The 144,179-nt window shown below is 36.5% G+C and overlaps 3 protein-coding genes across 12 annotated transcripts in view; 1 reads left to right on the top strand and 2 right to left on the bottom strand.

The window, feature by feature from the left end:
• The window catches only part of TASP1 (taspase 1), a 219,268-nt gene extending 205,637 nt beyond the window's left edge, over positions 1 to 13,631 (bottom strand). For all 7 annotated transcript variants that reach the window (XR_005122133.2, XR_005122135.2, XM_037494547.1 and 4 more), the window contains exons 1-4: positions 13,593 to 13,631; positions 5,796 to 6,014; positions 1,849 to 1,916; positions 270 to 338 (exon numbers count right to left, since the gene is read on the bottom strand). Coding sequence is in view for 5 of the 7 variants with exons in the window: in XM_037494547.1 (XP_037350444.1) it covers positions 270 to 338; positions 1,849 to 1,916; positions 5,796 to 5,940 (282 nt within the window). In the remaining 2 variants the exon portion in view is untranslated. The remainder of the gene's footprint in view (positions 1 to 269; positions 339 to 1,848; positions 1,917 to 5,795; positions 6,015 to 13,592) is intronic.
• Positions 13,632 to 58,417: 44,786 nt separating this feature from the next.
• Positions 58,418 to 120,706, bottom strand: ESF1 (ESF1 nucleolar pre-rRNA processing protein homolog). Of its 2 annotated transcripts, none has more exons than XM_037494536.2 (14): positions 120,649 to 120,706; positions 118,746 to 119,422; positions 114,824 to 115,221; positions 114,127 to 114,240; positions 112,947 to 113,047; positions 111,874 to 112,026; positions 109,000 to 109,114; positions 107,229 to 107,376; positions 103,107 to 103,262; positions 77,003 to 77,124; positions 74,580 to 74,667; positions 67,943 to 68,019; positions 65,169 to 65,315; positions 58,418 to 63,871 (listed from the first exon to the last, which is right to left on the bottom strand). In XM_037494536.2, the coding sequence occupies exons 2-14, from the start codon at positions 119,377 to 119,379 to the stop codon at positions 63,578 to 63,580; spliced, it is 2,547 nt and encodes an 848-aa protein (XP_037350433.1). In that variant the 5' UTR covers positions 119,380 to 119,422; positions 120,649 to 120,706; the 3' UTR covers positions 58,418 to 63,577. The 2 variants fall into 2 exon arrangements, with proteins under 2 accessions (XP_037350433.1, XP_054552234.1); XM_054696259.1 differs by lacking the exon at positions 120,649 to 120,706 and adding an exon at positions 120,421 to 120,640.
• A 104-nt stretch (positions 120,707 to 120,810) lies between these two features.
• Positions 120,811 to 143,619, top strand: NDUFAF5 (NADH:ubiquinone oxidoreductase complex assembly factor 5). Of its 3 annotated transcripts, XM_037494518.1 has the most exons (11): positions 120,811 to 121,061; positions 123,156 to 123,196; positions 126,331 to 126,394; positions 127,524 to 127,571; positions 129,348 to 129,451; positions 131,340 to 131,379; positions 133,497 to 133,694; positions 134,106 to 134,166; positions 142,856 to 142,939; positions 143,267 to 143,349; positions 143,512 to 143,619. In XM_037494518.1, the coding sequence occupies exons 1-11, from the start codon at positions 120,840 to 120,842 to the stop codon at positions 143,602 to 143,604; spliced, it is 1,038 nt and encodes a 345-aa protein (XP_037350415.1). In that variant the 5' UTR covers positions 120,811 to 120,839; the 3' UTR covers positions 143,605 to 143,619. The 3 variants fall into 3 exon arrangements, with proteins under 3 accessions (XP_037350415.1, XP_054552228.1, XP_037350419.1); XM_054696253.1 differs by lacking the exons at positions 143,267 to 143,349; positions 143,512 to 143,619 and adding an exon at positions 137,759 to 137,895 and having other exon boundaries at positions 142,856 to 142,891; XM_037494522.2 differs by lacking the exons at positions 142,856 to 142,939; positions 143,267 to 143,349; positions 143,512 to 143,619 and adding exons at positions 137,759 to 137,895; positions 139,852 to 139,887.
• Positions 143,620 to 144,179: the final 560 nt, after the last annotated feature.

Here is a 144,179-nt window from a genome sequence, read left to right as displayed (position 1 = left end):
GAATTTTCCTACTGACAATATTAAGAAAAATTAGGTATCCAGTCAGCAATAACATTTGTATTCATGAAAAAAGGAATTTAACCAACTTCTATATTACTCAGAGAAGTCTACAGAGAAAACAACCTAATAATATCACAATATAACTTTGTTTATCATGTTGGGAAATGGTGGTCAAATAATTGACAGTTGACTAAGTCAAAAGCTTCATGTCATTTAAGAAAAACAAACATAAATATTATAAAGAAAACTTAAGCAGAGAAAAAAAATACCTCAAGTTCCACCAGAGCTGCAGTCACTGCATCTGTCGCAAGAGCACCAGCCTGCAACTTTTCAATTGCCTATGAGACCAAGGGGTGAAATTATTCATTATAAAACCACAACTTCTCAAAAGCTTAAAGAAGTGGAGATATTTAGTTAATAAAAAGTAATCACTAATTCCATTTCTACTTCAAGAGAGAAACTACTTAGATTTGAAATAAGCAAGTATTTATGATCATAATAATTTATAATATAGCTGTTAATATTATTCAAAATGAGACAATGAATAAAATCTAGCACAGAAACTAAGACGTGTATTCCTCATTAAATGTTTAAATAGTGCATTGTATAAATTAAAAAGACTGACTATAAACTCCAAAAGAAATAGGGTTCTATGACCACAGATTTATAATAGAAAAACATTCCTTTAAAGGTAATGAAAAATTTCACACTTCAAAAAATAATAATATAAAATAGTTCAGAGAATTTTTAACTTTATTATAAAACGCTTAAAGCAAAATCTCTGTAACAAAATATTCTTATTTAGTTAGAGATCTCATTCATAAGAAAAAGCTTGAGTCTCTAATAAAGTACAAGTTTTCTTCTAAATGGCAAGTAAATACAAATGCAAAGAGCTGAAAACCTAGTTATTTGATATACAATATCCAATTAACATCTATTTGCATAGAAAGTAATGGAAAGTTTGCCTAGAAGAGACTATAGGAAAGTCCAAAATGAAAACAAATAATATTTCTCCTGAGTCCTCTCATGCCCCCACATTATTCAACAATTTAGCAAAACCTCAAAAACCAAAAAAGAAAAAGCACACCTGAGAAAAAGGTAAAGCTAATCTCAGAAATGACAATGAATTTGCTGTGCTACAAACCACATGATAAAAAAAATATATAATTTTATTACATTATAATATAATAATAATACAATTTTTATTATAGTATAGTGATAATGATTTTTATTATTTTTCTTCCCATCATAGAAAAACATATTGGCTGCCTTTGAGCTGTTTTCCCATTCCTTTTATAATAAAGAGTTCAACGCCTTCACAAAGATTAAAAGGTAACTGATAATATGTCCACAATTCAAAAAACATAGACTTTAATTTGGTAAAACAAGGAAGGGAAAGATCTGAGCACCTTTTGGAGAATGAAACACAAAAAACAAAACAAGGCCCCACAAATATCAGCAAAGTAATTTTGTGGTCCAAACCAAAAGGTTATCTTATAAATCAAGCCCTAAAATTTTGAATTTCGGGCCTCCCCTGGTGGCACAGCAGTTGAGTGCTGGGCTGCGAAGCTGCCCACGGCCTCTGCGGCACCGGTTCGATCCCCGGTCACCAGCGAGAGTCCCACATGGCATGGGGGATCTCTCCTGCCGCACCCACTGCTCCTCTCAGCAGTGTGTTTCGTCAGTCTGCCTGTTCTGTTCCCCGCTCTGGTGAATTCTCTCACCCTCCCGCGCTTCTGACTATATCCAGTGCTCACATAAATAAATAAATAAATCTTAAAATTTTGAATTTCAAGGTAAAACTGCTATAGGTTGGAAATGTTCTGATTATATACATTCAGGTCATACCTTCTGACAAGCTCGTTTGCATACATGTTTATATTCCTTCGCTTTGGATTCAGAATGATAACCTGCACCTGTAATGAAAAAAAGAAAACCAACTGATATTAACATATCAGAGATCTTGCTTATATATAAATAATTTATACAAACTGATGTTTTCCTGTTGAAAATAAAATAATAGCCCTAACTGTATAGAATTTTAAAATCTAACAGTTTCTTTTCTCCACCACACCTCTTTTATAGCCATGTCTTTTTTCAAAAAGCTTTTTTTCTGCCAGAAGCAATAGAAATAGCTTATGTCCCCAAAGAGGTTTCACTAAGGTCACCTCTCCTTCCTCCAAAAAACCTTTCTCCAAAGTTAGGAGTTCTTTTGATCAGGACTTGAGAAGTCCAAGTGGTGTCTGGAACAGAGTCCCTTCAAGTTCCTCTATGTTCACTTTTCCTTTTTTCCATTACTGAGGTAAAATTGGTTTAGAACACTATACACAATTTAGGGAAATACATTCATACTTCCTCAGATATGTTACCACACCACTCCACAATCAAATTCCATTTAATTTCAGTGGGCTTCAAAGATGAATCACCACTCTCATTCAAATGAAATTTTTTTAGAGAAAAGTTTATTTCCAAAGTAAGGGCTTTCATCAAAATAAAAATCTACTCTATACCTGATTTAATGGCTTCAAATTCTATTACCTCAATGCTTGTCAAATAATTCATCACATATTTATCCTCCTCCCCAACCAGCACAGACACTTGTGGATGGGTGACAGGTTGTTACCCAAAGATTTTAGATTTTGGTGATCAATTCTGACCTCTTCTGAAAAAAGAGGAGTTTGTTGGCAGAGTTTGTTAAATTTCTGTTCCACTTTCAAAACCTCCTCACTGGTTTATTCATTAAATGTGTCTATTTCATTTTTTACTCCATCAATATATTCAACTCCTTCTTGCTGGTCCTTCTCTTCCTTCTCTACACCCAGAGAGCTCCACATCTCATCTGGCCTGGGCACATCAGGAAATCTTGATTGCTGAACTAGATGTTGCAGCAAAAACTGATGTTCAAAGGCCAGGCTGTGAGGAAATTCCCAGAATCAGACCCAAGGCAAATGTTCATCTGAAAAAAGGTTAAGGAGTCCTCTTTGTTGACCTTTAGAAAGCCCCTGCCAAATGGGAAGTTACTGTTCAGAATCCAGAATTCTTAAGAGTAACTACAAAAAGCCAGGTAGTTTCTAAATAACACTTGAGACTGGGGGTTATTACATCCCACCCAGCCACAATCACCACCAATGCCAACACTCCTATCCAAACTCTTTTCATCCTCTCACCCTGGAATGTAGCTCAGGGTATCTCTGAAACCTCAATAACAGCATATTCACTATTGCCTATTAAAAAGCCTGATGATTCTTCTCTCTTAATCATCCACATCTTCCTCAAGAAAATGAATCTGAAATTTGTTCCCTAAAAGAATTGATATTTACTTAGTTAGGGATTTGAGAATAACCTTTATAAGACAAAGCCCTAAATAATGATGAAAATTAGGTTTCTAATCAAAAAGTTCTTTAACAGAGAACATAAGAGTGGACTCTGGTTGACTGCTAGGCACGTGGGGAAATATCAAAGATTATCAACTAGATAATCCTAAAGCACAGTTGCAAGCTACCAGCCCTTTAAATCCAACTACCATGCTCCCAAGCAAAGCAGACAGCCTTGTGTGTGGAGTCTTACAACTGTCTAGAAACTATTAAAACAATGTGTGCTAGCAGACCAGATTTGTCTGACTAGCCCCCTCCAGTGCCAGAGCAGGAGCAGTTTACAGGGTCACTGACATGTAGGATATGCAGTGGTGATGCTTCAGAACATCAGAGTAGCCAAGGTCCTCCCAGTAGGGATGTCGGCACAAAAGGACATATTGGTAGCCTTGACCCAAATCCTGGAACTCTCTCAAGGTAAAACGGCAAAATGTGGATCAAAATATGCCTTATGGTTCCATATTCATACACCACATGAAAAGAAAGCAGGTTCCTACAACCAGGAACAAAGATATTAAATGCCCACCAGAGAGCCTGGTCCTGCAAAAAGCCACAGTGGTGATACACTGCCCTGGCGATCAAAGGGATGGATCTAAAATTACAGAAGGCAAAAGAGCAGTTGAATGTGGGGCTACAGCATCTGCTCATTTGGCTTTTCGGGGTCACTCATTCCTCGTGACTTACCTCAGTTTATTCCCAGATATACTAACATGGATAAGCAAGGGATCTGTGAACAAGGACTTATTAACCTCAACCCCACATAGAGAGTGACTCAAATGAAACGATACTCCTTCCAGAGGGCCTGCACCACCCAGTGTTGAAATATCTTTATGAAGGATCCAACTATGGGAGAGATGCCTTTGAACCTGAATTTAGAGGGCCCCTATTTGCAGAGTGCCTCAACAAATCACCCAAAGTTATGGGTCAAGTATAACTCCTACCATTAAATTATTTGGGTTCAAAACTGTAGCATGTGTTCTTTTGAATACTGGCAAGTGGATTTAACCAACTGTCCAAACCACTGGAAATATTAAGTGTCTTTTGGTCTTTGTGGATATCTTCTTAGGAAGGGTAAAAGCGTTCTTTACTTTGGATTGCCTAGCTCTACTCAGAGTGACAGTGGATCTGAGTTTGTTTCAGAAATCACTGAGAAAGTTGTTTTACAAATTACATGGACGCTACAAGCTAACTTGAGGCAAAGGTGGAGCTTTCCAGACTCTGCTCCTAACATCCTAGACAGGGGCCACAGGGAACGAGGGGAGGAAAAGAGCCACCACCGATGCTTTAAAAAAAAATGGAGCACAGGTGGGCCATTCTCTTTTTTTTCAACTGGCTTCTGACTACACTTGGTTGTCTGCTCAGTTGATATCTTTGGGTAGAACAGACACGAGCAGCCGCATACAGCCAGTAATTTATCTTCTCTACCTTTTCTCACTCCATATGTAAATAAATCCTTTTAAACCTTTTTTTTATGTTTTAATTTCTCTCTGTGTGTCTGCTTTGGGTCTTATCCTGTATTCATAAGTACACAGGTAAAGATTCATAAACTGGGTCACTCTTACTTACCCCTAGGCTTAACCCGTAAAACCAAGAAAACTAGACGGGGACTTAAGTGCACATTTAAGGGTTTCTCAGTCTGGCTTGCCAACCATCTGCATGTCATTTAATCTCTCTGGATTTAGGTTTCCACATTTATAATATTAAGATGGCAAACTACTGCTTGGATTGTGTAATTATACTCTAAGATGACCAAATTCTATACAGGTGTCAAAAATATTTTAGCAGCATTATTTTTTTTTAATTTTTTAAATTTTTTTTATTATTTTTTTTATTTTTATATTCCCCATACAATTGCAACCCTGATTTTGACCCCAATCCGTCCTTCCCTCCCTCCCCAAAGAGTGTCTCTGGTTCATAGTCGTTTGTTGATTTTGATTTTTTTTCTTTCTTATAGTTATTCTTTTTCCTGGTCCATATTAAGGTTTTCTAGATTCCTGTTATGAGTGAGACCATCCGGTATTTTTCCTTTTCTTTCTGGCTTATTTCACTGAGCATGATCCCTTCCAGCTCCATCCATGTTGCTTCAGCACCATTATTTTTAAAAACACAAAACCGTTAAAAAATTACTCTGTCTGGTTTTAACACCACCTTAATCTATTATCTAAAGTAAAAGTAAATAAGGGTATAAGAATAGGAAGAGTTGTCATTGTAAAATTTTCTAACTGATGAAAACGAAGATGCTCACTATCTGGAAGTAAATCTCTTTGAGTCCAACTCCTTCATCTAGCAATTTGCTTCCTATGGAATTCAATATGAAATTGAATATGGAATTCAATATGAAATTCAATCCCTGCTGTACCTAAATGCAAGAAAAAAAGAAATCACCATTATTTTCATTTTCCTACTCACCCACTTAGAGCTTACCTGCATGCACCAATACAAAGCCCCCTCGTTTCTCTTTATGAGGCTGCTTTGTTTCCAACTCTTTGGCTGTTATTTTAACAGCTGAAACCTGAGATGATCTGGATGGCAGCCCTTCTCCAGAACTCATCCCCTTCTCCATGGTCATTCTCTGAGATTACCATCTTCTACTGGGGGAAAAAGCATACTTCCATCCAAAGTAATTGCAGGACAGGAATTATCCTAAACAAAAATGGGCAAATAAAGTGTGCATTTCTTTCTAGTAACACACAGGTAACATACAAAGCTGTGCAAAGATAACTTTCTAAAACATCTAATTTTAAATTTATTTAACATGGGATATAAAAAGTTTAGAATTTAAATCTCTCTGTCCACTGACAATACTTGAAGCAAGATAAGCAAAAGAACTTTTGTAAAAAGACTACTGACTCCAAAGATCTTGTATCTTTTAACTATAAGAAAAGCTCAATTTAACCTTAAATATCACTTTCTACTCGTCCAAGACAAAAATCTCCGGAACAGTCTAGAACTACAAGTAATGCTGGCAACATCACTAAAGCCTGGATTACTGCTTACTCTTTTTCCCCAGCTTCATTCAGATATAACTGACAAAAAACACTGTGTAAACTTAGTGAAAAAATGATTTGATAAACATATATTTTATGAAATGATTATCACAATAAGGCTATTTAACATATCTATCACCTCGCATTATTACTTTTTTTTCATATATGGTTAAGAACATTTAATATCTATAGAGTGCTGCTTAATGGAATGAGGCAACCAGATTCACACCTGCTTATGAAGGACCTAATAAAAGTGTAATGCTCCATAGTTCAACTGTAATACACAAATGTTAAGAAAATTGTATCACTAAACCAAGAAATTAAAATAACTACACTTTCAAAAACATGAATTTTCATGAATAAGAATTATTTCTGACTTTCTAAATAGATAAGTAATGAGATATAAATTTAAAAATTATAAGCAATTTATGCCACGAGGCTTTTTCTAATTTTTCTGACTATTACCAGTTCACAAGCTTCCAGCTATCTTGATTTAATAACAATAATGATAGTGAAACACATTTCAGACTAGGGGAAATGTGATTATTTAAAAATCAACACACAATGATTTAAAGAAAAGTCCAAAAACCAGTTGGTTGAAACTACTTAAACATCTAAATTCACACTGTTAAAAAAAAATGTGTTCTTTATGCTAAAGAATAACTTAGCTACCTATTCCCTAAAAGCAGTATAATCAAAGTTAAAGACTAGTGTTTGTTACCACATTGTTATAGTATTATTGATATACAGGCACATTATAGACACAATAAACAATGTGTAGTCTTTGTAATTCTTTTCTGTTTCTAAACTCATCTTGTTTGTAATTATATTTTCAAAACAATTTACCTGCTAACTCTAATAAAAATTTGTGCTTTTGTCTTTATTTTTCACAGTTCACAGTTCCATATTTCAGGTTTGCTTTGAGTTTTGTTTTCTGTTGTTTTCAGGTGGTTTGGGGGGGGTTCTTTTAAAAATTATTAGTAAACAAAGTTTGAAAATTTTTAAAAATTGGTCCATTACACCAGAGATGGTCTGAGAAGAACTGCAAAGTCTAAGAGAGTCCATTAAATTTTTATTATCTAACATTTCATTTAAAGGGTATATAGCTTAAGGTCAAAGAAATATACTGCTATATTAAAATGTTTACATATAATCATATATGTAGGAGAAATCTGATCACAAAAGAGTACTGATATTAAATAAGTTATTTAAATGCCTGTTTTTGTTTTGTGGAGGTGGATATCTTTCTAAAGGCGGTTTACCTCCCAAAGACTTCACAAGGATCTGCCTCAATTATGTTTATTTTACTTTGGTTATTTCTTTGAGATAGGTTACTTATTTATTTATGTATCAGTTAAGGAAGTAGAACTTAAATCATTATTGCTTCATCTGTCAGACTATACAGACATCACATCTGGCCTAGACATGAAATGAACTTGGCCCATTAGTCATTGAGCCCAAGCAAGTGAAAATTCAGACTTTGAAAAAGTAAAAGCTTCAGTTAAAATGAAAATATGTCCAAACTACTTTGTCTCACTGTCATCAGATGCATTTTTTCCATAAGAAATTATATCTATATTTTACAATGAATAAGGTTTGCTGTAATAGTCATTTTTTATTTTAATAATTTTATTTATTTTTTATTTATTTTTTACATTTTTCTTCTTGTTTTTTTTAAATGTATTGGCTAAGGGGGGCCTCCCTGGTGGCGCAAGGAGTTAAGCACCACACTATGAAGCAATACGCAGCCTATGCAGCACAAATTCAATCCCCAGCCAGGCAAGGAGCAATCACATAGCACAGCAGGCATCTCCTGACTCACCTGCTGCTCCTCTCAGCAGTGTATTTCAGTCACTCTGCCTGTTCTGTTCCCCATTCTGTCTCTGGTGAATCTGCCCACCTCCCGCATCTCTGGCCTGTACCCAAGCTCTTGTATGCATAAATAGATCTTTAAAAAAAATGTATTGGCTAAGATCAAGTGTAGTGATGTAAGTCAATTTAATGCATGAGATTTTAAGAGTCTGCCTCTTAAGCTTGTCTTCAAAAATAAAATGTTGAAAAATGAATTAATTTTGTTATTTCTTGAGCAATATACCATCTGAAAAGTATTTAATTTAGCAAGCCATGTCACCACAACAAAACCCGCCAAAAATACTGGCTCCAAAGTTCTGCTAAGCTGGGAAAGGAATTCAAATAGACAAGCAATCCAATATAAAACTCTTGCCCCCAACTCCCAATGGTTTTGGAATATTTTTAATTCATTTAGAAATGAAGCAACTTCTACCCAACATCAGTTTTTGTTTAACCTGGCACCCATTAAAGATCTGATCTGTCTAATAAATAGAGTTCCAACAAATTACCAACAAAAGGGCAAATAGACAAACCAAGGTTACAGAAAAACTACCTAACAGCTTAAACAAATCAAAAGATGCTAAACCTCACTCAAGCGAAGGTACAAAATAAAACTCATTTTTATTTGAAATGTCATATTGTAAATTGAATTGGAAAACACCAAAAAGATAACAGCATGTTTAGAGAGCACAGAGAAACAGAAGTTTTCATGCATTGCTTGTAGTAGCACAAATTGATACAACTCAACTGGGCATTTTAGCAAAATCAATAAAAATTAAAATTTACAGGAAGAGTGTCTATGCTAGGAGAGACCAGTATCATTAAAAACATATCTCCTGATGGGTCTTCTTGGGCCGTAAAAACTACAGGTAACCCAAATTTTCTAAAGTTCACATAATTTGATCTCTACATTTAAGACTGAGTAGTAAAAAAATAAATCATTGCGAAAGATCAAATATCCCTGTGCTATTTTTGTCAAATCTGTCAATCTGTGATATCACAAATCATAATTTGAAATTGATGAAGCATACTTAATCAATACATTGATTCACAAGAAGAATGTCTAACACTTCAGCTAAGCTTTGCAGTAACACTCAACTCAAAAGATTTCTAATGAAAGAAGATAACATAAGCAATTTACACAACAGTAAATAATTTCATAGTGCCTTCAGTTTTGGATAATATGCCTACATATGAATAATGTGCAATTTCCTATGAATTACACTAAAATTCACTTTATTATTTCTAAAAATCACTGGCAACATGCCCATCATCTGTAATAGTTGCTTAAAAAGCTAAACAGAGTTAACATATGACCTAGCAACTCCACTATTAGGTATATACCTAAAAGAATGTATGACATACATCACATAAAAACTGGTACATAGACGGTTATAGCAGAATTATTCACAATAGTATGAGGTTCAGTCTCCCCAAAAGGATCAAATGCCCAGAATAGTCATCTTGTCATTTTGGTAGCTGTCAATCAAGGCACTCTGACCCTTAGCGAGGCCATTACCATCACTAGAAGAATACATTGTTTTGGTTGAGTGTAATAAGAGACCTGAATGCTAGGAGAAACTTTTCTTCTTCCCTGAATCCTTTGACTTTTTCCCAACCGAACCTAACAGGCCTAGAACAGCAGTTTGAGGTGGAGGGGTTCTCATCCAGTTATATATTTATCAGTGAATGAGTCCTCTCTGAGCTGAGTGAAGATCAGAAAACCCCTTCTTAGCTGTCATGTGAAATATCCTCTCCCTCTCTCCTTGACCCCGAAATTCAAGATAAATATCCCTGGCTTGTTCCATTATTCTTTAGAATTTACAGTCATGTAAAATCCCAAGATGCATGTTATCAAATTGATTTGTTTTTCCTCTGATGCTGTTTTGATTATTTGTTCAGGCCAAGAACCCAGAGAGGTGGAGGATTAACCTCTGAGCCCCAATAATAGCCAAAAAGTACAGACACTTCAAATATTCAAGAATTGATGGTGGCTAATCAAAATGTGATGTCATACAATGGAACCTAATTTAGTCATAAAAAGGAATGAAGTACTGATATGAATGGCATAAATGAATCAACTGAAAACAATGAAATATCAGACACAAAAGATCACATGCTGTGTATTTCCATGTATATGAAATGTCCAGAGTAGACAAAGCTAACGAACGAGACATAAAGTTGATTAGTGGTTTTGCAGGGTTGGGAGGAAAGAGGAAAATTGTAGTGACTACTACTGGGGGCAGGGTTTCCTGTACAGGCAATAAAAATGCTCTGAAAGATGTGGTACATATATACAATAGAATATTACTCAGCGATCAAAAAGATAAACACATGCAGTTTGCAGCAACATGGATGGAGCCAGAAGGAATCATGCTCAGTGAAATAAGTCAGAAAGAAAAAGAAAAATACCAGATGGTCTCACTCATAGCAGGAATTTAGAAAACCTAAATAAGGGACCAGGAAAAAGACTAATTAATACAAAGTAAAAATCAAAATCAACAAGCAACTATGGACAAGAGACACACTGTAGGGGGGTCGGGGTGGGGATGGGGAGAAGAAGGATTAGGGTCAAAATAAGGGGGGGTGCAATTGTATGGGGAATATAACCAAAATGAAAATGCATACATTGTGCAAAAAATGAAAAATGATGTAAGAATTATATAAAATAAAAAAAAGAAAGGAAAAAAATGCTCTGAAATTCATTGTGGTGATGGTTGTGAAACTCTAAATATAAATATCATTAATTGTACACTTCAGTGGATATAAATGAATGAAATCTTAATAATGTCGTTGGGGAGGGGGAAGACTCTTGCCCACAGATGTATATTTTCCTAGTTACTATATCTAATGGCCGCTAATTAATCTTCTGCTTACAACCTTTGGTTCTCTAGATCCTATGCGTGCCTTGGCAAACATGCCAACTTACTATCCTAGTTCTTCATAGCATCTCATATTCCTTCCAATTTTCTCCTTTTACATGACTCCCAGACAACCTATCAATGGGCTTATATGCAAATGTCTCCAGCAAATTCACCCACTGTCAACCTTTCAAAAGTATCTTCTCAGTAAATTGAAGAGTTCCTAAGTATCTTTGCTCTCTTGAGCTCTAGCCACATATCTCCTTAATAACTCAAATTGTATCCTCCTCATTCTTAACCTACCCAAAACAAAATTCTCTTTCCCCAGATACTCCTTAGGTTTAAACATTAGAAAAACATTTTAACTTTTCTCCCCAAAATCCCACCTATCATAAAGTAACCATTGGCAAAATGTTGCCAAAATAAACCTCATAAAGACTATATACTAACAAGTTCCATGCCAAGTGATCAGAGCAGACAACACACAAAAGAGGGAATATAAACTAGATATCCAACATTAAGGAAAGAAATACAAACAAAAATGAAAATTTCTAATTAGCATTGTATAACCACCTTAAACTGATGTAACCATTTGAAAAAGAAATTGGCCAGTAAATATCAAGAAACTTAAAATGTATAATTTTTGTATATACTATCTTTCCAGAGATACTCTATGTATGAACTATTCTATACAGATACAAGTAATGTACCACATGTTTCTCTAAAGAGAGCTGACAGAATGAGGGACAAGGATAAAAGGGAAACTTGATTTTGTTCCTAGTAACCTTCTTGGATTTCAAATTTTTTAATCAGTACTATCTATCTACTAAATTAGGAAGATTTAAGCTAGTCATATCTGAGATGCAAACTAACTTGATTATCAAAACATTATTTGATCCAGGGACTTTCATGGCACTAATTTAAGGTGTAAATCTTGACCCATCTCTCTCAAAATGGGTTTTATTTTTCTACTGCATGTGAAGACACTATTTTTTTCTTAAAACAATTTAGAAAACAACCACTTGTCTGGTTTGTCACTGAAGTTGAAGTTTTTCTGCACTAGATTTACTTAGTCTTTTAGAAACAGTTGAGAGGAAGTCATGAAATCTATTCACCTTACAGCAAAAGGCTTGTGACAGAAATTCAGTAGTCTATTGCAACAAATAGAGCTGTGTTGCTCTTAACATGACATTGAAGGTTTAACGCCTATTAAATGAGCTCCAAAAGGTATTTATGTCATGTTTTACAGGTAATTCCACTTCTGAGAACATTTTTTTAACAAAATAACTAGGGCCTCCTGGTGGCGCAAGGGGTTAGGTCTCAGCATGATGAAACTATTGTCAGCCACTGCCAGCACAGGTTTGATCCCCCACCAGAGGGCTGGCCTATGTGGCACAGCAGACATCTCCTGACTCACCAGCTGCTCCCCTCAGCAATGTATTTCAGTCAATCTGCCTGTTCTGCTCCCCACTCTGTCTCTGGTGAATCCTCTCACCCCCCACACCTCTGGCCTGTACCCCTCTCTTTGTGACTATATTAAGACCACAGAAATATACAACTTAAAAGAGTGTATTTCAAATTGTACATTTAATTACCTCAAAAAAAAAAAAAGAAACACACCTAACCACGAAATGGATCCAATGTACAAAAATTGTTTTTTAGTTATAATCACATTTTACACACATACACTATGATGACAAGTAGGTTAACAGTATGCGACAAAATTACAAAGAAATATAAAATGCTCTGTTGGTGGAACTATAAGCCAGCTATCTTGTTTTAAATATTTCTGCATCTTCCAGATATTCTTTAATAAGTATGCATTCTTTTTTACAAGCGGAAGGGGAGCAAAGGAAGTTTTATTTAAAACAGACAAAACAGGCCAGTAACTAAATTCCCTAATGTATTAAAATTCCTAAACTTAGTATTCAATCATCTCAGTCCCATGATCCCCAAAATACCTTTCATTCCCCTCACCTACATAGGTGAGTCATGTTGTACTCCCTCCTACCAACATCCAAGGTGCCAATATCCAAGGCACCTCCAACTGCTGTTTCCATCCTCTTCCAGCTGCCCCTTCTCCATGGCCTCGGTCCTTTCCTTCACATCCACAGAGTAAATGCTAAATCCCACGGGACTTTAAACAGGCCTGTCTACACTACTGGCACTTCTGGGTTCCTCTGGCCCCACCTGGGCGCACACCCCCGTGTCTGAGTCTCAGACCAGCAAAGTGGGTGAAGGATCCCCCACACATAGACAGTCCCTTCCAGCAGGGAGGGAATGCGGCCGCCAAGCAGCTGCAACCCCGACTGGGAATGGGGCTGCGGTGAGCCCCACGCGCGATCGAGGGAACGAGGGACATCCCGGGTACCATCTTCAACACGGCCCCAGGCAAGGGGCATCCTGAGTGCCGCCCCCGCCCGGCCCCAGAAAAGACGTCTAAGCGAGCAGACGAGGCCTGGGGACAGGAGCGGCAATGCAGCGGCAGCAACGCGGACAGCGTGAGAAAGAGGGACACTCACCCGCGTCAGCCCCGAGCCCTCACAGCACCGGAAGTAGTCACCCACCCGTTGCCAGGGTGAGGAAGCGGGGCTGACGTCTAGTCTTCCCATTGGTGGTACGTGTGACCCCGTGACCGGAAGTAGACGCCCACGCGCTGTCAAACTCCGCCCCCTGCTCCCGAGCTGAGCACCTAGCTGCTGAGGTGCCGCGTGGACTCCACCTGAGCCTCACGCTGAGCTGCGCAGGCGCCCTGTCCCTCCTCGCTTAGCCCTGGAACTAGCCCACCGTGGTGTGACTGGTCCGAATGGTTGGCAGACGATCGGTGTGATTACGAGGAAATTAAAGTCGCCCTCATGATTGAATTGTCATTTAAAGCTTAAGTTCATAGAATCCTTGCAGTTTTCCCCTGTATGGTAGAGAAAACCAGGCTTCTGCCTGGATGACTTGTGTGAAGTGGGGGCCAGCCTTGCCCTGAGAGGAATGAAGGAGCTAATGAAATTATTTAGGTTTTTTGTATCTTTCATTGCTGCAGCGTGCCCAAGACCGAGACACAATAACATTACGTGAACCCTTTAATGTTTTCTTGTAACTATTAACCTTTTGCATGTAACTGTAACAGGGTGGTCCCCAGGAAAGGGGGAGGTTCCAGGTTCCCTGCCCCACCCAAATGGAGGGTGGAGCTGAGCAGGGAGAGAAGAAGCTGCAGAGGAGACTGAGGAAGGAAGGAAGCAGGATGGAGAGCCAGGAGGAGACCTGGAGGAGGCACATGGAGCAGAGAGATATGTGAAGAAACTGCGCTTGCCTTTTGGTCGTAGACTGGGTGACACAGATGTGGGTGAGAGACCCATGGGGAGGTGACCATGGCAGCTTTTATCTTGATTTTGATTTTGCTCTTTTCCTTCTGGGCTTGTCTGGTTGTTTCTGACCCTTTTCTGTGGGTTCCCACTGGAAGATGCTTTAGCCTTGTGGCAGGCTTTGGGGCCTTGCTCTGGGCCAGTCCCATTTGCATGGAGTTTACCCACGAGGGGATGGGTAACTTTGGGTGCTTGATTTAGAAACTAGATTCTTTGCCTTTCCTGTTGTATTAAAGTTCTTTACCATTAAAAATCTCATATGTTTTGTGTTGATGTGGCGGATGGCAGAACCCATTTAGAATAGGCAGGTTTGCGGACTCTCATTTGCATGGAGTTTACCATTTGCATGGAGTTTACCCACGAGGGGACGGGTAACTTTGGGTGCTTGATTTAGAAACTAGATTCTTTGCCTTTCCTGTTGTATTAAAGTTCTTTACCATTAAAAATCTCATATGTTTTGTGTTGATGTGGCGGATGGCAGAACCCATTTAGAATAGGCAGGTTTGCGGAGTTTGGGCTGCCCCTCTCCCTGCCCTGTAACATAACCACCTTTGAACCTGTTTTGGGACTCCGATTGAAAAGAATAGAGCAGTGTTCAAAGGCTGGTCTTTGTATCAGCCTCTGGGCTCTCCATAGAAATGGGAATTAGAATCCTCACCCCAGACATACTAAATTAAAAACTTTGGGTTTGGGACCTAACAATCTGTTTTAACAAGCCCTCAGTGTGATTCTGATGCACCTAAGATTTGAGAACAACTTTTCTTTTTACCCTAGTTGGGTTAGGTAGGGTAAGGGAAGGAACTGCTCAAAAAAAAAGGGGGGGTGGATTAAGAGTTGGGGGGATGGGAATTGGGAGGAGGAGGGGGCAACTAGAACTTTGTTGCCCCTTACAGCAATCAAGAAAAAGAACCAGAGAGGCAGTTTGGGCCTGATGGGGGACTGAGATTCACATTCTGCGATTGCTGATTTCCACTCAGGGGTTGCTGCATAAAATTGTGCTAATTGTGCAGAAAAGATTTTACCAACCGCTAATCATCCCGAACAATTTTAGATGAGTTTTATTATCCCATGTATTTTTCTAATATTCTCGCTAAATAAAAAATAAAAGGATGACAAAGATATATTGTGAAAGTTACCTACAAAAAACAGAATTTTAGATTTGAAAGAGAACATAGGAATTTATATTAAAATAAATGGTTTAAAGAAAAAATAATATTTAATTCAAGAAAATAAAGGCAGTGGTAGCATAGTGGTTAACAGCAAGGATTCTAGAGCTGAGAAAATATGGGTTCATATGTCAGCCATGTCACCTAGCAATTGCAGCACCTTGAACGATTTAATCTCTCTGTCACTCATTTTCCAGATCTGTAAAATGGGGATAATAGTATATCTCTTAGAGTTTTAGGGAATAAATTAGTATATGTTGGTGTTACAGGGCATTAGTACTTAGAAAATTATCGGACCCTAAGTAAGGATTAATAAATGTTATAAAAAGAAAACAACCTTAAGTGCAGACTTGTTAATATAAAATACGCAATGATTCAAACTTATTTCTCAAATAAATGACACACAAGTAATTAATAAACCAAAAGTATCCAGTTTGCTCTTGGAGTAACTGTTATTAAAATATGACAATATGGCATAATTGGGAAGTGAATAATGTATAATATGAGCATTCACTAATTAACCTTACATATTAGATAATTAGATAATTAGACCTTACACATTATACCTTAGAGGTGGGGAGAAGTGAAGGTTTAAAAGAAGGCTTGAAGAATTAGAGGAGTCAGCAAATGGTCAATCTCAGAAGCCAAACATACTCAGCCTCCAAGGTAGTACCAAGAAGCAGCTGTACCAATCACAGGCATTCATATTTAAGTACAAAAGAAGAAACTTGTGCTGAAATAATGTACAGTTTAGAGGATGTACTTATAAATGTATCAGCAGTTCTCAAAGTGTGATCCAGATGTGGGATCCCTGAACCATATCAAGGGGCTACCCATGTCAAATAATTATTTTGGGATAATACTAAGATGCTTGTTTACTTTTGCTATTCTTATTCTCTCATGAGTATAAATTGTACAGAGTCTATAGGTAGGTTTTCAGACTTCATATTGCAACTAACTTAATAAAATACCACTTCTTCAAATTTGGTACAGGGCCTCCCCTGGTGGTGCAGGTGGTTGAGCGCAGCGCTGTAAAGCTGTCCGCAGCCTCTGCAGTGCAGGTTGGATCCCAACCCGCCGGCGAGAATCCCACGTGGTGCGACAGTCCTCGCCTGCCATGCCAGCTGCTTCCCTCAGCAGTGTATTTCGTCAGTCTGCCTGTTCTGTTCCCTGTTCTGTCTCTGGTGAATCTTCTCACCCTCCGCCCATCTGGCCTGTACCCCGGTTGTTGTATAAAATAAATAAATCTTAAAAAAAAATTTTGGTACAGTATCAAAATATAATATATATATTATCTAATAAGGCCTTTAAAATAAAGTAAGATGCTATCTTATTGTGATGATGATTTGCATTTCCCTGATGATAAGTGATGTTGATTACCTGGATGCTCTTCTGTACTTAAGCCAACAACATAGTACAGCAAATTGAATGCAGAAGCATAAATGAGACTCTAGTTGGCATCCTTAAATCAAACATAAAGAAATTTGCAATAATATAATATGCAAATTTCTTTTTTCTCTACAGTTTTTATTTTCATGAAATAGAATTATTTTTAGTAAAGTATGTGATATTAACATGTAATGGATTTATTGTTATTTTTATCTTATTTTTTATTATTTTTATTATTTTTAAAATTTTATATTTTTTACATCATTTTTCATTTTTGCACAGTGTATGCATTTTCATCTTGGTTATAGTCACCATACAATTCCCACTCCCCCTTGTTTTGATACTACTCCCTCCTCCACACACCACCCCCCCCTTTGGTTTATAGTTTCTTGTTGATTTTGATTTTTTACTTTATTATAATTAGTCTTTTTCCTGGTCCCTTATTTAGGTTTTCTAAATTCCTGCTATGACTGAGACCATCTGGTTTTTTTTCTTTTTCTTTCTGGCTTATTTCTCTGAGCATGATCTTTTCCAGCTCCACCCATATTGCTGCAAATTGCATGCAAGATGCAAATTGCATCTTTTTTGATAGCTGAGTAGTATTCCCTTTTGTATACGTACCACATCTTCTTGACCCAGTCATATATTTTTGGGCATTTGGGTTGTTATTTTTAAATAAGTTTTTGAAATCTTGGTTTTAATTTTTATAATATTAAATTAATTGCTGTAACTCACATAAACAAAAGATTTAGAGCATTCTTGATTATTTTTAAGAGTGTAACAGTGTCCTGACATCAAAAAGTGGGAGAGTTGATGATGTAATTATTATAAATTTTGTTTGTATAAGATAAGTAATTTGGAAGGATTTTGAAATCAGTAAGCCTGGGACCAACCCTCTGCACCTCTGGCCTATACCCCAGCTCTTGTATGCATAAATAAATAAAATAAATCTTTTTTTTTTAATGCACAATAACAGGGAAGAGAGAGTCAGGAAAAAAGAGATAAGAATTCTCAAGTTATGCATTGATAAGCATTCAAAGGATATATGCAAAAACTGCTGAAGACTTCATTCTAGAAACTACTTTATTATTAGTGAGGAAAAATGGGCAGAAAGCTGGATATTACATGAGGAATAAATCTTGAAGACCTTGTACCATTCTGTATGATATTTGGATTTTAATCTGTTTTCTTTTGCAGCTACTATATAATTTTGAACAGAGTAGTAACAATGATTAGGTTTGCATACTGGAAAAGTTGATTTGACCTTTCTCAAGCATGACATAAAATCCAAAAGACACTGAAAAATAAGTGAATGAAGTGTATTTCCCATATGAATTTAATACTTCCGTACAGGAAAAAGTAACCAGAAATGAAACTAAAATATAAATGAAAAAACTAAAACAAAATATTTGTAACATTTATAATTTTAAAAAGTAAGCAATTCTCTCTCTCTCTCTCTCTCTCTCTCTCTCCCTCCTCCCACCCCTGAGCCTTTCTCACTCACAAATACAATGCACTTTATGAAAAGATGATTGACCTCACTAAGTAACCAAATTTATTTAAATATATATTAAAGTAACACATCATCTTTCTAGTCTAAAAATTTTATACTCTATAGTATTGGTGAAGATTGGGAAAATAATCATTCTTATTGTTGGAGGAATAAGGATTTGCATAAAATTTTGAAGGGCAATTTGATAGTTATTTAAAATCTTAGCTGTGCTTACCCTTTGACCCAGAAGATCCACTGTTAGAAGACAAATATTTATCAAATGATTTCTATAAGCCAGGCACTGCTCAAGGAGCTTTATTGCAGCATTGCTTATAGTAAAACACTGAAAGCAATTAAATTTCTACCAATATTGACTAGTTAAATGAATTATAGAAAATACAAACTGTATGGTGATGCAATCATTTTTTATAAAGTCCTAAAAAAAGATATCCAAGGCATAGTTAACTAAAAAAAAATTTAATTTCCCATTTTTATATGTATGTGTGTCTTTGTGTGTATATACACACACACACATATATTGTATTTCTGTAATAGATTTAGAAAGCTATATACCAAACTATAAATGATATTTCTATAAAATGAGATTGGATTAAGCTGGGGGGTAAAATTTATTTACTTTCTATTTTATTTACATCAATAACTACAGAACACATAAAGGTTGGATAAATTACAGCAAGCAACCATTCACATAAAAGGAAATACCCAAAGGTCTGAGACAATGGAGAGTCCAAATCGGGAAGCCACTGCTGAGGGTCCTTTACTCCAGCTGGTATTTACAGATGGAAGGAGTATAAAGTCTAAGTTTTTAGAACATAAAGTGAGAAGCAGAAACAACAAGCCATCTTCAGGTAGATGAGCATCCAGACCCCAGAGAGCAATCAACAGATTGAGAGAGTGCCCCACCTTGAGATGTTTGGTCTCAGACTATATAGGTAAGTTACAGGCACAGAAAGAAAACAACAATAGGAAGAAAAATTCATCCTATAATAAAGAAAAAGAAGACATATGAGTATTAATTTCTCATATCCTTTAGAGATAAGAGGTAGGGGCATGCATTGTGTACATGTAAGGGGTCATTATCTTCGTGGTCAGATGCAACCCATATGTGAGATATGCAAGGCTAGGTGACATAATTTTTGTCTTAAAGGAAGTCTTTTTTGTGAATGTGTATCTGGCCAAACATCTCATTGTTGTTTTCTTCTGACTGTGGCAGCATTGGTTCAGTGCATCTTCACAGCCAGTATTGCTTTGCTTTATGGCTGACTTTTTAAAAATAAAAATTCCTGCAAATTCTTTCTATGCCCAGGACTGCTGCTTTTGTTCACATGGGGGATAAGCATTTCCAGGTACAACTACAGAATGAATCGACTTTCATCTATTTCTGGTACTTTTGTCTCTCTGTTCAAGATTCACATTCCAGACTGAAAAAATTTTCATGGCATAAACTGAATCATGAGTTCACACCTTGTCTAACAGGAGGTAAGCTCCTTCATAATCCCACTAAATAGCGGAAGGAAGTTGAGGCACTTTTCCAAGAGCAGAGTACATATATGGAAGTTAGGCTGCACAACAGCCTACTCAGTGTCCAGATACTCAATGTCCAGAATGCTTTGTGTGTAACAGCCTAAATTAAGAGGACCAGTCAGGGTTTTCTTATCCCTATAATATTCTTTCCTTAATATCTACCATATTATCTATTTGTGTAAATTTAATGCAGCTTCAGCAAATTTAAGACATCACTTATTTGGAATTATTACTTTTTTAAAGAAATATTTATTTATTTATTTATGCATACAAGAGCTGGGGTACAGGCCAGAGATGCAAGGAGGTGAGAGGTTTCACCAGAGACAGAGCGGGGAACACAGCAGACAGAATGACCGAAGTAAACTGCTGAGCGGAGCAGCGGGCTAGTCAGCAGAGGTCTGCTGCACCATGTGGGTTGCTCCCTGGCTGGCTGGGGATTGAACTCGTGCTGCAAAGGCTGCGGATTGCTTCATAGTGCAGTGCTTAACTGCTTGCGCCACCAGGGAGGCCTTGGAATTGTTATTATTTTATATAATTTAGAATCAACAAAATTCCTCCATCTTATATAAACTTTATAAGTAAAAGTGTACTTGATTGTACACTCAATAGGACAAGGAGGTTATTTTGCTTTTATTCCATTATTTCTCTTAAATGTGAGAACGATAATAAAAGAAGAGTAATTTATTAATGTATAGCTTTCTTTTACTGCATACTATGGAAAATTTCAAAGATGCACAAAAGTAGAGAGGGGAATATAATGGTATCCTATATTCCAGTTATCAGTTAATCTATAGTTTTTCTGGGCTTTTTTGGCAGCTCACATTTTGTGAACACATGCTTCTAGTGTCCACCACTGCCGGTGATCTCTGCTCTAGCAGGCAACACCAATTTAAACTGTCAGCTTCCCAGTCTTTCTGCTTTCTGGCATAGGCCCATTTTCAGTGCTGCAGGAGCTTACTCAATCTTACAGCCCAGGGAAAGGCTGGAAGTGCTTGGACACTAATACACCCTGGGGCCAATTCTCAATCAAATAGAGGCATAGATTCTCCATTCTATCCCTCAGAAGTTTATGGAATGCTATTCTGAAAGCATTATAGGAGTCTTTCTAAAGGCATAAGTTTCTCAAATTTCTCAGGGTATTGAGTTCTGGGTTACCAGCAACACCAATTGGAAGCATCCTTACAGTGGCTTTTTTCTTCCTCTGCCTTGCTCATCAAAGTGCTTTATTTCTGCTTCCTACAGCCACCTCCCAAGAAAATTCTGGCTCCTGAGTTCATGTCTTTGCATCTGTACTCAGAAGAACAAACTAAGATTGACACCCTAAATCCAGTTGCATTTTTTGATTACCATCAAAGTCTAATATTCATTTTCATGAAACTCATTTTGCAGAGAGGATTGGATATTTTTTAAGATGCTGGCTAATGTGACTAGCCACTATAAAGATAATTAGAAGCATAAATCTGCTTTGCAACAAGAGTAGCATTCCCCACATACAGTATTACCTCAATAAAAGACAAATAATAATTTTTTTAAAAAGAGAAATGGTAGAATTCTCTTGCAATGTTTTTGTTTAGCTAAAAAGGAAGAAGGAAGTGTTAAAAAACCAAATTCATCTGAATAAATGTAGATAGCTAATTGTCTTTGTTAAATGATTCATGAATCTGGCAGCCTCCCATCTACAAAGTAGAAAGGCTTGGCAAAAAAAAAATTGTACAAAATGAAAGACTTCATGGTCAGAAAGAGAGTGGGACAAAGTTATAAGCTAAAAAAAAAAAAGGATCCTTTCAGGCAATACCACCTTCTTTCAGGAAAATGCAGGGGCATTAGTGGGCAGACTGAGAGATACCCCAGGATCCCCCAAACTTGCACACTTCTGCTATCCACCACATAAAGACAAAGCATACTCTTTGTGCAAAAGGACTTTAACAGGATTAATGTACTTAGAGAGAAAAGAGAAAAAAGGATAACAGTTTTCTTTTTTTTTTTTTTAAAGATTTATTTATTTATTTATACAAGCACTGGGTACAGTCCGAAGCGTGGGAGGGTGAGAGAATTCACCAGAGCCAGAGCAGGGAGCAGAACAGGCAGACGGATGAAGTACACTGCTGAGGGGAGCAGCGGGCGGCTGGAGAGGTCTGCGCGCCATGTGGGACCCTCGCCCGGCAGTCGGGGATCGAACCGGTGCTGCAGAGGCTGGGGGCAGCTTCACAACCCAGCGCTCAACCGCTGCGCCACCGGGGAGGCCCAGGATAACATTTTTCTAATAAAACACTCAAAGTTACCCATCCCCTCATGGGCAAATGCTCAGCCAAACAGGGTTGCTCAAAGCGGGGCCACTGAGGCGTGAAAAATTGTGACAAGTCTAAGGCAAATTCTGGCAGGGCGCCACAGAAAAAGGACAGAAGTCTGTGATGAAAGGAGAAAAATCAAAGTACAAATCAAAGTAACAGCTGCCATTGTCAACTTCCCCACATGTCTCTCATCCATGTATCTCTTTCAAGTGTCTCTACATGTCTCAACTCCATGTGTCTCCTTCCCTGTGCCCCAAGTCCCTGGAGCAAGTCCAAAACCAAGAAGAAAGCACTCTTGTTCATATGTGTCTCTGCTCCATGTAACTACCTCCAACTCTTCTTCTCCAAGTCTTCTCAAGCTTCCCTTTCATTAGGTGGGGGCAGAGAACATGGAACCTTTCCTTTTATGGGGATCCCCCTGTTATAAGAGAAATGGTAACATTAGCTGTTTTATTGGGAAACTATTCTCCTTTCTTCTCTCTTTATGCATACTAATCCATCGAAATTACTTTACACTGAGAGTTGTTTCATCTCTGTGCACATGGATGGCCAGACCCCTGTAGAGCATGAAAGTTTGAGGGTCACCCCTCAGAAGTAGGAGAGGAAAGAAACAAAAAAGTGAAGAATTTCACTTTCAGGAATTTCAGGAGGCTATTAAAACAGAAAAGTACATTTAGGAATCAAAGAATTGCAATTTAAGGAACAGAGGCTAGGGTAGAAACCCAACATATGTCCTGAAGAAGGACAAAAGGATGTGCATAGTGGTGGGGGTGGGCGAGTCTTATAGAGAAAAAGAAGAATGAGCTGAAAGATGAGGGAATGGGTCAGGTAATGCTCAGGTAGAGTAACTAGGTGAAATGGTCAGATGGAGGGATCACAAAGTAAAAGTAGGTAAAAGTTCACCTTGTCAGTCTTTTGAAAGAGGATATTTGCATTTTTGCTGGTTTCTTGGAATGTTGATGATTTGGCCCAATCCAAGGGTTTGGCCCAATTTAAAGGAGACAGTAAATTGGCTTTTTTTATTGTGACTTGCTCTGATTCTGTAAGTTAACTTTTCATGGTTTTCATAGAAGGAGGGATGAGGGAAGGGAAGAAGGGAGGGAGGGAAGGAAGGTGATCTATTCTCTCTGACAGTTTTTGCTACAGAATTAACACATGTGCTTTAGGAGCTAAACATAAATAACTCACCCAATCAGAGTTTTGAGCTTTCCTTCTAAATCTCGGACTAGAGCTATTCTAACCTCTGAGTGCCGTTAGTTGTGTTAGCAAGTGACTTGGCTGTCAGCACCTTGTGACCTGGGAGCACACCCAGGATCCAGGGATACTGGGCCCAGGGGTCAGAGGACAGCACAGTTGTATCCTAGTGTCTCTAATGGGAAACAGATGCTCCCAGCTGTCGCCTGCCATCAGCCTGCTCACTGACTGATTTCAGCTCTGGCTTCTTCTGTTCTGATCCAGCTGTATAAACACACTTTCATCCACAAGCTGACTGTGTGGCAGCCAGTGGATCTGTCTTCTTTTCTATTAGGTGAGCCTGCCAGTGTTGAATCCAAGGTTTAGCTTATTAGAATAACAATGAAACAAAGGTAGATTTTTTTCTATCCTTTTTCTTTATTTTTAGATTCTATTTGCTATCAGGATGCCTGGGTAGTATTAATTATCTGATGGTTAATCTATTGAGAGTCAAGGGCAGAGGGGATCTGTTTGAAATAAGAATACTTAAAAAAAAAAAAAGATAGAAAGGCATTTGGGGAGTTCAGAAAGCTTGAGTTCTAGTAACCACATGTCCTTGAGAATATCACTTAACCTCCTGATGGGCTTCGTTTTCCTTTCTCTGTGAAATTAAGGCATTACACTAGTTGATCTCTAAAGAAGTTTTCCATTTTAACATTTTAAATAATTTGTCATTTTCATGGCTTTTTTACATATTAGAAAAAATGTTTCTGAGCATTCATTATGTACATAGTGATGTGATCAGTACTTACAAAAAATTAGGATTAGATGATTCCTTAAGGCCCCAAACCATAACAAACATCGCTTCCCCTTTACCCTGGTAGCAGTATCCCTTTGTTAGTGTACATCTGAGGGGTACCCAGGACCCTGAAACCCAGCACATTCTAAAACAGAGTTCTGCCATCTGCAACAGGATTCTGCCATCTGCTGCATAAAGACAAGGAAGCAGACTCTTGGTGTGAAAAAATCTTTAATAGAATCAATGTGCATAGAGAAAGAAGAGAAGAAAGGATATTCTTAATAATACTTTCCCAATAAAACTTGCAAAATTACCCATTCCCAGCTGAAGTGGGACCACTGATGCCTCAAAGTTTGCCACAAGTCTCAAGCACCCTCAGGCGAGGAACCACAGGAAAGGAGCAAAATGGGTCAGGCAGGTTTGGAACAGAAAGAGCAAAATAAAAGTACAAATCAAGATAATAGCTGGCATTGTCTTTGCTAAGGCCCGCCTGCCCAATGTGTATCTCAAAAATATGTCCCTTCCAAGTATATCTGCAAACCTCTCTTCCACACATCTCCTTCAAGTCACCTTTCAACAGTACCGGCATGCAAGTCAAAGCCAGAGAAGGAAGCAGAGCCTCAAATCCCACCTGCCTTTCATGTTATACAGCTTCAACTGGCCTCTCAGGTCCACTCCTAGTTGCCTATAGCTAGTCCAAGGTGGCTAAATGTAAGGGAGTGGGTGGGGCAGGGAAAATGGTTCCTCCCCTAACACTTAGGACTGTGGAAATTTACCCCACCCCAATTTTATGTAACTTTGTTGAGTAATCCAGCCATAGTGCTCTGGTAGCCTGGCACAGGTAGGAGCTAGTCATACAGGCCTAGCTAATGATATTCTACCACTGGAGCTCTAATTTAGGCCTCTGTCTTATTCCAGGCCACTTCAAATATTTCCCTAGAATATTATATTGTATATATTTAGAGACAGTATCCTCTTTTATATGTGAGAGTACTAAATTGGAAAGAGGTGAAATTTATGGGCACTCCCTTTTCCTATTGCATGGAGAAAGTCCATCTGAAGTTGGAAAACCTAAGACTAGTATCTGAAGAGAAGCAGAGTCAAGAGATGGGAAAAAATTTTAATTGCTGTTTTGAAGTCTCTCCCTCCCAGTACACACTTGCACAATCATGTTCGCTCGCGCTCTTGCTCGCTCGTGCTCGTGCTCGCTCTCGTGCTCTCGCTCTCTCGCTCTCTCTTCTCCCTCTCCATATCCTTCTCCCTCTCTCATTCAACCCCCCTCCCTCTTTTCGTTCCTGTCTATCTGCCTTTCTGTTACTTCTAACTAAGTGTCTTGACTAATACATATTCAAGTTAATTTTTTAATATAAGGAAATTGATTCATATTTGGGGTTTGTCCAAGATTATATGGTTAATGAATAGCAGATCTGTGACCCCCAGTGACGATCTCCAAACTTCCAAATCATTTTATTCATATGTTGTGTTTGTTCCAATATTGTATGGTAAGAATTTTCAAACACACAGAATAAGTAAAAAATTAAAATGCAGGTATCTTTACATCTATCACCTAGATTCTGCCATCTACTTTTAACTGTACTTACTTTATCACATATCTAGTAATTTCTCTTTTTGGGCACAACCTACCAATTTCAAAGTAAATTGCAACCAATTCGCTTTCTATTGTGCTAAAAGTAAGGGGCTTGGCTGTTAAAGCCCTTTATAAGTAAGAGTGGTGAGCCTAGAGGAGACCCACAGTAAATAAGTGAAAACCTAAGTTAAAAAGATAACTTTATTAGTGATGAATATGATCAAGAAAATTTAGCAGAATAATGTCATAGATCTTAGCTGTGTATAAGGGAAAACAACATTAGATCAGCTCTAGAATGGCCTCAAAGAGGAGGTGGTTTTTAGATTATACCACAATGAAGAAAATTATCTAGAGGAAAAAGGATCAGGCAGAAGAATGAACAAGTACAAAGGCCCAAGCACAGAACATAGCAATGTGTCTTCTCTCTCCTCCTCACTGGCATCAAATCCTCGTTATGATTGGAAGTACATACAATACATTAATCAGTCACTGCAGTTTCTAGGTGAGTGCATCATCATATGTAGTTTGTAATGCCGCTGGCCACATGATATCTCAGTAGTCTTGCCTTCACTCTCGAGACAAAGATAAACAGTTCCAAGAGTATTTTTGACTCACAGAAGCCCCACAAGTCTACAGAAACAAGCTGGTCCTAAACAGGAACATGTCGGTCTTTCACAATTTGCTGGTCTAAAGAGCAAGCTCGAATTACATCCCAAACAATTCATGGCTTCTTATGTTGCTCTCTTAACATTGTAATTGGCAGGCCCCTGGCCAAAAAAATTGTTAGTTTATCTTGTGTAAATGGCTTAAATATGTGTTTTAGCATTAAAAGGATCCAAAACCAACACTTTGCTTTGCTTTCAAGTTCCTTTCTGACCTGCCCACAGTGGAAACCAGATGAACTAAAAGCTTTATAAGTGAAATGTCTTAATCTTCTGAGGGACCATTCTGCCCTCAGTGGTTCCAGGATCGTGAGGAGATAGGCCTCTTCAGTTTAATTTATTTTCAGTATTTTTTTCTTCAACTGTTGATATATTTCTTCAGAAATGAGACAGAGAACACATGCTTCAAGTTTTATTTTTATGGTTTCTTAACTATGCCATGATTAATGTCCAAAACATCAATATTAAACCAAATTAATACCATAACTGATCTGGAGAACATGTAAATCTAGAATGTGATCAACTACACTTTTCTACTATACTTTTAGAATTGGAATACAAAAGTTCAAAATATCCCAACAAACAACCAAATGTAATATTTTCTAATGCAGGAATTTCACATACCATGGTCATTTAAAGCCAGATTTACCACTGGAAAAAATGTATTTCCTGGGAGAAAACCATATTTATTAAACACAAATGTAGCCCAAACATACCGGTGTCTCTGAGAATTCTCAAAATGTGAATTCTTGCACATTCAAACACAGACACACTGTCACTTTGTAGCGATGTTTCTATAAGGATAGAGTGGGAAAAAGCTACGATGAATGCTATTGGGGTTCCAATTCTATCTCCCCTTAGCCCTTTGACCCTTTTCATGTCTCTCCCTTGACTTCTTTGCTTTTGCTTTCCAGCTCCTATAAAACTTTCTATTTAGAGGCCAGCTCTTCAGTGGCTGGAGGCACTTTGCCTACTTTGCTGAGAGTTGGAATTGCCTGGGAGTTCATATCCCCCTAGGGTGACCTTTAGCCAACAAGTGACTGATGCTGGAATATAAAAATCCATCTCCCCTCACTTGAGAAAGTACAAACTCTGAGTATAATTTTGACTCTAGAATTTACCTATGGGATCCAGCAAAGACTGGGGCTCTGCCTCAAGTCAAGTATTTGCTTAGCTTTTCTTTCTTCCCCATTGTGTCTCTGTCCTTCCCTTACCTGCCTCTCATGGAAGCCCTTCCTTACTTGTACATAATCTCCACATCAGGGACAGCTTCTGAAGAACCCCACATAAGGCCTGAAACAAAATTCATCTGTTCCAAGTCACTCATTTTACAGTTGATTAACCTTTCTACCTATCCAAAAGTATTTGTTGAAATCCTACTATGTGCTGGGCACTGTTTAGGCATAGAGAAGTACATCTCTAGGACAGTGAAAAATGACAAAGTTTACTGACCCAAGGTCTAGATTATCTCTGGTTAGGGCTAATGTGAGAGGCCAGGGGAGGGCGCTACCAATGACAAGTGAATTCCCTACTGCATTTCAGTGTTCATTCATATATTAATCAACACTGATAGAAGCTGAGAAAGAAAAAAAAAAAAAACTAATGAAGATGGATTGAAAAGTTATACAAATGACCTTTGATTGAAAAGTTATACCAGTGGAAAGTAGGCTGTTAAAAAAATATTTATAGATTTATAGAACAGCATTCAATGAGAAATTGAAAAGTTATTTAATTAGTAATATCATTTTCATTTACTATCTATTTCTTATCTCTAAGGTTTGCAAATATAAAATAATGACAAATTATACGAAGTGATCTTATTTACTGAAAAGATCCTAAATAATCTTGTGGGAAGCAGAACCAGTAAATGTATTCCTAATTCCACTCCACTTTTTAATCATCCTTCAGATAAACATTGCTTAAAGCATGGATACATCCTATTTTCTAATCAGTTGTGTTATTTTTTGCACAGCCCCTACATGCTCAGCACTTTGAATAACCAGCAAGGAACAGGGATGAAGAGACATTCTCTGGGTTAATGGTTTTGTTGTTTTTTTTTTTTGTTTGTTTTTGCTTAAACCCATTTTACAATCAATGAACTGAAAAACAGTTATGATTCAGATACCATATGTGGCAGGCAGAATAATGGCCTCCCAAAGATGTGTATGTACTAATCCCTAGAACCTATGAATGTAATTAAATTTTCTAGAATTAAGGTTGCTAATTAGCTGATTATAAGAGAAAATTATCCTAGATTACCCAATGGTCTAAAAGTAATCAGAAGCATTCTTAAGTAAAGAAGAGAGAATCAGATGTACCACTGTGAAAGTAATATATGAGAAAGACTTAAAAGGCTATATCTGGCTTTGAGGATGGAAGTGGGGTTTTGAGCCAAAAAGTGAGCACAGCCTCCAGAAGCTAGAAAAAGCAAGAGAACAGATTCCCCCCCCCTCCCCGCAGAGTTTCCAGAATGAAACACAGCCCTTACTGACACGTTAGTTTTAGCCCAGTGAGACTTAGTATATATGACAGAATTGCAAGATTACCAATTTGTGTTATTTGAAGCCACTATTTGTAACAAAATAGGAAATTAATAAACCATCTGTTTACCAGGTTCAGTGCTGCTTCTGAAGAAACTGTAAAAATTTTCCATGTGTCACTGCCATAACTCATATGTTATTTACTCATTTTTTACTCTCATAACTGACAGTTGAAATGTCCTGACATTCTTTTTGGCTGCCACTAGGGTCTTCTGTATTTTTCCTGACCCTCTGTTTATTGAACTTGACTGTAATCATGTTTCAAGTGCCATCACTTTTTTCTGATCTCAATAAAACACAAACATCAATAACAGTAAATAATTTCAAGCTTGAAAGTGTTAGTTTCCCTTGCAATTCACAAAATTGTCTTCCTTTTCTGCTTCCCCTTCCATTTTTATATTTTGTTTCATTTGAGATTTTAGAGATGTGATGTTCAATGATGATAACAAGAAATGAAGTCCATATGAACATATGACAACGGGAGGAAAATTTCCAAGTCCTCTGGAAAAGATACATTAAGATCAAAGATATGATGTGATGACATCAGTATCATTGAGGCCCCAAATAACTCCACATGCATTCACTCATACACTAATTTATTCATTTATTCATTCAATCAAACATCAACAAATATTTATTGAGTGCCAACCATGTGCCAGGAACTGCTCTATAAGCGAGGACTCAACCTTGATGGAGATCTCTGCCCTTGTGAGACATGCATGCTGATGCAGGGAGCCAGGCAAGGAGATAAATAAGTAAATAATATGTTGAATAAATTAGTGATCTTTGTAATAAAAAAAGTAGCAAAATCTGTAGATATAGTAGGGTTGTTGCCATTTAAGTTGGGTGGACAAAGTTGGCTTCGCTTTAAAAAGTGACATTTGAAGGGCCTCCCTGGTGGCGCAACGGTTGAGCGCTGGGTTGCGAAGCTGTCCTTGGCCCCTGAGGCGCCGGTTCGATCCCCAGTTGCTCCCCGGCCACAGGAGGAGGGTCCCACATGGTACGCAGACCTCTCCTGCCGCCCGCTGCTCCCCTCAGCAGTGTACTTAGATCCTTCTGCCTGCTCTGCTCCCCGCTCTGGCTCTGGTGAATTCTCTCACCCTCCCGCGCTTCTGACTGTACCCAGTGCTTGTATAAATAAATAAATAAATAAATAAATCTTAAAAAAAAAAAAAAAAAAGTGACATTTGAAAACAAACATGAAGAAGTTGAGGGCCCAGGCCAATTCAGATGAAGCAACAAGTTCAATAGCTATGAAGCAAGAGCAAACCTGAAACTTTAAGGAACAGCAAGATCAGTACAGCTGGAGCAGGAACATGAGGGGAGAGAGTTAGGTAATCAGGCAGAAAGACAGTTGAGGGGAAAGATTGACTCTGGTCAGTCTGGTTACTGGTTACCCTAGTAACCAGACCTAAATCTTTAGGGCTTACCTAAAAGCACCTCATTAACATAACAAAAGATCATTGCTGCACTTACCACTTAGGAAATCCCAAGGATTTAAAGAGTTCTATGCTAGACACAGGAACAAAACCCAAATAAATATATGAATATTTATTTTAAGTCACACTATCATAGGAGCCATTATTTAGGTTTAAGAGCTAGAATGACATCATCTCACATTTTACATGGATTGTTCTAGTTTCTGAGAACCAATTATATGGGAGAGGTGGGGAGATTAGAGACACCTTTCATGAGACAAATTTAATAATTTAGGTGAGAGATCATGGCAATAAGGACCAGGAGTGGTAATGTTATAGGACAGAGAGAGGGGCAGCCCAAACCCCGCAAACCTGCCTATTCTAAATGGGTTCTGCCATCCGCCGCATCAACACAAAACATAGGAGACTTTAATGGGAAGGAACTTTAATAAAACTAGGAAACAATACAGGTAAGGCAAATAATCTAGTTTCTAAATCAAGCACCCAAAGTTACCCGTCCCCTCGTGGGTAAAAGTCCATCCATATGGGAATGGCGCAGAGCAAGGCCCCAAAGCCTGCCACAAGTCTAAAGCATCTTCCAGTGGGGACCCACAGAAAAGGGTCACAAACAACCGGACAAGCCCGGAAGGAAAAGAGCAAAATCAACATCAAAATAAAAGCTGCCATTGTCACCTCCCCACGGGTCTCACCCACATCTGTGTCACCTAGTCCACAACCAAAAGACAAGCACAGTTTCTTTACGTGTCTCTAGGCTCCGTGCGCCTCCTCCAGGTCTCCTTCTGGCTCCATCCTGCTCCTTCCTCAGTCTCTTCTTCAGATTCTCCTCTTCCTGCTCAGCTCCACCCTCCCTTGGGTGGGGGCAGGGAACCTCCCCCTTTCCTGGGGACCACCCTGTTGCAGTAACAAGGGATCTGGTAAGAAATAGATTCTGGTTATATTGTGAAGGTAGAGCCAACATAATATTGTATTAGACTGCATTTATGTTCTGTGAGAAAGAAAAGAATAAAAGATGATACTAAGCTTGTCTGCTTTAGCAACTAGAATGATAGCATTTTCGGTTATTGAAATGTGAATGACTGTGAGCACATGACAGTAAATTTCCTTTTTTTGGCCCAAGTTACCAGGCATGGGTCACCTGAGCACAAGCTTCTTGACCATAAATAAAATCCAGATGAAATAAGAGTCCTTTATATGACAAATTTTCATGTTCCCTGTGGTTTTTTTTTAAAGATTTATTTATTGATGCATACAAGAACGGGGGTACAGGCCAGAGGTGCGGGGGGTGAGAGAATTCATCAGAGACAGAGTGGGGAACAGAACAGGCAGATTGACTGAAATACACTGCTGAGGGGAACAGTGGGTGAGTTAGGAGAGGTCTCCTAGTGCCATGTGGGTTGCTCCCTGGCCAGGGATCGAACTCGTGCTGCAGAGGCTGTGGACATCTTCATAGGTTGCGTCTTAACCCCTTGCACCACCAGGTAGGCCCTTCCCTGTGTTTTTTAATATGTCTCCCTGGCTGAAGACAAGGCCTAGCAGATTTCAAAACTAGGAGCAAAAACCTATTTTTGAAGATATCCTCCCATTTTACCTAATTATCCCCTTTCAGAGGGAGTTTCCTTGAAATGCTAGTGTAGATAAAGAAGTGGTCAAAAACTGAGCTTTGTGGCATTCCCCACTAAAGGGCCAAAGAGACAAGGAAGCAATCATAAAAAGGACTGAGAAGGAGACATTTGTGGGGTGAGGAAAACTAGCAGAGTCAGAGTATGTGGGCCTGAAAATCAAGTGAGGAAATGTTCTCAGGAAGAGTGAGGGATAAAAAAAAAATGCAGCTGGGAATTCTCTGTTAGATTTAGCACCTTGGAAGTTATTGATTAACTGGGAATAGTTACTTGGGAATAGTTACTTGATGGAAATAGTTGGGAATAGATACTTGATGGGAATAGTTACTTGGAGTGCCAGTGGCAAGACCAATTTGAGTAAGTTAGGAGAGTGGAAGGAAAACAGAGATCATACTCTTGAAAAAGTGTATCAAAATTAAAGAGAAGCAAAGAAAGAAGCTACAGTAAGTGAAGTGAAGATAATGTTTGGTTTCCATTGGGAAAAGAAGACAACATGAATAAATGTGCTGATAGGGATGATCCAATGGTGAGAGAGAAATGGATGGTGTCTGAGCAGAGGGAAAAACTGTAGCAGCTATGATCTTAAATAGGCCAAAGGAGATGGTATAGGACAGAAGTCTCCAAGCTTGAGTGTGTATCCTAACCCCCTATAAAAACAGATGGCTGGTCCCCACCCCAAATTTTCTGACTTAGTTCTGGGATAGAACCTGAGAATTTGCATTTATTTTTTTTTAAAGATTTATTTATTTATGCATACAAGAACTGGGGTACAGGCTAGAGGTATGGAGGGTGAGAGGATTCACCAGAGACAGAGTTCGAAACAGAACAGGCAGATTGACTGAAATACACTGCTGAAGGGAGCAGTGGGAGAGTCAGGAGAGATCTGCTTCACCATGTGAGTAGCTCCCTGGCCAGGGATTGAACTCATGCTGCAGTGGCTGAGGATAGTTTTATAGGTTGTGGCTTAACCCCTTGCACCACCAGGAAGGCCCAAGAATTTACATTTCTAAAAAGTTCCCAGGTAATGCTGATGCTGTGGGCTTGGGGACTATACTTTGGAAATCACTGGTATGTTGGGAAGGAAATTGTTTACTCTAACTAGAAGTTAGTTCATCTCTTTATCTGTAATAACAGATTCATTCACTAAAATAGTTACACAGGAGGGTTTAAATTGGAAAAGCACAGCCAAAGGGACAAAAACAGGTAACACAGCCAATCTGTGTCTTAGGTTATGTGATTTACCAAGAGTCTGGCAGTGCTTCTGATGAGAAGTCACTCATAAGTCTAAGTTTGCAGCCACACTACCTTCACTCTACACTAGCTGGGCCATTTTTCTGATGTCCCGCCAAGTAGAAATACTTGGTTCACAAAATCACTTCGTCTACATGATTGGGTCGCCTCAGTGGCCTCTCCTGGCTGGGCTTCTGCAGCATTCTTGGGAGTCCCAGGTGCATCACACCCCCAGCCTGCTATTTCCAATGCATGTTCCATAACATCGCAAAAGAGCCTAACTAAAGTTGATTGTGTTATTTTGGCAGCCAGCATTTGGAATTGTGATTACCTGGGGGCCAAGCCAAAAACCTCAAGAAGCCTGAGTCTTGCACTTTTTTTTTGTTCTTATTGCAATGTGTATTGTATGCCAGAAACAGCCACTAGCAATCAATCTTTCCACAAAGATTTTTTTCTTTTTTGCTATCTTCATTGAAGAAATGGGTATAGCAATATATATACAGAATGTAACAAGAGCAACTTTCCTCTGTGTTTCTGTCTGGAGCTTAAAAACCATTTCATAGTCAATTTACTATGCCTATTTTATACATGAAAAATCTGAAGCTCAGCAGTAGTAATGGCTTGATTTGTATATTTTTTAGTAGATTTGAGATTTTTAGAGCAGTTTTAGGCTTATAGAAAAATCAACAGGAAAGTACAGTACATGCCCATTTTCCCTCAGTATGCAGTTTCTCCTGCATTTTGTTATAATTGATGAGCAAATATTGATATATTACTATTAACTAAAATCCACAGTTTGCATTATGGTTCACTCTCTGTAATGTAATTCTCTAGGTTTTCACAAATATAATATCATTCATTATACTATCATTCAGAGCAGTTTCATTGCCTTGCGATTCACCTATTCATCCCTCTGTCTTTACCAAAAAAGATATCTGTTAACACTCCACTAGCCAAGCAAGTCATATGACCATCATCAAAAATAATGGGATGGCTGACTGCTCTGTCTATTGTCATGGTAGAGGGTACTTGGCAATGGGCACCAATATATCAATCCTTTATACATGGTAAAGAATTGGGAACAATAACAAAATCAACTCCAAGCCCTGCAGGGTATAAAAGAAGGCTCAAAGAGATTGGTAAGTAGGACTTTGACCTAAGCAATGAGAGGGACCAGCTTGGAAATCAGCATTGCCTTCAAGGGAATGATTCAAGTGTTAATGTTTTTATACAGTTACATCAAACCCTGGATGAGAGTTGCATTTAGAATTAGAGGGTCCAGAAAGACCCAAAGGGAAGAAAACTTTTATCGCTTACTTTTGTCACTTTTTTTTTCTATTCCTAACATGTTACACTCTAGAATTATGTAAAATGAAACTACAGAATACAAAGTAAGCTGGCGGGGAGGAGGGAAGAATACAGACAATACAAGAGGGAATTTGTTGGCAGAAGGTAGGAAAAGGTAAAATCAGTGATGATTTTCCTTAATATAGAAAGGCCCGCTTTTGTGGTGGAAATTCAGGTTGAGGTCACACACACAGATCTTTACTTAACTTCTCTTCCTGAATCCCCTGGGGTAACATCCCTGCTATCCTAGTCAAGAACTCATTCTAAAACAGAAGTCTTCCAAACAAATTTACAAATTAAGGCTTCTGATTGAGTTCACTTCCCAGAATTTGGTCTTGGCCTCCTTTTCCAACAGTAGAAAATGAATCAGAATTATAGCTAATGATTCTGAAAGATAAAATTTAAGATTCTTCTTTGTGCTTGGAGAAAAAAATACACTGTACATTGGTTTTTCTGATGCACTTCAGAGTAATCTTCATGTTAACTCAGCGGGAAAGTAATTAGATTTCCTCTGAAAGAGAGAACATATCTCCCACATTGAAGAAAAAAAAAATCAATAGAGTCCAGGGCCAGGAACTACTACAAATGTTCCCACTTTTAAAAAGAATTTGTTCTGACCTCACTTCTAAAGAATTCAGCATATGTGTCTTGGGCTTATTTTCCATTTACTAATTGAAAGTTCCTTGTCAGCAGTATTTATCACTATTATTATTGGTGACTGAATCATCCTCTTTTTTCACCAAATCTATTTTCCAGGCTCACCCATTCTAAATGCTGGCTTACAACTCACTCATGGGTGCCAAAACAACCCGCTCAGATGAACCTCCTCTGCAATTCTGTCAAATCCTTTTGCTCTCCAATCTGAGACTGAAAGTCTTGTTTGAACAATTGCCTGCTTTAAAGTTTTTCTGGATTGACATCTGTCTAATTCTCAAACCAAAACATTTTTAACATTCTTCCAAGGCCAGGTCAGAGACCCTTAATAAGGCATCATAAAGAAGTAGATTTGCCTTTAGCTTGGTGTCTTCCAGAGCAAAATTGTGAATTCTGAGTCTTACAAATGCTTGGCTTTCAGGCAGAGTGTTTTGTAGAACCATGTGATCTTCATGCACACGAATTATCAGGACACTGGGAAATTCTAATCAGTGCTTAATAAAGGACCACCCAACCCTGCTCTTTATTTTTTTTAATAAAACTTTTTTTTAGCTTTTCCTTTTGAAATAATCTCTAACTTTCAATAACATTGCAAAAATAGTTTAAAGATGTTTGGATACACTTCACCCAGCTTCTCCAAGCTGACAACTTATATATAAACACAGATCAATAATCAGAATCAGAAAAGTTAACATTGATTCAATACTATTAACAAGCCTACAGACCTTATTCAAATTTCACTATTTTTTAAAAAATTTATTTATTTATGCACACAAGAATGGGGGTACAGGCCAGAGGTGTGAGGGGTGAGAGGATTCACCAGAGACAGAGCGGGGAGCAGAACAGGCAGATAGACTGAAATACACTACTGAGGGGAGCAGCGGGCCAGACAGGAGAGGTCTGCTGTGCCATGTGGGTGCTCCCTGGCCAGCCAGGGATCGAACTCGTGCTGTGTGTTGCTGTGTGTTGCTTCATAGTGCTGTGTTTAACCCTTTGCTCCACTAGGGAAGCCCAAATTTCACTATTGTCTCACTGATCTTCTTTTCTGGTGCCAGATTCCTACAGAAGATTACATGGTACATTTGTAACAGGGTGGTCCCCAGGAAAGGGGGAGGTTCCAGGTTTCCTGCCCCACCCAAAAGAAGGGTGGAGCTGAGAGGGAGAAGACGCTGCAGAGGAGACTGAGGAAGGAAGGAAGCAGGATGGAGAGCCAGAGGAGACCTGGAGGAGGCACATGGAGCTGAGAGACATGTGAAGAAACTACACTCGCTTTTTGGTCGTGGACTGGTTGACTCAGATGTGGGTGAGAGACCCATGGGAAGGTAACAATGGCGGTTTTTGTCTTGATTTTGATTTTGATCATTTCCTCCCAGACTTGTCTGGTTGTTTGTGATCCTTTTCTGTGGGTCCCCACTGGAAGATGCTTTAGACTTGCGGCAGACTCTGGGGCCTTGCTCTGGGCCAATCCTGCTTGGGTGGACTTTTACCCACGAGGGGACAGGTAACTTTGGGTGCTTGATTTAGAAACTATATTCTTTGCCTTTCCTGTATTGTTTCCTAATTGTATTAAAGTTCCTTCTCATTAAAGTCCCATATGTTATGTGTTGATGCGGTAGATGGCAGAACCTATTTAGAGCAGGCAGATTTGCGGGGTCTGGGGTGTCCCTCTCCCTGTCCTGTAACAATTTCATTAATTCAATCATAGCTCATCTCTTAAATTGAGAGTACAACCACTATCACCTACTGCACACATGGGGTACTGTTAGAAAGGGAGAAAGAGAAATGGATGCTATGTAGGTTATTTTTTTTAAGTTTATTTATTTATGCATACAAGAGCTGGGGTATAGGCCAGAGTTGTGGGGGGAGAGAGGATTCACCAGAGACAGATGGGAATAGAACAGGCAGAACGATCGAAGTACACTGCTGAGGGGAGCAGTGGGCAAGACAGGAGATATCTGCTGCACCATGTAGGTTGCTCCCTAGCTTCGTAGGTAGCATATTAACCCCTTGCACCACCAGGGAGGCCCTGTACGTTATTAATTTATGTTTATAAGGAACTGGAATCCTTAATGGTAAACGTGCAGACAATTGTGCATATGGGGGAAAGAAGATTCTGTGCAGGTGTGTTCCCATGGATGCTCAATCAATATTAAGATAGACTTAGCCAGGGCCTCCCTGTGGTGCAGGAGTTAAAGATAGTGCTGTCAAGCTATCACTAACCACTGCAGCATGAGTTCAATCCCCTGCTGGCCAGGGAGCAACCCACATGGCACAGTAGACCTCTCCTGCGTTAGCGGCTGCTCCCCTCAGCAATGTATTTCAGTAGATCTTCTTGCTCTGCTCCCCACTCTCTCTGGTGAATCCTTTCACCCTAACCCCCCACCCCGCTCCTCTGGCCTACACCCCAGTTCTTGCATGCATAAATCAATAAATCTTAAAAAAAAAAAAAGATAAACTCGCTAGAATATCAGAAAGAATACAGTCTGGAAGGAACCAGGTATGATAACTGAGAGGTGCTGGTTCTTATTGCTTTACCATAATTGCCTTTGGTAGCTATTTAATCTACGCACTCACAAGTGTGTTCTACACAACACAGGCAACAAAGTCACCACCTGAAAAATGGGTCCTCACGTAGACAAGTTTAAGAAATGCTCCCAAATTTATGTCTCATTCCACATCTTCTGTGTTCACATTTTACTGCAGACTTTGTTGTGCCAACCACATTGGTCAGGTAACTCACCTTGGCCACACCATGTTTCTCTGTCCCAAACCTTCTTTGTTATTGCAGGCTGGGATGCCTGCAGGAACCTGAAGAGAGCTTCTGATGTACCACCGTAATAGATATGTGAAAGAGGTAATATCTATGGGGAAAACTTGATAAATGTTGATGGAACCAAGTGAGTAAAATGCCTCTTTTGTCTCTCAGGTTGAAAATTCTCAAGTTCATTCTACTCTGCTTGTCAGTGGAACTCTAGCCATATAGAGTCCCCACTGTGCACAGCATCATAAACATGATAATACCTTCTTAGGTTTGCCTTTTTATTTCCCTCTTCTGTTGTCTTTTTCCTTGAGATCACTTAATTAATTAATATATTTTTTAAATATCCATTTTGTAGAAGAACTGGGTATAGGTCAGACGTACAGGGGATGGGAGAATTCACAAGAGACAGAGTGGGGAGCAGAACAGGGGGATCTACTGAAATGCACTGCTGAAGGGAAAAGCGGGTAAGATAGGAGAGGTCTGCCTCACCATGTGTGTCAGCTCCCTGACTAGGGATCGAACTTGTGCTGCAGTGGCTGGCAGTAGCTTGATAATGCTGAAACTTAACCCCTGTGCCATAGGAACGCCCAAGATCACTTAATATAAAAAATGCTTGTGCACACAAACAAGTGTCTTGGTCTCTACTTTTTGGAGTAATTTATTGTAAGATCCTAGATGAAACAATATCACATGCATTTTTCTAGTGTCGAACTTCTGAGTCCTTAATTTTTAATGGACAGCATAATTTTCTAGTTAGTGTTCTGAATACGATGTTTTGTTCACCCTACCCTTGTACCTAGAAAAATGATGAACATACATGAAGTGTTCATTAAATATTTGTTAATTTAATGAAAAACATACACAGAAGATAGTGACCAAATTATGGAGAAGAAACAGATGCTAATATTCTTAGTTTGAGCTCTTGGATCCAGCTGAAGCTGGATTTTTCGATTGTATCAGCCAATGCACTCTCATTTTTGACTGGACCAGTTTGAATTGTGTTTTCTGGAAGAGCTTGTAACTGTTACTAATATACTATTTAATTAAATAAATGGGAAATGCAGTAAATGGGAAAACTATTACTATCTGTACACCATATTTCTTAGATATGTTAGTGTTTCTGAGACTCAAATGAATATGTGGAGTACTTTGTTAAATTAACTCTGTAACTCTTGATACTCACAATTATGTAAATAATAGAATCTTAGTATTAAGATTGCTCATCCAGGGAGAGTAAACAACCCAGGTTCACTGAATAAATTTAATGAGATGAGGAAGAACTAAGATTAACATTAAAACTGCTTTACAAGTTAAAAAAGAACAGAAAAAGAAGTGGACTTGCAGATAACCATAGCCAAACCCATTCCTTTCATAGAATAAACCAAGAAAATATCAGTGTTTTGTTCAAGGTCACACAGCTACTTTCAGTGGCAGAGTCTGGACCAGAAACCCACAACTCTTGGCTTCCAATCCTGTAGTCTTTCCAACACCACAAACGAACAATTTCATTTCTGATGTTTTACTCTTTGTTTTTCCTTCCTCTAAATTTTTGGAGATAAGTAGTAGTTTGGGGTTCAACTGGAAGTCCCTTCAATTTCAATATTTGACTTATGGAACAATTTGCAGACAGGATAGGGAAAGAGCGAGAAACGAAGTCTCATTCCACTATTTCAGAATTTTCCTGCTCAGTAAAATCTCAATAGTTGAAGTTGTTGGCTGCCATCTGTGCTCTGAAGGCCTAAAACTCTTTATTCCAAAGTCTTTTGGCTCTGAGATCATTAAATTACATTAGTCTTGTATTAATTCCTAAAGGTTTTTTCACAGACACTGAACTATATAATAAAAGAAAAACAATATCAACATTAAAGCAAAATGAAAAAATATCCACAAAACTCTGTGAAGTGTGAAGAGTGTATTAATTAGTGGGTGGGACACTGTTGGGTGAAAGAGCAGAAGTTAGAGGAAAGTTTGAAGATCTGGTGTCCACTCCTTATGGAGCCATTTCTAGGATAACGATCAGGCTTTTTGGGGTGGTACAACTGTGAAAGGTGTTACACAAACCTTGGTACTTTGCCTCCTTTCTTCTGTGACTTTTTCGCAGCTACCAGCATCATCTTATTCTCTGTGTTCCCACTCTTGGCTGTCAATCTCCACACCCATGAAAGAGATGTCAAACTGGCAGTTGCATGCAGAGATCTGAAACTCAGAAGATAAATTTTGGGTCATTCATGCCACAGGGATTAACATGGTTTCTGGAACTGACCTATCCAAGTGTCCCCAACCCCTTCCAGAATGACTAATCTATGCTGGAGCACAAAGCCCCTAGTGCCTTTGCTTGATTCAGAACAACTCTGAAGACCCATTCTGGTCTTAGTCTCACTAGTCCACCTTGCAGCTTGAAGTCTCTGTCACTCTGTCTTCTTTTACCCTTTTTATCCTAGGCATTTATCCCAGAAATTCTAATATTATTCCTGTACAGCAAACTCTGTCTCAGAGTCTTCTTCCTGGAGAACTTAATTTATAGGACATTCCTTCCCTATTTTTTATTCTTGTTTCAGGTATATTTCCAGGTTCCCAATTTCTTAATGACTAGATAGCATTTCTTCCCACTTTTTCTAGAACTAACTTTAAAAGTCATTCTTCTTTTCAATATATTCTAGAACCTGCCACTCCAGCTAATCTATGTTGGATTTACCACAGGAAGCGTCAACCAGCTACCTGCTGAATATCACACTCTTTAGCTTTATTTATTTATTTTTTTGTAGACTCTGACATTAGGGTGAGGATCACACCCTCTGTCTGAACTGACTGAACAGAGAATAAATGGTTGTATCATACTGAAATAGCCTTTAGGTTTGTTGAAGTGGGGTAACCACAATCCAAGATAGAAGGTATAATACACCACTCATGCACATGGGCACCACATGAAATTCTGTGAGTGGGAATTTTTTTTAAAAGATTTATTTATTTATTTATACAAGATGTGCGGGAGGGTGAGAGGATCCACCAGAGACAGAGCAGGGGATAGAACAGGCAGACGGACTGAAATACACTGCTGAGAGGAGCAGCGGGCGAGACAGGAGAGGTCTGCTCGCCATGTGGGTATCTCCTTGGCCAGCTGGGGATCGAACTCGTGCTGCAGAGGCTGCGGACAGCTTCACAGTGCTGTGCTCAACTGCTTGCAACACCAGGGAGGCCCTATTTGGTTTAGTTTCAAGAAATAAATATTTAAGGAATAAATATACAGAGAAGAGAATGGTCAAAGAATGGTGCAAATGTCATGGTTTGAGTTTCTGGATACAGTTAAACCTGAAAGAAGAGGGCCTCCCCGGTGGCACAGAGGTTGAGCGCTGGGTTGCGAAGCTGCCCGCAGCCTCTGCAGCGCCGGTTCGATCCCTGGCTGCTCCCCGGCTGCTCCCCGGCCACCGGAGGAGGGTCCCACATGGCGCGCAGACCTCTTCTGCCGCCCGCTGCTCCCCTCAGCAGTGTACTTCGGTCCTTCTGCCTGCTCTGCTCCCTGCTCTGGCTCTGGTGAATTCTCTCACCCTCCCGCGCTTCTGACTGTGCCCAGTGCTTGTATAAATAAATAAATAAATCTTTAAAAAAAAAAAAAACCTGAAAGAAGAGCTACCCCTGGCCTTTCTAGTTACTTGAGTCAGTATGTTATCTAGTTTGCTTGTGCCAGTTTCAGTTGGGTTTTCAATAAAAGAACTTGTAACTGGTACCTTGGTATACCTTGTGATCTTGGGAAAATCACTAATTGTCTCTAATCTCACTTCCCAAATGGCAAAATGATAAATTTTTTTTTATTTAACCATTATTCTCATAAGTAGTAAATAATATCATATTCCCTTGGGCATTTCTATCACAGTATAGGCCTACCTAAATTCCAACTACCAGCATTTCAATCTCTTTGCGTAAAGGTCTCTTAGCAAGACCAGCCTCTGTCTGGTGATGCACTCTACTTGCATCAGACAGGTCCTTGAAACAGACATTAAGTAATAACAGGCATATGAATACCCCTGCTCCTCAGTGCTCAGAGGGATCACACTAAAGTGATTGCTCTGTGGTGTACCCAAACATATCCTGGAAAAGTTAAGCTTTAATTGTCCTCGGTGGTAATGGGTCAATCAGAAACATGTCTTTACTGGCTTCCTTTCTTTCTTTCCTTTTTACTTTCCCAAGTTTCCATTAACATTTTTTTGGATCTCATCCCAAACTACTGATTTTCAGATTCCCATCTCATCGTTTACTTCAAGAGAAACCAAAATGAAGAAATCACCTTTCCTATGCCCGATAAACTCAAACTTCTCTATGTGATTGTCTGTGATCAGGACATTGCCAAATTTTGATTCATGTGGGTTTTTTTTTTAAAGATTTATTTATTTATGCATCAAGAGCTGGGGCACAGGCCAGAGGTATGGGGTGTGAGAGGATTCACCAGAGACAGAGTGGGGAGCAGAACAAGCAGACTGACAGAAATATACTGCTGAGGGGAGCAGTGGGTGAGACAGGAGAGGTCTGCCATGCCATGTGAGTAGCTCCCTGGCCAGGGATCGAACTCATGCTGCAGAGACTGTGGACAGCTTCACAGGTTGCATCTTAACCTCTTGCACCACCAGGGAGGCCCTTGATTGATGTGGTTTAAGCATAAGTCTTCCATGCTTATTTTCAAGTATAAAAGCTATCATAACCACTCTAACCTTGAAGCAATGTTGTTAAATGCCTCATTGCATTCTATGCAGACCTGTGTTTAAAGATAATTCTCTGAAAATATCCTTTTTAATGGATTTTGCAGGAAAAAAAAGATAAAGACCTCTAAACACACTGTCTTGTTTTAAAACAGCTGAAAGTATGTGTGTCTTTATGAAATCAATTACATCTATAGAATTAGTGTGAATAAAGTTGGAATATATTCTCACACAAACCATGTTGGGTGGAAAAATGTTTACTGTGGTTTAGAGAAGCTTTTCCACATGGGAAAATGAGCAATGGGACCCTTCTCATGAACCAGTTCATAAGGCTAATAACTAACCACACCGAACACGAGCTATTAGTGGCAACCACAGCCCCCAAGAGGAAACGCCATATGTTTGCAGTGTGGGAAGACTGCTGGCCTGCTGGTCTTATCAGTGACACCCCCTCTCCCAGCTGGGTAACATTACTCGTGGAGTCATATTCAGAAGCAAAGGAGAGCAAACAGAAACTGAAGAAGAACCAGAAATGTGGGCAGATGGAGCTGTTGGCCGGATTAGCAGGTCCCTGGACTTAGGGAACTTGATTGTGGCCATAACATCTTGTTTCCTGTGCTTGCGGCCTCTGTACTCATTTTGGCAGTGACCCATCACTTTCAGAGTTGTTTCCAATGAACAGGCTCTTCCTCTCTCGCCACAACCTTCTCAGCCCACCCCAATTCCACTACTCTTACCCAAAACTAGTGCATCTAAGGTCCTCTTAAGACAAGGAAATGGCTCTGGATTATAATTTATGGTTGTCTTCAGACCTGCTTGCTCTTCTGCCTCAACTTCCACCATTATTCATAAAGTCATAAAATATCAGAGTTGCAGACTTTCTTAAAGTTGAAATATTAATGTGAATACATGTTAAAAATACAGATACAAGCTAGATAGGTAGATGGCAAATAGATGACAGGTAGGTAGGTAGATAGATTGGTAGGAAATAAGCAAATATAATGAAATGCATTTTTACTTTTATTTTTCCAGCTTTATTAAAATATATTTGACAGATAACATTGAGCAAATTAAGGCATACAATGTGTTGATTTCTTCCATGTATATGTTGCAAAATAATGATCACCAGATATTACCTAACACCTCCATCACATCACATATATTTGTTTCTCTTTTGTGGTGAGAATGCTTAAGATCTAATCTCAGCCAATTTCAAGAATCCTATTCAGTATCACTACCTGTAGTTCCCATGCTATAATTAGATGGCAAGATGTTGTTCTTCTATTAATTGGAAGTTTGTACCCTTTGACCAACATCCAATTTCCCCTGCACACTTTAAAGGGGAGACCCTTTACCTCCCCTCCCCACTGCCAAGTCTCTGGCGCCAGTCCTTTTACTCCCTCCTGTATGAATTTGTAAATGCAGTAAAAATTTAACTATCAAGAAATAGAATGAAGTGCATATGAAAGTTCATATTATTCCTGAAACCTTACTCTGTCTGAAGCTATTTCAAAAGTTTTAAAAAGAGAATACCAACCATATGAGCACTGCTATAATTATAACCACAGTTGGCAGTCTTTTTAATTATTAAAAACCTGTTTTTAAGGGCAGAACACCTACAGTCTATTTAAAAAGATATTTTCCTTTTTCATTTTTATTGAAGTAAAATTCATATAACATAAAACCATGTTGTAGTGAACAATTCAATGTCATTTAGTAGATTGACAATGTTGTCTGTATAATTACTACCTCTATCTAAGTTCAAAACATTTCATCACTCCAAAAGGAAGCTCCATACCATTGGAACAGTTAATCATCTCCTACTTCTCTGATCCTCATAAAGCCTGTCTTTATGAATATACATATCTGGATATTTCATATAATCAGAGTTAATGGATATTTTTCTTTTTGTATATGTCTTATTCATTTACCAAAATGTTTTCAAGGTCCATCTAAGTTGTGGCATGTATCATTCTTCATTCCTTTTTGTGGCCAATAATATTTGATTGTAGAAATATATGACAATTTGTCTATCTACTCACCTGATGATAGATCTTTGGGAATTTTCCACCTTTTGTGTATTATGAATAATATTGCTATGCACATGAGTGTACATGTATTAGACACCTGAAATCTTGATGTTTACTAATATCTATTGATGGCATAAAATATAATTTCATGCCTGAAGCATACCCAAACTCATATAGGTGGGTAAATTCCCTTTTTTTGCTTTTGCTTCAACTATTTGGGTTAGGTTTCTATTGACTTGAAGAATCATGGTTGCTACAAAACTATAAATATTTTTCAAAATGAAGTCTTTTGATATATGGGAAAAATTTGCTCACTAAGAGTACCTTTTTGAAAGAAAGCCAATTATATTTTTCCAGAGCTCAAAGTTCTTCTATCTCCAAGAAATTTGAATACAAATCTGAAATATTTCTGAAGTAGAAGAATGAGCCCAGCTAAGCTAAGAACGTTCCTGACCTGTGTCTGCACCACAATAGGATAATCATAACAGTCTTGAACCAGTTTTTTGTGCTTTGTCAGATTAAAAAATATTCATACCACTTTATTTGTGGAAGAATCATAATTTTAAAAGCCAGAGCTTTCCTAAGTCAGTGGGTAATTATTTTTAGCAACTCTTCTGAACAGAAGCCCCCAAACACAAATGCTGCTCTTTAGAACTTCTTTCACCATTTGCTTCCTGCCATCCATCTTTCATCTCTTGTGGTTATAGGAATATTAGTGTTTTCTTTTCGAAAGTCTTCTAGGAATTGCCTTTGGTTTATTTTATGAAATCTTGCACTGAATACACATTTTCAAAAGGACATTGTTTCATCTGATTTCTGTTGAAGAAAAACCAATAATTGACGAATTTACCTGCTGACAACCTATCTTCCACTTAAAAAATGTCATCACCTTTTGTTTGTCTTGATCTTCGGGATCTTGACTCACTTAGTTTATTAGGATACAAATTATGTGAGTTCTGTCCCACTTCCCTCTCGATAACTGATATGCTATATCAACAGTAGCACTTGTATCTTCTTTTGCTCCTCAAATCTCTCCACTCTTTTATTTTTCCCCCAGAAATGTATTTGTGCAAGATATTCTAATTCAGTCTAAGATACTTATTTGAACTGAATGAATTTAGGAATGCTCAGTCATTCGAGGATACTATTTTTTTTAAGATTTATTTATTTATGCATACAACAATTGGGGTACAGGCCAGAAGTGTGGGGGATGAGAGGATTCACCAGAGACAGAGAGGGGAACAGAACAGGCAGACTGACGAAATACACTGCTGAGGGGAGCAGCGGGTGAGTCAGAAGAATCTGCTGCGCCATGTGGGTAGCTCCTCCTTGGCTGGGGATCGAACTCGTGCTGCAGTGGCTGCAGATAACTCCATAGGTTGCTTCTTAACCCCTTGCACCTCCAAGGAGGCCCCTCGAGGATACTATTTTTGACTGTGAGGTAAGTGAACATGACATGAAGAGTGAAAGGGAGAGTAGAGGAGTGGACAGGACAAAAAGGAGTAGGAGGATCAGAGAGAGGGAGATGGAGAGAAAAAAGTGACAGAGAGAGGGGTGGGAAGAGAAAGAAATTTCCTTGGCTTATATAACTGAAAAGACAGAGGAATCTCATTTCAGGTAAGACTTGATCAAGTGGATCAATGATCTCTCTAATGACCTCATATTTTTGCATTCCTTCTCTATGAAAAGGTCAAATGGGGCCTCCTTGGTGATGCAAGGGGTTAAGCACAGCACTGTGAATTTATCTGCAGCCTCTGCAGCACAAGCTCTATCCCTGACCTGCCAGGGAGCTGACCCACATGGCGCAGCAGACCTCTCCTATCTAGCCCGCTGCTCCCCTCAGTAGTGTATTTCAGTCAGTCTGCCTGTTCTGTTCCCCACCCTGTCTCTGATGAACCTCTCACCCCTGCACATCTGGTTTACACACCAGCTCTTCAATGCATCAATAAATAAATCTTTTTTTTTAAAGAAAAGGTCAAATGGTTGCCACAGTCCTATATGCTTTATGCGTTATGCTTTAATTTTTTTATTGTATTTTTTAAATCTGGGGGCCATTGGCTTTATATGTTTTTTGATCATCTGAAAGAAAAGAGACTCAGAAGTCCCACTAAAGATCCACAAGCAATGCTGATTGGACAAATACTGGCCACATGTTCCTTCTCTGCATCAATCACCGTGATAGGGGTAGGGTGGGGCATGGGATGGGCTGTGTTGATTAGATAAATCTAGGTCTATGCCCCATCCCTAGAATTTGAACTGGATTCAGTACCACTAGACCCTTACAGATCCTCAAGTAGAAACCTGTGACTCTTGGCAAGAAAGCAGCATGGAAGTGCATACTAGGAAGGGAGCCAATGAATGTCCATCATGACTGTACATCATACTGTTGGGTTTTTGGTTTTTTTTTTTTTCCACCATGATTTAGGGGACACAGAGAAATTTGTCCTAATTCTTAATAGCACTTCTGCTGTGAACTATTTGTGTGATCTGGGGAAAGTTACATAATTTCTCTAAGGCTCAGGTATCCCCAGTGAAAAGAAAAGAAAAATGCTTACTCTACTCATTTTTCATATTGATTGAAAACCATTGGCCTGTGCTTTTTTGGGAAGTTGCTCCATGTCTTTTAGGGAAGAATGAACCCTATACAGAAGGAAAAATATTTAGAAGGAAAAAATGTTACTGACTCCAGAGATACTCAGTGAACAGTTTATTCTGCTTAATGCATCCCTGGATGTTAAAAAAAGAACCAAGAACAGCCTACAATAAGCACAGTCTCCAGACCCCCACAACAATCCTAATGGAGATGGAATTTCTAGAGCCGTGTTGCCAACTCCCAGCTTGTGCTCCTTGACTCAGAAAGCTCAGGAAAGGTATAAATAATGGAAAATAGTCTCTGCTTGCCAAGGCAAGACTTAATGCTGAATCAAACAATGAAAGAAACAGTGCATGTCAAGCACCCAGTTCTAAATTTTCCAAGCAGAAGTAAACCTGGGACCCACTTAGGGTGAATTTGGATGCTGTGCGGTACAGCATAGTGGAGTGAGACTTAAATTGTTCTGGGTAGAACTCACTGCTGGGTTTTCTGAACTTGTGGTCCTGGTGAAATTGTTTTGTAATTTAAAATCTTTGAAGTTTTGTCTTTTCCCCACGAGATTAATACCTGTCCTCAGGTAGTCATGTCCCTCTCTAATGAGTCCAATATGTTTGTGAAGCTAACAGTCTTTCCATTAAAGGACTGCTTTCTCACTTTCCATTGTTCTGAGAGATATGACTAAACTATGTTCCTGGTGGGACCCAGCATATCCTTCTTGGTACATGTTCCTAGCAGAAACTATTGTGCATATAAAGAATTCTTACAGCAATACTATTTGTAATAGCCACAAAGTGGAAACGAGTAGGTATTTAACTCTTCACTTTTATTCACTATTATTCTGGCATGTAAAACCTCTAAGAAATTAGATTAATTGTACAGAACTCAAGGAGAGTGACTGAGAATTAAGTTAAATGGAAAATGCTGTTCTTAGACTGATTTATGTATGTTCTTATGTGAAATGTGTATTTTCAATAAAGCCTTACCTGTTGTCATGGATAAAACAATCAGTGAAGTTAAGAACGGACACTATTGACTGTCTCAGAAGATAATGAATAAGAAGGAAAAGAAATCTCCCCAAGCTATAATTAAAGGTGGATTTATGTAAGGGTATTAAGGAAACTCAAGCATCTCAACTGCAGGACCTACAACTTGGCAGCCAGTTTTTCTCTGTTTCTGGAGTTCAGTGATGGCTCATCTCTGTGTCTTTCTGCCTGTCTGTTCCATCTCATATTTCTCTTTAGTGCCTAACCCTCTCCAATTGCTTGTGGGCCAACATGGCCAATGACTCTCAAATAATGACCTTGATCTGAGTCTATATGACCCTCTGGCTTGGCTGATTGACTTTATTTCTCTCTCCCAGGAGATACTTTGTAGACACTCAATAAATATTAATGTACTTGGTAGACACTCTATAAAAATAACTTTTTATGAATCACTTGGTAGACACTCAATAAATATTAATTTCTTTTCCCCTACAGAGAATTAATACCATTTGTGTAGAAAAGAATGTTGGTTTGATAGTGGACTAGTGAAACAATGTTATATTCCCTGCCTGCCACCTATATAAGGTAGAGTAAATACTTCCAATTGGGTGAGGCACACTTCTAGAAAGACTTGAGAAATTCTCAAAACAACTTGGCAAGTCTACAAGATTCAGCCAGGTCACTACTGTTTTTTAAATCAACATATTCTTGTGCTTATGAAAAGGTTTTATTTTCACATCCCAAAAGTTGTAATTTATGATTTTATTAATCAGTAAAGGAAAGAATAATAAAAACCATTCAATCCCAACCTCAGGGTGAGGTCTTTGGTGGTCTGTTGTGTTAACTCTGCTATAAACACCAGTGTAAGTCTGATTGGGAGTGAAAGGAAGCAGCACATCACCTAAATGTGCCACCTTCTTGTGATGAGCAGTGGCTTCTATTGAAGCATGATATAGAATGACATCAGTGACTTTCAGCACATGTTCCAGGGATGACATATATGACAATTTCCACTGGCTCACAGACCAGCTCTACAGGGTTAATGGATATTAGGTTACTCTGCTCATGACTCCTAGCCCCTCTGTTCTTCACTTCCCTGCTCAGACCCTAATTGATCAGAGTTCCTGGCAGTGTGTCCTGTTGGGTTTTGCCACTGGAAGCCTCTGGTGGTACTGCTCCAGGCAAAAGGGCCCAGTCTGAGCCTGGTACATTAGCGAACCTCTCACAACACTGACACAGGCTAAAGCAAAATTATTAAGGGACACATGGGCCACTGACACTTGGGAGAGAGTGAAACCATCAGTGTAGACAATGTTGGAATGCAGGAGAATTTGATGGCAGAATTCTTAGATAAAAGACACATTAATTAACTTGTTAAATTTTTCCCTCCACAGGAGTGCAGCAGGTTTTTGAATAATGAAATGTTGTTTTCCAGTCATACTCAGTAGTTGTTTCTTTTTGCATATTCCCCTCCTTTGCAGAAGTACTTGCTATTTAGCATGGGACTTACAAGTTTCACATGATGGTTGAGGAATATTGCATGTTGTATATATGCATATATATGTATATGATGTCACTTGAATGACACATGATACTGGTTTTGTACATTTGGCAACTGGTTGAACATCAAAACTGAATAGATATAAATTATAAAAACTTTTAAAATTTTATCAAATTAAAAAATGTAAATACAAATTTGACCATTGTAGTTCTTATTTAAATATAAAACTAATAATTTCTTATAAAATGAATAGATTTTACTATTCTAGAACAAAAGGGTTGTGAAGCAAAATATGAAAAAGAAATGTTATTTACATTCACTTTGCAGGTTTATGAACACTTATTAAAATATTAATGGGCCTCCCTGATGGCACAAGTGGTTAGATGCATCATATGAAGCTATCCACAGCCACTGCAGCATGAGTTCCATCCCCGGCCAGGGAGCTAAACACACAGTGCAGCAGATTCTTCTGACTCACCTGCTGCTCCCTTCAGCAGCGTATTTCAGTAGATCTGCCTGTTCTGCTCTCCACTTTGTCTCCAGTGAATCCTCTCACTTCCACATTTCTGGCATACACCCCATCTCATGTATGCATACATAAATAAAATAAAATAAAAATATTAAATACTTAAGTACAATTATATTTTACTTTTAATTCTGTCATCTTTACTAACAACAAAAGAAATTATTTGAAATTTAGATTATAAAATAGTGATTTTGCAGAAACTAAGACATTTATTTTTATGGAATACATATATATAGAATAAATTTATTAATTTATTTATTATCTCTTTATTAGTCTTCCAAACTTTGCTGGTCATAAGACAAGACCAATGATATGTATGAAAAATTAAATTTAGTTTTTTAAAATATTTAATTCACTTTCAATTATTAAAAAACCACAGGTTTATGCATGTATTTCAGTGTTGTGGTTATAAAGATATATTTGTTGTTTGGGGGACAGATGTTTACAAATCTTTTTTTTTTTAAAGATTTATTTATTTATATTTATTTATTTATATTTATTTATTTATTTATACAAGCACTGGGTACAGTCAGAAGCGCAGGAGGGTGATAGAATTCACCAGAGCCAGAGTGGGGAGCAGAGCAGGCAGAAGGACTGAAGTACACTGCTGAGGGGAGCAGCGGGCGGCAGGAGAGGTCTGCGCACCATGTGGCACCCTCCGGTGGCCAAGGAGCAGCCGAGGATGGAACAGGCACCGCAGAGGCTGCGGGCAGCTTCGCAAGCCAGCGCTCAACTGCTGCGCCACCGGGGAGGCCCTACAAATCTTTTTGTTAATAGCTAGATAGTAAATATTTTAGGCATTGTGTGTCAGATAGTTCTGCTGCAACTACTTCACTCTTGTTGATTGAAGTGTGAAAGCAATCATAGATCATACATACGAATGGGCATAGTTGTGTTTTAATAAAACTTTACCTATAAAATTAGGCACTGGGCTGCATTTGACTTGCAGGCTGTAGTTTGCTGACCCCTGAGTCAGGTGCAAAAGACTCTGAAGTGGAGATTTGCATGCAGGTTGTTTATTGGGGACTTTAAGGGGACAACTCTACATAAAGCATGAGTGGGTAGAAATAAAAGCTGAAGTGGGATGCAGTTACAACAAACTCCTCAGCTTACTCCATGGGGAGTTCAGTATCAGGGATGGCCTGCTAGTATTGTAATAACCTGAAGTAAACAAACATGGCCTTCATACCTCAACATGCCCTGGCAGGGGCCCAGGAGTTGAGGGTTTTGATCTTGAGCAAGGCATCTACTTCAACAGAGGGAATGCCTGGAGTGGGATTCATGTGAGCTAGCAGCTGAAACTTCCAGCAGCTAAGGATCCAGCAGCAGTTATCTTAAGAAGTACTGTGATTGCTAATTTTATGTGTCAACTTGGCTAGGTCTCAGTGCCCAGATACTTTGCCAAACATTGTTCTAGATGTTTCTTTGGGAGTGTTTTTAGACAAGGTTAACATTTAAATCAGTGGACTGTGACTAGAGCAAACTGACTCCCATGTATATGTGAACCTCATCTAATCAGCTGAAGGAATGAATAGAACAAAAAACTAATTCTCTTGAACAAGAGGTAATTCTGCCACAAGTCTCTCTTCAGCCTGACAGCACACCCTGCAGATTTTGGATTTGTAAGTCTACATAATTACATGAGCTGATTTCTTAAAATAAATTTCATTCTACATACGCACACACACACACACACACACACGTCCTATTGGTTCTGTTTCTCTGGAGAACAGATGAGTATAAGATAACTGTGTGAATATAAGGAGTCTGGCTGATGCACATAATATCTACTATAATTATCAAAGCAGGATTACAGAACACATACTGTGTAAAATCCTACTTTGTAATTTTTAAGTATTTGGACATATAGTATGTGGGCCTCTATTTGCATCCTTGCCCCAGTCCAGTGGTGTGCTGGAACCAGCTCATATCAGATCTCAATGACCACTTCTGTGCATCTCTTCCCAACTTTGTATTGTGACATCATGTTGGTAACTTGAAATCATGGTGGGAACGTGTATAGTAGAGAAATAAGCAAATTGATGAACACTATAAATCAGGATTATTTTTTCCCCCTGGATAGCTGGTTTTGTAATATTTAACTGGACATGATTGCATAGTTTTCACAGATGTTTGGTGAAGGACACAGGAGCAGTTCCACCAGAAAGTCTTTGTTGAGTGCATCCATTTCTTCAGAGCTCAAGGAACTTCCTTTCCAGGGTACTTCCACTTCAGGAGGTGACAGTTTCCTACTGTTCACTTGCTCAAAATGGTTTACTGCCTAGATTGTTTACTGCTGGGTAGCCCCTATATTTGAGCCACCTGAGAAGAATTCTGTTTCCTGCTAGGACTTTGAGATCAAAATTGGCTGGCAAATCTGTCTTTTACTCTACAATCACACTAGTGTCAATGACTGCTGCTCTCCATATTTCTGGTTTCCCTCTCTAGAATCAAGAGTTAATAAACGTTTCATTTTTATCTTCCCTTCTTTCTACTTTGTCCACTCACTTCTTGTTGCAAAGATAAAGAAGAAAAGGTCTAAGTCTTTTCCAAAGGGACACTACTACAGCCATTTTGTTCTTTGGCTCCCTTGGTTATTTAAAATATGTGTCCGTGTTTCTTAGTGTAATTATTTTTGGAATCCCCAAATACATAAAAGGAAGACAAAAACCAACTGTCACAATTAATTGAATACAATACATTTAATTTTAGAAAGCAAGAGTAATAGAAATCATGTGGAGCTGTGTGTCTCATCTCTTTCAGTTATTTAAAAAATCAGAATCTCTAAAAATAAATAAATAAATAAATAAATAATAAAAAATCAGAATCTCTTGTGGTTTCAACAAGTATGCTATATTCCTGCTTGTCTGACTTACACATTCAGTAATCACTCATATTTATGGTTCTATATACATGGTGTAGTTTGGGTGCACTCTCTCAGTGCTACACAAGAGCACTGAAATTTGGCATATTTCTCTCAAATTACCTTTGCTTTTCCAAGCAGCTCTGTTCACACTGCTTCTCTGAGTTGCATTAGTGACTCTAGGCACAACATAGCTTGGTAAGCTTGGTTTATTAAAATCAACCGAAATGAGAAAGCATACATTGTGCAAAATTAAAGAATGGTGTAAAATATATATATATAAAATAAAATAAAATAAAATAAACTTCAAAAAAAATAAAATCAACAAAGAGAAGATCTTTCTCTTTTTTCATTTGGTTTTGCTAACCACATATGCCTAGAAAAACCAAGTTAGGGACAAAGATAGAAAAAGGGAAGTCAGTTGCGATTGGGTTGGTCTTCTCTGTCTTTCTGTCTTCTTCCTCTGGAAATAAACTCAATTCCACTCACTCTGCCTGCTATTTCAGCAAATGAAGGACCCAAGAATCCAAGGGAATGGACTAAATGGATTCACTGACAAGCTGGACCAATCACTTCCCATCCCAGGAAACAGAGTTGAATAGTGTTGCTAATTTGAAAGATAGTTGTTTCTAAGACAAGTAGGAGTGGAATCCTCAGAAGAAGGTATTGATGAACCAGGTGACTAAAAATACCTGGATTCTGTCATTTGGCAAGTTGTTTCATTTTTAATTTGAATCTATGAGCTGTGTATCATCCTACTAATATTTACAACCCATGAACCTTAGAAATGAGGCTTACCTCTGATAGAAGAAATTAGTATAATCTAATGACAAAAGAAGGGCAGCAGAGTCTCTCAAGGCAATCAAAGTGAAAAGACCGATCTCAGAACAGTCAGTCACAGAAAGCCTTTGAGCAGCTATGGCAATCTGTCTTTCTGGGGCCAAAATCTCTCCAAATTATGGATACTAAGTGGGGGGAAATCTACTTTTGACACAATTTCAAAGTATTCTTTTCTACAGTGATAAAGACCTTGGCCATTATGCAGTCTACATTATTGTTTACATCTAAAATATAAATAAAACTTCTCTTTGAGTCTATCTCATTTAACATTACTAAGTTAGACTCTTAAGTGAGTTTGACCAAGAGTTTTACATTTATATTAATATAAATTATCTCCAGAAAAATGGCCAACAGCAAAACCATGTCCTCCGTCAACAGCAACTCCCAGAAAGGATTTGCCAAACTCTATCAAAATGAAAAGTCGTTGGGGAGGGATTACTTCTGAAATGTTATGAATAACATGAAGAAGTTAAGGCTTCCTGAATTTACTATGTATTAGGCAATGATCAAAGGGTTTTTTGAATGGTATTTCTTTCAATCCTTAAAATCAAGATATTATTGGCAATACTATATTTAAAGGTGAAAAATTAGGTCTGAAGAGATGAAGTCAATGGACCAGCTCACTTAGATGTAGTAAGTAGAAGAGCTGGGGTTTGAAGTCAGATGACTTGACAGACATCTGAAGGGATGTCTGTGACTTGTCTTGGATCCTAGAGCTGATTGTTGGCATGATCAAACTCCTATTTTGTCAAACTTTTGGAAGCTTCACTGGCTCCCATTAACCATAGCTGATGGTGAACAAGGGACACAATTTGGATCTTAACTTTCATCAATCATATTGTCTTTCTGAAAATTTAGAGCTTGCACTAGTAATAAAATAATTTTAAAACATTTAAAAAAATGTTAACAATCTCAAACTTAAAGAGTTGCAAGATATTACAAAGATATTTGGTCTCCAGTCAGATGAGACCGAGCTGATAACATGATGCCTCATCACCCTTAAACCATTCAGCATTTATTACCTTCAAATAAACATTCAGCCTATTGAAATTCAGTCATCAAAATCAGGAACTTTACACTGTTACATCACTATCAGTTAATCTTCAGGCCATTCAATTTCTACCGCTGTCCCAATAATGCCCTTTATAATAAAACGCTTCAGATCAGAATCATTATTATATGTCTCTTTACTAGAAATGAGATTTTAAAAGAATTTTTAAGTGGGTACACTAAAACAAAGCCAAATACAAAGGTGTTTCAAGAAGTAGGTTTCCTTTTTCTGCCGTTCCCTAAAGGCAATCCCTGTTACCAGCGTCGCATGCACATTGCCAGACAGTCTAAGTTCCTCTTAGTTCAGGGAAAAGGAAGATCAGATGTAGGAGTTTTTTTTATAAGGATGTTAATATCTGTTAAGAGCTTTATAGATTGTCATCAAGACAAAGTTTAAAGAAAAAATTTCCAAGTTAATGCATTTTTCCAGGTTTTTAACAATAAGGTCATCTTTCACTTGAAGAAGATAAAATTCGTTTCTTGTCAATAAATTTATTATTTTACCTCTCTATGGACACTAAGAATCCTTTGTAATTCAGTTGTTTTAAATGTTTGGAATATCTTTTAGATTATACCATGATAGTGTAAAATTGTTTTTTAGATTATATTTAATATTCAAAAGTAAATTAACCAAGCCATTCTTAATATTGTATATGACCACATAAATGCTTAGAAAATGGTTAATTAGAAAATGGTTAATCATGATGAAAATTTCAAAATTCATTTCTGATTCTTTTAAACTTAAGTCAAAACTTTCCTTTTTTTCTAGGAAATATATTAAAAATGGGTCTGTAACTTAAAATGTGGAAACTCTGATGTGGTCATCTTATTCAACTGGCCCAGTGGTCTAAGGAGAGAGATTTACTCATATTGGCAGCAATGAGTAAAACAAAATGAATAAAAGAAAACAGGACTGCGAGAGAGTTTCTGAGGACATTCTAGTTCCTGCTCCCAGTCTCTTCCTGAGAACTACTTGGTTTCCTGCCTTTGGATTCTGTGCTGTGGAATTCCACAGGGCCCTTAAAATAAATATCCACTATCACGTCTTTTTAAATTTTTGCTTAAGTTAGTTTGCGTTGGTTTGTGCTACTTGCAACATTTCTAAGGGAATGGATAGGGGAATTGAGGTCCACTTGGAGCTGGAGAAATCTGAAGAAACACTGTTCCCCTGTGTGTTCCCTGAGACTGTGTGGGCTCCCCATAAGAAGTCCAAATTTTTCCAAGAACAGGTATAGACAATGGAACCAAGTGGAGGAACATATGTAAATCAAATTGCTTTCAGAGTTTTTCTTTAGTCAAATGATGAGCTGCTGTCAGGTTAAACTCATCTGTTGTTCCCCTTCTAATTTAAAAATATTTAAGTTGTTCCACTTCTAATTTAAAGATATTTCCTAACTAATTCTTACTTTGATAATTTGTCCAAAAAATTAAAAACAAATTTTAGTAAATTTTATAGGCCATTTCCTGCCCTTCTCATTAGAGACACTTTTTGAAACAGGAAAGGGTTTAGTATTTCTTACTGGTCTAAGAATAAAGACACTGCTAATTAATTTCAGGTCTTAGTAAAAGGTGTGAAAAAAATTCATGACAGGATACTCAAGACAAAAGCATGTGTAATGATGAAGGCTAACAACTCAATTTTAATTTTAAAAAGTTCACGAAAACAGCTGGCATTTCTCACAACTTTCCTTAATATAAAGTGATTTATTAGACTGTTTGCTTTGGCACTGTCATACAGCATGGAGTTTTCATCTCCACATCTTGGCAAAATTTGGGTAATGCAGAACCCATACTACGGCTGAGCACAGGCTCTCATATATGCATTTCCATGTTCCCATATGCCTGATTTTGGCTTGCATTGGCAACTCTTCTTCCTAAACTTTTTGAGGAAGTGATAATAAGTAATAATAGGGGTGCTGCATATAGTTTTTAACTCTAATGTTAGCAGGGATTTTAGAAGAGTTCCAGTTGTCTTCTAAGAGGGTTTGATTCATTTCTCTTGACTCATGTGCATATCCAGAAATCTGACATTACTGAGCATCCTATTCTGGCACTGGCAAGTTGCAAGCATTCCAGCCATAATGTAATAATATCAAGAGTTTCTTTATGGAGATATCATCTGCAATCATCTCCAAAATAGTCCATGTGCTCTATATTCCAATACCACCATATTTGTCTTGGTATTAATTGAGATGTAGGGAAGGAAAATAGCGGCTTAAACATGGTGCCTATGACTACAATGTCCTGAAGGATCCTGACTTCCCCCAGCTTATAATGTTATCCTTAGATAATAATTTGTGGTTCTGCCCTTGATCCAAGATAGCTGTTGAAGTCTTAGCCAATACATCTACATTCCAGGCAGGAATGTGAAAGAAGGGAAGAAACAAAGATTTCAGTCTGATCTGGATTTCAAAGCAAGGTACCTAGAAGCTATCATTAGCTTCCACATCAGACTGTAAAGGAGTAAAATAGGAATTATGCAAAGTCCATGGTTATTAACTACATTGGTCACACTCAAAGTTTCTTAAGGAGTATACATAACTTTTCTTCTTGTCTAACCTGCTTAATGACCCTATTTACTAGGTCCAAATACTGGCAGACCCGGTAGTCTCTGCTGACCTGGGGCTACTAATACTCTTCAGATGCAAAGAATAAAGCCTCATTCAGGTGACCTCAAAATGATGGCACATTTACTATATTTGCATGGATGGCAGAAATGACACTCTGACATCTGAGTGTAGATCAAATAATTGTTAGAGTTTCCAAATGCCTCACCTTTGGGACCCATCCAACATGATCCCAGTCAATAGCTAACATTAGCTTTCAAACTAGGTGAAACTATAATTGTGGAAGCAAAGCCTCCAATATTCAGCAGCTACCCACAAGTGATACCCATATGGAGAAGGTAATAGCCCTAACCACTGAGTCCTGTGAATTATTTTGAAAAAATAAATAATTGTGGTTATTTTAACCTGCAAAATATTGGGGTGGTTTGTTATAAAGTAATGGATAATCTGGATGGTCAGGACTCAAGAAAACCTTCATGATCAGAAAGGGCAATGCAGGAGAATATAATGTTTATAACTAGGAGGATCTTTCAGGATTCAATATGATTCAGGTGAGTAGATTATCTTTGTATCCTTGGATGTCAGTCAGGATCCAATCAGGAAAAAGAAACAGTAACTTAAACAAGAAAATTTTAATCAATCATTGTAACAATGTCTTAAGAATAACAGGACTGATAAATAACAGTTAAGGAAAAAGAACTCTAAAACAATACAGAAATCATGAATATATGGTACAGTCATTAACTTTAGTTGCTGAGGCAGAGTACTATAATAAGGAGCAAATCTGGAAGAGCCTCTCTCTCAGGACTGAGATCTAGACCTTACCAGAGAGGAAGCAGTCTGCTGGCTGGTGGTTTACTGAGTTGTATCACTAACAAAATAAGCTTGGAATCTGGTTTCTGGAGAGTTGGGGGAATATTACCAAAATGAGCTGAACTGGAAAAGTTATGGAGAAAAAAGAATGAAATCAAAAGCTGGTTCATAGGAAAGGTCAAGAAAATTGATCTCTACTCAGATTCACAAAAAATAAACGGCAAACAAAGATCACCAATACTAGCAATGAAAAAAGAGGGCACCCTGAGTCTTCAGACTTAAAAAATTTGCCTTAGCTACATGACAAAGATTAATTCCATAAGGGACACAAACTACTAAAATTCACTTAAGAAATAAATAACCTGAATAGTTCCATGTATACAAAGAAATTGACCTTGTAGTTTAATACTTTCCTACAAAGAAAACCTCAGGTCCAGAAGGCTTATGGTAAATTCTAGCAAACATTTAAGGAAGAAATAACACCAATTATATAAGTATTATCCAGAAAATAAAAGAGGAACACTTAATTTTATAAGGTTAGGTTTACCTTGATACCCAAACAATTACAAAACTACTGAATATCCACAAACATTGCCTAAAAAATTAGCAACAAAATATTAGCAAATCAAGATAAACTATAAAAAGGATAATACAAGTGGACTTTATTCCAAGAATGATTGTTTCAGCATTTCAATCAATGTGATTGTATTAACGGACTTTTATCAGAAGCATAGCTGCATCTATATATAACCAGTTATGATCCAGAACATTTCCAGCACCATAAGGATCCTTCGTTTTGCCCTTTCGAAACCACATTCACTTCCTTTTATACTAATCCTCCCCCTTAACTTCTAGCAACCACTAATCAGCCCTCCATTTTCATAATTTTTCTAATTCAAGAATGTTACATATATGTAATTATATGGTATGTAACCCTGAAGGAGTCTTTTTTTTTTTTTCAATCAGCATTATTTTCTGGAGATTTATCCTAGTTGTTTCATATATGAAGTACTTCAGTCCTTTTTATTGCTTGTAAGTACTCCATGGTATGGAGTTTTAATCACTGAAGAGTTTTGTTTAATCCATTGAAGACATCTGGGTTATTTTCAGTCTTTGGTTATTATAAATAAATCTGGGACCTCCCTGGTGGCGCAAGGGATTAAGCACCACACTTTGAGGCAATCCGCAGTCTCTGCAGCACGAGTTCAAGCCCTGGCCAGTCAGGGAACAACCCACATGGTGCAGCAGACCTCTCCTGACTCGCCCGCTGCTCCCATCAGTAGTGTATTTCAATCAGTCTGCCTGTTCTGTTCCCCACTCTGTCTCTGGTGAATCCTCTCACCCCCCACATCTCTGGCCTGTACTCTAGCTCTTGTATGCAAAAATAAATAAATCTTCTATAGGATTCATGTACAAGTTTTTGTATGAATATAATTTCTACTTTGGAATAAATGCTCAAGATTGAAATTCTTGAATCTTATGGCTTATTTTAAGAAATTGCCAAGCTTTTGTCTTTGAGAGTGGCAGTAACAGTGCACATATTTCCCTTAGTGGTCCAGTTTCTCTGCTGGCGCAGTTGGACAGCTATATGTGAAAAAAATTAGTATCAACTGAAACTTCACACCTTGTACAAAAATTACTTCAAAATGCAGTATGAGTCTAAAATGTAAAACATAAGACTGAAAGACTTTTAGTAGTAAACAGGAAAAAAAAATCAATAAACCTAGTCAAAAAGTTCTTAGCTTTATAGCAAGACAATCCGTAAATAAAAAATGGATAAACTAGACTTAATAAAAAATTTGTTCTATGAAAGATTCTTAAAAAAATGAAGACAAGGCTCACAGGTTAGAAGAAAATACTTGCAACTCACATATATGACAAAGTATTTGTATCCAGAGGTATAAAGAGTTCTTAAAATTCAACACAAGAAAAATAAGTAAATTAGTTAAAAAAAAAAAAAAGGGCAAACAGTGTAGCTCTTTCACCAAAGATGATAGATGGATGGTAAAAAGCACATGAAGATTACCACTATTAGTCATTAGGGAAACGCAAATTAAAACTACGAGATCCCAGTACACATTATTAGAATGGCAAAAACTAAAATAAACACACAAAAATGACTATCAAATACTGGTGAAGATGCAGAACTGGAACTCACATATTTCTTGGGCGGGGGGTGGAATACAAAATAATAGAACTATGGCAAAGAACTTTTTGCAGTTTATTATAAACATGGAATTACCATGAGTCACAGGATTCCACTCCTAGGTATTTGACAGAGAAATGCAAAAAACTATTTTACACAAACACCTATACATGAATAACAGCTTCTCAATAGTCAAAAACTGGAAAAACTTTGTATCAACCAATGGGAAAGCTACTTTCTCCAGAAAAGGAAACCTAACTAAGGTGTAGATTCTTTTAATAATGTCTCAATTTTATTCATGTCTCTTTGCCTGTGTCTTTTCCACCTGTTGATTTTGTTTTGTCTGTGTGATTTGCAAATGGGAAAATAGCAAATGTGATACTATCAGATTTGGAAAGCACTTGTACATTCGCACTTACTCTGGAGCTGGGAACCCTCTGCTACCATGTGAAGAAGTCTGTATGAACCTACTGGAGAAGTGATCCCCTATTGCTCCAGTCATATCAGCTGAGGCCCTGGATATATGGATTCCCCAAAGGTTCCATCTCAGCAGTTCAACTGGCCTACATTTGCCCAGTCAACCCACAGATTCCTAGGAAATACTGATAAATGTTTGCTGTTTCAAGTCACTATGTTTGGATGCGCTTTTTAGCAGCAAGAGCTAAGAGTGTTGATAACGAGTTTATTCTAATCTCTAATCTGCAGACCAAAAACCAAATTAGTTGGGTCTTTTTCCTTCTAAAGTAGTGGACCTCAACCTTAGCTGCACATTGGAGTAACCTGGCAAGCTTTATAAAATAATCATGCCTGGATCCTACTCCACACATCTAATTTAATAGGGCTAGGAGACTGTCTGACCACAGAAATTTTTACGACACCCTAAGTGATACTAATGAGCAGAAAAACCAGCATGTTACCTAATATTGGCCTACTCCATAGACAATATAGAGCACAGTCATGACTCTTCTGCTCATGTGTCTAACAAATTCCCTTCAGAAAGTAGTATTGACAGTGGGTACCAAGCTGGTCCCCAAGACTTTTGACAAATGTCTGAGAAATTAGAGCTTCACTGGTATTGAGTCACAGCTTTTTTCTAGATGTGACAATACTGTCTTACTCTCTATGGTCTTGGTAATAACCACAATAATTTAAATAAATACGACCTTAAGAATACCTGAAATATTCTCACATTTTAATCTTCTATTTTTTGGGAATCTAACATTCTTGGTGTAAGATGTTTATTATAGGCAGGATATGATAATGCTAGTCTCACTTTTTTCTACCTAAAAAATATAAAATCTTTTGAGAAAAACAGCCAAGGATGTACCTAACTTGGACTAGTAAAATGAGATTTACAATTAAATGCACTGACTTAACAAAGGACTCAAAAATAAAAAAACAAACCAATTAAAAACCAAAAAACCAGGAACCTTAAAATCAAATTTTGGGTAAACCTTAAGTTGTAATTTAAAGTTTAAAAGAAACAAATCTTTTTCCAGGCACAAATGAAATTAATTATACAACTACTAATAAGCATATTAAGATTATACTAATAAGCATATTAAGATTGACGATGTTTCATTGATGATAGCTAAATACAGGGATCAGTAGGAACAATGCTTTATTTTACTTAATAACCTGTCAGTGTTTTATGATAAAAGCACAATTCCTTGCATTTTTCTGTTACAATGAACAATATAGTTTTTTTCCTTTCCTTTTCAGAGACTATTTGTATATCCATATATTTACTGTATTAATATCACTGTGAGTCTTACAACATTTTATTCTAGAAAAAATATACTACATTGCTAGGTCTGAATTTTTAATACCAAAAATGTCAAATTTACTATTAACCAGAAACCTGGCCAAATTCCTACTACTTCTCAAAAACTACCATATTTATCATTTGTCCAAGTGGCCATTTTGGCTTTTATTTTAATTTACTTATATACTAAATAGTTTATTGTCTAAAACTTAGATAATCTAGATCAGATGAGATCTAGGAATATTAAGGCATTGAAAATATGTTTTAATTTAATTTTTAAAAGAATTAAGATTTTTTAAAACTCTGTAACAGCATATTACCCTTTCAAGCATTCCAAAAATGTGAAGGGCAGAAGAAATTTTCTGTTACTACAAACAGAATTCATTGCAGTGCTCATAAACAATTCAAATATAATTATGAGCAATGCAAATCTTGAACTGCCTCTTCATGGACTTGTAATCTTAAAGAGTCAGTTTTTCAGATATTGTTCCAGAGGGCATTTGAAATAAATATATGAAATAAATCAGTCCTATAAACAATAAAAATATTTCATACTTTTATTTGCAAATAATCTTATGGGCTAACTATGATTAACATGACCAAACAACAAAGAAAGTTACTGATTCCTATCCATTATGGCTAGAAAAATAAATATCCTAATAGAAATCTAAACCTGCCTCCTGCTTCCAGAGAAATTTTAATGTATTGCACACACATATTTTCAAATTGTTCCTCTTATTCAGACTTAAGATTGAGTAATAGGGCACTGTTCTATTCTTTACAATTTCAAACAGTCATTAAAAAAGCTAACTTTTTTTTTTAAGGATGAACTGAATTTTATAGAACAAAAATTTGATAAATCCTATATTTTGGGTAATTCTTAAATTATTATTAATCACTGGAAATATACAGTAAAAATCTGTCAGACACACACAATTAAGTCCAACCATTACTTATAGAGAGAAATTCTAAAATGATCATACTAAGATTTTATTCTATTCTTTGTTCCCCCAAAATAATCCTTTAACCATTCTGTATACTTTAGGAGATCATATTCTCAATCCAAAAAGAAAAATCATACAGTTAAGCTATTTGACTTTTTGTTTCTTTCTTGCTTGAAACTGCTCTGTTTTGTTCTTTATAGATTTAATCAACACTGACAAGGCAGGATCAATGGACCTCTTTTGTGATTCTTTTTGAATTTCACTCTCTTTTTTCTTTATTGCCTGAGTACGTTCTTGTTCTTTTTGTTCTCTCTGCCGGGCTTTCTCCTCAAGGATTTTTTCCATAGCTTTTGTTTTCTTGAAACTAGGATCTGAAGGATCCAAATTGAATAAGTGGGATGTATACATTGCCTGAAACCGTGCATCTGTAACATTTACCTACAAGTCCAAAAGGAAAACATGAATTAAAAAAATTAAATCAGCAAGTTATTGATTATATAAAATACAAATGGGTGCATTTTGGATTGATTCCCTGTTTTCCCACAGATCTTCAATGGACTTTTAAGGCTTGAACCACAATGCACAGAACATATTTATTCTTATCGTGAAGGTTTTAAGGAATGCCTATAATGTGTATATAGAGTGATCTGGTCACTTAAGCCACTGTAGAAGGTTTCCCCAGGCTTCCAATGTTAAAACTATTTCTGGCTGGGAAAATTAAGCCAGTGATAGTATCTCCTACTGGAGTTTTATGTGTTGTTTCTGCATTTTGAGTACATCAAAAAAAAAACCAAAAAAAACTTTAAAATTAGTGGCCACTGAGCAAAAGATTTAAAGACCACTATGAGAAAGAGAGCACCCTTGAGACCAAGATCAGGTCAGCTACAAGTCCCAAATTTATCTTCTTATCTTTTTATAAAAGCACAAAATTTACATTTAAGAGTGTACCCTTAACTCCAGTTGAGTTTTTAAGTGTTGACAGGCACAGAGGTGACCAGTAAGAAAGGTAGCACAACTCACTGCCATCCATCATTCCGACGGAAAAGATGAGTTCATCTGTAGATGGACTAGTGCTACTTATAGTAATGATGTGATACTACCACCAAACACCCATGAAAAATGGTTTTGCTCATAATTACTAAGGTGTGAAGATAGTTCTCATAATAGCAGATTTTTCTATATATCATTCTTTGCTTTTAACTTTCCATGAAACAACCAATTCACTGAAAAGTTCAGTGGAAGACCGGAATACATGGAACTGACTTACATAAACTGGAGTTACAGCGTGTTCTCAAAAGCCCTCTATATGCTACTTGGATGTTAATCTGTATGCTTTCTCCATTCTTTGAATAAATTTAAAAATTTCCCCTTGTTCTTCCATGTTAGCACTTGGAAATCATTAAGTAGTTTCTGACAGCTGTTGTGTTCTCTGTAGAGGACCCAAACTCATGCACAGCGATTGTATGGATATTGGGAATGTGTATTTAGCAAAATTAGGGAAAAGAAGGCGCAATGGTAATAGGAATTAGCAATTAAAAAAGCATAGTCTACTGCAATGACCATTGTATGCAGTGAGTGTAGTATGGTATTATGTGAACCTGTTGTTTCTTATTTAGACTTATGTATATGTTTCCTAGTATGAGTATCACAATGCATGCGATTCTAACATTAAAAAAAAGCTGACTTTTGGTTCAATTCCAGTTTTAACAGGCTAATAAGTTTTATCTCTGGTTACCTCAAAGTCATCCTCTAATAATTCTTTCTTTTTCATAAGTTGTTTTTTCTTCTTTTTGCTCAGATTCTGGTGCTCCACAATTTTGTTATAATTGAAGTGCTTCTTGCTCTCCTCCTCCTCATCCATCACAAGCAAAGCCATTTCAGCCTATAAGTTTTAAATAAAAAAGTTCAAACTTACAACATCAATGTTTTTACCCCCAGAACAGTAGTGGGGGCAGATATCCCCTCTAGGAAAAGAAAACTCAGTCACTACTGCTCCAGGATGACATCTGTCATCTGCAAACTGATTGTGGATTACCAAAACTCACAAAGAGTTCTTTGTAGAACACTAAGGCAAAATTTTTAGAAGCAACATGACTAAGAGCAGAATAGTGGTTAAAGTTTGTACTGAAAAAAAAAAAAAAAAAAAATCAGATCATATTTTACTATGGGTAACCGGCCAGTAGGATGTAGAAACATGTGTCCCCAAGTCTTCCAAATAAAAATTCTCCATTTTCATTTGTTTTTTTCAAGCAATGATGCAAAATCTAGCAAATGTGTAGTATATTGTGATACAAATTAAACTTTGCAAATATAAATTTTAATAACAAGAAATTTCTTTTTTCTTTTATTTTTGCTTTTACTTTTTCTGTATTAAAACATTTACATCAAGGCTGGATGCTAACATGTGTTTTTTAAATCTAAAGTAATGTCAGTATCTGGTGCAACAGGAGCTTTGTTGCCGCTTTGCGCAGGAATGTGATAAGGGACACAACGGCGGGGGACACAACAGTTGTTGAGCAGGTTTGCAAGGTAAGACTCTGCTACTTGAGTAGAAGTTCTTGTGCCATTTAATGAAAGCATACAAGCTAGTAAAAGGTGATCATGCGACAATGGTATAAAGGTGGGGTTGGAATGGGGGACAAAGTTTTATGAGGAACAGTAAAGGGGACATCGTGACCATACATCAAGAGACATTTGCATCAGCAAAGTATATGTGCTGATGTTATCACAGGCAGTTACCCGAAGACCACCATGGAGAGAGCTGAGTTATGTAATCAGGTCAACAGCAGCCTAGGCATTCCAGGGCCTGCCTCATGATACAGGGCTTTACTCCACAGGTAGTCAAGGAATGCTCTGCTGTAATTCGTGGAGAGCAAATAGGTCACATTTGCCCATGAGTGGCCAGCTCGTAGGAACCCACAAGTATCCACTAAATACATATTTTCCACTGACCATGGTAAGTCTTTGAAAATCTCGGGAGCACCCTCTGGAACCCTCTAGATTAAACAACCATGTTTACTAGAAAAATTAAGAGTATGCTGCCAGACTTTTGCATATCTTCCTCTATTAGCACCTTACACCGCTTTATTTTCCTTTCACGTCTATCACTGGCACCTGCAGTTAGCTTTCTTTTTAAAGAAAGATTTCTTTGTGCTCTTTAACTCTATGAGCACTACCGTATTTACAATAAATGGAGAATTAGAAAAGATGCATTAAAAAGTATAATTTAGGTGACCATGTCAGTGATAGTGAAATTGTTGCCTCCAATTCCTACTTCAGCAAAAATACATGTTATTATGTGCTGTGGATCTTTGGCATCACTGATGCATAAAGTTCACTGCACTGCCAAGACAGGGTTTAATTTTGTCCTTTAAATTTCCGTTTGTAATAAAAATGGAGGGGAATTAGTATTTGATAAGTCATAAAAGCAAAGTCTGCATTACAAAACAAAGTATTATTGAATTAAAATTTATGGTTATATGATTTTTGTTTTAATAGTAATATTATGTCTCAATTATAGTAAGAGTTTCACATAGTAAGACACTTACTGTTAAGCCTTGGGCTTAAGGTAAATTTTAACTTTCCATCAGTTGGAGAAATGTTTAGTAAAAATCTATTTGAATACCACACTGATAAAATATTTAATATGCATTTTATTAAACTTATTTATAAATTTCATTGCTAAGATCAGTTATGATTATTTTTTAAATTAGGGACTACCCACATGAACAACTGTATTTAAATTGTACATATTCCTATATCACTAAGATCAGAAACAAGTGTTGGTGAGGATGTGGAGAAAAAGGAACCCTTGTCCCTCCTTGGTGGGAGGGTAAACTGGTCCAGCCCTATGAGGAATAGCATGGAGGTCTGTCAAAATATTACAAATGGATCTCCCATGTGACCCAGCAATTCCGCTCCCAGATATGGAATCAAAGAATATAAAAACATGAATTTGAAGGGATATATGTACTCCTATATTGATTGCACCCCTATTTATAATAGCTGTGTTATGGAAACAGCCCAAATACCCAAGGTCAGAGAAGAATATCAGAAAAGTGTGTGTGTATTTGTGTGTGTGTAATGGAATACTACTCAGCTATAAGAAAGAGTGCACTCTTGTTGTTTGCCACAACATGGATGTATAATTCTAAGTGAAAAAAGTGAGAAGGAGAAAGACAAATACTGGATGGTCTCATTTATATGTGGAATATTGAGAAACACAACAAAGGTTCAGTCAAACCAAACCAGTAATAAACTCTTAACATCTGATTGCAAAATGGAGGTAACCAGAGGACAATGGTGGTGGGAGAGAAGGGGACCAATGAAACATGCAGAGGATTGTCTGGGCGCTAGTGGTGGGCAGGGTATGAAAATATTCATTTGTAGAAGTTTGAACCTATAACCCCTGAAGCAGGGGTGAAATAAATATAATAGGGGAAAAATAAATAAAAAAATAATAAACTGTACATATTATTCATGAGGTATGTAACAGTAATCAAGTTTTACCTTTTGTCTTTCTATTTCACTTTCTTCTTCTGGAGCTGCGCCATCTTTTGCAGATTTCATCGATTTTTTCTTTATGCCTGACATAACAAGCCAACAGAGGTGGGGTAAAATTTAAAAGACTATCAGCAACAATCTTTTTATACTAGAAACAAAAATACAAGATAACTAGGAATAATCTTGCAATAAATGTACAGAAATTTAATGTAAAAAAATTACTGATAGATGACTATAGCTATGAATATAAAAATTCATTACTTTTGGATGAACTGACTAAATATTATAAAGAAGGAATTTCTTCTCAAAGTATAATTGCATATCAACTAAAAAAGGAAAAATGTAAAATCATTTCAATAAACATTGAATAAACATTTGCTAAAATTCAATATCCAATCATGATAAACATATACATTTAATAAAATTCTTAGTGAGATTCTACTTAAAGAATCTTGATTAATAAAATAGATTTGATATGAGTGATATTGGTGTACTAAAATGTACTATGCAAAGTAAAACAAAATACAGTGTATAAAACAAGAAGAACAGATTAGAATGTTTAGTATATAATAAAATATAGCATTATAAACAAATTGGGGGGGCAGAAGTATTGTTCAAAGACTGGTGCTGGGCAATTTGCTCTATTCTGAAAAACAAAACAAAACCTGAAAAAGAAATTAGTCTTGCCTCATGAAATACAGTAAAAATAAAATACAGGTAAAGAGTTAGACATTAAAATAAACAGATCCTATGAGAAAATACAAGAGACTTTTTACCTGAACTTAAAATAGAAGAAATACTTTCCTAACATAGAAACAAATCACAACAAAACCTAAGTGATTTGAATATATAAACGCTTTTCTTATAAAAACATCTCAACTACAAAACCCACCTGTGCTACCAAAGCATCTGTCTGTATTTCCAAGCAGAAATATTATTGCATGCAGTCCTCCCTAAAGTGAAAATGATTACTGCTCCTATCTCAACTGTTACTCAGGGAATGATGTATCCATGTTAAATAATATTTTCTCTGTATTAAAGTATATGAATGTATTTATACATATAAGTATCATCAAGATTCCACTTGTGCCCTACACCTAAATTTGCTTCTGCTATTATGTTGTCAAGGTAAGAGCCCCTTTTTAAGTGAATGGACAAGTGACATATGTAGGAGATCATTCATGGCAGCGGAAAAAAAAAAAAAATCAGGCTGTATATGATTATAACACAAAGGAAATAAAGATCTTCACATACAGCTGTGGGAAATAATTTCAAAGAGCCCACAATGAACTAATCTGGATTTTATAACAACCTGGTGAAAAGTCATAAAAATAAACTTGAAAGGAAAGTTGCAACAAGGGAGGAAAAAAGAATCTTCAAGATGGTCAGAGCTAAAACTGATACCTAATATTAGTATGATGAGTACGAGGGAAATGAAAGTGTCTATTCTGAAATGTTATCTTTATTTTTCAGTGACTCTTTTCTCAAGTAAAAAACCACATCTTGATCTCCTGGAATTGCTGCAAAAAATACATATGGATTGACTCTAACAAGTTGAATACTTAGAGACTAGAAATTTGAAGTCAGAATTTTATAGTTAACAATGCTTACTGAGAATACTCTCTCTTTAAGGAAAATATGTAACAGAATACATTTATGGAAAAAGATAAACTGCAAAAAAATGATTTGCAAAAGGATTATTAAAGGAAATTCCATTTTCCATTACTTACAATGCCAGAGAACTGTTCCCATAAAAAAACTAAAAAAGTAGCTTCAGAGGGCTTAGTTGAACATTTCTTTTGAAAGAGTAGTTAAGGGAATTCATTGGAGTGTAGACCAGGGCTCCTAGTGATTCACTAATTTTTTTTTTTTTAAAGATTTACTTATTTATACATACAAGAACTGTGGTACAGGCCAGAGGTGTGGGGAGTGAGAGGATTCACCAGAGACAGAGTGGGGAGCAAAACAAGCAGATAGACTGAAATACACTGCTGAGGGTAGCAGCGGGTGAGTCAGCAGAGGTCTGCTGTGCCATGTGGAATAGAACTTGTGCTGCAGAGTCTGCGGATTGCCTCATAGGTTGCACCTTAACCCCTTGCGCCACCAGGGAGGCCCGTGATTCACGATTTTGCAGCAAGTTTCTACATCCAAGATCAATGCCCATAATAAGACGCAGTCTATTAATCTTCCTCTAGACACTGTGTCTTTGCTAGGAAATCTAGCCATCTCTAGCTCTTATAGGTCCTGGCTTGGGCTTTGGTCTTCACAATGTGCTTACAGAGTTACAAAAATGAAGGGGGCCAGGCCTGCCTGGTGGCGCAGGGGATGAAGTCTCAGCGCTATTGAGCTATCACCAGACACTGCAGCATGAGTTAAGTCCCTGGCCCCAGAGCTGAACCACATGGCAGATCTGACCCACATGACGCAGCAGACCTCTGCAGTCTACCTGCTGCTCCCCTCAGCAGTGCATTTCAGTGGATCTGCTTGTTCTGCTCCCCACTCAGTCTCTGGTGAATCCTCTCATAGCTCCGTACCTCTGACCTATACCCCAGTTCTTGTATGCATAAATAAATAAAAATAAATCTTTAAAAAAAATGAAGAAGGCCTCCCCAGTGGCGTAGCGCGTTGAGCACAGTGCTGTGAAGCTGTTCCCAGCCTCTGCAGCGCGGGTCCCATTCCCAGCCGGCCAGGGAGATTCCCACATGGTGCGGCAGACCTCTCCTGTTTCAACCGCTGCTCCCCTCAGCATTCTTTCGGTCCATCTGCCTTTTCTGCTCCCCGCTCTGTCTCTGGTGAATCCTCTCAGGCCTCTGGCCTGTACCCCAGGTATTGAATAAATAAATAATAAATCTTAAAAAAAAAAAAAAAATGAAGGGGACCAATAGGGTTCATCTGCCACTGAATTTTGTGCATTTCAACTATGTTCATTTAGTTTTAGTTTACTCATCTATAAAATGAGCTGACGTTTTGATTAGAGATAGAATGCAAAGGAAATTATTTGTAAATTATAAAAACATACAAGCAGTATATCTCACTCAACAAAGTGGTTGAATGAATCAAATCTATGTACATTATTAGATTTTCATGAAAATGTACCAAATATCCAAAGTTATCAAAAAAATGAATACATTTTAATAGGGTACATTTACATGTGATATACTTCATTTTATTTTCTCAAAAATAAAATCTTATTAAAGAGGTTATGTAATTAGACAGTAATAAACAAATATTGCATAAAAAATAATTTCAGAAGGACATTATTTTCTTGAAGCTTCAAGTTTGTCATTTAGAGAAAAACAGAAAAATTATAGCAAGTTTACAGTGTAAAGGAAGGAAAAATTAGAAAATATTTCTAGTACTTATATTGGCTCCTGACCTGTGCTAAACACTGGACCTGGCATCAATCAATAAGGTGAACTTCTTCGTATTTTGAAAAGCAATATGGGACTGCCCAAGGGAAAGGTGGATACATGTATCCAAATCTATCTGGCTTAAAAGGCTTCTGTCCTGTTCAACCCTGAGACTTAAACTACACACCTGTCCAGACACCAGTGCTTTTCTTCCTATTCGCAGCTGTTCCTTCTCAGTTTAAGCTTTCCCCCCTACTTTCCAAGTACAGGCATACCTCATTTATTGTGCTTCACTTTACTGTACTTTGCAGATACTTACAAATTGAAGGTTTGTGGCAACCTCATGTCAAACAAGTCTATTGGCACCATTTTCCAAAAGCATGTGTTCACTTATCTCTGTCAAATTTTATTAAAGTATGTACACTGTTTTTCTAAACATAATGCTACTGCACACTTAATAGACTACAGTATAGTATAAACATAACTTTTATATGCACCAAAAAATTCCTATTGCCAGCTTTATTGCATGGCCAGTAAAGAAAATTTACAATATTTCCGAGGTGGGCCTGTAGTACCTCCTCAAGTATGACTGGAGGCTTTATTCAACCTCATAGTACAATCACATCCCCCTCTCTTATCAGTACTTTTTACCTCTAGTCCCACAGTTTATATGCTTTTGCACTTTGACTTTTAAGTTGATCTTCCAGACTCACATTTATGTCAACTTTATACCTCCATTTGGATAGCTAACTGACATCTCAAGGAGATTACACACAAATAGACCTACAGACTTTATTTCTCACCTAAACCTATTTTCTAAACTCATTAAACGGAAAAGCATTCTTTTAGAGACCCAAACCAATCTAGGAGTTAGGTTAAATTTTTTCCTTATCCAAATAAACCAGCTAGTCCACCTTCACAATATATCCAGAATCCCATTTCTTTTTCTCCTTCTAGTTCCATTATTGGCATGCCCTCAAAGTCAACCATCATTATTTGTCCAGATCTCTACCAAAGCCTGAACTCCCAGTTCTCGCCAGTGTCTTTCTTCAATCTGTTTTCTTCACAGGAAATAGAGCAATATGTTAATAAAATATATACCACCCTCCCGCGCTTCTGACTGTACCCAGTGCATGTATAAACAAAACAAACAAACAAATAATAAATAAATAAAACATGCCTCTATAAAAAAAAAAAAAAAAAAATTAAAAAAAAAAAAAATATATACCAGATCACATCACATTAAGACCTTTCAGTGGCTTCCCATTGACAGTAGAGTAAAAACCGAATTTTTTGAAATGATAAGGCCCTGCATGTTTGGTCCTGTATCCTCGCCTGGTCTCATAACAAATTCCTTCTCTGGCCAGGTATCTTTCAATTTCTGTTACATGACAAATTCTTTCTCACCTCACAGCCTTTTTACCCACATTCCCCTTTGCAAAGCTTTTAATCCAGCACTTTATGCCAGACTCCCCCTCATTCTGTCTCAGCTCATATGTCATTCACTACTTCAGAGAAGCCTTCTTTGTCTATCCTATATAAAATAAGCTATGCTTCCTCTTCCTCCCAGTTAGGCTGTCTATATCAGCCTACTTATTTCTTTTAAGGCATCAACCATATTTTCAAAATAGTCTAATTATATAAAATAATTATTCTGAAGATGTAGATCAAAAAGTACATTGAAAATAAGCAAATTTTATCTATACTCCCCCTTGGAACTTTTGATATTAATGTTAGAAAAGCTTATTTATGATCTGAAAATGCTAACTCCAAGACACAAGCTTCTCCAACCTATCAAACTATTTAACTTGTTCTTTGAGTCCTACCCTAAGTTCTGCAATCTGATTAGATTTCACATGCCAAATGAAGCATTTTGGAATGAGAAGGAAACTATAATCCTTCATATTTCTCCACTACAAACTTGGTTTCCTGAATCAGAGGATAAGTCTATCATCAAGAAATGACCACTCAGGGATGATAAAAAGCAGAATATTCTAAGTTTCCATTTCCTTTTCCAATTCTTAAGAATCTCACATTCTATTCTAGACTTTATTCATCTTGATCTCCTTGTCATCAATAAAATGTCAGTATTAAAAGACCCTAACTATCAGGAAATAATTTTGAGCAATTCTGACTTATCTATTACAAACTATTCTGGTCCATTAGTCATGAGGGACAAGAAGCAGGAAAGCTTCATGAAATCCTTTTCTTTACAATGCCAGCTTGGTGCTGCTCCAGAAACAAGGGTTTTGGGGATTCAAGGGTGTGGTATTCAGATCAGAGACAGTAAAATGTATGAGAACAAATGAAAAATGCTTACAAAATGCCTCTGTATTGACTTGTTAAAAAGCATGGCCTGAACTTTACATATACATGTATGTGTATCAAAAAGATAACAATGAAAGTAGTCAGGAAAGAATGAGTGGCACGTGTGCAATGCAAACAAGGTTCCCTGGATTTGGGAAATCAGATACCAGATAGTGTAGGAATTCAGGGAAAAAGGGATGAAGTTGGCTTTAAGCAGGATAGAGCCTCCATGGTGGCGCAAGGGATTAAGACGCAACCTATGAAGCTATCCACAGCCACTGCAGCACGAGTTCAATCCCCGACCAGGGAGCTACCCACATGGCTCTGCAGACCTTTCCTGACTCGCCCACTGCTCTCTTCAGCAGTGTATTTCAGTCAATCCGCCTATTCTATTGCCCACTCTGTCTCTGGTGAATCCTCTCACCTCCCCCCCCCCACACCTCTGGCCTGTACCCCAGTTCTTGCATGCATGATAAATCTTTGGAAAAAAAAAACTGAAGCAGGATAAATACAAAAGGGATAAAACAAGACTCAGATACTTTTATATATTTGAGTAGAAAAACTTTTATACTGCAATACCATGTAAAAATTAAAAATTATACAAATATACAACCAAACATATATTTCATAATTCTTCATAGTCTCTGCAAAAGATCGTGAGTGGATATGTTAAGTAAAGAAAACACTCAAGATGACTTTTCCCCCCATACCTTTATAGTCAACCTGTCTATATTTTCTTGAAAGGAACCTTCAGTAAAACTGATAAATTATTCATGTTATCAAATACTTCCTATAATGAAATTACTTCTTGTATGTACAGCAGACAAAATGACCCATTCTACAATAATATTCCATAGGACAGACTTACTTATAAGTCACTAAAGAAGCTCTACAATTTCAAAAGAATAAGTAGTTTGTATTTTCCTACCCATATTACCTTTTTTCTTTTTATTCCAATTGAAAACTACATATATGAGCTGGCTTACCTAGTTTCTTAACTTCTTCAGCAAAGTATGGGTCGTTCAAATCAACATCAGAGGGAAGTTCATCTTCACTGGCTTCTTCAGCAAGAGCCTTAAAATTGAAATATTTATACATACAGTTTATTACAAAACCACAATATATGTGAAGGAAAATCATATTTCTTTTAAATCAAGTCATTCAATCTAAAATTAAATCAGTTTTTAAAATGGATTAATTTAGAGAATAACTCCCATCTGAGTCATTCTTGCTTGTTCAAAAAATACATATGAAATATTTAATAAATTCAGGAAACTATGTAGGACATTTGGGGAAAAATGAAAGTTATCAGATACATAGTTTCTGTCATCAAACACTTTAAAATCTACCTAAGTTAGATGCATAAATAGATTATACATAAGGGATAATACTTCAACATAGAAAATGCTATAAGAGATAAAGTAATACAGACATTCAGAGAATACTTTTAGGAATTATGAAGAGATAGCTTTGTATCACAATACTGAGGAATGCTAAGACTATTAATAGCTTAAAGTAGTACATCATGGGTTATCTTTTAAATTATTACTGAAAACAATTTATTTGCTGGTCAATGAAAATGATTTTCAACATAAAAATTTCACATTACAAAAGTAGTTAAGAACAGCATAATGAACCCATATTCTTACCACTCAATTTCAACAAGTATCTTGTTTTATTTATAATCCACCCCTGAAAACTCTTGGGCTGTTTTTAAGCAAATATGTTAATTAAATTGTCCCTAATCAAATCTGACAGACTTACTACTAAATTTGTATACCTAGATGAAAAAAATCAAGTGTTACAAAAAATAAACAGAACGTATGTGAGCTAAGATCAGACTAACCAGATTGAATTTATCTTCAGAATCTACAACATCTTTAAGTCATCTTAACAAAAAAAGTTGAGGACTAACCAACCCCTAAAAACTCCTAATATTAATAACCTTCTCAGAACAAAAGCTTCTAGGAATTTTTTTATCACCAAATTATTACAATAGGTTTAGCTATAACATGTTTTTAACCAAGAATGCAGCTTACTCTTAAGCAATATGGTTTTAAACTGTACAGGTTCACTTATATATGGCTTTTTTTTCAATACAGTTGGTTAATCATATCCTGGGCACACCATTCCTAGATTCAACCACCTATGGAGGTGGGTTGGTTGAATGCATGGATGTAGAATAAGCAGATATGGAGAGCTGACTCTAAGCGACTTGAGTATTCAGGAATTTTGGTATCTGTAAGAGGTTGTGAAATCAATATAAAGAAAAACCTAGGGAGGTAGATGGGATTTGTGGGATTTACCAAGTGTAGTAGTGAGCACTGAGTCTAGAACAGACTGGGCACTCAACAGATGTATTTTCAATGTTAAAATCAGTCCAGTCTTATCTTAGTCCAATGAAGGGAAAGAGAAAAAGCACAAGATAAGTTCAAAGCTAAGAAATGAAAATCAAAGAGAACAGCTGCTAAAGGTCTCAAAAACAAGTGATTATTTGATTGATTCCTATAAAGAAACATTTCTAAGTCTTCTAATACACTGGCTTAATCTTGAAGAATTTTACTCTTTTTAAAAGATATTTTACCACCTACTTAGTTTTAAAGGAAGTCTGGGGAAGTATAACAATGAGGGCAGGGTTCTAACCCCATTTCATTTTATTATCCATTTCCAGAAACACTTAACTACAATAGGGGTATAAAAAAATCATTCCATGGCATCATTCAACTTGCAGTCCTCTATTTTCATAAGCACTGAAAGTCACAAGTGTGCCACATAGTACAAAGAGAGTTACAGTACCTAAGAAAGAACACTGAGTGAGAGATCTAGATTCTGGTCTTGCTATTACTAGGGATTTTAATTCTGGAAAAAATGTTATCCCTGAATGATGGAAGTCAAATCAGATTTTTCTTAGAGATCATATTAGCATACAGGAAATAGTCTTAATAAAGGGATTTTAAAATAGAATGATGTTAAAAGAGCCATAATAATAAGTGAAAAATGTAGGTTGCGAAATAGAAATGTGCACACAAAATTTTCACCATGTTAAAAACTTCTGTATGTATATATTCTCAAATTAAAAAGTCCATACACACCTTTCTTACTGAAGAACACAGCAAGAACATAATGCTTTACATTTGTATATTAACTATGTATTTTATGTAGGTAGCATGTAAAAATAAGATGTTAGAGCACAGCGGTTAAAGTGGCTCTGGGCTATTACCATGGCTTATACATCATTTTGTGGCTTTGCAGAAAACATCTGCCCCATAGGGTTCATCCCTTTCTTGAAATTGCAGTAACTGTTAGGGCTACTCTAGTGAGTGTTTACATTATGAGATAATGGATGCCAAGTACGAGCACCATAATTCGTAACTACTATTCAGTATTTAGTCATAATTATCATTGCTACCTTCTGTTTCTTTTTCAGTCTTTTTTTCTCTTTCTTCTTCTCCAAAAATTGTTCCCAAGGGGTCAGCTGATTCTTTCCTTCTAATCTGTTTTTGACCATCTCTTCTGCATTTTCTTTAAGACCTGAGGAAAAACACAAATAGTTTAAAATGTCATACTTGGTGGTGGACTATGGGTAACTTGGTGGTGGGTATACTACAGTGGTGATACCTGATAGGGGGGAGGGAGACCCTAACATTACCTCAATAAGAAGAACAAATAACTTCTAAAGAGGTTTTATCTTCATTCATTCAAAACTATTATTTACAACATATCTATAGGGTAGCAAGATAAAATGCAACACTGAATTTTAAATAAGAGTAATATAGGATCAACTTATATCAAAGCTATTTCCTAACAACAAACATTAAAAAAAAAAATCTAACCAAACCAAAATAGACAAAGCCAGTACTTGATACATGGTCAAGTGAGATAAGAAAATCCTTTAGGTTCAGTCTTCATTCATCTACATTTAATTGTTTTGAGCTTTTAATTAAGGTAAACTAAAATAAAATAATCTAGTTAATTTTTGGTAGCAAAAGGTCAGTGGACTTTTAACACAGTGTTTTTACTTGCTTCTGTCACCCAAGTGAAAGCCTTTATTCCCTGGAAACTACAGGTGGCTGTAAAACCATTTATTAAGACAATCCTTGTGTAATAAACATGCTGCAAGGAAGAATTCTCATAACTTTCCTCAAGCATTATGTAAGGTCACATTTTTTTTTTTTTAAAAAAACAAAGATTTTCTTAAAAAAAAAAAGATTTATTTATTTATTTATTTGTACAAGCACTGGGTACAGTCAGAAGTGCGGGAGGGTGAGAGAATTCAACAGAGCCAGAGCGGGGAACAGAACAGGCAGACTGACGAAGTACACTGCTGAGGGGAGCAGTGGGCGGCAGGAGAGGTCTGCACGCCATGTGGGACCCTCGCCCGGCGGCCGGGGATCGAACCGGCGCGACAGAGGTTGCAGGCAGCTTCGCAAACCAGCACTCAACCGCTTCGCCACTGGGGAGGCCCTGTAGGTCACATCTTTATGATCAACAGGACCAACAAGGTCAGTCTGTTCTTCATAGCTCTTCACATGCAGTCATTTGCTGTTGTATCAATATTTCATAGATCTTTGTTCCTTAAATTCTGCAGCTCCTAATTCATGTATTTATGCATTTATGCAGTTTATATATAATAAATGGAGAAAGTGAGAAGGTGAAAGCCCAAAATTGATCTATCATTCCATAAAGAGCTTTACTACTGCCAAAAAGGAATGGAAATATGACTACTGTGCTATACCCTTTGATAAAGATGCTTGTTTTGTTCTGTAATAATCTTGGGAGGTGATAGTTGGCCAATCTTTTGCTTGGGGAGGAGGGAGCTTAACTATTTAGATAACAAATATTATTATAATAAACAATTAATGGAATAATTCAAAATGCTTTTTTTAGAGAGACAAAGGCAATCCTGATTATCTTTCCAGATATATCCTAAATTCTAAGCAAATGAAAACACTACTAAGAATGTAATTTCCTTTTTTTCTGGTGAGTACACAAAAACAGAACATTTAGCAACTAGCCTAAGAACATGCCGCTAGGAAGCTGCACAGTTAGAAACTGAACTTTTGGTTTTCTTCTATACAATTACCAAATACATCTAACATCTTGGTTTGACCCAGAAAAAAAAAATGTGCAGTCCATGAACAAAATGTGAAACTTTGGGTCTCAGGTTCCTTATCTGCAAAATGAGGTTAATCTACATTAGAAGAATGCAACTCCCCCATCCCACATACATCATTTTTTTCCTTTCAAGAAAATATTTGGTAGAAGTCCAAATATATGAAAGAACTAAATGTAGTGCTTTGGGTCTTGACCCCCAAAGAATAGTATGAAACAGCTGGAATAGAGATCTCTAAGGTCCCTTTCTTTTGGCTTTTAAGCCAAGACTTAATCTCCAAATTTCTATGATTTAGAAAAGTATTAAATTATATGTACATACAAGGTTATGTAGATCTATTTTTATGACATACTGTTGGTAGGATCTCTGATTAATTGGATGCCAAGTCTAAAACATAACCCTCAATTCAAAAATGTTTAAGAAAAACACAATTTACTAAACAGTTTTCAGGAGAAATGTGGACTGTATCAAACTATATCCAGATAACTTACTGAATCAACAGATACATAACACCTAGGGAATATAAAGTGGGATCCACATTTGATAGAAAAGTGGCAAATCCTGACAAAACAAGTTCATTTAAGTAACAAAAACCACAATTTACATATTGTGCCTATGGTCAGCACACAATCAGTCCTGTCAAATTCTAAGCACACAGTACTGTATTATTAGATTTCAATGTTTTAATAATCTTTAAAGCAGTCTAATTTCATCATACACCAAGAATGATTTTAATATTTCAAAATATTAGATTAACATATTTAGACTATTTTTTTTTTTCACCAAAAAGTATCCTCTGATTACATCTGATCCCTGAAATTAAACTCTACCTGTACCATAGCACAATTGTAAGGAAGGCTCTGTGTTGTTATATTTTTAGGTAGCTAGAACATTGGTTTGATGTATTCTATTAACTTCCAGTCCATAGTGAGTGGGTCTTAATCTTTCTTTTTGGGGAACATGAATACATGGAAAACTTGATAATAGCTTTGGAATCTTTCCTGTAAACACTATACTGGAAAAGTCTGCATAAAGTGTTCAGGGAGTTTATGGATTCACAATGCTCATCTCATTTTAGGACCCATGGGTCTTAAGTAAAGAGCATCGAAAGGGGCAGAAGAGGTCCAGGGGGACAAAGAAGTCAATTTCCTAACTTCCAAATTTACCAGCTTTGGCATTTGTAGGTTCAATATCATGTTGCCTCATTTCAACGCCATTATCATGATGGATCAGATACTTTCTTGTTTTAAAGAACTATCCTGTGCATCATAGGATATTAAGCAATACTTCTGGCCTATCTACTAAATACTAGTAACCCTACTCACAAAAATAAAAAAAGTCTTCCAGACACTGCCAAATGTCCTCTTGGGGAGAGAAGAGTCAAAACCACCCCTACATGAACATCACTGCCCTAGATAATGATCCAAAGTCCTCTCTGAAAAGAAAGGTTATTTCATTCTTTGTATCATATAAGTGATACTATTTGGTACTTGATTATACAATGTCTTTAAATAACTTCACAAGTTTCATCTGAGTGTGTCTTTTCTTCCAGACAGACCAAAGGCAGCTAAAGTCACTTTCCTTTGTATTCCATAATATTTAGCATAGTGCCAGACTCATACTAAGTACTTAATAAACACTTAATTGATCTGTCCTGAAAGAGGGATTCTTACTTCGAGCCAACTATTTGATCTTTCATGTTTGAAACATTCTCTCCAACAGAAAATGAATCAAAACTTTAGGATTCAAAAAATGGCTAAATCCCAAAGTGATGATGTGAATAGGGTTTTTTTTTTTTTAAATAAAAGACCTTTAGCTCTTTAGAATAATTCATAAAATATTTATTCTCAGGAAATATATTTTTCTGATATTTAGTTTGTTTACAACAATAACGAAATACCATCTTTAGTTAAAATACAGTCTGTAATTTTTTTGCTTGACTCTTTCATTTTAACACACCAAAATAGTAGAATGACAAACACACTGCAATGAATTAACACACCACCATGATAACTAAAAAATGCTTTGTTCTCACTGTCATTATGAGGTCATTTAAATCTTTTACCACAGATCACAGTTGTTTATGTTCTAAGTTCTTAAAAATATGCCCATCCCAGAAGCCTCTTGGCATATACACAAGAACATTCTTCAGTTTTCATCTCATTTGAGAGCAGCCACTCTGTGACTGAAAAACAACTTCATTATAACTACTTTTAGTTTTGCACAATTTGTTTTAAAAAATTTTAAGTGTGTAGCCACATACTGCCAAATTAGTTAAAAATAACATCAATAATCCTACCAATAAGGAGTTTAAAAAACTCTTTCAAAGCTAACCATGAAGACAGATGACTCAATTATGACAATAATTTAAGCGCAGTCCATTCAGAATTAATTTGGCAGTTTGCATACATACAAAAATACTTTTAAATATCCTTTCAAAATCCACTAAAACAAGAATATATAACTCCTGACCTTATACATTTAAAATATTTGAAAAGTTTTTAAGGGGCAGGACGTGACTTAATATAACCCACTAGTTAATATAATTGGTTTGATTTGTAAAAACAAAATGCACTTTTTAAGATTTCTGACATAGGGTAAAAGTGGCACTTTTAATTTAAACAAGGACTTCAGCTCAATTTAGAATATTTATAAACACTCATGACTCAATCTTTATTTATGGTTTCATGTTTAAATTAGACTGTATAATAATCAATTCTGTAAGTGTAAGCTTTTAAAAATGTATCTACTAACTACCACCATCTAAAATCCCAAGCTGGAATTTACTCTGGATATAAGGATTCTTAGAAGAAAACACCAATCATACATTAAACAACACTGACATCAGACATCCCTTCAAACTGGCCAGTTATCTCCAATGGTGTGTGGAAAGGGAGGAACACATTTACTTGTGTGACAGGGCACAGGTTCATATGATTAATGGGAATATTTACTTGTGGCATTATCCATTTCATGGTAAGGTCAAGTTATTATGCACACAGGGTATGCTTAAAGTGCAACAGGTAATTCAAACTATTAATCTTTGTAATGATAAAGAGGAAGATTTGAAGTGTTTTAAACTTGGTTCAAAATTTATTCAGAACAAGAACTTGTTTAGAATAGTGTTCAAAATTTCTGAAATTTTTACTTGAACTTCTGTAAATCCTTTCTCCTAAACTTTCATAGCATGTATTCTTTTATTCTGTACCACTTATCACAGTTGCAATTTTATATTTACTTGTGTGCTTTTAAAAGTTAAAATTAACTTTTAATAATAGCCTTTTAATTTGCTAGGCTGCAAACTCCATGAGGGTAGAGGTTATAGTTAGTGGTTTTTTTTTTTTTTTTTAAATCCCAACAACGGTAACTAACTCTGGTGGAATATATAGCACACACCTAGTAAATATGTGTTGAATGAAAGTGCAGAATGAAAGGAAATGACTCAAATTTGTTACTAACTTTATGGCCTGGGAACAATACATGACATTAAAAAAAATAACAGGTAGCCTTGAGAATAATAGTAAACAGCAAAAATCACTAGTCATGTTCAGCCAACAAATGCTCTCTGAATAGTATACTTTGTACTATTAGAATACTGTTATATCTACTATATCAAAACAATACAGACAGCCACAATAAAGACAATACCAATTAGAAGGTACTTAGATTAGGAACTGCTCCTCATAAAGCATTTACTTCTACGTTTCTCAACTCAATTAGATATCCATAGACGACACCTCCAGAGTTTGTGCTGAATGAGTAAGTGTTAATGCTTCTTCTTGTTGACTGTCTGAAAGCTATTTTGGTGGATAGCAACTGCTACACATTTGTCTTGATCTTGAGCTTATTAAACTCTAACGCCTTCTAAATCTCTATTTCTTCTACTTTAAAATGACCTCCATTTACAAGTATAATCAGTTTACTATGAACCAAGTTTTTAGAAATTGGCAATTACACTTGAATGGGGGTGGATTCTTATATTCCCCAAATACAAACAATGATGTAAAAACATTACTCCAATCAAAAAAAAAAAAAAAACAATCAAATTGAAAAAATAAAATGTGAATTCAAATCTCATCATAAAAAATAAAATCTGACTTCAAATATGAGACTTTTGGGTCTCATTAGGGAGCTATAGTTTCCTGTTTCATGTATTTGTACTTTATTTGTATGCTTTCTCTGCTTTTCAAGTAGTTTGTAATCACAATTATATACTATCACGCTGTTCTAATGTTAACAGATTAATATCCTGGCCAACTCTGGTGAAATCACTCTTAAATTTATGGCAAAAAGAATCAAAGAGCTACTTATTCTAATGTTATTTTTACACATTTACAGACAAGAACGGAAACTTTGAAATGAATGGCTAAAATAATAGGAAACAAAGAAAATAATTTAGAGTCTAGTCACAAGAAAATTCAAACAAATGTTAAGCTAGATCCAAAGTTGGGAGTTTTCCTTAGGGACATACAGTAATACTAGTATGTATCTTGGGTTTTAATAGGCTGCTAGTCAAGGGGACAGGAGACAAAGTTTGAATCCTAATCATGGAGGCAGGAACCACCAGAAGCCACTACATGAAGTCAAAATCCTTAAGGATGCCTTTAGAGGGTACTTTGTACTTTCTTCAAAAGGGAACACATGTCTATTTGCACTTTGGCTAAGGGTAGAAAAAAGGATGTAAAACCACTTTCCCTCCCACTCCCTGGATCTATAACCAGAAATCCATGGGTATAGGTTGGTATTCACTCTGTTTGGCCTAAATAACCCAATACAACAATTTGTGGTTTCAGTGGTCTTGAACTGGAAGTGCCCTTAGGCACCTGGCAAATACTCTCAGAAAGAAGCACTTTTGACCAAGGCCTTTGAGAATTTCCATAGGTAAAAAGAAAGATCCAAGAACAAAAAGATCACAATCAAGATCCAAGATGAACCAGAGTAAACAGAAACAAAAATAATACAAGTCAGATCCAGAAAGAGTACAGATTTTGAAATTATTACATAATATAAAATCAGCACATTAAAAAACAAAAGAGGAAATTAAATGATAAGACTATCAAAGCACAAGATAGATTTGGAAAAAAACAAATAAAAACAATTGAATTATAAAGTCAACAATCATGTTAAATGGCAGACTACAGGGTAAAGGAAAAAATCAGCAAAAAAGACAGAACTGAAGAAATTATCCTGCATGTTGCATAGATTCAAAGGTATATAGAAGGTACCATGCATATAAAATATTTCCAGAAAGAGAAAATAAGTTAGTAAAAGGTAATACTTTATTTTTTAAGGCACAGAAATTTGCAGAATTGATGTATCCAATTAATTCCAAGGAAAACTAAAGCTATAAAGCAAAAAATGATCTAGATACAGTATATTGAAACTCTAGAACAGTACAGTATTTTTAAAAGCCAGGAACTATAAGCAATGGTGTGAAACAGGCCCTTTTTGAGAGGGTTCAAAAGAGGTCCCTAGGTCCTGGGATTAACTTAACATAGTATGTTCCTTAGTTATGCTGGCTTCCTCACTTTGAACAGGGTTCAAAGAGTCTTAAGTTCAGAGAAAATTTGCCATTTCTCAGAAAGGTACTACGAAGTAGACTGGTTGGCACATCAATCACAAGAGTAGATACCTTTCTGTTCCTAACCCTCAGTACTCACAATCCCAGTATAGCCAGATCTCTTCCATTTTGCAACCTAATTAATAAAAAAATTGCCCTACAATAAAAATTAAGGAATAAGTGGAATTAAACTTTTAACCACCCTTTGCTCTCTCTTCCCTCTACCTCCTCCAGGGCATTAACACTTAAATGGCTCCACTTGTGTCCCTGGAAGTTTGGAAAATTGATCGTGTGACACTCCTAATAAATTTCTGTGCGCCCTGGAGTTGACGGTGGCCTTATAAACCAAAAGCTGCTGACTGCTGAGAAGACTCATGTCACCCAGACTTCTGGGCAACTCCTTAGTTCTGGAAATATAAAGTCCTACGCTTCCCTCACATTCCTTTGCCCCTTATATAATCCAAGCATTCCTACCATTTGGGGAGCCAGTTTTTGGGTGCTTATCCTGGTGACTCCCTTGATGTTCAACTCTAATAAAACTTCATGTAAAGACAACTCTTGCGATTCAGAGTTTGGCTTTCTGGGCTTGAGCGAAAGACCAAGTTTGGTCATTATACCAACACCACAATCTACCTTGAACATACCAGGAAAAATGTCTTCGTATTTTTTACTGTTCTTTATTTTGGTCACCATAAAAAGATAGTATGGACTAGGTTTCTCTTCATCTTCCATGTTCTTATCCTCAGAATTAACTGTACATTCACTCTTTTGCCACTATCTCCTACTTCCCATAACTGCTCACTAAGTTCTCTGGAATTCATAGTCTATAACCAATGGAGATTCAATTATTGTATCTTTGAACGTTTTCTTCATCTTTTTGTTCTTACTGAAACCTGGCTCTCCCCTGAGGACAGAAGCACCCTGTAGCCCTTTCAAAGTGGTTATCTGCTGTTGTTGGTGATGTTTTCTTCACAGAGGCCTCATACCAACTGGCCTAGAGTGGGGGTCATTAGGGTTCTTCATCCAATTTCAAGATGTGTGGTAATGGTCTAGGGATAGGCCAGTTAAATAAATGATGAATAAAATGGAGACCCAAGCAACAGATACTTGCAGTTTTGAAGCTGTGGTTTAGGACAAGGGTAATATGTTAGATTACTAGAAGGAGGTTCTTCAATAAATGCAGTATGTCAAAAAAGATTTTCCATGTAGAATAAGATGAAATTGGACAAGTGCCTTTTATAAATAAATCAGTCTCTGACAGACCAAGGCAAGGCTTAAATGTTAAAAACCTAAACCTTTCTACTTTTAGGAGAAAACAAAGGTGAATTTCGCTTTCATCTGTATAGAAAAGGATGTCTTACATAAGACAGAAGCATTAACCATAAAAGAATAAATTTGACCATATTAAAATCAAGAAATTTGTTTGACAACACTTTCAAGGCAGTTGGGGGTGGGGGGGAGTAACATACAGAGTATATTTACTATCCAACAGAAGACTGATATCAAAGACAAAGAACTCCTGAAAGTCAGAAGAGAGAACACAACCAATACAAATAGAAAAATGGCCAAAAGGCACATCAATAAGTATTACATTGGGAGGAAATGTGTATGACCAATAAATATATAAAAAAATGCTCAATCTTATTAGTGAGAAGAGAAATGCAAATCAAGCCATATGGGCAAATTGTAAAATTAATACGACTATACTGGAAAAGAATCTGGTATTTTATCTTGGGGTTGAATGTTCACATCCCCCATAACCCTGCATTACATATCTACATAAATACCCAGAAAAACTTAAAACATGTACCAGAGAAACAGAACTGTATATAACCAATTAAGTATTATAAATAGGTAAAGGAGAACCATACTGGACCAACGATGTGAATGTTTCAATCTAAGGATTACAGTTAATCTGAACCAGAGGTACATAAGAATAAAGGGACAAGTTCAATACATATGACTATACCATTTTTGTTCTTCAAAAGACATTATAAAGTCATCAGAAAGACAAATGTCAAATGAGGAGAAAAGAGCTACAAAACATATGACTGATGATAGTATAGCCTAAAATACATGAAGAACTCTTATGAATCAATAAAACAAAGGCACGAGACGTCATCAACATGGTGGCGAGGAAATGCTATGAGTAAGACCTCCCATAAAAAAAAGTTAATAGGGAGGAAAAGCTGCAGGTCCCTGCAAGAACTGGGACACGGAAGATAAAGGGGCGACTCTGGCAAACTGCCCAAAGACGAAAGTTGCCATAAAAGAGGACTAGAAGGGAGGAAAGCTCAGAACCCTGCTACCCTCCCCCACCCACAAAGTCGGCACTCTCCAACCAACAGAAAGGAGGGGAAAAGAAAACAAAAAACTGAAACAACTAACAAGAACAAACTACGCATCAAGAGGGTCTGTGAGTGGAAAGGAACTATTTCAGCCACCGCACCTTGTGAACTGGAACCGTGGAGAACCGTGCAGAATTTGCCACGGAGGTGAGCGAAAGGCTCCAGGTGCCACTGGAGAAAAATAAAGACTCCCAGGAGACCTACAAACAGCCCAAGGCCAGCCGATAAGCTTGTGTGGAAAAGCAGGGTGCTTGAAAAGCATATGCGGATTGGGGCTGCCCAGGTCCCCGCGCCTGCGACCAAGGCTTGCGGGGAGACGTGAGGGGACCCTCATTGAGGTGAATGTCCCTCACTGAGTAATCAGAAACCAGGTGCCTGGACAAGGGAGCAGGGTGCCATTTCTGCGGACACTGAACTGGGCTACAGCCCGCGTCCTGGACCTGAGGGCTTTGGGAACTGAGACCCAGGGCACGAAATTCAGGCTGTGGGATCCCCACGACGGTGGGGCACATGGCAGACACAGCACCCCCACGCCGCTGAGGCTCTCCACACCACTCCCACTCTGTTCCCCTGACCCATGGGGTTAAAAACAGTTCCCGAAGGACACTAGGAAAGATCTCTGGTGCTACCTAGTGACCAGAAAAAAAATCGCCAACACCCTATAGTTGGAAACCAGGGATCACAAAAACACCCTCAGGCGCTGAGGGAGGGTGGGCCACACAAACAGGCATAAGGAGGGAAATAAGGCCTGGAGCAAGACTGGGCATGGAGGGGAGTGCGTACCCGTATCGCCTTTTTAGAACAGGACCTTTCTTCAATAAAGACTGCTTGAAACCAGCAGAAGGCTCCCGGCAGATCCAGAGGTGAGCTGGGAAGTTCACCCACACCAGGCCCCTTCTGGCCAGCAGTCCAAGCCCAGAGGGGGAGCAGCACCCAAGCCAGGGCAGACCGGGCGCTCAGGGGAGTGCATCCCCACATCGCCATTTTAGAACAGGGACCTTTCCTTAATAAAGACTGCTTGAAACCAGCAGAAGGCTCCCAGCGGAGGCAGAGGTGAGCAGGCACCCACGGCCAGGGGCAGACTGGATGCACAGGGGAGTGAGTCCCTGCATCGCCATTTTAGAACAGGGACCTTTCTTCAATAAAGACTGCTTGAAACTGGCGGAAGGCTCCCAGCGGAGCCAGAGAGGGAAGGTTCCCAGCCTGGTCCCGCCTGGCAGGAAGCTGGACCCCAGAGGGGGATCCTGTTTTTTTGGAACTTAGAGTGCAATCCAGCTGCCCTACCTCTAGGGAAGTTTGAGGGACTTCAAGACACACCTTTGTAATTAAACACAGAAGGAGGAAATATTCTGTGACAGCGACCATTAATATACTCAAAATACCACTGCCTCACTAGACTTCTGGCATAACAGTATTTGACTTGTTTGGACCACCAGTTTCCGAAACCCCACAAAGAGCACACCAAAAAGATGCCGGCCAGTACCAGCGGCATAGTGTCCCAACACATACGGCAAATTAGAAGACAGAGAGCAGGGAGAAAAAAAACTACATGCAACCTAGCAACTCCTCAGGAGAAAGACACACCACAAAAAGAAAACCACCCACCAGATGGCAACGACAGTGACTTGGAAGAACTTCTGAGCCTTCCAGAAAGAGAATTTAAATTGCTGTGATTAAAAAACTGACAGAAGACATAAAGGAAAACAATGATAAGGGAAAAATAATCAATGATCAGAAGAATGAAATTGAGTCCCTAAAGAGGGAAGTAAAAGAAATGCAGAAGATCAAAGAATTAATGGAGGCGCTAAAGGACTCTGGGAAAAGCAATGAAAGCAGAATAGAAGAAATGGAAGAACGAATAAGTACTCTTGAAGACACAGAAATAAAAAGAACCAAAACAGAAAAGGAAAGAGAAGTACGAAGGAAAAAGACCAAAGAAAGACTTTGGGAACTATCTGACTCCATGAGGAAAGGAGAGTTATAGGAATCCCAGGAGAGGAGAGAGACGTAGGAACAGAGAAAATATTCAAGGAAATAATTGAAGAGAACTTCCCAAACATGAAGGAGCTGAAAACACACACACAAGAAGCAAGAAGAACACCAAACTTCCACGACGAAAGGAAAAATACAGCAAGACACATAATAGTAAAGCTCCCAAGAATCCAAGACAAGAAAAAAATAATGAAGCTGACAAGAGGGAAGAAACAGATAACATTCAAAGGAAAACCAATCAGACTGACATCAGACTTCTCCAAAGAAACACTACGGGCAAGGAGAGAGTGGAGGGACATAGTCAACAGACTCCAAGAAAACAGATGCCAACCAAGAATACTCTATCCCGCAAAGCTTTCTTTCCTCTATGAAGAAAGAACAAGGACCTTTGCAGACAAACAGAAACTCTGGAATTTCATACAACTAAACCCCCACTCCAAAAAATACTACAAGGGGTCCTAAAGCCAGAACCAACAGAGGGATGAATAACAATGGAAGAAGGCCAAAAAAAAAAAATTATTAAAAGAATAAATAAAACCAGAGAAAAGACAAACACAATGGCAAATACAGATGCTAACATATCAATATTAACTGTAAATGTAAATGGACTAAATTCTTCAATAAAAAGATACAGAGTTGCAGGCTGTATTAAGAAACAAAACCTAACCTTTTGCTGTCTCCAGGAAACACATTTAACTACAAAAGATAAAAATAGACTCAAAGTTAAAGGATGGAAAACAATCCTACAAGCAAATGGACCAAAAAAGAAAGCAGGAAGGGCAATATTTTTATCTGATAAAACAGACTTCAAACTCAAAAAGGTAAAATAAGACCCCAACGGTCACTACATTATGATCAAGGGGACAATACTTCAAGAAAAACTAACACTCATTAACATACACTCACCAAATGAAGGAGCACCAAAATATATCAGACAACTATTATCATCTTTGAAAACAGATCAAACACATACATAGTAGGAGACTTCAACACACCACTATCAACAATGGATGGATCAACGAGACAAAAAATAAGTAAAGACACTGAAGCTCTAAATAAGGATCTAGAGCACTTGGGCTTAAACCCAAAACTAAAAACTAGAACACTAAACCCAAAAAAATCTGAGTACACATTTTTCTCAAGCACACACAGATCATTCTCCAGGATCGATCACATACTGGAACACAAGACAAACATCAACAGATACACCAAGACTGAAATCACACCAACTATCTTCTCTGACCAAGAAGGCATCAAACTAGAAATAAACCATAAAAAGAAGGAAAGGAAGTCTCCTACCTCATGGAGATTGAAACCCACACTACTGGAAGACGACTGGACTAATGAGGAGATCAAAGAAGAAATTAAAAAATTCTTTGAATTGAATGACAAGGAGGACACCAATATCCTAAATGTATGGGATGCAGCAAAAGCAGTAATAAGAGGAAAATATACAGTAATAGAGGCTCATATCAAGAAACAAGAAAGAACTCAAACAACCTAATCTCAAAGCTCAAAGAACTAGAAAAAGAACAACAAAAAACCCCTAAAACCAGTAGAAGAAAAGACATAAAAAAACCAAAGCAGAAATAAATGAAATCGAAACTAAAAAAACAATCCAAAAGATCAATGAAACCAAAAGCAGGTTCTTCGAAAAAATAAATTAGACAAACCCCTAGCCAGGTTTACAAAGAAAAAACGGGAGAAAACACAAATAAACAGGATCGCAAATGAAAGAGGAGAAATCACAACGGACACAGCAGAAATCAAAAGGATAATCAGAGACTACTATTAACAGTTATATGGAAACAAGTTCAACAATCTAGAAGAGATGGACAAATTCCTACAACTCTACAATCACCCAAAGCTAGATAAAGAAGAAATAGAACACCTAAACAGACCAATTACATGCAGCGAAATTGAAATGGTAATCAAAAACCTCCCCAAAAACAAAAGCCCAGGGACCTGATGGATTTACAAACGAATTCTACCAAACATTCAGAGACGAATTAGTGCCTATCCTTCACAAACTCTTCCAAAAAATTGAGAAGGAAGGGATAACACCAAACACATTCTATGAAGCCAACATTACACTAATACAAAAACCGAACAAGGACAACACACAAAAAGAAAATTACAGGCCAATCTCTCTAATGAACACTGATGCAAAAATACTCAATAAAATTTTAGCTATTAGAATTCAACAATGTATCCATAAGACAATTCACCACGACCAAGTAGGATTCATGCCAGGAACACAAGGATGGTTCAACATCCGAAAATCAATCAACGTCATCCAACATATCAACAAAAAGAAATATAAAAACCATATGATAATATCAATAGATGCTGAGAAAGCTTTCGACAAAGTACAACATCCATTCATGATAAAAGCCCTTGAAATTCTTGGGATACAAGGAACATACCTCAACATCATAAAGGCCATATATGACAAGCCAACAGCCAGTATCATTCTCAATTGTGAAAAGTGAAAGCATTTCCAATAAGATCTGGAACAAGACAAGGATGTCCACTCTCACCACTGCTTTTCAATATAATACTGGAAGTCCTAGTCAGAGCAATAAGACAAGAGAAAGACATACAAGGAATCCAAATAGGAAAAGAAGAATTTAAACTATCACTATTTGCAGATGATATGATAATACACATAGAGAACCCCAAAAACTCCACAGAAAAACTAATTCAATTATTCAATCAGTTTAGTAAAGTGGTGGGATCAACACCACCAAAATCAACAGGCAAAAATCAGTAGCCTTGGGCCTCCCCGGTGGTGAAGCAGTTGAGTGCTGGGTTGCGAAGCTGCCCACAGCCTCTGCAGCACCGGTTCGATCCCCGGCTGCTCCCTGGCCACCGGAGGAGGGTCCCACATGGCACGCAGACCTCTCCTGCCGCCTGCTGCTCCCCTCAGCAGTGTGCTTCGGTCCTTCTGCCTGCTCTGCTCCCAGCTCTGGCTCTGGTGAATTCTCTCACCCTCCAGTGCTTCTGACTGTACCCAGTGCTTGTATAAATAAATAAATAAATCTTTAAAAAAAAAAAATCAGTAGCCTTCCTATACACAAACAATAAATCTGAAGAAGAAATAAAAAAAAACCATCCCTTTTATTATCGAAACAAAAAAAAATCAAATACTTGGGAATAAATCTAACAAAAGAGGTAAAGGACCTATACAAAAAAGCTATAAAATGCTGTTAAAAGAAATAGAAGAAGACACAAAGAAATGGAAAGACATCCCCTGCTCATGGATTGGAAGAATTAACATCATCAAAATGGCCATCCTACCAAAAGCAATATACAGATTCAATGCTATTCCAATAAAAATTTCAATGACATTCTTCAAAGAAATAGAACAATTATTGATGAAATTCATATGGAATCACAAAAAAACCCCAAATAGCCAAAGTTCTCCTGAAAAAAAAAAAAGAAGGGAATGGAGGCATCACACTCCCAGACTTCAAACTCTACTACAAAGCCATAATCATCAAAACTGCATGGTACTGGAACAAGAACAGACACACAGACCGATGGAATCGAACAGAAAATCCAGAAATAAACCCACAGATTTACGGTCAACTAATATTTGGCAAAGGAGCAAAGAATATGCACTGGAGCAAAGAAAGTTTGTTCAATAAATGGTGCTGGGAAAACTGGGTCGCTACATGCAAAAGAATGAAGCTTGACTACTACCTCACACCATGCAGAAAAACCAACTCAAAATGGATTAAAGAACTAGACATAGATCTGAAACCATACAATACATAGAAGGAAATATAGGCGAACACTACATGGCATGCACCTCAAAGACATCTTTACAGACACATCACCCAAAGCAGTGATAGTGAAGACAAAGATAAACAGCTGGGACTACATCAAATTAAAGAGCTTCTGCACAGCAAAAGAGACAATAAGAAAAACAAAGAGAAACCCCACTGACTGGGAGAACATTTTTGCTCACAACACTAATGATAAAAGACTGATCACAAAAATCTACAAAGAGCTGATGAGAGTCAACAAAAACAAAGAAAATAATCCAGTCAAAAAATGGGCAGAAGAGCTAAAAAGAAACTTCTCTGAAGAAGAAATGCAAATGGCCAATAGGCATATGAAAAAATGTTCAACGTCACTTGCAATCAGGGAACTGCAAATCAAAACTACAATGAGATACCATCTCACACCATTGAGAATGGCACATATTAAAAAAACTAGCAACAACAAATGTTGGTGAGGATGTGGAGAATAGGAACTCCTGAACTGCTGGTGGGAGTGCAAACTGGTCCAACCACTATGGAGAGCTGCGTGGAGATTCCTCAGTCTGCTAAAGATGGAGCTTCCATATGATCCAGCAATTCCACTCCTACGTATTTACCCAAAGGACACAGAAACATCAATTCAAAAGGGCACCTGCACCCCTATGTTTATAGTGGCATTATTTACAATAGGTAAGCTATGGAAACAACCCAAATGCCCAAAAATAGATGACTGGATTAAGAAGATGTGGTACATATACACAATGGAATATTACTCAGCTATCAAAAAAGATAATCTTATGCAATTTGCAGCAACATGGATGGAGCTGTAAGGGATCATGCTCAGCGAAATACGCCAGAAAGAAAAAGAAAAATACCGGATGATCTCACTCATAGCAGGAATTTAGAAAACCTAAATAAGGGATCAGGAAAAATACTAATTATAATAAAGTAAAAATCAAAATCAACAAGGATTATAAACTGGAGACACACTACAGGGGGGTGGGGGGGAAGGGAGTAGGATCAAAACAAGGGTTTGGGAATTGCATGGGGGACTATAACCAAGATGAAAATGAATACATTGTGCAAAAATGAAAAATAATGCAAAAATTATATAAAATAAAATAAAAATTGCAATTTAAGCTGATTAGCAAAAAAATTTACTGAAATTTAAAAAATTCATCAAAACATTTTTCTATTTAAAAAAAATTATCCTTGAGAAATTTCAATGTAAGGGTTATAATATTGTTCTTAACAATTAAACATTTGAAAGAGCCTAAAACATATTATCAAGGAAGTGACTTACAACTTCAGAAATACAATGGAATGCAGTGGAGGCCTTATGGTTAAAAAGATTATCTAGAAGCATGTAAAAATTAAAAGTCTGAGAAACAAAACAAAAAGCAGAATGCAAAAGTGGGGTATGAGAATGCAAAAGTGGGGTATGATATAATCAATTATGTATACTTGTAGAAGATGTGTAAAGATGAATGTTATAGCTGCATCATGGCAGCAACCCAACTGACCAATCATGGAATAATGGATAAGCAAATGTGGTATAGAAACGCAATGGAATACTGCTTTAAATAGGAAGGGAATGTTGACATAGGCTAAACATGGATGGACCTTGAGGACAATAATGCTAACTGAAATAGGCCAGTCACAAAAAGACAAATACTGTATGACTACACTTATATGAAGTATTCAGAGTAGTCAAAGTCATAAAAACAGAAAGCAGAATGATGCTTGCCAGATACTGGAAGGGGGGAAATAAAGAACCATTGTTTAATGGATATACAGATCCAGTTTTGCAAAGATGAATGCTGGTGAGGGTTACATAATAATATGAATGTACTTAATACCAGTGAACTGAATACTTAAAAAGATAAGATGGCAAGTTGTTGGCTATGTGTATATTATTAAAATTAAAAAAAAAGAAGGGAAATAAATGTATTACAGTAGTAAACTTAAGGTCATATGACTTCAGTTTTAGGAAAAAAGGCCAATAACACAACGACTGAAAGTGAGTACTCTGAATGAATTCTGTCAAAATAACATGGAACATGTGTAAGGAAAAGTGATAGTTTGCTGGCCAGGCAGTTATATATAGAATGATGAAGTGGGACAAACTGAAATACAAGAGGCAAAAGTTTTGCCTTCAGGACCAAAGAATTCACAACTTCAAATAAATCAGCATAGCTGTGGGCTGTGCGAAAACAACACATGCTATAGGCTCTTTTCAACGGAATTGAGGTAGACTGTGAATCTAAGGCAAAGTCAAAACAAGTACTACTGTCTGGAAATGACTACATATGCAAACAGTACAACTCATGTGATATACATGCAAAGAGAAAAGGGCCATCTTAGATGCTAGTTACCAATGGCCTTTGATAATTTACATATTTAATTGCGATTCTGTGGGAGTAAAAAGAGCAGACCAATTAACTTGAAACTTTATAAGGTATGAGGATTTTAGCACTCTTTGAAACTACTAGTATACAATATCCTTGGTTTTGCTTTAGATCTTTTAAATCTCTTGGAAAACTTTAAAAAAAATAAATCTTAATATCTTAATGATTAAGAGAAAATAACCTATGAAGTAACCCAGTGAATTCTGATAAATTTACTAACAAATCTACAGAGAAAATGTACTAGCATCATTTTTAGATAATCCTAGGTGCTTCTAATTTTTACTAGACATTCCATAAATGATTCAGTTTTTACATAATAAAAATGTTCAGCTTATTCTTGACAAAACTCTTACATTTAATCTGTTAAACTGGATTATTAAAAAAAAGGAGTGCACACTAAGATTTAAAATTCTATCTACTTAGCTGTGTGTATACAAGTTTTGATAGTGCATTGAGAACTGGCTTCCTCCCCATAACCAAATTCTTTTAGCTTATTTAAAGTTCAGGTTTTCCACTTAATTCTCTCCTCTACACTCAACTCAAAATTTTAAACACCTGGTTATTTAAAACTTCTGACCAAGAAAACATTTCGTGAATATACTTCAAATAATGGATACATTGGCAACAAATGGAAATAGAGATATAGCCAAAACTAAATAGTGAACAGATTTTGAGATTTCTGAAAATTGAAATGTTTGAAACTGGATAGCCTTCTAAAATGAATACCCAATTGATAAAAAAACATTTTACTTACAATTTAAAAATTGAGTAAAACAATGGTTGTAGATACATGTTTCTGATACCTGTGTTTAAGCTTCTGAAGTGGGGAACTGAATAGATGGAAAAAAGGAAGCACAGGGATAAAGAGCAGATATGGGAATAAAATAGAATTGTATTAGTAGAATGGAGGTAAGACTAAGTAGAAAGGAAGAACTGCACTTCTACCTCATGCCTCAATGAATGGGACTGAAGAAAGTACTCCTCTTATAGAGGGATACTACAAAAATATTCCTTGTTTCTTCTGACCTTTGTGTGTCTCACAAGAGTAACAATCCAAGAACTCTGGGTGTTCCAGACAAGATCCCCCCAAAACATTCACAGTCTCACCACTTTTGTAGTTTAAAAATCTTTTGTACTAAACTCCTTATGCTTTTCACCTATTTAAATCTGTCACGAGATTCATCATCTCTTCAAAAGATACCAAACATTCCCATTCCCCATCTTTCTTCAACAAGAAAGCCCTGACAACATTAGTCAGTTATAATTAGTCATCAACAAAATCCTCTTTACTCATACCTCTTACTCTAATTCTCACTGAGACCTGGTATTCTTTTGAGGTCACCGTTTCCCCTGTATTCTGTTTAGGTGGTAATACTGACAACTCCAGTCTGCTGGTTGGCACTACACTCCATGGTCTCCAATTTTATTATCTCATTATCAGGCCATACCATGACACAGCAGATACCTAACAAGGATTATCAATAAATACTTAACACTACTAGGTAAAATATAAGGAATAGGATATTTACACACCCCACAAATTACTTATCGTTTACAAAGGAAAATAATGTGCCTCTACAATGGAATAAACAGTCAAACATCACCTAAACCAAGTGAGCAAAATTAACAGTATAAATAATGGGACAAATTGACATTATATGCCTCCTGATGTGAGGCAACACGAAGTATACAAGATCATTTGTAGCCAATTCTTGCCAAAAACTTTTAATCTGAATTAATTGTGAAGTCACAGTCAAAGATATCAGGACTGTGGGACAGTCTATAATCCAACTATTGTAGATATTTAAAAGAAACTAAACTTGGATCAAGAAAGGACTATAAATATTACTGGTTTGAGAAACTAGATTTAGATTGCTCTAATCTGTCTAATAGTGAGAAACACAGTGGGTTGACAGGTTCTTGATGTCAAGAAACTTCTTTCAGCTTCCTTAGCTTGTATTTGAATCAAGGGATACAGATTTCACTGTAAAATTTCCAGATGAATTTTTGCTAAGTTACTATTACTTCAAGAAAATTCAGAATGACAGATTCAACCTTGTATGTAACAGAATGTTTGGAAAGCACTCTGAGCTTTGTAGTATGGGGAAAATATATTTTATAAATGCAATGAAAGTGAATCTCTTCTGAGAAGAAAGGGTTGGTTTTATATTAGGTATTCAGAAGTTGAACCACACTGATCTCTGTAGTTAAAAGAAATGTATTGCTAATTCCTTGGGGATATTTTCAAAAACCTTTTTTTTAAATTTTTTTTAAGACTTATTTATTAGTTATGCATACAAGAACTGGGGTACAGGTCAGAGGTATGGGGGAGTGAGAGGATCCACCAGAGAGAGAGTGGGGAACAGAACAGGCAGATTGACTAAAATACACTGCTGAGGGGAGCAGTGGGCGAGTCAGGAGCAGTCTGCTGTACCATGAGGGTAGCTCCCTGGCTGGGGATCAAACTCGTGCTGCAGTGGCTGTGGATAGCTTCATAGGTTGCGCCACCAGGGAGGCCCTCAAAACCTTTTTTAAAGACAAAACAGGTTCTGTTTCTCTCTGATGTCTGAGTAACAAAAGATAGTGTCTTCCTAGTATGATTAATTACTGTACAGGAATATGTGTCTGTTGATTCTGGGGTGTGTGTGCACGTATGTGTTTATTTGTGTCTGTGTGTGTGTATTTATGTATGCTCTCTAGCATCTCCTGATAGAACTTTTCTGGGCTTTATTTTAAACAATTTTTGTAGAGTCAAAAGCTTGCTCCTTGATCTCTTAAAATATTAAGAATAGAAATACCATATGATCCAGCTATTACACTTCTGGGTATTTATCTGAAAAGTACAAAACAGTAATTTAAAAGATATATATGCATCACTATGTTCACTGCAGCACTATTTACAATAGCCAAGATATGAAAACAAACTAAATGTCTATTGATGGAGGAGTGGACAGATGATGTGGTGTATATACACACAATGGAATATTACACAGCTATAAAAAGGATGAGATCTTGTCATCTGCCACAACATGGAAGGACTTTTAGTATATTATGCTAAGTGAAATACATCAGAGGGAAAAAGACAAATACTGCATGATTTCACTTATGTGAAATTTAAGAAGCAAATGAACAAATAAAAACAAACTCTAGATAGAGAAACCAGATTAGTGTTTATCACAGAGGAAAAGGAGGTGGAGAGTGGTGGTGAAATGGGTAAAGAGGGTTAATTGTATGATAATGGGTAGAAACTAAATCTTTTGGTGATGAAATTGCAGTATCACATATGTTGAATTAAAATGCAGCATGTCTGAAGCTTATATAATGTTATAAACCAATGTTACCTCTATAAAAGCTTATTTATTTATTTTTTTAAAAAAGTATATACTGGAAAAGAGAGAAATCTGACTACTATTCTCTTAGTTTTCTCTTAGTGTGATGCAGCATTATGCTTTTGTATCAATAGAAGAATGTTTTTGGAAGTCACACGTTGAAGAATTTTTAAGAGATGAAGTGTCATGATGTTTGCAACTTCCCAGCAGTAAAGATTTTAGAAAAAGGAGCCACGCGTATTTGCTGTCTCCAGTTCCATTCCTCTCATTCTCTCTTGAACCTAAATTAATCTTATCCCTACCCTTTAAAAATCTTGTCATTCAATATTTTAACTTATTTATAATCCCAGTTAATAAGACTGTACTATCACATTTCCATAAGGAATCTGGATATAAATAGGAAGAGTAGTTCATTCTAGTTGTTAACACTTGAGTATCTTAGTTGCCTCCCTTAACATTATCCTTAAGAGATTAAACCCCTGATGTTATTATACCATATAATATGATATAAAAAGAAAGTTTTAATAGTCTAAATTACAGTTTCTTTTAAAAACTAAACCAAGAGATATCCCAACAAGTGTTAGTGATTAAGAACATGTATTTTTCTGTAGAACTTAGTATTCTGGAAATCCAAGCCGCAGAAAAACCAATGAGTGCTGCAGTATAATCTTATACTGACCCTCTGTGGTTTAATGAAGTATAACAACACAAAAACCCTAAGCTCAAGATAACTGTTAACCAAGATACATTTCTTAAAACACAACACCAACAATATGAATATAACATGAATAGTACTCTTTAGTTTATGAGGTACCTTTATAAATAACTCCAATTAAGCAGACATTATTAGTTCTACTTTCCAAATGTGTAAACTGAGTTTCTGAAATATTAGCTTATTGATTTAAATTAACAAGTCTAGTACATAAAAGACTACATTTCATACATACATATATAGCATGTGCACATACAAACTATGGTTTCACAGCTGGTAATACCCCATGTGGGCCTTCAAAAATACTAGTTAAAATCTTTTTAAATGCACTATATATCAGGGGATCAATTTTCCTTCATTCAATTAACTATAAAGAATATATGTATATACAATGTTGATAATTCCATGAAACTGGCACTTTTACTCATTGTTGAAGCATTATAAGCTGGTATAATCCTTTGGGAAGCAATTTGGCAGTAATTTCAAGACCCAGAAAGTATTCTTTCCCTTCCTAGTAATTGTGTTTCTGGGAAGCTATCCTATAAAAATAATTCAAAATATGGAAAAATCTATAGATTATTTCTAACATCATAGATGCTAGGTCTCTGAGATTTAACATTTGAGGTTTTGACACTGGTAATTTTAACAGCTTATGAGAGAACCACAGGTTGATCCACAACACATGTAAGTTACTGCATGAGTGAGGAAGTCACGTAACTTAACTAGTGACTGAGGCTGACTTCCAGCATAAGCTTCCACTTGTGGTCTGACTGCACTCTACCAGTCCTTACATGCACAGAAACAACAGAAACAATTCTAAAATTGGGGGTGGGGAAAAAAAAAATCTTTTTTTTTAAGATTTATTTTATTTATATAAGAGCTGGGGTATAGACCAGAGGCACAGGATGGTAAGAGGATTCACCAGACAGAGTGGGCAGCAGAACAGACAGACGGACTGAAAGCACTGCTGGGGCGAGCAGTGGCTGAGACAGGAGAGGTCTGCCACGCCATGTGGGTATTTCCCTGGCCGGCAGGGAATTGAACCCAGGCTGCAGAGGCTGTGGACAGCTTCACAGCCCTGCACTCAACCCGCTGTGCCATTTTTTAACAAAGATGCAGAGGCTATGGACAGTTTCACAGCCCTGCACTCAACCCGCTGTGCCACCAGGGAGGTTCCGAAAAACATCTTTATTAAAAAATTGCTCTTAAAAGCCAAAGTCTCTAAGTAACAAGCCAGGGCCTCCCTGGTGGCACAGGGGTTAAGGTCTCAGCGCTATCAAGCTATCGCCAACTACTACAGCATGAGTTAGATCACTGGCCAGGGAGCTAACCCACATGGCACAGCAGACCTCTGTCTCACCCATTGCTCCCCTCAGCAGTGTATTTCAGTAGAACCACCTCTTTTGCTCCCCACTGTGTCTCTGGTGAATCCTTTCAACCCCACACCTCTGGCCTACACCCCAGTTCTTTTATGCATAAAGAAAAATAATTTTTTTTTTTTAACTAAAATAACAAGTCAATTACTTAGCTGGTGATGAAAGTGAATAAACAGATCTAAGAAAGTACTGATACTTTTGGGTTTGGGATCAGTAATAGCCTAAGGTCAGATTTCTTTTCAATGTCAATTGTATACTACAGTGGAAGGTCTGAAATATAATTAAATACTCAACAATAAACAAATAAATTTGACCACAATCTATCTAATCACCCAGTGGCTGAATTATGGTAGTAGAACTATAGATAATAATTTTTGATTTTACATCCCAAAAGTACTTTGTATTGCACTAATATTACATCAACAAATTAAAAAGACAAGACAAAAAGTAATGTTAAAAAGAAAAGTTCCCAATTCACTTCATCAGGCTAGCATTACCCTGATACTAAAAACTAAGGAGAGTGCAAGAAATGAAAACTACAGAGAACCATTCCTGATTTGCATTTAATACCAAGTGCAAAAATCTTAAGCACATTACTAAATAAAGTCCAGGAATATATAAAAAGTATAATATACCATGATCAAGTGAGGAAAATATAGGAAAAATATACTGCTTAAATCTTCTAGTTATAGACACAAATATAAATACCATTTTTATTTGCCCTCTATAATTGTATTAAGACAAAGTTGGATTTGATCTACTCAATATAATTTTGAAATATCTGGTTATAAAAACTTCTCAGTCAAGTTTATTTTAAATCTTCTTTTTTTCAGTCAACCGAGTATCTCAATTTTAAAATGCTCATTTAAAGTATCTTCTAAATAAGCTCATTCTAAGATTAGAATTAAGCTATAATCATAACATATTTGACTTAACAGACAAAACTCAACCTTTCTTGGAATCATAAAGTCAAGAACCTCAGGTAAAAAATTACTTCACAAATTCACTGAAGGGTGTTAACAAGGCAGTAACACATTTAGACGTGTATTTAAAACAGATCACACTGGGTATGCAGAGAAGATGATAGCAAATGCAGGAAGAAAAAAATTCAATAAAATTACAGTACTAGTCATTAAAATAGTATTTATATTTTTTAACCTATAATTCATAACATTCAAAAGACATTAAAAACTGATATAATACTCAATGCCAGGAGAGGGTAAGAGGGACATTTGAAATCATCACACATAAAGCTAAGAAAAAAGAATGACTGACATTCTCTAAATAATTTATTTTATTAAAATGTTTTCTATAATTTAAAGTAGGTCAGAGAAAAGAGGGAGGATTTTGCTTAAAAAAATCTTTTTCTCATCACTTTATGGCTTGGTTTTGAAGTTTTAAGCAATGACATACAAGTTATTTTTTTCAGTGCGATGCACTCCCTTGTGATGGTTTTTGACAAACTGGATCAGGATAACTAGTTATGCATGACAGACGTTGAGGGATGATAATGTATTCAATGTAGCCTTCTGAGCAATTATCTGATCCCAAATAAATTGTGCTGGCACTGTATATCCAAGAAGACAAGTCAGAAACTGACCTTAAAATATTTGTTTTTCCTCATAAACACCCCTGAGTTATGGTTATACTGTCTTGTGAGGTTTACTAACAACGGGTGTACAATCCCTTAAAACAGCCTTTGTGCTCTTTTGCTGGACAATTCTAGTAACATAATTTTTCTTTATAACACACTGAAATCCATCTTTCTCTAGAGTTTATCCACTGGCAATTGCAGTGACTTCTGACGTAAGAGATCAAGTCTTCACTTACATATTTATCTTGCAAGTACTTAAAAATAACAATTAAGTCACTTTTTAGGCTTTTCCTCTCCAAGCTAAATTAATTTAGTTCTCTTAAATTTCATTTTTCTTACCACTACTTCCAGATATTTAAAAATAAATGAGTTACAAGAGAGTACCATATTTTTATAACAATATGTAGATGTATCCATCCTAATATTCACAAATCAATGAACCCTGAAATATAAAAATATGGTAGATTTCTTTGCCAAAATTTAAATAATCTTAAGTAAATAACTGTTTTAATACCAGTACAAAAACATACTAGCTATTAGAAGCAAGTATCTGAATACAGAATACTTAATTTTTAAGCAATATATTCCTACAAGCAAGATTCTTTCATCTAGAGATGAGTTGAGAATAAAGAGCTAGTTCCTTATCAAAAAGTATACCTTTAAAAGATATCCTAAATGTAAACAGCAATAATTTGCAAAAACAGTATTGGTTGCAGGGATACTTTCTTTTGTCCAGGATGTTGAAAAAAGTTATGTTTGAAAATAATCTTGGTTTATCCTAGCTTTTATTTTTGTTTAGCTCTGACATGGCTTTAATTTAGTATAATAGTGTTGTCTACTCTAAAAAAAATTGAAACCTTCAGGCCATTAAAAAAATCACTGCACTATACTTCTTTGACTATTCATAGCAAAGCTGTGATGAAAACTGTGTAATTAACCTCATGTTAGTGAAAATTCACTAAGGTCTAGTAGGAGCTATAGGAGAAAGTCCACTTGTAAATTATGCATTTTGAGAAGAAGTTTAGTAACTTTAGAACACATGGTACCTGGATTCAAGTTTCTATATTGAGACTATTTGTAGTAAATAAATCAAAGAAACCAAGAATAAACTGGCAAGAGTTTAAAACCATAGTCCTAAGTAAATGAAATGATGTATGCAAATACTACATTATTTTCTTCATCAAAATACTCATGGAAAGTTAAGATTTTTTTAAGATTATGTTTCCAAAGAAGAGCTAATCTATTCATTCATATCTAAACTGGAATCAACAACCTAAAATGAAAGTGAGCAGTTAGTGAGTATGGAATTCTTACCTGGAACCCACTTAATTTCCATTTCCATATCATTTTCTTTGCCTTTTTCTTTTTCTTGTATAACTTGCAAGAGCTGCCTATACTTAGCAATTTGTTCTTCATCATCCTTCTGACTCTTCTTTGTTTTCCCATCTTCCACATTGTCTCCATCATCACCTAACAACAACAAAAAAAATTCATTTAATATACAGAAATAATTTACTTCTAACTCTAACTTTAAATCTCAAAGTAACTCCAATACCCTTTCAAAAAATGCTGTCAGACATATTTCAACAACAGAATATAAAAATCTGACTTTAACATCTTAATATTAAATGTATTAAAGTTTTTGTTTATAATAAAAATAAGCAATATAAATTAGCATATTCTTCTTGAGAATCATATTCCAAAATAATTTTGTAGCCATATAACATTCTCAGACTTCTTTTCTCTATTAGCAAGAATGCAGGAATGGCATTTTATCTCTCTTTCTATCCTTCAGCATCGAGTGGAATGGTTTTAAAATGTATGGCTAAATGTGGCTGGGATGTATTCTGTACATATTGATGAGACAAAGGAAACTGCTTGTAATCTAAAACGAAGAATAATGAGTCCTTTCCATTTGATGGTGAGCAACCATACTTACTCTAACAATTTCATTAATATAATGAGAATAAAAATGAATTAGAAATTAATTCAGTTAAGTTGTATGGAAAAGTATTCACATTTTCATTTCCTAATTTTTGAAAAACACTCAGAAAACAAAAGAACAGTATAAAATTCATGGGCATCAAACACCAAAGAAAACTAATATGTGAAAAGTTTGTTTGCTCTATATTTCCACTATAATTCTCCAAGTCAAAACCATAAATTAAGAGCCTGGGTTTAATGCAAAACATACAGACTTATTAAACTGACTAAATTCCCCAGTAAAGGAAAACTCAGAAGCAGTATAATGAAGACCCTCTCCTCTATGAGTTATGGGTAAACTGGTCACTAAAAATATCTTACATTAAACATTTAGCTGTGAAACATCAATGTTAACAGATTGTCCTTACATCTTAAGAAAGGTGATATGGAAAAAAAAATTGGTTAAATAAATGTTTTTATAGTTTCTTTCTCTAAATGAATAAAAAATAGTCCAGGACATTCTTTCCATCCTATCACACTTTTACATTTTCACTCAAACAGCTGAAATTCATTTTTTTCCTGTTTGTGCTTTGTGCCACAATAATAATGTTGGATGGAATTCTGTCGTGTATCCCGTAATTCAATGGATAAAACATCAGGAACACATTAACAAAATGGCAATGTAGTTCTTTCTATTAAAAGCTTACTTCTGAAAACATAATTAGAAGCAAGCTCCTTCCAGGTTGAAATTTTAGTGGTAAGTCTCTGATGGCCTACTTTAAATTGATTTTTTCCAGTACTAAAATTTTACTTTCTGAAGCTCTAAAATGTGGCATAACTCATGTAGGTCTGCTTTTTCCCAATTCAAAGACAAAACTTTGTGAAAACTTTAATGCTCTATAAGTAAAATAATTGTAAAAGAAGCCCTGCTATGATCTCTTATACATACCAGGAACATCTTAATAACAAGGCATTCAAATATTCTAATATATCTACCAGAACACTAACTTAAATATTAAGGCAAGCTTATAATCAATTGAAATACTGAAGAAAAATAGGTGTTTTTAAAAACAATATATTTCATACAAAAAATCATTAATGTTTCAGTGAAAATATATGATATGAGGTAGTATGCTAAGAACTTTATATACACTATCTCAATGATTCCAACCACAAATTAGGTACTATTATGATACTCATTTCACAACTATAGTAAAAAGGCATGGGGGCTTAAGCACCTTAACTTCACTATGCAGCAGTGAAGTAAGGATTTTGAAACCAGGAAAACAAGAGCTTTACAAGAATATAATGACAAATTAATGGTTATTTTTTACTAAGACTAGCTGCCCAACTGTCAATATGTCATTGAAAGAAACCAATCTGAATAATCTGTATTCAATCTGTACAAGTATATGTAGAATATTTTTTTCTTTTCCCTTACAGCTGATAAGAAAAACTATGCAGAATTTTCACAGAAAGTGTTAAGTGGCCATATAGGCATATAAATAAAATTAGATAAATTAGTGTATATATGAGTGATAAAGACTTAAGGGCTATTTGAAAAATGATTCAGCTGTTCCGGGCACACCAGAAATAACATGGTCACTCAAATACTTGGAATGCCAAAAAAATTAGAAAGCAACAGCTACTGAAGACTTAAAAAAAATGTGCTTAACCACTTTTTTTGAAGACTATTAAATACCTAAGAAATTGTGTGGTTTTATTAATATGAGATGTCTGAAGAAAGAAACTATAAACACTAAAACAAGATTTTTAATTCCATATGTGGAACACAGTTCAAGAGTAGAATTTTATGACAAACTTAGAAAAATGAAGCAATATCTTCAGTAGTCTAAAAGAAATGGTGATATGATTTAAGAAAGTTAGTTTAATGGTGCTAAGGTAATACTAAAACAGCATTTTAGGACTTATTACTTTAACATTTAGGTTATAAAAATGATACATTAGACAAAAGGAAAACCAAAAGTACAATTGTGAAAAATGTTACACTACAAATAAAAGAATATTCATTCCTGCTAAATACTAATATTTATGTTAAACATTTATGGTTCTTTATTTGCTATCTATTAGTTTAAAAGGATGAAGACATCAGAGAGATGATAATAACTAAAAACGGTAACAAATTACAATTAAGCAACCAAACTCCCAAATAGAGTCAGATCCAGTATAAAGGAATGGGGTTTTTAGCTCTGTTTTATATAAATGAATTATATTAAGCAAACAGCATATAGAATTAAAAAATACACCACTGATTATTCAATCATCAAAAAAAATTTTAAATGAGATAGATTGCCTCAGAGTTTCTTCCACTAATGACAAGGTAGGTACTGTAGAGCTACCTTTTTCACTGAGGACATCAGATTGTATGAAAGACTTTAAAAAACCACCTTCAAAGTTTCCATGTTTAAAAAGAAGAAAAAAGTAAAGAAAACTTCAAGGAACTAACAGATCAGTGAATTACCAAGTCAAAATCAAGGAGAAGGCAGCACCAGAAAGATGATTCCAGTGTCCAAGACTTACCTTGCCCTGAGTACACTGACTGATTTGCAGAAGAAATAGCTATGAAACTGAATTACAGTTCTGGCAGCTTGGTAGAACAAAGGCGAAAGTTAAAGAACCAGAGAGGAGGGGGTCTCAACTAGTAAACACAAAGTTAAGCACAGACACAGAGATAGTCTCAAGAGTCAATCAGAAATAAACTAGTCCTCACCCAAACCTGCATCACCCACAAAGTCCAGGTACCTTCAAGCCTTAAAACTTGGAGTAATACATTCTCGGAATCACCTAAGTAGATAAAGTCTCTCTGATGAGATACTCTCATCTCAAATATCAAATTAGTACACAAATTTAACCAAGCACACATGTAAACAGAAGAGAAATATCTTGTAAAGTAATAGAAAGCAAGTCAAAAAGATTTGAAAAACTGAAAGTATCATTGACTATTCACAGAAATAAAAGTGCTGAAAATATGTGCGATGAATACAAAACTGTAAGTAATATTACTGACTTGAAAAACAGCCACACTAGATTTTTAAAGGTGAAAATACAATAACCAGAATTAACTCAATGGATAGGTCTATCAGCAGATTCAACAGCATGAGCTTCCTAGTCAACAAGAAAAATGTAGGAAATATTCAATCCATCCAAAGGGAGAGTCAAGTTAAAAAAAGGGAAATAATAAATCATTTTACTAGTTTGTTAAAAGACTGCATAACTAAATGAATCAAGACAAGTCTAAAAAGCTAGACTTTGTGAATTTAGGGTTTTAAAGAAAATGCTTATGGTTAAAGATATTCAGGTTAAGAAAATATTTTTAAATAAAAATTCTCGATTACTATCTATAGGTGTATATAATACTATACATGTGAGTATTCTTTGTATAAGTTTTAGAATTCATTTGGTGCTACCTTTCAAGCTACTATCAAAGTTAATAGTTCTAATTTAGTCATCCAAATGCCTACAGATGTAGAACATTAAAAGATTAGCAAGTACTTTGTAGTTCCTCTTCTAGTTCCTCGTCATCTTCACTAGAGGAAGCTAAGTAGGCTTGAAAATCCATATCCAAAAGCTCTTCCTTTTTAAATTTCCTGTTGAGTGTTGTAATTCTTTCATGATCAGTTTCATCCCAAGTGATCTCCACCTTTCACCAATGCATTAAAAAAATAAAATTAGAAACACAAATTTGTTAAAGAATATTTATCATTAACTTGGAAGTCTAACAGAAAGCTAAAAAGCAAGGCTATGCCAAGACAAATAAATTACATATTTAATAAGAAGCATTCTATTTGTGGAAAGAGAATCTACCTTCCTCCTCCTAACTCTCTGCCATTATGCAAGGCACTTCATTATTGGGAGTAAAAATTCATCAGTGTGTGAGTGAGCAGACAAAAGAAAGCATAACACTGAAAAAATTACTATGTAACAGAGAAAATATGTTTTTCACTCAGTTCTAGGTGTTTCAAGAATCTATAAACTATGTGAAATCTCTTAATAAAACTTTTAAAACAATCTAAATGGGGTCTATTATCCAAAAAAAAAAAAAAAAAAAAAGATTAAGAGCTACTGATGAGAAAGGCTTCTATTGTTTGGAAGTACAGCAGACCACCATAATACAGGAATTAATCCATAACATGAATGATCTGGTGATTGGCTCCTGTCCTGTAAGCAACCTTATTCTCAGATAGGATGCTATTAGAGGTTTTATCTTCATCACAACTATTTTTCTCAGGCTAATCTCCTCAGAGCAAAACAATATAGTAGGCAAAAATTAACCAGGGGATTCTTAGAATATCTGTCATTGTGTTAAAGTTTTAGCCAGTGACAGGATTTAGAATTATCCCTTCCCTGGTAATTAAGTCTCAGTTATCACCACAAAACTGTTGGTAGAACGGAAGAGATGTAGATGACACAGCCAAACTCTAGGAAATCTAGACTGGCTGGCTGGACAGGCTTACTATGGTTATTTGTAGTCTTGAAAATGACATGACCCTATGTTTTATGTGGCTGATAATTTTAGACTTCACTTATTGCATAATTGGGGGCTTCCACTAGAATCAGTAACTAATCAAGGTTAAATAGTCCCCACCACAGCACACTGGTGAAAGACACAGTAGCTCCCTCCCTGCCACTAGCCCATCCTTAGAAGAGCATAATGATTTGGCACGAAAGGCAGTGGAAAGCTTCCACAGGATCCAGGTGTAGACAGGTTTATGGGGTGTGGGTAGGGAGTAGGGAAGAGAAAAGGTATATGGCTAAATAATAAGCCAATTCAATAGAAATCTTTTGGTTGCTGGTGACGATGCGTTAGCATAACAACTAGTAGTCCTGAATTATTCCACTTCAAATATTTTTACAATTTTGGATCATATCTACAGAAAAAATGTTTTTATTTTTAAATTTTCTGATTTAACTGTGATTTGGGGATCTGTTACCTACGTCCCCCTACTCCCTAGGACATTAATAACCAACACATTACTTATTAAAGAATCTAGTTGAATAAGAGTGTATGGGAAAGATAGAAGAAAAAACAGAAACAATTGCAGGTAATTGACTAGGGCTTAAAGGCATAACAAAGATCTGAAAAAAGGTTCCAACAGATGTGGTAGATAAAAATGCAAATGTACTGTGGCTCATTTCTTTTTGTACTCATGAAATAAAATTTTGGATACTCTCCATTTCCAGAGATGCTATAAGCAAATAACATACAAAGTCTTTTCTTAAAATAATAGAGTCCAGCTAGACATTTCTAAAAGCTAAGAAATACCGTTGACGTTCCCATTGCAGCAGATGTGAAATATTTTGGTTTATATGCTGTTAAATCCACTTCTGAGGCTATGTCCTTGGGCTCATCATCAAAAGTAATATCATCCGGTATAAACCTAGGAAACAAAGAAAAAATAATTTATTTAAACATATGCTGCAGCGATAAACAACCAGAGTTTAGATTCCCTTTTAATTAGTCATAGTTTATACATACATACCATATAATAGTTTCTACAGAACACACATGTAGATGAGGCAAACAACGTTAGAAATAATCTCGGCACAAAATTTGTGAAATTCAAAGCTACAGATCTGTAATTCCACTATTTTTGAGTGTACTCTGTATATGTAGAAACCCTGTATTAGGAGTCAGTTAATATGAGTCAGGTGCAAACACACATAGGTCCCTTATACTTTTAAAATGACCTGTAGTACTGGCTTGCTGTATATTTTGAAGATCATATATAAATACTAATGGTTAAATATTCTGAAATTAAAGTATCATACACATCAGATGTCACTGAAAGTAAGAAAAAGTTTACAGTTTATTCCTAAAGACTAAAAATCTTATCTTACATTTCCCCCCACAAATAGCTATTAAATATAAATTAACTATTGCAAATTGTTTAACAACTCTGAGGCATCAGGAATGGTGGGATAACAAGCAAAGAGTAAAACACTCTATGATTATCATATTTAGGTTTAGTAATTTCGTTTCTATCCATACAAAAAGCATATGCCACACAGCCATCAACAAGGATATTTCTGGGGATGGATGAATAAATAAGGTTCATTAGGTCTCCTCTAGTTGCACTTTTGTATGGACTTAGAAAAAAATACCTGAAGTCATTATTTTTAAGTTATTAATATGCATACTTTCATATTTGGGGCAGAAGTGGGTACCCCTAGATAATTGGATGTCAGCTGTAACGGGCAGGACTAGACACAGTGCAGGGTTTCTGATCCAGCAGACTGGGTAAAGGAGGAGTCAGAGTCCTCAGTGGCTTTTGCAGGTCTTTTATTTAGATTTACCAGGCATATGGAAGGCAGGGGTGCTGGGGGGCCAGGAGGCTGGCAGTCCTCCCAGCCCCCAGCAAATCCTCACTCTATCTGGGCTCTCTGGCGTTCTCTCTGCTTCTCTTCTTCTTCTTTCGGCTTCTGTTGGTTCTTGGCTTCTGCTGGCGTCCCTGTGATGCCGCCCTTTTAAACTCAGTCTTTCAGTCCAGGTGTACCCATTTCAGGTGCCCGCCATCAGGCATGCATTCAGGACCACAGGGTTCCCTCATCTATCCTAATGGCGTGAGGGCAGAAAAGCCTGATACTTTTTACCTTACCCTACACAGCAGAAAACTCAATTTTCTTTTCTGATGCTGTATATAAGAAAATAAAACTGAGAATGTACATTTTTTTCTAAGGTCATTGATCTTATTTTCTAGGCACTGCCAGAACTTATACTAACTCCACATGGAAATATCCCAAAAGGGAAACAGAAAGAGCAAAACAATTCAGGAAAGGAACATGTGATGTAAATTCATGATACTCAGAGTCTGACATTTTAACAGTTTGGTAACTATTATTTAAACATTTAAATGAGTACCTCCTATTGAAATTTTTACAGAACAGGAAAGGAATAGCTTATCTGATAAGATAAAGCCTCTAACAAACCTGGATCTCAAGAAGTGATTTCTATTTTAAATGTCACTGTTGAACAGTTTACTAGGTTCAAAGGACTAGGTTAATCATAAAATAGTATAGTAGTTCAATTTCCTATTTCTTTAGGACTGACATTTATAAACACATAAGGTTTTTTTAGCTGCGTTAGAGAAGCCTGAACACATGTGTAGGGTAAGGAAAAATGTCACGCTTTTCTGCCCTCCCGCCATCAGGATAGATGATGGATCCTTGCGATCCTGAATGCATGCCTGATGGCGGGCACCTGGAGTAGGATGTGGGCATAGGTAGATGGGATTCACCTGGGCTAAGACTGTGCTTTTTTAAGGGTGGCGTCACGGGGACGCCAGTAAAAGCCAAAAGAGAAGCCAAGAAAGAAGCAGAGAACGCTGGAGAGCCCAGATAGAGTGAAGACTTGCTGGGGGCTGGGAGGCCTGCCAGCCTCCCGGCCCCCCAGCACCCTTGCCTGCTGTGTACTGGGTAAATCCCAATAAAAAACCTGCAAAAGCCACCGAGGTCTCCAGGACTCTGACTCCTCCTTTACCCGGTCTGCTGGATTAGAAAACCTGCACTATGTCCACTCCTGACTTTACAACATGGTTAAAAATAATGCCCAAGTCTGAAGACAATGCCAGTAGAACCAATCATTCAATGAGCAGCATTTTGAACAGTACTGTCCTACAGAACTTTCTGTGGGAACAGCAAAGTTCTGTATCTGTTCTGTCCTATATGTGGCAAATAAATACTTAAAATGTGTCTAGAATTACCAAGCAAACAAACTTTAAATTTTTAAAAATTTTAAGTAAATTTAAACAGCCAGATGTAACGACTATCAGCACAGATTTAGGCGTACCAGTTTATTAGCAAATCCTTTTGCCCCCACCTCAATACCGCTTAAAAACTTACTTCACCAGGTTTAGTTCTAAGAGCAGCAAAGAAATATTTCATATATAACCCATCAACCTAAAAACATAGTCAACATGTTTGAAAAGACATGAATGTGGAATTGACTCATACATTAATGTTTTAGCATTTTCTCATTCCAGTTTAAGAGTGACGTTTCATAGGATAGATTTTTATCCAAAAGGAAAAAAATTCTTATTTAGAATATGAAACAACAGAGACCATCACCAGCTCTAATATTTTACCTCTTATAAACATGTTGTGTTGCATGATTAAATTGGTAAGATAGATAGCGGATTACCTTAGATCTATGAATGAACAACTACTTTCAAATTCCAGGCCATCACAATCCTCATAAATTTTACTGGCTGTAGCAGGAGAATCACAGTCTACTACTGCATAATAGTACTTCAATCGTTTGAATTGATAATCTCTCAATTTTTCTCTAGAAGTCCTAAAAGGGGAAAAACTCGTTAAGCTTAGTAATACAGGAGCACAAATACTTATCTCCCTTTTAAAAACAAATTTAATTATTTCATGAAAAATATACACAAGCTGACCCTCATTCTAATCCAGCTTTCCTTCATAACTTTAGCTGTATGAACAGTAAATACTTAGTAAGTTCAATGTATTAATTTGACAAGGAACAGAATTTAGGTATTTTGATTGGAATATGATACCTAGAAAAGGAGAATGTAAGAATTACATTTGTTTACCTCTGATTTTAAATTTTAGAATAATTATATTTCTACATATAGCCTTCTCACTACAGCACTGTATTTTAAAAATGCTAATAAAGTATTAGCTGTAATTACAAAGATTTCTGATGTTGTACAATGTTTATTCCACATACATGTTATCAAGTCCAAATGGTTATAAATTTAATTTCACTTAACTACAATACTAACAGGTTCTTCATCTGCTCTCTGCTGCCACCAATCTATTTAACCGCCATTTTTACTAAGTGAGCAGACAGCTCCACCTTGTGGTTTGAAACTACCTTCATTTTTTTCTATACTACATGGTAAATAATTTTATCATCTTTCATTTTTGTATTTAATCTTCAAATAAGTTAAACAATTTGAGGATAAATACACCTATATCAGGAAAACGGTAACATTTACAAATTCAGAGCAATGAGAATGAGAAAACTGGAAATAAGTTCAATTATCAAATGTTTTTTAAAAGTACAATAGCTTTTTTTGTGAATATAGAAATGTAAATATGCATACAAAATGGTGTGCCACCTTAATAAGACTTTACTCTGCTTTGCAACCTGTTTTAACCAAGTATATAAACTTATAGTCCTAACTATTAAAATGACTAGAATTCTAAATTAGTGATTTAGTTTTATTTTCCATAGTAACTTATTACCAATCCTTTTCATGGGCATCTTCAGGGATACTTAATAACTCTACTGGTCCTTGAACTTGCTCTTCCTTCATCCTCTCCTTTCCAAACTCTGATGGGTATATCTAAACACACAGAAAAAAGATCAGTTTTAGATCAATTTTCTTTTTCTTAAATATCCAATTCTGAACTATAAGTGTTACAACTGGACTTGATGAAAATGGTAAAGATTACTCACTTTCAAACCCACTATAGAAAACTAAAGAATCCTAAGGAATAACCTTAAAAAATAGGCATTTTTGCTGTTGAGTAACAGATGAAGGGCTTAGGAAAAAAAAAAAAAAAGAGTATCTCTTCCATGTACCAAGTAGGACAAAATGATTCTGGATACAAGAAAAAAATTAAGAAAAGCAAAATGAGATTCCAAGCTCAAGGAACTCATTAGAAACATAAATGAAAAATGGCTGGATTAAATAGTTTACATGAATTACATAAAATGATTAAATATATAAAATATAACTAATGAAGAAAAACAATTTTGTTATACCTGTCACATCTATTCAATACTTACTGAAAAAAATTCTTTAACTAGACAATTTTACCATATAGTTTATACAGTCTTCATGCAAGAAAAATTTACCCTCACCAGGATTTCTGATTTTCTATTTTATTCTGCTAATGTAGTTTGATTTTCAGTATTTTTCCTTTACTTCATCTGAAGTTTTTAAGCTATTATGAGGTGAGGCACTGAAATAAGTTCTCTATACAAAGACTTATATGGTATCCCAAAATTTATTTAAGTTTTCCAAGTTTATCAAGTGTTAGTTTTCTTAATATAGGTCATACGTGTTTAAGGTAATTACCATGGATTTTATGGTTTTCTGCTCCTACTAAAAATGGTTATTTTCTTAATTGGTTAATGCTGACAATAAAGAATAATTTTTTTTTTAAATACTTATCTTATATCCTGTTCTTTTATTGATATAATAGCATTCTAAAAGATTTATCTGGATTTTTTAAAGAATACACATCATATAGTCCATGAATAACAATTTTACCTCTTCCTAACTTTTGTGTCTAATAGCTTCATGTCTAACTGTATTAGATAATTTCCAGATTTTTTTCCTTAAAAGCAAAATTATAACTTAAAAATGAAAATTAACTTAAAATGCTTTTATTTACTAAAAATGAAATCAATTCTCACCTTTACAGAAAATATAACACCTCCTTTAGGTTTAAATGAATTGAACAGGGCCAACAAATCTTTTGCCTTTAATCTATCCCAGTCCATGTTGCAAACTGCTAATCGACGTGTAATCTAAGAAACAAGAAATATTAAATATTATATCATTCCCAATCTTGCAAAACTTATATCATTCCCAATGCTTGCAAAACATACTAAAAATATAATACTTTCTTTCCCCCAAATTCTGAAGTGTTTTCAATATGCAAAAGAGAACTGGAGAGCAGTCATAAAAAAGAACAACTCAACACTTAGCACTTTCTTTTACTTGGTTCTTAGTTCTTAAATCAAAATATGGCATTGAACCCATTTTTGAACTACTAACTTTGTTAAACGTTGCTATCCATGCATATGAAGGGAAGTTAAGTATGTCACTCTGTATCATTTCCAATAAGTGTAGTGGAAACTAAACTATAAGCTCACTAAAACAAGTATTTTCTAAAAAATTTCATGACTATGTAGGACTTCTCCCTATTATGTCCTAATTAGAGCTAATTAATACAGATATAGACCATTTCAAGATGGTTTAAGTAGAATCATTAAAAATGAATTATTTACCAAAAAGGTTTTCCCTACTCAATTTAATGACATCAATCCTACCATCCATAAAAGTTACTTGTACTGTGTGCTCTTCACAAACATGTATTCAAAAGGTCACCTCATCAGCGCGAGGAGCATCCTTATCTAATTCTCTCCAAGCATGTTCAAAACCAGATTCCTGTGGAAGGTAATCTTCCATATCTTCTTCATCTTCAGAACTAGTTTCTATATTTCCTTTACCCCTGGCTAGATCAGGGCCACTGTCACTTTCTTCTTCTTCTTCATCATCATCATCATCATCATCATCACCACTACTCTCATCTTCATCTTCATCATCTTCGCTGTCATCATCACTAGCTGGAGCTCTACCAATGCCTCCTGTTTCATATTCAGATTCTTCATCAGATCCTATTTCACTAGCACTTTCTAAATCTTCCTCCAGATCATCTTTGTCAAACATTTTACCAGCTGGTGATTTTTCATGATTACTATCTCTATTCATTTTGTGTGGAACTTCTGCAAAAAGATAAAAAGAGGAAGAAATTCAGAAAATGTAGACAAGATACTGAATTACAGCTATTTTGACCTAAAATCTGATAAAATTATTTCTAAAAAACAAATAAAGGAAAATATAAATTCAGCAAAATTTATACCCAGTGCAAGTTATTGAATGGAAATATTAATAAATACCCAGATCATAAGAATAGGTTCATACATTCATGTAGTACTTACATGTGCTCAATATATGATCATTAGCAAAAGAGAAGCAATCAATGCTCTCAATGAATTTCCAGTTGAGTGAAGAGGATAGACTGATAGATATCAAATCAATCAAATCAATACACAATCAATACACATAAAAAATGAAATTACTACCAGAATAAGGGCCAAAGGGAATGATATATATATAGAGAGCAGATCTCAGTGAGTGATAAGTGATTTGCTACTTGAAGGATGAAGAAGAGGTATCAAAGTTAGACTAGCAGATGAAGGAAATACTCTGGACAACAAGAATAGTAGATGTAAAGATCCACTAACAGGAAAAACTGGCAAGCATGTCTGAATTGCAGAAAGCAAGGAGTCAAGTAAAAAATTAAACTGAAGATTTACGTGGGAATACACTATCCAAAAATCACACACAAAAGTTGGTTTTATTCATAAAGCAATAAGTCACCACTACATTTTTAGGAGGGTCACAATCACATCTGCGTATTGAAAAGATCATCTTGGCTATATTGTAAAAATGACCAGAGGAATCAAGAGTGAATATGAATAAAGACTTATAAGGGCAGTATTTTATTACAGACAAGAAATGAAGGTAACACAAAGCTCATGGCCGGAGAGAAGCAGAGAAGTGAATGGAGTTACTTCTGGCTTTTAAAATCAGTTAAGAGGTAAAAACCAATAGTAATTAGATATATAGATTAGGCTGGTTTCTTGGCCTTCAGGGCTAGATAACTGTTAAGTGTAGATAAGTAAACTGGCAGCATTGGAAGAAAATCAATTTCTCTGGTGGAGGTAGATCATGAGTTCAGGTTGATATGCTGAATATGCAGTGCATTTGAGTCCTTTAAGAGGCTACAGGAATTATCATAAATTTGTATATGACCAATCATTTTCATTATATTAAAAATTATTTTTAATAAAAAATTAGCTTGGGGGCTTCCCTGGTGGCGCAGCAGGTTGAGCGCAGCCCTGTAAAGCTGTTGGCAGCCTCTGCAGCACCGGTTCAATTCCCGGCAGGCCAGGATGAGATTCCCACATGGTGCGGCAGACCTTTCTGTCTCGCCCACTGCTCCCCTCACCAGTGTATTTCAGTCCTTCTACCTGTTCTGCTCCCCGCTCTGTCTCTGGTGAATTCTCTCACCCTCCTGCGCCTCTGGCCTATACCCCAGTGCTTGTATAAATAAATAAATCTGTATAAAAAAATTAGTTTTGTTCTAAATGAAATCCTTGAAAGCACAGCTACGATGGTCACATTTTTCCCCTAAGATGTTGAAATAATTACATAACTTAATGTGAAAAAATCTGAATATTATCTGACATATAACATCTCACATACAATTATACACATATTATATTTCAGTTATATAAACTGATAGATGGAAAATTTAAAAAGACCTTGTATTCTAGTGTTTTTGACAATAGCAAATACATTCAGAGTATTCTCCCACTAACTATTTGTTCTGAGCCTGCCATGTACAAATTCTTATGTTAAAAAATGTAAGATTACCTCTATTCCTAGAAGGCACTACTCTGGCATAGATCGCAAACATTACTACTTATCCAAGCACTTTTAAAAAACGTTTTAACATTTCCCCCCTAACTACAAAAGTACTGGATGCTCAGTGCAAACAGTTTAGAAAATAAAACTTAGTTAACAAAATAAAGATGACTAGTAATTTTTCATTTAGAGACAATTAAATGGTTATTTGGCACATAACACCCTAAATTTGTTTTTCATGATATACCCACCAATTTCTTTCAAGTAGTTGATCATGCCATTTATACTATTTTGTAATCTATTTTTAAAACTTCATGTATCACCGACATGTTTAACCTTTTATCTTAGTCTAGCTTCAAATGATTTGTGACCACTTTTTAAAATTTAAAAACGCTACAATGCACATTTTTTACACATCATATTACCTTTTTTTCTAATTATTATGTTTACTGCGGTACCTTTGGTTTACAAAACTGAATGTTTTAGGAGTACAGGTTTGCATATCTACAATTATTTCCTTAAAATAAGTTCTTAAAAATTCAAGTTTAGACATTAACATTTTAAAATGACAAATACTGAACTGCAACTTCTCACATCATCTTTACCTTATAGCATTTAAAAAGCCCCTTACATATAATAGTTGCTAAAATGATAATTGATAGATAAATAATGAACAAAAGATGGTTATATATGGAGTCACTTAGTCCCTACTGGCAAATATCTTCTGTAGACTTGCAATGAACGTAAAGCAAGCTGGTGGGGTAAAAAGATTCAAATACTTGAACTGCAGGTTCATCTATTTGTATCCTTAGGTAAGTCACTTTATCCTTGTTTCCTGACTAATAAATCCTAATTTCTTGAGGTGATTTACAAAAATGAAAAAAAGGTACGTAAGAAGATTTTGTAAAATCAGTACAAGGATTATATGGATGCTACATTATGCCACAGTCCTAAATCTAGTGATGTTTAAAAGATTCAAGACTTGCAAACTAAGCATCAAACCAACCTTGCTATTGTTTCTATTCTGATTTTATTCTCCAGTTTCAGGAACCAGACTCATAGCCCTTTTCTCTATACCTCAGTTTCCTGCCAGGTTCCACTACAAATGGAATGGGACAGTGTTACTTTAGACTAGCGTTACTGCTTAGAGGCTAGCAGGTTATTTGCAGAAGAGGATCTGCAAAGGAGCAAGAAGGATTAAAATCAAATCCAAATTCCACTTACCAAGCTATGCATCCTGCAGGTGGGCCATGACTGCTCAGGGGAAAAGAAACCATTGTCATATTCAAAGGTACTGTCCCTCAGTAAACTGGAAGTTCTATGTGTTCAGAAGGGCATACCTTTTTCTAATTTACACAGGCATTAGATAAGCTACCATTATGCCCGAGATGGAGAACCATGTCTTATTCAGGCTTTATCTGCCATGAACCAGTTAAAAGTAGTTGAATGAGTAAGTACCCATCTCTGTTTATTTCCTTAGATACCACGTATGTGATGAGAAGAACACTTTCTCTGGTTTCTGAAATTCTCTGTTACCGAATACAGAATACTAGTAACTATCATAAATCAAAATTATTGTGTGGCCTCAGGACAAGTTTTTATTTAACTTTCTTCCAGCTGGTATGGCACCAAATAAAAAACTAGTAACAATATTATATGGTAATTCCCCCCCTTAATTTTACACTTCAAAATAAGCCTTAGAACCATCCCCTTATACTATGAATATTCTTATGACATTGGTTTACTTTTTTAACATATGAATATAAAAGCAATGTAATACAAAAGAACCCTAAAATTAAGATTCATTTCAACCAACCTGATTGCATTTTTCCTCTTGTCTCAGAATACTTTGCCTTGGGAAATTTCACAATTTCAGAGATGCCCAAGTCTGCTGTTCTTACTTTTCCTTTGGGACTCAAGTCTGTGCGAAGTTGAAAAATGTTTTTTTCCCCTTTTGCCCTTTTTTGTGTAAATTCTTGGCTATCTTTCTTGGGACTTATTTTGGAATCTATCTTCTTAGTTTTGTATACAGTTTTCATTTTGCCAGAGTTATCTAAATCATCTTTGTTTCTAGAATCCTTTTGATTAACTTTCTTAGCTTGTTTCTTCTTCTCCACAGCTGGATTTTTGGATTCTATTTTACTTTTAGTCTGGGATTTTTTCTTCTTCATCTCCTTTTGGTTTAATTCTTTGTTATCTTCATCAGATAGATCTGAATCAGAATCTGAAAGATCATAAAAACGTTTCAAGTCTTCTGTAGTGCTGTGGTTGATGGGGCGTCCTCTTTTATCCACCGCATAATTCAACTTAAACTTTTTGTCATGAAACATTGCTCGAAATCTCTTGTCAATTTTAACTTTTCGATCTTTTTCTGGCATTTCCCAAAATCTTGGGTCCTTTGCAACCCGCCGAAACCGCTGGTCACTCATTATTTCTTGTTGGGATGTCATTTTTTAAGTGTGTCTCTGGAAAAATTCTCGAAGAAACCAAATACTAAAAAATAACACAAATGTCAGAATAATGCAAGGTTAGTAACACAGTTAAATAAGATGAAAGAAAAGATATTTCTAATAGATTTTCAGTTAAATATAAAGATAACACTTTTAATTACATTTCCAAACTTATTCTAAGTCACACACACACACTAACTGTAAGAATATTCTCTTTCAATTGCAGAATATTTGGAAAAACAAATTTAACACATAACCAGGTAGAACTCTAGGACTTCATGGTGGAGGGAAATGCTTACTAGGCACTTACAATTTCTATACATCTATATGTTTACCTGTGTCACAAGTTAAAAGTTAATGTAACTAAAAGATTCTCATGCCTCCATTGGTCTCATTCTTTTCTTCACATTCTAGTACCACTTTCTGTTCATTTTTACCACATGCTACTTCCAGTGGCCTTTAGTTCTACAAGGCCAGTCTCTTCACAGAACAAAATCAATTCAGATTTAGCTCACAAAGTTCCCTCTTTAAATCCAAACACCCTACAGGAAACAGATATTTTCACTCTTAAGTCAATAATTACTTCTTTCTGTAACTTATTTTAGGAGTAACCAAGGCCGAAAGGGGCTGATTTCCCGCCAAAAACACAGAATATAAAAGGGCAGGGTATTGTTCCTTTCGTAGTAAGTAGTGGTTTAGCATCTCTAGATTTGGTTTTGCAATGAGTTTCAAAAAGTCATTGATTACTGAGCACAAAAAGGAAATGACTGGAGGGAAGCAGTGTTTTATTTAAAATCTTGACTATAAAGCTAGACTTCTCCCCTTAAATTTGAGAACTTTTTACATACCAAGAAAAATTCAAAATTTCGATTAAGTACTTAAGCATTTAGTCTTTCGACTAACGAGGTCGGTACCATCTGATCCAACTTTTAGAGGTAGTGCACCTAAGCGTTTAGAACTAAACCAGTCGATAAACGTCAAGACATTCGGAGACGCGAGGGCACCTGATCTCATCTGAGACGCCCACCCTCCCTTTCTCACCCTCTAAGACTGGGAACACCGCGATGGCCCCAGAACCTGGGTTTTCTTCTCCACTCCCAGATACTGGGTTGAAGTCCCCAACAGGACCGATTGGACGAATAAGGACATCCGAAGAGTGAGGCTGGAAAGTAAGAAGAGGCGCACCCTTCACAACATCGAAGGGCACCCTCCCAAAGACTGGTTCGGCGCCACTACATCCTTCCCTCTGGAACGAAAAACTCTACTTACCCCTTCCAGGCACTCTCCGATTCTCACATGGGACCCACACCCACAATCCTCCGCGCGACGCTCCGCCGCAACGGCACGCGAAGTGGGCCAAATTACTTTCCCTTTCTTTCGGCGAAGGTTTCCGGAAGTTCCTGAAGCCTCGGCGGCGCATGCGCACGATAGCGCGCGGGCTCGCGACTTATTAGTCCGTCATGCAGCGCCTGACGCGGCTTTGGGTCCCCCGGCGTCTACCTGGGGCGGCTGGGGTCTCCGGGGAGACCCTCTGCCTCAGGAAATTCGCCTCCAGCCGCTCTTCCCCGCGCAATGCCTCTGCCAGAGCCCTAAATATCTTTGACCGCAATATGAAGAGGAAACAGAAGAACTGGGCGGCCCGGCAACCTGAGACGGTGAAGTTTGACTACCTGAAAGAGGAGGTGAGTCCTCGGGGCTGCTGGGGGAGGGCAGCACCCATCTTAGGCTTGGGTCGGGGAGCTACCGGCCTAGCCCCGACCGACCCCCACCTCGCGGTGTGACCTTGAGCTGTCACTCTGCTTCTCTGGGCCTTTACTCATCTCGGAAGGGCTGGGCTCGGGCTGTAAGGTGCTTTTCGCTCGTTCCTTTATTCATCACTTAGTAGTTATTTTTTGAATTAAAGGTGTAGCCAGGGCAAAAGCAAAGACCGCTGCTCTCTTGGGATTTCATTCGTGCGGGGGGAGGGAGGGGGGAGGGGAGGAAACAGTAATTGCCTCTAAAGAAGTAAAGAGAGGTAAATAAAGTGGATTGCAATAATCGGGGAAGGTCACACGAGCAGAAAACATGAGAAATTAGACATGCTGAGATGGGGGATAGTCTTATAGGCAAAGGGATTGAGAAATGCGGAGTTCTTGATGCCTGAAGACCCTTGTTGAAGCCTCTAATGAGTAGGGAGTGGGAGAGGTCCGGGGAGGCCAGATTGTCAGGGCTTTAAGGGGTAGACTTTGATTTTCTTCTGTGTCTGAATTTTCCTTTCAATACGGTAATCTCTTGGCCACATGTGACCACTGAGCACTTGAAATATAGGTAGTCCGGTTGAAATATGCTGTAAGTATAAAATACACTGGATTTCAAGTGTGTGAAAAAGGATGTAAAATATACTTCATTAATTTTTCATATTGATTTTATGTTGAAATTATATTCTTGACATATGTCATTAGTAATATACATTGGAATTAGTATTTCCTGTTGATTTTTGCTTTTTTAAAAGTGGCTGCTTGAAAATTTAAAATGACACATTTTGCTGTTATTTTAATATTGGCACTACAGTAGTGAAGTAAATGTGAGACTGATGATTTTAAGCAAGTGTGATAAGATTTGGTTTATGTTTGGGAAAGATTAATTAAGATAAATGGAGATCACTTATTTGTGCTGGTTTGAAAGATCTTTTCTGTGCCTACTTAAACTAGGGATTCAGGGTTTCTCTCTGGATTTGCAGTAGTACCTTCCTCCCTGGGTAAATGTAGCAAAATTCAAGTCAAGTATAAGGAGCTCTTTTAAGTCCATGCAACACATTGGTCTGCTCCTGAGCTCCTACTTTGGGTGCAATTCCTGGCCTCTCAGATGATTGTGTGTATGTATGTTCAGGGTTCTTGGGGGCATGTACTTAGAAGATGTGCTTCCCTAGCCACCCTTCTCCAAGAAAAGTGCCTGGATTACAACTTGACTGAGGCCTTGCTAGTTTGCAGGACTTTAATAAATTAGATAAAGTATATGACTACCTTTTATAATAGACACAGTGTATGCTCATATTAGGAACGCTGTACAAAGTGAACTCATTTGGGAAAACACTGTTGCTATTTCCACTCATATCCCCAAAGATTCTAAACTTTCAACTCCTAAAAGAAACTCTGGAATGTTTATGAGAAAATGAATGGAATGTGGGGAATATTAGATTCCCACCTCTTTATTCCTGCCAATTGAAGCTAGTGCAGCAAAGGGTACACACCTATCATAGGATCTGTTTTAGATTGGGGTGGCATTGAGGAGAGGATGGGAAGCATAGTTTCTTTAGATTTGACTGACTTTTTCTAACTTATCAATGTTGTTCAGAAAGTTGTTTGCTCATTTAGGAGTTGCACAAAATTTGTTAATAGATTTTTTTTAAGTGATCAGTTACATAGTGATATACACTCCAGCTAACTAGTTTTTCACTTTCATATACCTCATGCTATTATCTTTAAACAACCATGTGCCTGTTTTTTTTCCTGTTGCCTTTTATCTATGCAGAATTATGACACATGGAATTGAAAGAGTTAAACTAAAGAATGTTTAGTCTTGGTTTCCTTAAATTGACTTCTGAAGCAATTTGCCTCAGTTTGTTTCCTGGATTCCTATCAGAATTTGAAAGAAAGTTGCTGTGGAAAGTTTGAAAAAAGGGATAAAGGGGAGTATTTATCAACAGTTAAAAGATAAGTGCCTATGGATTGTTGAGTACTGGGTACTGAGTGTACCTTTGTCAAATCCACTCATTTTTTCCTTTTGTTATATTTAAGGTTGGAAGTCGGATTGCGGATCGTGTATATGACATAGCCAGGTAAGTGATGATTGTCATAATTAGATATAATCAACTCTTGACTAAAAATTTGAGCCTAAATTCTGAGAACTTGCTGTCTGAATGGCAGGATCTAGAGGAATTTATTGCCAGTATAAGTGATTTAATCCCTCTCTAAGTCTCCTTTTTTTGTATGTCTGAGAGAGCAAGTGTTCTTTTCTAGTATAAAAAAAAAAAAAAAGATAGAACTACACAGCTCATAGCTTCTGAATCTGAATGACTGATCTACTTGATCTGACAAAAACCAGTAATGAAAGAATCCTCCAAAAAAGGAATTTTAAGATTTACTAAACTTACCTTTAAATTACTTTTAAATGTTTAATAAAACAGATTTTTTTTTTAGCCATCTTAGGTAGAAAGTCTACCTAGAATCGTTCCCCAATGAGTTTATGAGACCTTGATAATTTTATCCTGTCTTTTTTTAAAATGTTTTATTTTGTTAATTTTGACTTCCTCTTTTTTTCCCCCCTTACACTTTATCTTAAGTCTTATTAATACCAAGAGGGTTCTGTAACAATTATATAGAAGCAGATTTGAGAAAAGTGCCTTCTCATCTGCTTTACAGATTCAAGGTTTACAACTACATTGTGGAAACCACAGTTAAATACAGATTATATTGGTTTTACTTACAATTTTTAAAATTTATGGAGGGATGAAAGAGACATTCAGTAGAAATTGAGATATGATATTTTCTTATAATGCTGGGAATTAGTGGTGGGCTTCAGCTCCATAAATATTTTTGACTTAAAATATTTTCAACTTGTGATGGCTCTATTGGAACATAACCCCATGGTAATTGAGGGAGATCTACAATGGCTTTGTTTTAAAATTACTATGAGACATTAGCAAATCACTTATTGTACTCTTTTGTTTAAAAAGACAGCCACTAAATTTGACCAGTATGAGATAAATGTATTACATTTGCCTATCAAAAGAATTTTGTGAAAATCACAAACTCAATATTTTAGCTTTATCCTGTTGCATAAGTCTTGGGATGAATTAATTTCATAAGATTAAAAAAATACATCATTGTTGCAAATAGACACCCACTTCATCCTTTTTATTTCATTTTAAAAAATCTGAAGTGGGCCTCCCTGGTGGTGCAGGCGGTTGAGCACAGCGCTGTGGAGCTGTCTGCAGCCTCTGCAGTGTCTGTTCAATCCCCGCCAGCCATGGAGATGCCCACATGGTGCAGCAGACCTCTCCTGTCATGCCTGCTGCTCCCCTCAGCAGTGTATTTCAGTCAATCTGCCTGTTCTGTTCCCCACTCTGTCTCTGTGAATCCTCTCACCCTTCCGCACATCTGGCGTGTACCCTGGTTCTTGTGTAAATAAATAAATAAATCTTAAAAAAAAATCTGAAGTAGCTAATTCTAAGGAAAAAAATCACTTACTATTTTTACTGTAGTCATTCATTTTCCTGGATTTCAGGCTATTTGTGATTTAATAAATGAAACATTAAAGTTTCCAAATCAGTTTGGATTTTATAGTCTTTTTATGTTGTAGTACTAAACAAAACACAGGTCAATGAAGAGACCTATGATTATGACTAAAAGCATGTCCATACTTTTTGTCTTGTTATATGAATGAAAGTTTAACTTATATATTTTTTTAAATACATTTATTTTTTATCGAGGCAATATTAAGATACTTCCGTCACATATTGCCACTATAGTGCACCCATCACTAAATCACCCGTAATCTACCACCTTAGTCCATTGTGCTTCCTTCCCTTTTTATTCTACCCTTACCTCACCCTCTCCCTTCTCTGCTTCAGTTCTATAGTCAGTTTTGAAGAATTAGTTTTTAAGTTTGTCTTTATATGACCCTTAGCTTGGTAAAAACATGTCTAAACTAACATTCACTCTTGGGAATTAAATTATTAAAAATACCACTCTAAATGTTCTTGCACTGACATTCTATTATTAATAAAAGTAGTTTATATTTTCAGCACTGGTATTCAGGCCTTGTTCACTTAAAAACTTACCCCACATATTACTAAATGTCGTATTTGTGTGGTCTGAGACTCGCTTAATGATGTTATAATCAGAGATTAATAGCTAACTCATAACTAACTTTTGTTGCACATTTTACTGCACTGTTTCATAAAATTCTCAAGCTGAGAATTACCAACCTGAGGGAAGTAATAACTTTTCCATTTTCTTGATGGGGAAACTGAGATACAATAAGATTTAAATCAGTTGTCTATGGCCACCAGATTGCAGACCCAGAATTTTAACCCATATCTTTTTGATCTCAAAGCTTTGCCTTGCCATACTGACTATATTCATAATCAAAACAGAGGGCATTAAATAAATGAATAGTTCTTTCTCTCTAATGATTCTCCAACTGCATACTGGCATTCCATATTTTTGGTATAGGTTTTTACCGGATATTGCAAAGGGACTTTTTGATTCTAGTTGGAAAAATGTTTATTAGTAAGATTGTTTTCTGGCCTCAAGTATTTAACTCTATGGCCTTTAATTATATGTGATCCAGTTTTGGTATCACTTGCTATATTTGGAGCAGAGGGGATAGTAGTTCTGGTTCAGAATTCAAATCAGAATTTGAATTCTTATTAGTTGAGTGATCTTGGGGTGACTTGCTTAACTTTGAACACATAGTATGATACTTTAAACCTGGTAAGCTATTAGTAACAGCTATTTAATTGGTATTTTGTTTTTAGTCTAACATATTCATAATTCATGGTATTTCACATGATTTTTAAGACATCTGCTGCCTTAACAAATTTGAGAAGTAGGAATAATTATTTCCTGATAAGAATCCTGAATATTTTCATATTTACATTCCTTTGTATGTGTTATCAAATTAAATACACTTATTAAATCTTCAAACCCACAACATGGAGCAACTTAGGGAGAACCAACTGATTTGTGATCCTATGAGTGACTAGGTCAGACAAAACTACTCTGTCTGGTCTGTTCTTTGATACAACTTGTCAGGTGAGGCAGAAAAGGTAGATGATACAACTCATTGTAAGTTGTGTTTACAAAAATTTTTTTCACTTATGAGAAATTATTTCTTAAAAACTATTTTATGTACCATTATGTTGCAGACAAAGCATAATTTTTCTGTTTTTTTTTTTTTTTTTTTAAGAGATTTTCCCCTTGCTTTGGATGTTGGCTGTGGACGAGGTTACATAGCACAACATTTGAATAAGGTATAGATGTTTGATGGAAAAAATTGGCTAGTTTTTTTTTAATTGAATATATTTGACATATATCATTGTATAAGTTGAAATGCAGCATGTTTTTTGGAACATTTATACATATATAGTGACATTTAACTTTTCTATCTAATTATATCTATAGTGTAATTATCTGTCTATAGTTATTATATATTAGATCTCTCTGGGTTGTTTACTAGTCATTGCGGTTTTGTGCCTTTAAATATCAGTCTTCTCCCCTAAGCCCCCAACCCCCTGGTAATCACCATTTAACTCTTACAACCTTCATTTTACTCTTTGTTTTTTATACATTTGACTGTTTTTAGATTCCACATGTAAGTGATATTACACAGAGACATATGTGAAAATAGTCATGGATTATAAACACAGCAACTAGAAGGTGGGGGAGGTTTTTCAAGATTGGGAGGCTTATGCCTATTGTAAGGTGAGGGAAAGAGACACAGAAGACAGAAGACAGAAATTAAAAATTGGTAGGGATGGTGATGGAGGGAACAGGATTCTGAAGAAAAGAGAACATAGAATAAGGTGTTAGTCTGAAAGAGAAATATCATGGTACCGTTTACCCTTAGAAGAGAGAGAGGATAGGCAAAATGGACGGAAATGAAACCAATAGGGTTTCTCCACATATCCGTATTTGTTAAGATTTTCTATACTCTTTTTTTTTTTTTTTTTAAGAGAAAGAGAAAGCTTATTAGGGAGAAAAGGAGCAGAAATAAAGTGGGACTCCCAGGCCTGTGGAACCAGGCCAGGGAGGAGCAAGGAAGCTGAGATTTTTCTATACTCTTTGTAAGCTCTGTAATGAACAGCTAATGGGCAGAAAGAAATTGCCACATTTTTTTGTGGCACATGAGTGGGAACTTTACTGAGTTGGCTGCATATGTTTTAATCTGTGCAACAATATTCATTATTAAAGATATTTGAAAAAAATAAAGATATTTAATATATAAAGGTATCATACTGGTTTTATGCAGAAAACTAGCCTTACAAAGCTGAAAATAGATCTATAATAACCACTTTCTCCTTTAGCAATTTCAATAGTTGTTTTATTATTGGAATTTTTGTTTTGTTTTAGTTTTATCTGATCAACTTCATTCCATTGTAGGAAACTGTTGGAAAGTTTTTCCAAACAGACATTGCAGAAAATGCTCTGGTAGGTAACTTTTTAATCCTGTTGGTTTCTGATTTCCTGGTTGGATTTTCAGTTCTTCTCTCTTTATTTCCTTCAAAATGAAAATAGCATTATTTTTCTGATTATAAATATAGTACATACACAGAATAAAAGGCAGGAAATATAAAGGAGAAAGGAAAAATCACATATACCTATCTTTCCAAAACATAGTTTCATGTCAGTGCTTGTGTGCCATATTTTTCACAGCGTGTCATTCTTTTACATCAAAACTGACATGTGCCATACACCCACCATCTCTTGAAATGACTATGTAGTATTCCCATATTAATACAGACATTGCCACACATTGACATTTCAGTCAATGACTGCAATATATAACAGTAGTTCTAGGTTAGGTGTCTGTTAAACTGTATCATCTTGGTTTGTGTAATTGCACTCTGTGACATGTACACAGTGATGAAATTGCCTATCAATGCATTTCTCAGAACATATCCCCACTGTTAAATGATACATACCTATATTCCATGTTTGTTTTTGCTGAATCACTTTAGAAAGACACTTATATTTCTAGTTTCTTGATAACCAGTAATATGATGAGTATCCTTATGTGATGTAACTTTGTATTTTTGATGTATTTTTCTTTCTGGAAATAATTTATGGATTTATGATGTTTGTCTTTTAATTTTTGATATGTATCTCTACACTGCATTTAGAAATATTAAAAAATATGTAAAAGTATTTTTTTCTCCTTGTCTTTGGCAAAACAGGACCAAAGTGTTTTTGTTTTTGTCAATTTCCTAGTCAGAAAGTAGAATATTATTATTTTTCTTTGCATTTCTTTGATTACTAACAGCTAGTTAATATCTTTTGACTATTAGAAATTCTTAACGCGAATTTTGTAAGTAATTTTACATTGTACATATACTTCATACTTTCTTCGTTGACCTTGGAATGTTCTTGTTCTAGATAGTAAAAACTTGTATTTTGGGGATGCATTTTAATCTTTCATCATATATGTTCTAAATATTTTCCCCAGTGTGGCATTTACATTATTACTTTTTAGAAGTTTTTGATTATCACCAAATATATCCGCCTTTTTATTTTCAATTTCTGACATTCCAGTCTTGTTTACTTAAGTGTTTTTGTCTAAGAATGTAAAAATGCTCACCCATATTTCCTGTAGTACTTATGTCACTTCAGTTATTCCACTGAAACTTTCAGATTTCCGAGGTTTGTTTTAATGTGAGGTGGATGTCCTATTTATGTTTTCCATCTAATTGATATTTTTTATTTTTTATTTATTTTTTTTTTTAAGATTTTTTTTTTTATAGAGGCATGTTTTTATTTATTTGTTTGTTTGTTTGTTTGTTTATACATACACTGGGTACAGTCAGAAGCGCGGGAGGGTGAGAGAATTCACCAGAGCCAGAGCGGGGAGCAGAGCAGGCAGAAGGACCGAAGTACACTGCTGAGGGGAGCAGCGGGCGGCAGGAGAGGTCTGCGCGCCATGTGGGACCCTCCTCCGGTGGCCGGGGAGCAGCCGGGGATCGAACTTGTGCTGCAGAGGCTGCGGGCAGCTTCGCAACCCAGCGCCCAACCGCTGCGCCACCGGGGAGGCCCTAATTGATATTTTTTAAATAATACTTTTTAAGTGCCTTCTCTGTGTTTTTTTTGGGGGGGGGGTCATGGGGTAGAAACCACATAAATGTAACAGTGACTTTAATCTTACATGCTATGATTGTATTAGTAATTGAAATTTTCTATAAATGTGTTTTTGAACTTTTTTTTGAACTTTAGAAAAATAGCTTAGAAACAGAAATTCCTGCTGTCAGTGTTTTAGCTGATGAAGAATTCCTTCCGTTCCAAGAAAATTCATTTGACCTGGTGGTTAGCAGTTTAAGGTTGGTAAACCATTTATACTTTAAAAATTATGTTATAATTTATGCCATAAAGTATTAATATTATAGGATAAAGAAAATAGATAATGGAGTAAATTTTTAGTTTACTTTTTTTTTTTAACTTACAAACCATCTTCAATTCCTTGGAAAATTTCTCTGGTATAGAATTTTGGATTTTATGCCCCCCAGTGGATATAATATGATTTAATATCTCACCTCTGCCTCTATCCCCCCAGCTTTCCTCAGTTTGCTGAAGCTCATGTGTAACGAAGGGTTTTCCTCCCTTTTAAATTAGTATCCTGCAGTTGACATTGATGGGAATAGGAATTTGAAACCTATATACTGGCTCCAAAATTCAAATGTTAGAACATTCTTATATCAGTACAACCCATTTGATAGCTTTTTGTAGGGTAACAATCATCAGTTTGCTTGACTTTGCTAATATTGTTACTGAAAGGCCTATGTCTCAAAAACCCTCATTCGCAGGCAGACTGGGAGAGTTGGTTACTTTTGCTGCTTTCTTCATTGAGTTTTGTAATTTCTTGCTTGCTTTTTGAAGCGTCTAAACAAATTTAGAAAAGTATTCAGGTTCTATCATGACATTAAAAATCATCATAAAGTCTTATTCTAAAGAAAAGACTCCTGAGCATGGAGTCAGAACCTGAGTTTTACTTTGGCTCATCTTGCTATTATCAAGTAACTAATTTCTTACATTTTCAGTTTCTCCATTTAGTCAGTTATTATCAATCAATTATTATGAAAGATAAATATAATACAACATGGTTTGAAGTGGGTGTTCAGTGCTGTCCTGAAAGTCAGCATAGGAGTATAGCAACTCCACCAGGAAATTATGACTATACAGACACCAAGGCTGTGAAGTCTTTCTGTCACTTATCATTAAAGTTTAAATAGAGTCAATAGACAATGCAAGAAGTTGCTTGAATTAAGTTTTTAAGTTCATAGAACTCTTTTTTTGTAATGACTAAAAAATGTGTTATTTATCAGAAAACTCACTGAGTTAAAGTTCTGGTGAATAATCCTATTTGCTGGGGAAATTATAGGTGTGTTGATGAATTTTACTTTTTTCTAAGAAAGTGAGACTTAGATACTATGTATCTCTAGCTTTAATTAATTGATTTACTTGATGAGCTTCATTGAACATGTTGTCAGGTACTTATTTTCACTGTTTCCTTTAAAAAAGTCTCAGAATAACAATTCATGTTAGATGCCAGATAAGAATGTCTTTTACTTTATCTCACCCCCTCATTTTTATTGAAAAATTATTAATATATGTATTTAAGGTATGCAATATAGTGATTAGGTTCATGTATGTATTGTAAAATGATTGCCACAATAAGAATTTGTACCCTTTAACCAATATATCCTTGTTTCTGTCATCCTTACCTGGACAGCCACCATTATACTCTTTTTTTCTATGAGTTTGACTTTTTTAGATTCTGCATATGAGAATGTTTAGTATTTGTCTTTTTTTGCTTGACTTATTTTACTTAGCATGCACATTAATAGGTATAAAGTGATATGATATTGTGCTTTTCCTGATGATTAATAATTTTGAGCATCTTTTTATCAACCTGTTGGCCATTTGTATATCTTTGGAAAACTGACTTTTACTTTATTCGGTGAAGAAAAACCTGGGCAGAAAATCTTAACAGCAAAGTGATTTACTGTCACATTTTCTAGTGTGACATGGAAGGTTATTCTCTTAGGAATATTTTTTATTTTAAAATTTGTATGAAAACTATCGGTGAAATTTGGTGTGTAATTTCAAATTTCAAAATTGGCACGTTTTTATAATGTATCATTATACTAGAAGTAATTATACTAATTATATGAATTAAGCTACAACAAATAATATATTTTCTTATTGTAGTTTGCACTGGGTGAATGATCTTCCTAGAGCACTTGAACAGGTGAGAAAACATAATGTTGATTCTCATAATCCATGTTGTTATTCAAACATTATAAACCCATTTTACAGTTCTGACAGTTGGAAAATGGAAGCAAATCAAGTATTTTCTTCTGTGGGCTGTGAATACTTGATACTCTTTGGCATATTAAGTACATGGGGTCATTTCCCCCTCCTTGGAAATTCAAGAACTCTAATTAATGGATATGTTTTAAATATGTAGAAAACTTAAGTAACTGTGGAAATAATATTGATATAAGACGTTTTCTGTGTGTGTTTCTTTTGTTCCTTAGTTGCCGATAAATTTTTTATAAGAACCTATTTGTTTATATTTGTGTCTTCTCTGTGCTCTGTAGAGTGTGCTATGTAAATATTTGCTGGTTGACATTCATCAGCAAACAGGCAAGGGGTAGGTAAAAAGCATTATGTTCAGGGGAAGGAAGAGATCACTATAGTTTGGAGTGATCCAGGGAAGTTCAAGAGAACGAACTTTCTTGAATAGACCCGTAGAGGGTGGATTGGATTTAGAGCATAAAAGCATTCTAGGAAGGCAGAATCACAGGATAAAGTAGGAGAGGTATGAGAGTCTCGGGAGAATGGAAGGACAGAGAGGAAGCCTTAGATTTTGGAGATTAGTATAGAACTGGGAGATGGGGTATATTGAGGCCAGTTTTAGAAGTACTTAGGTGACAGATTTAGAGCCACCGGAGTATTTTGAAGAGAATGGCATGAGTAAAAAGCTGGTGGGTGGGCCTCCCCAGTGGTGCAGCGGTTGAGCGCTGGGTTGCAAAGCTGCCCGCAGCCTCTGCAGCGCCAGTTCGATCCTCGGCTGCTCCCCGGCCACCGGAGGAGGGTCCCAGATGGCGCGCAGACCTCTCCTGCAGCCCGCTGCTCCCCTCAGCAGTGTACTTTGGTTCTTCTGCCTGCTCTGCTCCCAGCTCTGGCTCTGGTGAATTCTCTCACCCTCCCGCGCTTCTGACTGTACCCAGTGCTTGTATAAACAAATAAATAAATCTTACAAAAAAAAAAAAAAAGCTGGTAGGCAAGATAGCTACTATGTCTTAAGTATATACTATGTGCTAGTCACTGCTTTGTTTTATATATATTTTTAAGTGACTGCAGGATATTTTGTTTTGCTTATTAGAATACTGATGTCAGGAAAATTTATTTAAATAGAAGAGGGACTGTTTCGGTGATCCAGGCATGAGAAACTAAACTCAGGTGGCAATGGTAGGTCTTGTAAAAAGGAGAGAGGCATTTAGAACTCTGCAAACAAAAAATCAACAGTTTGGTGACTGATTAGATCAAAGAGAATGACGAGTCACTGCTCAACCTAAAGTTTTGAGTTTAGGTGCCTAGGAGAATAATTTGGGGGAAAGAATGGTAATGATCAGATAATGGGAATAGAAAATGGTAATTGATAGGGCGAGGACTTTTTTTGAGAATGAGTGTTGGGTATGTGTTGGATTTGTTCGGGGATTGAAACAAGAGACAAATGTCTATTCCCCAGGCAGTTGAAGTTGAATTTAGGGTTCTGGGATGACATAAAGATACAGACTGAAGAGTCAATTCTTCTAAAATCCATGGAAATGATAAATCTTTTGAGGTAGAAAGAAGCTGCAAATTGCTGAGTACTAAATAGGTACCTGCTGTACTGGAGTTTGATGACAAGAGAAAACAGTAACTTTAAAGGGGCAGAGGAATAAAATCAAAGGTTTTAAAGTTGGTTTGCTTATATACTATTTAGTAATTGCTTTATAATATATTAAGTATAAAAACCAGTTTTATTATAGGCTAATTGATATGAGGATTAGTTAAGTTCTTATGGCATATTTCTAGTCAACAAAAGCAACAAAGACTAAAGACTGAAACACTTCTAACGAAAAATAACATATTCATTCATTTTCCTGTCTGCTTATTCCAGTTCAATGTATTGTCTATCTTTACAATAATATCATAAGGCAATTACTTTCTGACAGTTGGTTATTATAGATATTATATATTATGTTTACTAATTTGACAAAATAATGGTAATCATATTGATTTAGACACCATGTATTTATTATTTAAACAATTTTTATATATAAAATTTTGAATAGTTTTGTTTTATATTTCTTACAGATTCATTATGTTTTGAAACCAGATGGAGTATTTATTGGTGCAATGTTTGGAGGTGACACGCTTTATGAACTTCGGTGTTCATTACAGTTATCAGAAACAGAAAGGGAAGGAGGATTTTCTCCACATATCTCTCCATTCACTGCTGTCAATGACCTAGGACATCTGCTGGGGAGAGCTGGCTTCAATACACTGACTGTGGTAACTATCAAGAGGATCAAGTAACCCATTGATTACGTAGTTCAGAGACAACTTCTCATTTTAGAGATAGAAAATGAGGTATTGATATAGAAAGGTTTTGGCATTTTCTTGCTCTTGCTCTCTTTGTTAGTTTATATAAAAATATCTCGATTAACACACAAGAATGTAAAAATTATTTTGTTGAGGTGAATCTGCTAACCACTGTACTATGGAAATGAGAAAAATTAATTATTTGTAGTGGAGTAAGTAGCTCAAACAAAATGTACCTCAGTTAACAAGAAGGCTGTTTCTCAGATGTCAACAATAACTGCAGTAATTGAAGTGATAAAACAACCTCTTTTTAAATCTGTATTTTTTATCATGAATGTCAAGTGAATATTCTCCCCCCTCCCCCCTTTTTACTTTTAATAGGACACTGATGAAATTCAAGTTAACTATCCTGGAATGTTTGAATTGATGGAAGATTTACAAGGTAAGGAACTTAATGAGTTTGAGACTTAATTTGAGTTATATTTTGAGAGCCGACTCTGGCAGGCACAGGGCTAAGCATTAGGGATACACTGGTGAGGAGAAGTATTTTAAAGTGGGCAAGGCACACTCAGGTAAACACTACAGAGATAAAAACTAATTTTTCTTGCATGTGTAAGCTATGAAGTAGAGGCGCATAATGCTATAACTGCTTATAAAAAGCAGGATTATCTTAAACAGTGCATTTGATGATGGTAGTATATTTCAGTGTGTTGAACAACAGCTGGCAGCTTGTGTCTGGCACAAAGAAACAGGTAGTTGATTTAATTTCGGATTGGGGTTTGTCAAATGAATGGATCCTGGCCTGAGAGTCTATAAAGTTTTTTATGAAGTAGTGATGACTGTGACCTTAAAAAAGTGAAGATGAGGTAACTAGATGAAAAGGATGGGGATAGGAAGGGAGGGATGTGTCCCAGGCAAGAACAGTATGTGCAAAGAGCCTGCAGGAACCAAAAGAAGCACATTTGGGCTAGAGAATAGGGAGTAAAAAAGAGACTTAAGTGATTAAGTTGTTGGGTAAATGAGGACTATAGATCTTGTGCTAGGAACTTGCTAAGATTGTTTTTCTTTGTCTGAAAACATTCTTTGGGGCATTTTAATGGGGAAGAGGTGAGAGTACAGACAGAGAATTTTTATTTTGCTAAGAATGGATTGGCAGATAACTGTAACATTGAAGTAGCTTCACTGAGCGATAATGGTTTATACTAAGGGGGTGGCAATGGAGATGGAAGTGAATGGATTGTAGAGATATTAGGAGGTTAATTTGACAGCTTTTACTGGTGGATTAGATATGGATAGATGAAGGAAAGAGACATTTCAAGCATAACTGCTTTGTTTCTAGCTCACACAATGAAATAGATGATACCCTTCATTGATCATGAAAACAGTAGAAAGAGACCAAGTATGGGTAGAGACAGCAATTGAATTCACGTTTGAATATATTGGGTTTGAAGTACTTTTGAAATATTTAAGAGATGTCAAGTATGTGGGTACTTAGCTGAGAGGTGGTAACTGGTAAATTGAGTCATCTGTGAATAGATGGTGTTTGAAGCATTGCCTAGGATAAGAACCTGGAGTGAAAAGATAAAGTGGTCTGGTACTGAGCATTTAGGAACCTATCATATAATGACTTGGTAAAATGGAGAAGCCTGCAGAGATTAGGAAAGAATAGCTAGAAAAGTATTAGGGAGGAACACCAGAACCGTATTGTAAGGTTAAGAGTACTCAGATGCATCAAATGTTGCTGAGAAAGGACATGCAGCCTGAAAATACCTATCACTAAACAGAGCAGCAAGTTTGTTGGCGACCATGGTGAGAGCTCTTTGTTTGAGTTCTGGGAATAGAAATAATAGGAATAGGTTGCAGACTAAGTGGAAAGTGAGGGACTGGAGACAGCAAATATCTACTATACTCTCAAGAAGTTTGACTGTGAAGAAGAGGTGAGAGAGGTGGAAATATTACAAATATCAGAGGGGGAGGAAAGGAATAGGCAGTAAGACGCTGGAAGTACTAATTGGAAGAATCTAAGTGTTTCCATAGAGGTGACTGTGAGAGAGAAGGGATAACTCATGATGTCAGGTATTGGAGAATGTGACAGGGAGAAGATACAAAGGCTGGGGGAAGAATTGGTATTGAATAGAAGGAGAAACAGACATAGAAAGAAGAAAGGAGGGTTAATACTAGTGGACATACTGTTTGTGTTTAATAGCAGATTATTTCCAATCTAATAAGTCTGTTTTCTTTGTCAAACAATGTAATACTGAGATTGAAAGAGTCAGAAGTTTGAGAGTGGAGTCAGAACAATTTGAAATAGTGATTGTAGAGAATGGGAAGATGAATTGATCCAAGAAAGTTAAAGAATCTGAAAGGTACATTTGAAGTTGGTCAAACAGATCTGTCACTTTCTCCAATAATAGTTGACAGCTCAGGACTAGACTCAAAACAGATAGTTGGCTTAGTTTGAGTTGGAGCTTTGCTAGATGAGGATGACAAAAAGACAGAGACAAAAGATAATTCCAAGAGTGTAATTGAATAGTCCAAAGAATCTGAGCAGGGAAAAAAAAAGGAAGTAAAACATATATTTATGTGTGTGTGTATGTGTGTGTGTATATATGTGTATGTGTATATGTCTATGTGTATATACACACACATATATACACATACACACACATATAAATGAATTGGGAAAAAGTAGAGGAGCAGTTCATAGGTAATTCCTAGGTAGTCAGAGAATGGTTATGGTTGATGAACCTGATATGGTCAGAAGGATATGGTCAGAAAATGGGACATGTTACATGTTGATCTGCGACATGTTACAGATTTAGTGACAAGAGGTGGAATAATGAAGTTCATTAGAGGTGAGAAGACTGAAAAAATCTTAGAGGCTATGGGTACCTGACAACTATTAACACTGACGTCACCTAGGGTGGTGACAGGACTTGGTGTACAGAAGGAACCTGAAGCAGTTGCCAAAAGCCTTTGATCAGTGAGGGAGTGATATGGAGCCTACTACTAGACAGCAAGGCAGAAGTGAGAAAGAATATACGTCTCAGCAGGGCAAGGTTTTTTAATAGACTAGTAATGACCTGGAAGAGGCTTTGAGGTGCAACAAGGACATAAGCTCTACTATCCAATTCTAAAAGAGGTAAGGTATGCAAAAATAAACATCTGCCACTGAAGGGGATGCTGGAAAATGATTTTTATCAAAGGAGAACCTCAGAGAGAATGTGTGATGTTTGTTACACAAGTGTCATTATTAATTTTGATGAGTGGGGTAGCCAAGGGATTAAGGGTGTGTTCTGTGAAACCACAGGTACACTTACCTAGGAGAGCCTTAATCTGGAGCTTAAAATTTTTGTCAGTTTTTGTTTTGTTTTTTTTTTTTTAAAGATTTATTTTTTATTTATACTGGCGTATAAATAAATAACTGGGATACAGGCCAGAGGTGTGGGAGGGTGAGAGGATTCACCAGAGACACAGAGGGGAACAGAACAGGCAGACAGACTGAAAGCACTACTGAGGGGAGGTCTGCCGAGCGCAACAGGAGAGTTCTGCCGTGCCATGTGGGAATTTCCCTGGCTGGCTGGGAATTGAATCCGCGCTGCAGAGGCTGCGGACAGCTTCACAGTGCTGCTCTCAATCCACAGTGCCACCGGGGAGGCCCAAAAAAATGTTGTCAGTTTTAAAGGAAGAGAATTACTAAAATAAATACCTCATGTTTGTTATTGATTCATAGATTTTTATGAGTACATTATTGTACTTGTTTCTATCAATAACTCTGGTAAACTACCTTATTAGTATTACAAATGAGAACATTTAGTTTCAAGAGAACACTTGCCAGAGAGTAGCTTAGGTGCCAGGCTCTTGCCTTCTTGTTTCTTGCTGTGGCACGTTCTAACTGATTCCACAGTTCCTTGTACCTGCCTATTTTACCCATTGTTTAGCCTATTCTGAGTACTGTGCTTCTCTCATCTTGAAAAGGAGAAAGATGTATAGCTGAAAACTTACTGTCATAGTCTTCATTTACTTTAATACAGGGATTGGCAGCCTGTATAGCATATATTCCCAAGATGACGGGACCAATGATAAGCCAGACAGCACCATCCAAAACCCTGTCCTTGGCACTTGGCTTCCCTGAGTAATCACAGAGTCTTTTCATCCAAAAGCTTGAGAGGTAGGCTGATGATTTACCATTCAGACTGTAATGATAAATATTTTTTGATACACCATTTATTTTTGTACTTGCTAGATAGTAAATTCGGTGCTCATGATTCATTTCAAGAAAGAAGAGAGACTGGAAGTTATTAGACCTATCGGTTGAAAAAGTTTACTACTCATAGATTTAAAAATACAGTACTTTGTGCTAGTTATAATTCTAATATCCTAATTTTACAAATAAGCAAATTGAAACAGTGAGGAGTTAAATATCTTGTCCATTGTCTAAATCTATGGTTATGATTTGAATCCAGAGTCCTATACTGCATACTTGATACATGTATTATGTGTCTTTGTCATTGAAGTTAGCATAGTTGTTCAGTAAAATGCATTAATATTAAAGGTACTACTGCTTGTGTTTTTAACCATGATCCAGACCAAGGTGTAGAAAATTTCCAGTCACTAGAAGGTTGCCTCATGCTCCTCCCCAGTTAGTAACCCTCTCTTCCCTAAGGGTTTTCTAGATTTTTCAATTTCCTACTATTTACCTGTAAATGTTACCTGTAAATAAGTGCTTTTCTTATTATTACTGTAAAGTCTCTGACACAAAACGTATGTCTTCAATTCTCCTATCCTGAGGGGGATTAAGAGGAGTTATCTGCAGATAATTTGTAAAAGCAATAGATATAAACATTAGCTCGTTAATTTTATGTTTGTTTACTAGCATTTATTGAGCATTTACCATGTGCTAACCAATGAGCCAGTGGAGGTAGTATATATTTCCTGATTTTGGAGTTTATGCTCTAGTAAAGAAACATGCATAGAAATAGAGAGATACGTTTAACTGTAAAAGGAGATAATTGTTTTTTGAAATACAGGGGGGAACGCAAGAGAAAGTCTCTCAAACTGCAGAGGGAGTTGGGGCTACTTTTGTAAATAAGAGGAGGTATCACCCAAGCTAAAATGACTTTACCAGTAGAATGAAGGGGTAGGTGCAAATTTTGAGGTAGGGGTAGGGATGGGGCAGGGACATTGTGTTCCAGGTTGAGGAAATGGCTTGTGCGTGAGGAAATGGCTTGTGTGTCATGGAGCTGCAAGAATATACAAACTTTTTTTCACTTTTCATTTAAGGAACTTTAGAGTAATACAGTATTGCTTGAATGTATTGAATAGGGAGGTGAAGGGAGATGGTCTTGGAAAGCCTACCAGAGGATTCTAGATGTTATCAGGTGAATTTTGTGATGTTTTGAGAATATTGTACAGAGGAGGGACAATTGTGTTCATATATTACAAAGTTTGTCTTCGAGCATTGTTCAGGAGGTGGGTTTTATTTTAGTCTTTTAAGATTTTATTTATTTATGCATACAAGAGCTGGGGTACAGGCCAGGGATGTGGGGGTAAGAGGATTCACCAGAGACAGAGTGGGGAACAGAACAGGCAGACTAACTGAAGCACTGCTGAGGGGAGCAGCGGGCGAGACGAGAGGTCTACTTCGCCATGTGGGTTGCTCCCTGGCTGGCCGGGGATCGAACTCATGCTGCAGTGGCTACGGTTTGCATGATAGTGCGGTGCTTAACCCCTTGCACCACCAGGGAGGCCCATGAGGTGGATTTTATGAGGAAGGTAAGACTATAGCTAACTTAACCTCTCTTGTCATGCTTGAGGAAACTGAGTCACAGGAGTTAAGGAACATACCCAAGGTGATCACAGTAAGTGGTATGGCTAGAATTTAAAACCAGTCTGTCAGCTTGCCTCAGATCCTGAATTCTCAACCACTTTACATTGAAAACGTCAAAGGCAGCTGAGATGGGAAGAAGAGTGGTTGGGGAAAGAATGGAGTTGGGGAGGGACTTGAGAGACTTTCACTTATACTTCTTTGCACTGGAAGATAGTGTTAATTCAGACTGGTTTTTGGTGTTTTTGCTTGATGGTTGTGGTATGTCTCATTTGAGCTGCTATTATTATTAATTCACAGAAAAAGTCCAGAATGTGCATCTAATTTGACAAGTTGATGAATGCATGAAAAGTTTTGGAGGCTTTCACAGTGATTTTTAAGGTAAGTTCAGTTACTTTTTTTTTTTTTTTTTTTTAAGCAATACTCTGTATTGTTCCTAGTAAACCATAATAAATAATAAATTAGGTTTTTTATTCAGTAGTTGAACTTAACCTTAAAAACACTGTGAGAGTCTTAAAAACAGTTACTTGTTGGCTGTATTTTTTTTTTTTTTTTTAAGATTTATTTATTTATTTATACAAGCACTGGGTACAGTCAGAAGCGCGGGAGGGTGAGAGAATTTGCCAGAGCAAAAGCGGGGAACAGAACAGGCAGACTAACGAAATACACTGCTGAGGGAAGCAGCAGGCATGGCAGGAGAGGTCTGTGCGCCATGTGGGACCCTCATCGGGGATCAAAGTGGCACTGCAGAGGTAGTGGGCAGCTTTGCAGCCCAGTGCTCAACCGCTGTGCCACCGGAGAGGCCCTGGATTTCTTTGTTATCCCAAAACCCAGAGCTAGTCTGAATTCCCAAATGTGTTTCCTGGATGGTTTTTCCCTTTTTTAATTTTTTAAATTTATTTATTTATGTACACAAGAACCGGGGTACAGCAGAGGTGCAGGGGGTTGGGTGGTAAGAGGATTCACCAGAGGCAGAGTCGGGGACAGAACAGACAGACTGACTGAAATACACTGCTGCAGTGGGCGAGGCAGGAGAGATCTATTGTGCCATGTGGGTCACCTCCCTAGGTCAGGGATCTAACTTGTATGAAAATGGCTACCAGTAGCTCCATAGAGCTGCAACTTAACCACTTGGGCCTCCAGAGAGGCCCCTGTTTCCTGTATGGTTTTCTTTTTTTTTCTTTCTTTCTTTCTTTTTTTTTTTTTTTAATTTATTTATGCATACAAGAACTGGGACACAGGCCAGGGCATGGTGGATGAGAGGATTCACCAGAGACATAGTGGGGAACAGAACAGGCAGATTGCTGAGGGGAGCAGCGGGCGAGTCAGGAGAGGTCTGCTGCGCCATGTGGGCAGCTCCCTGGCCGGGGATGGAACTATTGCCGCAGTGGCTGTGATTGCTTCATAGGTTGTGTCTTAACTCCTTGTGCCACCAGGGAGGCCCCTCCTGTATGGTTTTCAATAAAAGTCTGCTATGACTTGTTATGAAGGATTGGCATTCCATTTTGAAGATGTTAAAAGTGAGTTTAGTAGAGATTAAATGCATACTTTGCATATATGACTTTGCTTAAGGATCAGAACTGGAATTATGATCGCAAAGTCCAGACACCATACCACATCCTATTTCTTCTGCAAGGAGAAGGGAAGTTTAACATGGCCATGTGTTTCTCTTGTATGGGAAATGTGGGCAGCACTAGCAGCAGTTACCAAATGTGCTATATACAGCAGTGAATTTCTTCATGACTGACATAGATCTGGCTGAAGAACATTATGTCTAATAATTTAATTAAATATCCTGACACTGATTATTTAGTAGGTATTTTAAAATTTTTGGTGCATTAAGTATTTACATTAAAAAATTAAGCCTGTTTTGCAATAGTGTTGCCTATAATGTATAAGTAAACCATGTCAGTTGGAATTTGAACAGCATTGGAAATACTACAGCCATCATCTGCAATAGACTCTTTGAATGAGTCCCCATTTAACACTTGTCTTTTGATAATTGCTACTCTCTATGTAGGAGAATGTTTTTAAATTAGACTGTGTAATGACTCTATAATGTTAGCATTAGAAGCCATTAGAGATCATCTAATTTGGCCACCTTAAGGACCCAGAGTGACTAGTTTAAGGTCATCAAGCTGCCAGCAAAAAAAAAGATTTATTTTCATGATTAATTACTAGTTTGTATGGTTGTTTTTAATGAATTGGAGCTGTTATACCTCACGGGATGTGGAACATTTTTTTCAGTGTCAGATCATTATTTGGGGGATTTATGGGAACATTTTGGGATTGATAGGAAGAAAAAGGTTTAGTTATTACAACTAATAAGGCCATTAAAAACTTGGGATGTTATTATTTTCAAACTCCTGAAGAACACTGATTCTCGGAAATTGATTTGCTTCTGTGAAAGTAGAAAGACAAACTAAATTTTGATCATGTAGTATAGAGAGAATGAATATAAAGGATTTTTACGCTTGAAATTATTTCAGTTTTCCAAACTAGTTTAAAATGTGACCTTTCAAGGTAATTTTGTAGAGTATATGCATAAAGAAAACTCAAACATATAATCATGAAAATCAAATGTATAATACTTAATGGACAGTGGTATGATATCTAGCTTTTAGCTATCAACTTGAAAGAAATCAAAAAATAAACTTTTTTTTTTAAAGAAACTGCTTTTTATTTCAGGCAGCTTCATTATTTCATGTCCTCTACTTCTAGCCCATTAAAAATAAACATTTAAACATTAAACATCTTAAATGTTTTAAAACATTAAGAAAAGTGCCCCTGAAAAGAATACACTTAATCCAGGATTTGTAAAATCCGAAAATATATAGTACTTTGGGTGCTATCTTTTGTGTCTCAAAGCTTTTTCTAAGTTTAAATTAGACTATGTATTGAATCTATAATGTTAGCACTTGCATTTGTGGCTTAGAAGAAGTGAGGTATGTAAGTGCTTGTTCTCCTTTGCTTGTTCTCACTTGCAAACTATGGATCACTTACTTGGAGGGCATCACCCTACTTTTGACCAACTGGCTTACATTACACCATTCCCCGCAAGTGAAGAATATTTATAGGATTTGCCCCCTGAAATTTGACTTTTTACTTGTGTTTATATCCAAGGAGCTTCAACCCATTTTGCCTTAAAATCACTAAACAGCCTAAGTGCAATCTAAGAGAGAAATTAGGTTTAGGTTATTTTTGCATAACTATTAGAGAATGGGGATGGTATATTGTTGGATGAGATGGAGGTCTATCTGTGATATTACTGTATTATCTAAAACTGCCTGTAGTTTATTTTTAGGTATGGGCGAGAGCAATTGTGCTTGGAATAGAAAAGCTCTACTGCACCGAGATACGATGCTTGCAGCTGCTGCGGTGTACAGAGGTGAGGGAACTGGCCCCTCTTTCCACCCATGCCTCACTGAGGAACTTGTTTATCCCTCAAAATTGCCAGTCTTTTTTCCTTTCCTATGTCACCATCAGATTTCTTGTCCTTTATCTCAAAACATAGATTCTGTAACGCCTAACCTTTTTCCAAGCAGACTTTACTATTTTCTTACTGTCAGCTTCTCAGTAGTGAGGATTTTTCATGTGAGTCCTCTGAGAATCATAGTATCCATTTCTTTTGGGGACATGACTTTTATTGTGCAGGAGTTTTTTTTCCCTGTTTGCATTTTTTATAAGACTTTAACAAACATTGTTATCTTTGTAGAAATGTACAAAAATGAAGATGGTTCAGTACCTGCCACATTTCAGATCTATTACATGATAGGATGGAAATACCATGATTCACAGGTAACATTAAAGCAAAATCATATTTTCAGTGGGTTCTTATTTTCTTTATTTTTTATTTATTAACTTAAGGGTTTTTTTTTCTTTAATATAAAACAACATTAAGGGGTTTCATTAGGAATATGTATTTATGTGTTTCTAATATCCTTAATCTTTATTTTTCAGGCACAACCAGCTGAAAGAGGTTCGGCAACTGTGTCATTTGGACAGCTAGGAAAAATAAACAATATTATGTCAGAGAGCAAAAAATCACAATAAATATTTTATTCAGTGTTACTGTAGTTCATAGTTTTCATTAAAGAGGTAAATTTCACATCTAAAATTACATTTTGAAGCAAGAAGCAATATATAAGCTATTTGTTAATAATATACTAACCACTAGTATAACCTAATACTCTATCTGTATTTTGTAACCATTTCAGTTTCACATGGTTTCTGTTTTCATATAGATACTGTTATGTAGTGGATTTAGTGCCTTATGTGCAGATTTAGACCAAAAGAAAGAAAAAAATTCTCTGAAAACCCACAAATGTTCACATATATAAATTCCTATCTTGAGGGGAAGTCATTACTCACATTAATGTTTTGTACCTTACCCTCTGATGTTATTTCTGTGAGAGGACCATAGCCATGGAGGAAAGACTAGTTGGTAGATGCTTTAGAGTTCTGACTCATTTAGAATAAAAGCGTAGATTTTTTATGACTACTCTAAGATTCTTAAACCCAAATTATCTGTCACACTGTCTTTTTTGTCACAAAAAGGAACAGACAGATTATGTACTTTCTTCTCTTGATGTATTATACACCTTTGTTCATTAGAAAATTGTTCATGG

The sequence above is a fragment of the Talpa occidentalis genome, unplaced genomic scaffold (genome assembly GCF_014898055.3).
Source record: "Talpa occidentalis isolate TD23 unplaced genomic scaffold, MPIMG_talOcc4v2.1 talOcc4.10, whole genome shotgun sequence".
Classification (NCBI taxonomy): domain Eukaryota; kingdom Metazoa; phylum Chordata; class Mammalia; order Eulipotyphla; family Talpidae; genus Talpa; species Talpa occidentalis.
The sequence above is the reverse complement of the archived record's forward strand: the minus strand, read 5'-3'. Positions and strand labels throughout refer to the sequence as shown.

Coding starts and splice junctions, on each gene's coding strand:
- ESF1 (XM_037494536.2), bottom strand. CDS start 119,379: ATGACATCCCAACAAGAAATAATGAGTGACCAGCGGTTTCGGCGGGTT. Junction 114,241..114,823: donor ATGCTCCTCGCGCTGATGAG/GTGACCTTTTGA, acceptor CTTGTTTCTTAG/ATTACACGTCGATTAGCAGT. Junction 63,872..65,168: donor TATTAGAGGATGACTTTGAG/GTAACCAGAGAT, acceptor TTGGACTTGTAG/GTAAATGTTACAGATGCACG.
- NDUFAF5 (XM_037494518.1), top strand. CDS start 120,840: ATGCAGCGCCTGACGCGGCTTTGGGTCCCCCGGCGTCTACCTGGGGCG. Junction 127,572..129,347: donor ACATTGCAGAAAATGCTCTG/GTAGGTAACTTT, acceptor TTTGAACTTTAG/AAAAATAGCTTAGAAACAGA. Junction 134,167..142,855: donor ATTGATGGAAGATTTACAAG/GTAAGGAACTTA, acceptor GTTTATTTTTAG/GTATGGGCGAGAGCAATTGT.